Below are 111,737 nucleotides of genomic sequence, written 5' to 3' on the forward strand. Positions count from 1 at the left end.
GGATCCGTGGTATTTTTCCCTGTTGTGCTGATAAAATATTATTTTTCTGTTCCTTGTCATAACACAGTTTAACATCTAAGCTGTTGCCTCTAACAGGATTTTAGCTCTAACAGCCTTCATTTCTTAACACTTTTATATTGCTTCATTTGTTCCTTTTTCTCACCTAGCTGCTTTCTGCCCTGAACAAGTAATACACCTGTGAGACAGTGGCCATGCTGCTTTAGGCACTGAAGATGCTCAGCTTTGGCACTGAACAGCCACCTGAATTTGGGGCACACTTGATATGTTAGTCAGAAATTATCTACTTAAAATCTGGATCAACAGCTAAACCCTTCAAACCTCCCTCAGATGCTGTGGCTCCCTATCTTGGTCGTGTAATACAGCTGCCCTGATGACTTACCTGCTTAAGTTAAAAGGCTTCAAGCCAGAGCAGAAATGATCACTGCTAAATCGCTACAAAAATATGGATTAATCCGTGCTGTGAGCTGGGGAGGTATGATCCCTGTAACACAAAAAAGGGGCTGCTGCCAAAGCTAAGGGACTTGTTTGGCACTACACAAGGTGCAATTTTCAGTGCCACAGTGGGAATTCAGAAGGCTTTAGTTCTTAGCCAGCCACAGATCTATGCTGTCCCTTTCAGAAAAGTGAAATTGCCCGTTTACTTAAAGAATTTGTGTGCAGCTGGACTCTAGTATGAAAGGTAAGAAATTGTACTAAATAACAACTCCTTCACAGTTATATTCAAGATGGCAGAAGCTGAGCAAATTCAAGTCCTTTGATATGGTGTGCTGTGTCAGGGCTAAATATTCTCACCCATCAGCAGTTAGCTGCTCTTAAGCCAGACACTAGAAAAGGCCAGGCTGCTTCTGCCAGTGTGTCACACAGCCCCTTCTGGAAAAACAAAACAGAAAAAAACCCCAACCCAACAAACAAACAAAACCCCCAAGCCAGTATTTTCCAGGATATTGCTCAGCAGCACCCTCTTTTTTTTTTTTCCCTCTTTTATGACAACATTACAAACTTCCACGAAATTATGACTCACCCTTGAAGATTTCTGCCCCTTTCACTCACTCCATCTCCTTTCTGAAACTATTCCGCTCAAGAGATTGGGAACCTGATCCAAAACTTGCCTCTCCACTGCCTTTCAGGAGTCTGAGTTTGCTGTTTGAAGGACAGTAATGGAAGCTGAGGAGCAAACCCTGCATTACTGTGGGCCATCAGACTTTAGGTCTCCTGTGGAGATTTGCACCTGAATTTCTTTGCATAGGCTTCAGCAAATTCAGGAATACCATTTTCAGCTAAAGTATAAGGAACAGACTACAGATACACCCCCTGACTGCAGCACGTTTTCTGCTGATTTATTGACTGTGCATAAATACTACACTATAACTGTCATATTTAACCACAAAGAGAGAAAGCTGTATGCTCAGGAAAATAATCCGAGGCAACTCTGAGGTTTCTCATCTGTCTTCCACGCACTTCAGAAAAAGCAGCCACTTAGCAAAGGGGCATAGTCCAGCCATCCTGGTTTCCCCCCCTCTGCCCCAGATGTGTGTTAACCCCTTGCTGTGCACAGTTCAGAGCACCTTTCCTCTTCCTGCAGGGTTTTTATGCAATCCCAGCTAACACTGCCCACGGTCCAAAGGTGAAAGCCAGATCACCACAGCCTACGTAACAGCAGGCACATTTTCATTTCCATTTTGCTTTAAAGACCTATGAGAAGGGGTTGAGGAAGTGATTGGTTGCCTAAGATGGGGGACTGTTTTGCAATAATAGTAGATAAGCAAAATTCTGACAAAACATCTCTGAGGAGACGTAAAGTGATTCCACGAAGCAGCACTTTGAACAGCAAAGCAAGCTGGAACAGATTTCCAGACAGGCAAGGCTTTCCATATGAGAATAGGTTTCAAAGTCTAAGAGTCTCTCCAGAGAAGAAACAACATTCGGAATAAAACTTTGAAAAACATTCTGGCTACTGAAAAAGAAACTGAAACCCTCTTGGTAAATTTAGCAGACTGAAGAATTGAGTTACTCTAAACCTGAAGACAAGAAAAAGAAATTAAAACTGTACACATACCTATGCAGGGAGAACTGAAAATGTGTGCTTCAGATAAGTGCATCTTTGTGATGAAACAGCAAATAATATCAGATTAACGGGGTGGGTGCCCCAGCCCCAAGCCCCCATATGCCCTTCCAAGTTCTTCCCACATAAAGATTTCTCATCTGTCTTCATAAATGTTGGGAGACAGCAGAGCTTGTTCTGGGGGGTAAGAGAAAGGAAAGGGAGAGGGATTTGTGGCCGAGAGAGGAGCCTTACACCAGGCAGTCACAGCCACTGGAAGCAGGGGCTCTCAGGCCAGGGATGCTCTGACCTGAAGGTGCATTTGAATTGACAGCCAGCCAAGAACTGCGTGAAATTCCCCGTTACTTCCTTTTACTGGTCTTATGCTAAGTGTTGCTAAGCTGTACCTGGGAATCAGGCCAAATCAGCTTGGGATCTTTGGATGAAAAGCATTAAAAAAAAAAAAAAAATCCAGAGTATTACCCACGTGGAAAGCAACAATATGAATTAAATGGATGCGCAAAGTAGCAGGATTTGGATTTTATTATATTCTACAAGGTAAAATATAAAGGCAGACTAAAAATTACCACTTTGGAGGAAAACTACATCCTTCTGCCTGGGTTTCTGTGAGGAAGAGTCATAAAAGCAGTGTATCGTTACCAGAACTGAAACCCGAGAATACACATTTTTAAATAGACTGGAGCCAACGGGGACTGGTTAGGAGAGTCATTTTCCTGGGCTAGGCTACACAGATTTGTGCCACCGAGTGAGAAGTTCACACTGCTTCATCTATTCCTTATCAACATTTATTTTATGACAAAGAATGCTCATGTGGGCTGGGGACCTGCTCTGAACTGACAGGATTCATCATAAAGCGAAAGCCACATTTGGCTGTTTCATTTCTGGACACTGTTATGATTTTTTACTATATATGTGGCCCGCCTGCAACAGAAATTCTCCCTTACAGAGTTCAAAGTATCTCCCACAGAGAAAGTTTATCTAACCTGACTGTGCACTCCACATCCTGCTTGTGCCTGATCCAAAGCGGACCAGGCCCTGCTGGAATCCTGAGGGAGCCTCAGCCCTCCAATTTCAGCTCTGCAGGTCACTTCTCACCTCTCAGCATTATTTCACTGCACTGGGAACACCCACTGGCATAGCACCTTGTGTGTCCCACAAAAAAAAAATTAGAGACAGTCTCCTAAATATTGAGGGACAACACTCCATGGGATGTTAACTCTGTGCTGAGGGCACCTAAAATAACTTACTGGTCCCAAACCAGAAATGCGATGTATTATTTAAGGATGAATATTAACATTTCCAACATGTCCTTAACAGATCATCATCTTATTGAAACTGAACACTTCCATGGCATGAGTATATTTATCATTATTCAGTTCCCAAAAACAACCCTTAGCTACCACAGAAAACTCTATGCAATAAAAGCATTATATTTTACCATAAACAGTTTTCACAAAATATTTTTTTTCCTCCCAAAGGAATCCCATATTTAATCCTAAAGACTATTTGTCATCAAAGGCTGTCAAAAGAACAGACAGAATTATTCACTTGGAACACTAGCTTTGGTGCCATGTGAGCACTTGCTGGCTCTGTTATAAACCTTCACCAGCATCTTCCTGGCCTTCCTACCTTGGTTTCACCGGCTGCACAAGTGCTTATTTTGTTGGTTTCACTATTTTTTCAAAACCATTTAAAACTGTGCCAAGCCCTCTCTGCAGAGATGAGAGGAATCAGTCCTGCCCTGCAGTTCTCACAAGCTAATTTCAGCCATGATCTAATGAGTGGGTGGTAACAAGACAGAAAGGCAGGACAGGAGGAAAAGGCCCAAGCAGCAGTGGTGAGGTTGGCAGGAAACTCAGCAAAAAGCAAGTGTACATGAGAATAAAACAAAGATCTTCTTATTCTTTAATATTTATATTTTTTTTAAGATAAATAATGAGGAAGAGGAAGTGAAGACTCATCTCCTGAGGTATCTGGGAGATGTTTGGAAGAAACAAGTTTCCAGGAAGACCTTAGGCAGGGACACAACCCCATCTTGTAAGAGCAGCTCTCTGTGTGGTGGCATGGAAAGAGGAGATGGCAGGAGCAGACAGCACAGTGCTGCAGCATTGCCAGCAGCACAGAGCAGATGGGAAATCCAAAGAACTGAGACACAACAGCAAGCAAGAAATAGGTGAGCAGAGCCTTGAAGAGTCAGCTCGAATGCGACGAGGTAGGACAAAAAGGCACGGGGTGGAAGAGCTGTGTGACTTTGCCAGACAAAGGGCAGAAAGGTGTTCCCTGCAGATGCTTGTGCCTGGATCTGAAGACATTTGCATTTGCCTCTCTCACGTGGGGTATTTATGCCAGATAGGAACATATAAATATAAAATTAAAATGTGCTCTCTCTTCTACGCCTCTGTCTCTTAAGATTTAGGCGCAATAGAAGGTATTGTGCTTATTCTGGACTAAGTAGAATAAAAGAACCCTGCTCTCTGTGTTCCTGTTAATGCTGCAGACCTTGCTCAGTACAGACTGAATTACTGAACTTCCTGATCTCTCAGGTCCCAATTTTGTCACTTCCTTACACTGACTCAATTTTTGTGTATTAAATTTGAAGGTTTGTTGGCAGCAAAGAAGAACTTCAAACACAGATGCTTCTTCTGTTTACTTGCTGCATGCTCTTACCTAGTTTTGGGTACGAACACAACCTCAGAGCAGAGGGGGTTACAGGAACAAAGTTTCCTCTTCTCTTCAGAAGCTTTTGGCAATTTCCAAGAGCCAAAAGGTAATTATTTTGGCACAAAGAAGCACAAAAAAACTTTTAATTATGGCATTCCTGTATAGAGTTTTCTTGACACTTTCATCTGAGAGGAAAAAGAGAGGAGTAATAAAAAGCCCACTTTTTTTTTTTTTTTTGAGATACAGGACAGCAGTTTCACTACAAGAAGAACTTAAATAGACAAAGGCTCTTCAAGTTGGAAAAAAAAAGGTGACTGCAGAGAGAAATCTTGGCAGTGTTTAAAATGTTGAAAGGAGAAGGCAAATGCAGAATAATTGTTCACTTTCACTTGCAGTACAAAAGCTGAGGGGGCATCCAACAAAGGCATTTAGCAGCAGGTTTAAAACAAACACACCCAAAAGGAAATACTCTTTCCTACCGTCCATAATTGCCTTGTGGCAGTCAGTGCCTCAGGAGGTTGTGGAGGCTGAAAATGGATTTTAAAAGGCATTAAAAAAATTCATGTGGGACAGTGTGATCAACAGCAAATAAACACTATAGCTTTGGTGAAACTTCGGGGTTTTCAAACCCTTACCCAGCAGATCCCAAAGCTGGGAGGAGGCACCAAGTCAAGATGATTCTGTACGTGGCCTTTTTCTCCCTCACTAAGCATCTGCTGCTGGCTGTTCCTGGAAACAGTGTGGCAGTTCCTGTTCAGTGCTGAGCCATGAGCCAGAGTGTTGCACAGCAGTAATGAGCAGCAAACGGTTCTCTGCATTCTCCTGCCCAGCTCTATCTTCCAGCAGACTTCCTGTGAGGGCAGGAGATGCTTCTGGCAGAGCTTTGCAATTCAACCCTCCCCCTCCTTTTCCCCAGAGCAACCACACTTATAATTGTGCAGAGAAAGAATATTGCATTAGCTAGTGAAGTGCAAATTTCAGGTTAAACCAAGGAAGATTTCAGTCCTATCTTTTGGGATTTAATTGTAGCTTTTATCTCATATTTAAAGGCTAGAAAATGCAGCTGCCTCCATTATTGGCCAAAAAGCTTGTCAGTCCCAAATAATTATTTGGTACTTTCTACAAAAAAAGAAAGGCAAGGCAACCAAACAACTGTTCTCCATAGCCAAGTAAAAGTAACAATTCACCTCAGACAGCAAGGAAAAACAAACAAAGAGAAAACCCAGAAACTCCACCCTGAAGTCACTCCATTTAATTTTTTAAAAATAGTAACTACAATAAAAGATTTTATACACAACGTTCATATAAAGGACAAGAATTTCCAATTATGATTATGCCCGCTCTTCTATTAAAAAAAAAACCAAGGCTGTAATAATGCCAATTCTCTTCCAAACATTTTCAAACTTCAACTATTCCCTATTCAGCCAAACTCATTGTGTTTGCAAGGAAAATCCAACTGAACTGGGAGTTTGTGCCAGCTGTTTCCCATGTCACAACATGCTCATTCATCACCCCAACACTTCTCCAGCCTTGCACAACACACTTTCCACGGCACCGCCAAGCCAGGGACAGGCAGCTTGTCTCTTACCCCCTCTTCTCCCCCATTCCATCTCCCCGTGCAATCTCCCCTTTTACCCCAACACACACATCCAGCTCCCGTGTTTTATCATCCAGCAGAAACGCAGAAAAGAAAGAGAGGAGAAAGCAGCAGAGAAGGGGGAAGAGTAAAGGACATGGTGGGTGATTGGTGCTGGGCACAACCTTACATATATACAAGAAATGAAACAGAATTAAAAATTCCAGAGGGAGGACCACAAAAGCCTAGTGACAGGCTAGCTAAAGTGAAAATGTGTGGTAAGGTACTGGTTACTCGAGGTTTCCACAGCACTTGTATTCTCAGCTTTGGAGCACAATAAAACAAAAAATTTGAGGCAAGTGGTACACTTACACTAAGGCAGGGGGGTCCTGAGTTGTTCAGCACCCCTGCTAATGTGGGTCTCCTGGGGAGAGAGTCACTGAGACTGGACTGTGTCCTTCAAGGGTTTCTCAGTGTAATGCCTTGGAGTTTCCTACTAAGAGCTCACAGCCCCTTTGCCCTTCTCCAGTTGCTCAGGTCTTCTCAGCGCTCACACATGTTCAGGAACACAGACAAGAGAGAAATTAAAATGCAGGAGAACGTATGTATAGAGGCAAAATAAAGAAACAAACCTTTGAAACGTTGTGAAAAAAAAACAAGTGTAGATCAAAAGGAAAACAAGCACAGAGAGAAATGCAGTTCTACAAGGTTCCTCTTGTGCTCTAGGAAGATCCACCATGACAGAAAATGCATAACTTCATCCACTGAAACCATAAAATACTCTTTGATACACATAACAAGAGCTTAGCTGAATTGTGTCCCAGGCAAAGAGAGTCACCTGATAAAGCTAAAATGACCATAGAAATAGAAGTTAGCTTTTTTTTTTAATTTGGAAATTAGCACTGAAGAGAGTATTTAGCCATTAGACTACTTTAAAAAACAAAAACAAGCAAACAAACAAACGAAACCAAACAACAACCCAAACATGATAACAATGTATTACATGTCAGTGCATTGAGGCACACTTCAGAATGGTGGAAACAAAGGAAAAATTAGCCTCAGCCTTCCAAGGAGTATTTTAGTGAAACACAGACGTTTCAGTTAATGGGCTTTGACTGTGGATATTTTAGCTCTAGGCAGTCTCGCCTGGTGCACTTTGAGCTTAATTCTCTGAGGTATCAATCACTTGAAACTCCAGATGAACTCAGGAATATCAGCAGCTGATGCCTAGTCAGAGTCAGGCCCAGCTGCCCCAAAATGGTCAATAAAAGAGGCATTAAAAAATGTGAACCCACCAAGGCTGCTTTGATAACTAGGAGTTCATCCCTAATAAGACTAAGAGGGCAACAGGACCCTAAAACCAACGATATAGCCTGCCATCACTGGCAGAGAAAAAACCAGAAAATAGAAGGACTTTTGTCCTGATAGTGATATCCAAACATATTCTTTTCCAAATGCAGCACAAGCTGCAACATGCAGCACTTCTGCCTGAGGAAGGGCAGTCCCTGGGCCTGAGGAACAGGACAGCACCTGTAGCCATGTGGGTTGCGATTCCTACAGGGAATGCAGCTGGGGCCAGTGCATTCCTTGCTAATTAAATACAGTCCCAGGCTGCCAGCCAGTTACCCCTGCAACCCTCTTAGGCCACGTTTGCAAACCTCTGGTCAAATAAGGGATATGTGGAGCACTTAGAAGGTAAGTAAGCTCAAATTTAAAGCATTGCTGCATACCAGATACAACCCTAATATTTTTCTTACATGTTTACTATTTTCAAGCAAAAGCACTAAAGGCTGTCTGTCTGGGCTCGTAATTCCCGTTGCTTGCAGTCTCAGAAAGTTGTCCCATGGACCCTTGGCCTCCAGGCTCCAGGAGCAGCATATCCACAGCACCCCCAGCTCCCAAGGAGCTGGTGATGTGGCAAACGGGGAGGGCCATAAAACAAGGTAGGGCGGTGCTGCAGCAACACCCCAGAAAACTGCTGTACCTGCTGTTAGTGTAACATGGAGACTCCTGCAGTCAGTGCAGCTCTTTGTCAAAGTACAAAATGAGAATCTTATCTTTTTCAAAGCTTTCCTTGAAACACTATACAGAGCTGCCTGTGTGCAGGCATTATCCTCAGCTGCTCCTTTCCCAGCAGATAGGCAAAGAGTGCTATCTGATTTCAGAGGCTGGGGCTACGCTCTGCTTTCTCTCTCTAAGTGGAACTTTGCCTTAACACCATTAAAACAAAGCCAGCCCATTTAAGAAATGGGACTCTGCAGACAGTGGACTGTAGGGGTTTTCTTACTGTTCTTTCTTACTGAGGTTTGCTTTCTCGTCAGAGCCTAATCATTAGTTTTCCAGAGGTACAGAACATACACATAACTCAGCAAGGCAGCAGGCAGTGGCCACATCCTGCCACAATCTACCGATGAGGACCTAAACAGGTGTGGTAAAAATCCTCATTTTGTGATTACTCTCCAACCAAGAAAGCAGCTGGGAATGATTCTGTCACTACCAAGTCTTCCCACACACCCTGCTTTCATCTTAATTTTTATTCATAGGAACATGCAAATTTCCTGTGACATGGGCTGGAAATTGCTTCTACTGCATCTCCAAAAGACATCAGAGGATTTCAGCATCAGTCACCACTGTGTTACAGAGGCCAAAATTTTGACGGGCAATAGTGGAAAAAAAATCCTGAACCAAGAATTAGCCCAACAAACATACAGAGAAACTCAGTCCCCTCTGGAAACCCTATTGTTTACTGCTGCTAAGGTCAATGAAGCTATAAGCAAACTGTTTCAGCAAGCCCTGCAGAGTTACGTGTGCCAATACCCCACATTGTTAGTTCTGAAGATATTTTAAGAATGGTTATAATCAGAAGTAGGCAGGCCTCAAATACAGCAGCTGAGCAAAAACTCTGAGGGCTTGAGTGGCATTGAGGCCAACCTGCTGCTTCTCCAACAGGATCCCTTTCCTTCTGAATCTTGGGAGAGAGGGACAAGCGTGTCAATTTTTGAGAACTCAGTGAAGAAAGTATGAATTTCTGGCCTCAAAGGCTAGGGACTATTTGCTGCTCCTTCAAGGGGACCCAAACTTTATCCAGTGGCTTTAGCCATCCCAGGTGTCCACCCCAAAATCCTGCAGAGAAAGGAAAGAAGGTCCAGTTAAAAGCGAGCATCACCAGACAGGAAGAAGCTTTCCGGATGAGCCCAGATCTGGTTTAGGATCCTAACAAATTGAAACCCTTCTACCAACCATAATTACAGGCATGTCAGACATCTCTAGTAATAATTAAATTATTAGTTTGTGTGAAAATTGAGCCTTTTGTATCTCAGCAAAAACTAAAGAGGGGAGCATAAACAATGAATAAGACTGAGCAAGTGATGCTTTCCTGTTATTTGTCTAGTTGCCAATATTTTGGTTTAGTGACAAATATTAATCCCAACTGTTTAACAGTCATATAAACCAACTCACATCCAACGTGCTTCACATGGTGTGAGTATTTTATTCGCATTCACTGAGGGAGAAATCAACATCTAATCAGTAGGAGCCAAAGGCACTTTTGTCATTGAAAATCACCTTGACTGCTGTGTGCCCCCTTTTCTTCATCATTCGACATAATTTTGACTATTAGTTACAAGTTTGATTTTTTTTTTTTATTTAAGTGAGGTGACTTTTGCAGTCTGATCTTACATTACTTACACAGAGCAATACAGGGAATAAAAGGCAGAAATGAGAGCAGAACCTCCATTTCCTTACTTAAAGCCATGAGCTTTAACCATTCTCCAGTGCTGCCTTCTTTACTGAAATAGTAAAGTATAAATGCAGGCAGTTCTGGTGTTCAGATTATATGATCCCAGCCTTCCTCTTTTGTTGTTGCTCATTCATCCTTTTTATGTAACTGTTGCCTTAGCTGTGAAACCCATAAAGGTCAACTTGACTGTAAACTGTATCATTGGGAAGAGTTATCAAAATTGTGGACAAAGCATACAAAGTTGCCACCAATTTCCTTGATTTTGGAGAGAAAGCATGTTGGTAATGTTATTCTAAACACAACTGCTTCAGTGAAAGTACTTTTGCAATCGAATTTACTGCTAAGATTGGGTCTGCAATAGGGGGAAGCTGTAAATAAACAGCACAGTCTTGCTAATGACTGTATAGAGGACAGAACTAAGGTCAGACAGGAGTGCTGTTGTTTTCAATGAATTCTATGGATCTGATTTTATCTTCCATTGCTATAATTTCAGTGGTATTATCAACTTTTATCATAGTATAATCCAGAGTTTCCCAACTGTACACTGTTTGTCATAGTAAAATATTTCTTGTGAGTGTAATAAGACTTTGGTGAACTTATAAGTATTATTACAAAAAAGTACAAAGAAGCTAAAAATAAGACTACACCAAGTGCAATATGTATGTGGTCTATACCAAACTGTGCTCCTAGTGTAGTGATGGGGAAAGGAGTGACCCAGGGCTGCACCAGACTAGGAGTTTTATGAGGATCTGTGCTTCACTTATGCTGGAAACACCTTTCCCAGCAAAAGCCCACTTTTACTGTAATGAAATGCTTCAAGTAATCAATAATTTTATCAAAATTTCATTTTAGAGGAAAAGGAAAACTTCCGAGAACATCTGGTATCTTATTTCAATATTTTCTCTCCAAAATAATTTTCCTGTGACATGTAGCACAGTGCCTATAAACATGGAGTTGCTGTGCTACAGTGCAAGAGACTCTAAATTAAAGCACACATTTCAGCCTATCCACCCTGCCTTTATTTTTATCTTCTGGAAACTGCAATTTTACCCCAAATAACAATAACTAAACTTTCCAAAAGCAGTGGAAGAGATCTCTTCCTCCAGCGTTCATGGTGGAATTTCCTGCTTTTTCCCATTTCTCCCTGGAGCGAGGTGGGTGCAGTCCTGCAGGGAGAACATGGAAGGAAGGCTGCTTTCAGGGCTCATTTTCCATGTGGATTTGCAGCTTGGACTGGCGTCACCTGGCTTTCCCCACGCTCCCTCCCGAGCTGGCATGCTGGTGTCTGGCTGGGCTGCGCTCCTCGGGCAGAGCTGAGGAGGAGGTGGAAAGCAGCCTGTGGAAATGCAGTGGGAAGCGAAGCGGGCCATGCCGATGGCAGCGGGAGGGATGGTGATGGCACAGCGGGGAGTTCCCACAGCAACCACTGCACAGGCAGCACCCAGCGGGCAGAGCCTGCCGCAAAGCACGGCAGGAAATCGTGAAAGAAAGGTTACAAACTTCAAACAGACTCCCCCCCCGGGTTGCAGTTAGGTGTAATTTAGACCCCCTTACTTAGAAGCCGTGACCCTTGAGCTGAGCCTTCCCTTGGGCTGCACTCAGACCGCGTAGGCACCACAGGTCTGCAATTAAACCCCAGGTTTTGCATCGGTTGTCCTGCCAGTGCCAGAGGAAATCTGGGGGCTTCACTGCTGTCCTTGTCCCCACGGCATTTTGATGAGTTTCAAAGGGGTGGTTATATCTTAGAGTCGGTCATTACACCAAAAAAAAAAAAAGGAAATTCATTTAAAATAAACTTTGTTATGTTTGCATTTTAGAATAAATGTAAATTTGCACCAGAATTGATGTGGAATGAGACTTACAAATGTGTTGGTACAAGCCTGCATATAAGGCAGTCAGAGATGATTGATACGATGACTGATACTGTAATTTAGCTTTTTATGCAGTTTAAATGAGCACTCAATTCTGTACTCTTTAATCACAAAGTGGCATTTCATCTCAGGAGTAGCCAGCTGTAGTTCAATAAAAGAAAAACTGCCCAACAGGAGTGGGCAAAGTAGGCTGAAGCCTCCAAAAAAACCCAGATCAAAAACATTGTTTGAAAAATGAAATATTAATATGGGCAAGGTTTCCAACTAAATGTTTCCTTTGGTATTTGTTCAAGTGAATGTTATACCTCTAGTGGCAGGAGAAGTGAATTATTTAGCATAATGATGATGGAAAATTCAGACTACAGTTAAGTAGTTTCTACATCTTGGCTATAGGTACGTACATAGAAAAATGCATGTCATTTTTGAAAAATGAAATCTTAAATCCCCCTGTCTGCAATTCACTCTGCTCAGATCCTGAAAGCCGAGCAAGAGATATGAGGAGGCCTTTCCAAGTTAAATACAGTAATTTGTCCAAGTAAAATGACAGAACGCAGGCTCCCACACAGTACTGGGATGCACCCATGGCTTCTGCTGAAGTTACCAGATCTGATCATTACCTCCCGTAGAAAGAAAGCTTATTATAAAAATGCTAATGTACAGCCCATCCCTGCAGGCACGAGGGAAGGCAAACTGCAGGTTACAGCTGCTGCTCTGGGAGGGAGACTCACAGCAAGACTGGTTAAGGCTGTGACAGTGCTGGGAGTCAGTCTGTGGACATGTGTCTCCTCCCAAATCCAGCTGTGTTGACAGCACAGTCCTCCCCCAGTCTGCCCAGAGGCTGGTGAGCATTGCCCAGCAATAGGTTACCACCCCTCTGATCTGGATATACTTGTTTGAGCAGTCCCTAACCTATTTCAGTGAAAATCAGCTGGGCCAGCAAACTCTTATTACTTAAAATGTTAGGCCATGGTTGCACAGACATTTTTTCTTCCCTGCAAAGGAAGCTTCAGCTATTTCTAGTCCCCTAATCTTTGGCTACACTTTGCCTCTGCATCCCCCACTTCAGGGGTCTATGCATTATTTTGTCTATTTTTATAAACCTAAGTCATTGTTGGGGTTTTTTTTAAGTTGGATTCCCCCACTCCCCTGACTCACTTAACTGTCTGTGCCAACACAACAGAGGAGATGGTAAGAGACCAGAAAAAATGTCCTAGGGGTCCCTACATGAAATTTATCTTCAGGATAAATGTCTTGAGGAAACCGTGGTCTATACTCCCTAATTCCCTTCAGAATTTGGCCTTTGGTAAACTACATGACTCGAATTATTTTACAGTCACACAAACAATAATCTCAATTTCTTATTAGTGTCACACTCCTCAGATACACCAAATTCAGTAGGATCTCCATAATCAAACAGTTGTTTTGGCCTGGGCCTTCGTGTAAGTAATTCAGGATGTGGCTGTTGCTGAGTTGTACCCTCCCATACACAATTTGGAATATGCCCAAGGCAGGTTGCTTCTAATGCCTGGAGTAAAAGGGGTCACTGTAATACCTGGTGGAGAAATAAACCCTAACCACTGTGTGTGCAAATCAGGCACAGGTCAGATCTGCGCTGATGGTGTCTTCTTTGAGCCAATGCACTTAGATTATCTGCACTCTAAGCTTCTCATTGGTGGCAGCAAAGCTCAAATCCAGAGTTTTTTGAATTTCCAGGTCAGAGATCAAGTCCAGCCCAGTTGCCTCCCAGGTCTCTCTTTTCTGCAGCATGTTTGCAACTTACCAAAGGCTGCACAAACTAAGCACGAGACCATCTGCTTAGCAGCAACAACAGTTCCTTGTTCTCGACTTCTATCCTCTTCAAATCCCTTGTCTTGGTCCTGCTGACCATAATAAGGAACGAGTTCAGCAGGAAGGACGAGTGTTCTCCGGAGTAACTCCCAGCTGAACTCCATGAGGAAGCCGGGAGCCTGCCTTGGCGCCGTGCTCAAGAAACAGAGCGTGCAGTGTGGAGAGCCCTTCAGAGAGCGGCCAGGATCAGAGGGAAAAGGACAAACGGTACCTGCTTTTAACAACAAATCCAAATATCATTTGCTGAGGTGATAGCAAAGCTGCCCTGCCTCTCCCCCAACCAGCTGCACAAAGACTCAGCAAGTCACGCACGTGGAATATTTGTGCAGCCAAGGTGCAAAATGGATCATATTAAGTGAAGCTTTTAATAAGATTTTGATAACAATGGTTTTTATGTTAATCTCCAAAGAGTTTGCTTTTGTAACATATAACTGATAAGCATATAATCTAGTTTTAATTTAATCTCTGCAGGTGTTTCCCAATGGTAAATGTTAAATTTTTATTGCTTCCTTAGGCAGTAATAATAGGGGAAATGTCTGTAGGGCTCCCATCATCCATTTGTATGCAGATAGCATCATATTTTATAATAGCTGTAAATCTGACAGGATAGACTCTTACTGTTGAGATGATATTATAAATATGTGTCAACACTGAATAAACATCTTTGAAAGGAAAATAAAATAGAGATGTTATTAGAGGTCTAATGAAACAACCATAACCGCTTATTTATAAGAGATGTATGCGCACATCCTTGGAAAAAACTAGAGCCCATGCTGGGTTTGCAGCTTTCCAATGAGCAGGACACAGAGATTCTCAGCAGGGTTCTACAGACAACGCAGAAATAGATCCAACACTTCATAAAGATGATGACTGCCTATAAACCTCTAACTGTTTGTTCTCTCTGAGGTTTCAAAGTGATTATAAATACCTCAGTGTCTAAGACTCAATTATGGCTTCTCTTATACAGCTGAGGGATCACAGCACGTCAGGAGCTCCCACACCAAGAACCGTAAGACACCAAGTACAAGCAAGTAAACCCTGATACCTGTCTGAAGTGTAATGCAAACACATTGTGGGCAAAATTCATAGTACCAGACCTGAGAGGGACTCGATCCTTTAAATCATATACTGGCTTTATTTGCTGAGCATGCATGAAACCTGCTCTTGTTTACATTTAGTGTTTTAAAGACAGCTACTCTTTAGGCTATATTCTCCCAAAATCACATTATCTGTTCTGCAGCAAATGTGGCTCTCTGGCATGCTGTGCTCCCAGTGTCCATGGGCACATCCTCAGAGAGCTGAGCTAAAGGACTCCTAAGGTGGCAGTGGCTTGGCTTCGGCCATTGGGGAGCATGGGCAGAGAGATCTTTGAGCTGTCTCCACTCTCCTATACAGGCATGCCCAGAAAGGGATTACACTTTAACAGAGGTCTAGATATTTCCTCAACGGTGCTTAGATATGTGGCTCCCCAGGTCCACGTCATTAGTCATAAAAGCAAACAGTCTAACCTCTGACACGAAAAATATACACTAGTATGTCTAAGTCACCAGTGACAGGGAATGGCAATACAGCACACTGCCAAGGAGGGGGGGAATTGAAAAGCTGCCACATAAGCAAGTAAAAAAAAAAATCTTTTACTGGTAAATTAAAGTTACAAGAACAGCTTGGACAGTTTAGGTTGAGCAATTCTTGCTTCTGTTGTAAGTCAGAACACGTATGCTGCTTTAAGGTGGTAGTTTGAATGCAGTATTTTGTTTCTTCTGATAGTCTTTTCAAGTGAAAAAAGTATCTTTTATGAGGACTTAGTTTTATAAATTGGTATTAATTAGAAAGAAAATTCAAATCATCTTATGCAGAAAGACAAGATTAAAAAAATCACAACATGGGCGTGAATGGAAAAGCAGATACATCATTTGAAAAAAACCAAATACGTCATTTCCTGAGTGTCTTCAAAGCCTAAGAAGATCTGCCATGTTGTGCCATGGAGAAGGGAACTGTCAAGAAAAACAAAATATCACATTAAGAAGATTCATTATTAAGAATTAAATGCATTACGAGCTGTTGGTAAGATACAGATACATAAAATGTTGTGCTCATTCTTCTCCTATCAAACTTGGTAAAAATATTGTAAAAATTATTTTGTGTAATTGCTTCAGACTGAGGATTCATTAGAGGAGGTCCCTAATGAAGTGTTTGCAGTCAGACTCTCCAACTACACAACCACCACACATGTGCCAATGTTCCAGGCCCACTGGGATAGTGGTAAACACAGAACCCTCTGCCATACTCTCTACACCTAAATAATACACCATGTCCTTGTGCCATGGCAAATAAGTAGAATTTTTTGGTAATCAAGTATGAAAAATTACAGGAATCAGGCATAATGCTGTGTTTCTCATAACTTAAGAAAATCTTCTCCATGATAAATGAGTTGTGAATCTCCCATATAAAGTATTTAAACAGATGGATAATCACCACAGCAACCAAAACCACCACAGAGTCATTCAGTAGCATTCCCTATCTGCACACTCCACTCTCAGGTTTCATGCTGTAAGGAGGCAATATTTTATGTAACAGAAGTCTAGCCAATGCTTTTAGGTAACTCACAGTGATTTCCAAGGTATGTAAAAAAATCAGAGGACCAAACATTAGCTACAGGGACAGCAACTTTTTACACCTCAGATCACATTTGAGGTGACCTGACAAACTTGTTGCAGATTTTTTGCTGTATCTTATGCCTCTGCTCCTTTGCATCTGTATTTCTGTCATCTTCTCCATCCACATTTTCTCCTCTCGTCTTTTCTCTGCTCTACCAGCATCATAACAAGGACTGCAACCTCAGTCTGCCTATGATCCCAGAAATAATTAATTACTCGGGCAGAATAAAGCAGCCCAAAAAGGAGAAAGCAAAAGAAACAATAACCTAATGATACAAGAGAGAACTTCCCACAGATCTGAGATAATCCCAGTCACTGCCACACAAGGCAGCAGTCTCCATCTCCCACGGCGCAGCTGAGCAGCCTTCCCACAGCACACGGAATGTGGGCACCCTGCACGAATCCTCAAATCCTCTCCATCATTTTCCATCCCCCTGAGGCAGTTGAGCCTTGCTGCAAGGCAGGAGAAGAGCAGTGGGACGGTGCCAAGCCAGGTTTTTGTGTGTGCCCTAAACCAAACAGCTCTGGGATATTTTAGCATACGTCAGTGCTGGTTCAACAGCGATGGCACACATGTACCTTTAGGAATGTCTGGGACGGGCAGGATCTCTGCCAAGGGGACATTACTTGTCAGGGATGGGGGTTTGTGCTCTCCAGAGTAACAGGCACCAGCAGCAAGGACAGAACACCACTGACTCCTACTCACACACGTACAGGTTTTCACACCGAATTTGAGTTAACACAGGGCTTTTAAAATCACACAATAACCTGGAAACAAGCTGCAGTGATAGATGGGTGGGAGAGGAAGGAGACCACCATGAGTCCTGATTTCAAGAGGTGTATGCAAACATTCTTAAATACGTGGCAGAACAAAGTTGGATCCTGGGAAACTTGCAGAGGAAGATATTAAACCTGCTTTTAGAGAGTCTGAACTTTCTTTTTAAATGAGCTGGATGAACTGGAAAATATCCAATGTGGCTAATTAATGTGCTTCTAAGTCTAGTCCTTTTAAATTATGTTTTTTTCTAATTTCATCATTCTATTTGTTATTAATTTAAATATCTCTGAAGCATGTTTATGTCTGCCACTTGTCCTGAGACAGATTTCCAAAATCAGGAACACCCTGCATTGGATTAATACTCAGTAAAAACATAATAATTTTCTGAATGTATCCTGAGAGGCTGAAGTCTGGTACTCCATTTAAAAACAAGAATTCCAGTTTATTTTTAAACATGTTAAAATCTGAGCTGATTGACACTCATCAAGAAACAAAAAACCTGTATTTTACCAGTTTTCACTGCATACATTTTCAGAAATTCTGACAAGATAATAATTTCTATATGTAATAATTTAACAATATTATGTAATTTGTGAATTCTTAATGAACTACTAGCAACCATTAGATCTGCAGAAAAAGGTAATTGATAATATACACAACTTGGCTAAATTAAAAAATACATTGTTTAGAATTTCTTTATTTAATGTCTTCCACGACTTTAAATAGACAAAATGTGTTGCTTCCTGTCCTGGATTGTTTCATGGTATTATTGTGAAACATTCATGGCTGCTGTGTTTACTTCACCACCGATGTGTGTTCATTTCACTGGTGGGTAAAGCCTGGCAAGGGGTAAAAGATTTTGCAATCCTGCTGACTGGATGGCTCAATATAAATCTTAATTATCCACCTGACTTCCAATGAAAACATTCTGCTCCATTAATAATCTTAAAATTGGGGATGATATTGGGTGGTGATTATGCATGGGTTTACTTTTATTATACAGGGCTTAAAAGCCGAAGTTGGGAAGAAAACTAAAGGAAGATGATATAGTGGATAATGCATAAAATGAGCTGAAGTCCACAACTAGTTTAATTTAATGAAAGAGGAATAGAGAACAAAGGTAACAGGATGAGAAGCTGTTGACAGGGACGGCGTGCCCCATTTAAGCCGTGCTGCCGTATGGTCATGCAGGTCCGACTGAGTTGTCAATACTTTTATTGTGATTCACGCCGGGTGGGACACGGACCCTTCCACCGCGGGACGTGCCGGCGATGGGCAGCAGCGGAGGGAGCCGGAGCTCCGGAGCCGCAACCCCGGGAAGGAAACACGGCGGCCTCGAGGAGCCGGGAGAGGGGAGGAACCCCTCCAGGACGGGTTAAACCTCAAGAACCGTGAGATGAGGTAAATGACTATTTAAAAACACCTTCCCGCAGGTGAGGAGCGGCGGCCCGGCCGCACACCCCGCGCTGCCCGCGGAGCCGGCGGGGCCGCCCGGGAGGGCGGCGGGGGACGCTCCGAGAACACCCGCGGTGCCGGGGCAGCAGCGAGGGGCGGCCCCGGGCAGCGGCCGCGGACACCCCCGATCGCGGGGAGCCCCGACATGGCGGCGGGGGCGGGCGGCGGGCGGGGCGGTGACGCGGCGGTGGCGGCGGCCGGTCGGTCCCGGCAGCCCCAGCGCTGCCCGCAGTGACGGGCGGACAAAGGGGCGCCGCGCCAGCCCCACCGAGCGGCCCCGGGCGGGTGAGTCGGGCTGGGGGGCCACACCGGGCACGGGGCGGGGGCGGCGGAGCCCAGCGAGACCCCCGTCCTGCCTTGTCCTGCGCTGTCCTGTCCCGTCCTGCCCTGTGGCGGGCGGGCGGCCCCGCGGGCCGGGCCTCCCTTCGCTGCCCTCGGCGGCGGCCCCGGGCCCGGCGGAGCCGCGATGGGGAGCGAGGCGGCGGCCGCGCTGCGGGGCCCCCGGGCTGGGGCCGCTGCCCCGCGGGGCCGGGGGTCGCTCCGGGGGGCGGCGGTGCGGGGGAAGGTGCCGGGCAGGGCTGCGGGGCGGGTCCCGCCCCGGGCCGTGCGGGGGAGCCGGGCAGGGCCGGCTGCGGGAGCCGCCGTTACCGCGCAGCTGCCTCAGCCCCGATCGCTGCTGCTGCTCCTCGCTGGAGAACAAAGAGGATCAATTAGGAGTGTGCAATTACCGCCGTGCCCTGCCGGCGGTACGAGCAGATCGGAACGCCTTTCCCCCCGCCGCTCTCCCAGGGAAGAGTGTTTGGCGTTTCGGGGCCACGTCGTGCTAATGGGGCACAAGAGACGTTTGAAAATCGGGCGGTTTAGTGCATTAAACACAACCTGAAAGTGAGAAAATAGAGACTAAAGTAAGAAAATAGAGACTAAGGCAGATGTGCCCTTGAAAGTCTTCCCTAGGATTCTTCTGAGCCGGAATGGATCAGAAGCAGTGCACAGCTGTTATTTCATTTTTCACTGCTTTTGCGTACCTTTTAGTTGCGTTTGAATATTTCTTTTTGTTAGTTACCTCTTCAGCGTTTAAAAAAATGGACAGAATAGTGTGGTCCTAATAAATTGTGCTGTCAGTATCAACATGATCTATGCATCTTTTAGTCATCCATGCTAATAGGTAACGCTCCGAGACTGTTTCATTTTACAGCATCCTGGAGACAGTTACTAATTACATTTCTCATCACCCTGTGAGGGGGTAAACAGTAGCAGCTTTGCAAAGTATCAGAGCGGTTCTGCCAGTTCAAATGGGACCGTCAGCCTACTGAAGTCCTTTGCAGAATATGTGCCTTCATAGATCAGCAAATTGAGGTGAGGTTAACCAACTTGCTCAAGGTCATGGAGTGTCAGTGACAGAGTTAGCAGTAATGGAATCCAGCCATCCTGGCTGCTGGGTCTGTTGCTCTCCTGTTGGGTGACTCTCCCAGATAATTGCAGGTAGTTTAAACATTGTTTTGCGTAAGCGCACGTTGAGGCCTTCAAAACATTTTGGAGAAACAAAATGCTAATGGATGAGCTTCAGTATTTGCATGTATCTCAAAGCGATTGCTCAGCTTGACACAGGAGGGAATTTTGAAGAAGACTTTGGGTTTACTTTGTAAATAGGCGCTCAAAAGGCATCAGTTTTACTGAGTATGTAGTGTAGAAAGGCTCATGTAGATTTAGGGGACAGGTCATGAGATGTAACAAAAATAGATTACGCTGTAATTAGACAGTTTTTAAAAGAAGAATTTGGACACAATGACTGTAAAGAGGTTTTCTTCTGAATAAAGTGTTTACCCGATGACATTCTGTAGAGTTATTTGGAGTTGTTAGGAAGAAAAACAACCAACAAATGTGCTGGGAAGCCATGGTGATGAGGCCACTGGAAGTTAAAATGAGAATAAAAAACTTCTTCAGCTGGTTTATTTATTCAGCAGGTACTTGTTAAGTAAAAGCAAATCACAATCAGGGTTATTTCCGACCCTGGAGAGAAGTTATGTTTCACTTCGAGTTTTTCTCTGTTGAGTTAAATTTATGAAGAAAGGGATTTCAAAGGAAACGCTGGCAGATCTGTGCTATTGTGACACCAGCAGTATATATTTAGTAACATCAGGGAGGAAAGATCCTTATTGTGCTGAGAAAATGCCAGCGACAACTGTTTGTCTGTACTTCAGAGAGCATTGGGAAGCGAGCTGGTGTTGTTCAGGTGTTACACACTGGCCTGTGTCCTGTAACCAGCATTACCTTTGACAGATTCCTGCTCCTGCAGGAATGTCATCGGCAGTGCTGGAAGAAGCCCATCTGTGCAGTGCAGGTCACAGAGCTGAGACCACAGATCCGGGGTTGATACAGGTTTATGTTGGGCGAGTAATTGTGGTGACTACTGACTGCAAAATTTAGTGGTCACGGTGAGGAAGAGAGGCAGCTGAGTTTCTTTTAAATGAACTGGCTGGGCTACGTGACCTTATTCTGACCATGAGAGCTGCTGTGGGGTTAATCTGGGCAGGGAAGTTGTGGCGATACATGTACATTCTGTAAAAGTGTTCGCAGTTTCTTGTTGATGCAAAAGGTGTGGTGTTATCAAGACTAAACTGTCACGTCTCCCCAGCGTGTGTGTGGTTTATAAATCAGTCTTTGGGAAAAGTGCTTTTACTGCTGTCACTTGGTGAGATGTCCCAGCAAGGTGACTTCTAAGTTAAAACTGTTGTCTCAGAAAGGACAAAGGATGCTGGTTGCCTGCTTAGGAATTCAGAAATTTATATCCTGAATGACACTGCTGTGTCAGCAAACATATCTACTGTAGGCCTGAGTTTGCCAGATATTCCTTTTGCCAGTTCAGGCGGTAACTCCTCGTCCAGCCAAGTTAAATAAGAAAAGGAAGCAATAACGGGATATACTTTTTTAAGATTGGTGGCTTTCCGTGTGCAGGTTGTGGAATCCTGGGAGGTTTGTGCACTGTTTTCAATGGATGTGTGAGAAAAATGAACCTGTTGATAGGCTTAGTGATCCATTCCTCCACTGATAGTAATTTGTGGGGTTTTGGACACTAAACACTTGCCACTGGCTGAGCTGAAGAAACTGGAGATGTGGTATGAAGCCAGGAATTGGAATGAAGCATGTACAGGGTTTAAATAAAAAACTGAAGCATCAAAATAATATTGATTATTATAAATAATATTTAAAACTTTTATTAAATATTGTTACTTAAGATATGTAGCAGTAGCTTGCTGTTGGTTGTATGGTAGTTTGAAACATTTATTCAGAAAAAATCCCTTTTGTTAATGCAAAGATTGCCTGTATTTCTGTTACACACAGTGTACACAGTGTCGATATGTATGAGACCTAAAGATTCCAACCTACTCTTACTGCATACTGTATTGAGCTAATTTTGGTTAAAAAATTAATAATTCTTAATCTTCTACCTATGAGAAGCATCAAAAGAAGTTATTTTGTATTTCTACTTGCTGGTATTTTTTCCACATTAGCTTTTCATATAGTCCTGATATGTTTGAATGGAACGGTGAACCTCACTTTGCAGTAGTACATAAAGTTGTTCAAGAAATAATGCTTACACTTGCTGTACAAGAGTTTGGTGATTCTTCTGAAACAAAAGGGATTCACCAAAATTCTAAGAAGCACTCACAAAGCCATTTCTTTTTCTCGTCTTTTCTTAATAAGGTAACAGAACATCAGCTTGGAACCCTATCATTGGGGATTTGTTTTCAGAATATTATTAGTAGCATTTCAGTGAAGTGGAAACAAACTTGTACTCTGAAAAGAAACTGGATCGTGGGGAGAGACATTCCAGTGAGATCCATGAATTTAAATTCTACAGGGATAATTTGCTGTTTTAATAAATAAATAAATAAATTTAAAAGCTTAGCTTGTGAATAAGAATCAGAACCTGTAAATCTGATGGTGTGACAGATACACTCTAGTAAACATGTGAACCTGTGTCATGTTTCAAGTATGAAACCTGTATCTGGTGCTTGGAAATGTGATCATCATGATGTTTAGAATGCCGAAATAAGCGTTTGGTTTTGATTGTTCATAATGTTTGGGCTACTCGCTGCTAGAAAGTTCAGAAACTAAATTTTTTAAGGTGCAACAAAACCAGTTTATCTGACTGGAGAACAGCTGAAATGTACCTTGTTTATAAAGCTTCATTGGAAGTGGAAATGACAGCTAATGAGTCAGTAGGAACTTTTTGTTCTTTTAATATTTTCTGCTGTAAAGTTAAACCTCAAAGGACACCTTCAGTTTGATAATTAACCTACAAGAGCTGCAATAAAATATGATGTTCTTGGGGGGTAGAAGACTTTGTTCTGTCTGTCATGTGTCAAGTCAGTGGTATGTGTGCTGAGGAGTTTGGCCTTAATTTTATTTTATGAATTACATTTGGGATTGTTGCTTGATTGGGTCATGGGTTCTGGTTTTAGTTCTGGAATGTCACTCAAAACAGAACTGTGCAGGTGGCAGAGGGAGAATTGCAGTGGTTGTACTTTGGTTGGAGGCAGTGGTGACAGAAAACCTGTTGTCTTTTTTAATCAAACAGTAAATCCCAGATCTGTTTGGTGTTGCTCATCCCAGTTATTTTTCAATTCATTGCATGTAACTACTGTGCAGTTGTAACAGGAGTTTAGTTTAAACAAACCGTGAAGGTGTTCCCCATTCCTTTGTTCTGAATTTCTGGGATTTGACATACCTGGGTGCCTGGGTGAGCAGATACCTAGGCTGTTATTCCTCATCCGGGGAGGTCATGCCTCTGGAGAGGTTTCTGCCTAAACGGTGACTCCTACTTATGTCATGTTTCCTCATTTCTGCTCTGGTTTTTCTTAAGTGTTGGTGTCCTGAGACATGGGACATAGGATGGAATATCTTTTTGTTATCCCTGTTTGGCTTGTGTTGTAAAGAGCCAGGATAAGCAACCCAAGTCATGGACTGGGACCCCAAATGCTGCCGTGATACACTGAAGAGGTGCTTATCCATTTATTTTATAGCAGTTTGTTAAATAGATGGAAACACAATGCAAATATTTTTTATATATCAGTATTTTTGAAGGAACATAAGTAGAGGTAGATTCATAATCAAACATCACATTTTATATTTTTACACCTTTGTTGACTGCCTCAGTTTATACTAGTATAGACTTATGGAAATAATCTTCTCGCCTTTTCTCTTTTTTTTCCATTTTTTCCTTCAGAATTGCCAAAATGCTTTGGAATTCTTAAACGATTCAAAAACTGAAGTCTCTGAGGATTCAAAATCATAAGAACACAAGAAGCAGCAAGGAGGATTCAGTGCCAATGCAGCAACAAAAAAGACAGCCAGAGTTAGTGGAAGGAAATCTTCCTGTTTTTGTTTTTCCTACAGAACTTATATTTTATGCAGATGACCAGTCGACACACAAGCAGGTGTTGACTCTATATAACCCCTATGAGTTTGCCTTAAAATTCAAAGGTGGGTTTCTTAGGTTAAGTTCTGTTTAAGGGTTAGTTGGTGATCTTGAACAGTCCAATTATAATTCATGTAACAAATCATATCTGTGACAAAACCAAACTCGTGTCTCTACATGTATCTGTTGATGAAGTTGGTGAGGTATTAATTCATGATTTGTTACTACTCCTGTCCTTTTCGTTGCAGTTCTTTGTACAACCCCAAATAAATATGCGGTGGTTGATGCTACTGGTGCAGTGAAGCCTCAGTGCTGTGTTGATATGTAAGTAAAAGTTGTTTGGTTTTTTTTTTCTAATATACAACATTTTATTATCTTCTTTTATTATTTAAGAGGTAGTAAAATGACAGCATGCGTATAAAATATAACTTGGATAAAGTTGTAATGTTTTCCTAACCTCCTGTGTACTTGTGGCTGTCTGGTTTTTGCTGTTCTTTCACTCTAGGGCAGAGGTATTACAATATTCTTTTATTTTGTCTTTGGGCATAAATAAACTGCGAGTAAACACATCCTGTAGTGGAGTCTGTAAACCAGCAGTGAGAGGAATGTGAGCCTCCTCTGAGTACCTTTTTGTAAGAAATAACAAGAAAAGCAAGACCCCCAGGGTTGGGATTTCTTTGTGAGAAATACTTGTTTGCAGATTGGCAAAATGGAAATGTATGCAGTTCTGCTGAGCACATTTTCCTGGGCCATGTTTAATTAAGGTACTTTTGCCTACCTTTCACCCTGACCACCCCTCCTGTTCTCAGATCTCTGTGTCTCCCCTTTACTTGCTTCTCCTGTCAGGTCCCAACCCAATAACTGAGAAAATAAGGAGGCTGGTCAAGTGACCACAGTAATGTACAGGGTCTGCAGGCTGCTGTAATTTGGAGTAGAGTAGGTGTATAAGCTAAAATAGACCAACTTTTTTTATCTTGCATTTGCCACATTATTTCTGTGCTGATGTACAGATACAGCTGAAGGAAGCGTGAGGTACTTAAAACAGTAGACTGAGCTTTTTGAATAGAAATTTTCCAAACTGTAAAACACCACCTGGGATCTCTGGCTAACAAATGGCCATATGCAGAAACCCCCACTATTGAATGAACTATCTTTTGTCAGATAAATAATACCATGCTTGGGGAATGGCTCTTTCCTGTAGACTGTTTTTCTTAGGTGTAATTTGAAAAATTCCAAGGACTCACCAAATAAAAAGGAAGTTTAAAACATGAAACTAAAAAGTTTCAGTGGGCAGGGGCAACAGTGCTAGAAATGGAACAAAATGGGTCAGAATACACCACTGTATCAGTGAACTATTGTGGTCTTTAGCAGACTTTAACCAAATGTAATCAAGCTTGCATAATTCTTAAACAAATGTCTTTTAATAAATAAAGGAAAATAAGACATACACGTGTTTCAAGGGGATTTTTTTTTGTGCGGGAAAACCCCCATCCCATTCCAGTGGTTGCTGTCTCAGGGCAGTGTTTACTGCTAGGATATGAACAGTACTATGCAAGTGTGGCCATTTGCCAGATAAACAGATATTCTACAGAGCTTCCAATTATGCAATGATCTCTAAAAAGAAACAGGAGAATGTATCTGTTTATGAGGGTCTGCAGAAAATATCTCTGCTTGGCAGCAGATACGTGTTCTCCTAGCAGGGTGTTATGTAAAGATTCTGTTTAGGTTGGTAGTTAGTACCATGGTACTAAGAGTGGAAACACGAATTTAAAGGAAGTGTTAAAGGAAGAAATCAGTTGATCTGCTGTGCTGATATGCTGAGAGCTCTATGAATTAGGGTTGTCAGAGGGAAAAAGCTTTTTGTTTTAGTGAAGGCAGTTGCCCAGCCAACACTCGACTTGCTGAAAGGCTGTCATAAGCACACTCATTTGCCTCTAAAGTGACGTAAAACTCGGTATATCACTGCAGCCTTTTCGCTGGGGGGATGACTTGGTCTCTGTTCCTGTGATGAATAGTCTATTCAAACTAGATACCAGTTGCAAGCACTGGCTATGTGCTAATGCTTGTCGATATCTTGATGTGATACAGTTCCTTTAAATGAAGCCTGAAACACAAAAATCCATCCCTTCCTTGAAGCAATTTTGAAACTACTATCCTGTGTTACTAAGGGTGCAGTCATTTTTTTTCCTCATGAGATGGCAGCCCTCTTGAAACCAAATCACTTATTTGTAGGTATTTTTTTTCAGATTAGCTATTGTTACCTTAGAAACTTAGAATAACCTTTCACAAGAAACATTTGGAGAAATAATATAAATCCTTATTAACCCTAAGAGCTGATACCATTTTAAACCTAAATGTTCGAGCTTTTTAATGCTAGATACATATTTTCGTGATGAATCACAAATGCAGAGAGGAGGCAGTTGAGCAGAGCTCTGCTCAGAGGTCTGTTTTGCCTTTGATCAGTGCTATTTTAAAACTGTGCCTTTTATAGGTTCCAAACATGCTCATAATGGTGGGTTTCTGATTTTGAAAATCCCTAGCTCACTCTTGTCCACAGAAGGAATGAGTTTTTCTTCTGAGAATGTAGAATTGTAAAGCTTTGAGCCTGTTTTCCTCAAAAAGCTGAACTTCAGCTTGCCAAACACCTGTCCAAGTATTTGGCAGCCCTACTTTACTTCTTTCCTTTCCTGTCCACTCCAGTCCCCTCATACCTTTTAAAATCATTGGCCAACATCAAACAACTTCAATAAATTGATGTTTCATCAGGTGGCAGCTCAGCCTCAGACTGAGGCAAAGGTGGGTTGAGATAAAGAATTAACTGTTCTTTTTGGCCATCCAATTGGAGCTTATTATATATTTGGGAAATATGGAGGGGAGAGAGAAGGCAAGATCAAATCTTCAAAATCACTGAGTGATGGAGGAGGTAGTGAGGATCTGAATTATTGCAGTTTATCTGTGCACGGGGGAAAGAGGACAAACTTAGTGATATAGGATGTAATTCCATACATGCTTCTCATTAGTTGATCTGTTTGAAAATGTTGGTTTTCTCTGCAGTGTGATTCGTCACAGAGATGTTCGGGCTGCTTACTATGGTGTGATAGATAAATTCCGTCTACAAGTGTCTGAGCAGAGCCAGAGGAAAGCATTAGGGAAAAAGGAGATTATTGCTACTCTGCTTCCATCTGCAAAGGAACAACAACAACAAAAGGAAGAGGAGGAAAAACGAATAAAAGAACACCTGGCTGAAAGTGTCTTTTTTGAGCAGACTTTGTGTCAACCAGGTAGCTGAAATCTTTTACCTCTCCTGTCTTCTGAATCAGTTTTCAATAACTCAAGTTACTAGAAAGACTAAAATATTTTTTTAAATATAGGTTAAAATAAATTTGAAAGGAATTCTTTTTATTTACCTGTAAGACTGCTGTCTTTGTCACTGGGGAATGACAGTACCCAAGAACCCAAACTGTGGCTATTCTGTTTGTACTACCTTGATCAATCAAGACCCTTTTCTGCCCTGTGATTGCATGTCATACCTTGGAGAGAGAATCCTCCCTTCCTCTGGAGCAGGAGTTCTGATACAGCCAATGGGAATTTATCTGCCAAAGGATGGTAGTTATTTTTCCCTTGGGCTCTTTCAGAACATATGCCCCTTCTGAGTTTGTTCCAAACCCAAAATCCCCCGTTTTCTGATGAGCAGGAAATATTGCCAAAACATCTTCTGAAGTGCTCCTTGTTCTGCACCCTCTCCTTTGTCTGTCCCACAAGAACAGAAGAGCACAGTTGGGAGCTGAAAACTCTGCTCGTTTCATATGTGAGGAAGTAAATCAACAGTCTTGGGCAAAACCTGGGCCAAACAGTTAAATTGAAGGGGTAGGATAAAAAGTATCAAGTTCTACCTGAATTGAATATAAACTGATTCTTGACAGCCTATAGTCCTGTTAGTTTTACTGATTTATATTGTTATTTTCTTGTCACTGTTTAATTTTTCATTACAGCAACAGAAATCAATTCCAGAAAATAGATGAACCTTATTGAGGGTGTTCCTCTTGTTAAAGCCAACCTGTTTCACTACTTATACAGAGTTTGTTGGCTGGTGAAATACCTTTTACTAAAGAAAACCTTGATGATAGATATTAATAGGATACACGGTTAAAGCAAACCTACAAAGATCTCTGGACTCACAGAACAAAATGTTACTGTGATAGTTGTTCCAGGACAGAGGGTTTGAACAATCTGATACTGGTCTTAATCCAAGTACTACTTCTCTGCTTAAAAACCTTGTTGACCACATTTTATTGCTTACAGAAAAGCAGTAAACAAAGTGACTGCAGTCTTTGCATGTAACCTGCAACCTGGAAATAACAGATTTATGGAATTGAAATAGAGCACATATTGCTGGTCACTGAGGATAGAAAAAACGATAAAAACATTGGCTAATTTCCAATGGGACTTAAGGATTTGGTTGGAGGAATTCAGTTAACATGTTAACAGCTCTTTTCAAAGATGACACAGTGGGCCTTTGAGCAGGTTCCAGCTGTTGAAGTGCAGCGCAATAAAGGGTATGAAGGACTCTTTATTGTCTGTGGTTTGCATTTCCTTATTCTGGTGATACTGGATGTCAGAGTGGTTCACTCTCACGGTTTTTAAAGGAAGGTTCAAATTTTACTGATTTGTGGCATCTATACTGGTTCTGTTGGGTGCAGCCCGTGAATCCTCTAAAAAAAGAAGGGGAACTCATCTGGCCCAAGAACCTGTGCTCTTGCTGTAGCCAGGTTTTGCTCAGGAGGTGCAAGCAGTTACCTGCCTGTGCAGCTCTTTTGGGTGATCTTTCCTAATTGATTACTAATCACTGAAGGAACATATGAAGGAGTGCAGTGAGGATGCATGGGGAAACGTCAGGCATTGCTGAGACACCCATCTGTCCTGAGTGTGTGTATATATAGCTATAGCTATAGTATAGCTGGGCCTGGCAGGTTCTGCTCCTCCAGAAGGGAGTGGTTTGGGAAGTCATGTGAAAACAAGTCCCAGCATCAGAACAGGGAGCAGCCTCCCTCACTGCAAAATGCAGAAGGTTTAGAAGAGTGGGTTTGAGAGTCATTTTCCACCCCCTCCAAACTGCAAAGGGAAAGGAAGAATCTCAGGGTATTGCAGCTCCAACACACTGCAAACATTTTTGCAGAATATTTAATGTTTATCTTGGTCAGATGTTCCTTACAGTTGGTACTGTCTTGCCTTCTCAGAAAACAGAACTGCCTCGTCGGGACCTAGTTTACTAACAGTCTTCCTGGGAGTAGTGTGTGTCGCAGCACTAATGCTACCTACATCGGGGGAAATGGAATCCCTGGTGCCTCTCTACCTCCACTTAAGTGTGAATCAAAAGTTAGTAGCTGCTTATGTTTTAGGTGAGTACTTTGGGTTTTGTAAACGTTTTCTTGCAAATTCTGTGAGTCTGGAAAACTTCATCTGTGTTCGCCAGTGGCTTCAGGAAGCTGGATGGAGACAAAGCACCACATGACATTTTGTTTTGCATCCCCACGTATATCTTAATTTGCAGCCATGGTGACAGCAGGGTAAATTAGTTATTGTAAGTGTTTTAGACCAGATTTGAGTCAATACTTATTACACACAGGCTTCTACATGTTAATTTTACCTGCATTTGATGATGGGCCAACCACGGTCATCTGCCAACAAAACTGAATGGAACGTCCTGTTTCTTATTCTTGTATTGCAGTAGTTACTCTATTGCAGAACGTAGGGCTCTTGTGTTACTGTGTTTCTCCCTCTAGCCCCGGTGAGCTGGTTTGTAAGGCCCAATTCTCACTGCCTTCTTGATAAGCAGTTGAAGTGTGTAGCAGTAAGTTACTGTAAATCCTTTCTAAGAGACCACTACCATCCACAGTTCTTCCTCATTTGTAACTTAACTCCTACATTAGCAAGCATAGGTAAGTTGCACATTTCATTTATTATGACTATTTCTCTATAACTATTTCAGATTTGAAGAACAGTCACACTAAACTCAATTCTCCTGTCCAGAAATGAGGATTTACAGGAAACGAGCTAGGCAGCTTCAAACTGATAGCTAGAGGTGAGGTAGTGATGGGGAAAGGTGCAAGCTCTTGATGGTTCATGCACAGTCAGCTGACTCACAGGTCAATCTGCTGAAGCAGTTTGAAATCTCACTTGTGGCTCTTTGCCCAAGCTGATGCTGATGGACACTCAGATCAGGACCTTACAGTAATCCTCACTCTGCTTTTGTCTCTGCTTTTGAAAATTACTCCAGGTTCTGCTGGTGCCAGCTGCAGTATTAAACCATGTGACTTTATACATTTGCAACAGCTGAACGTGTTTCTTGATTCCCTATGAAGTTTTGACAGGTTTTGGTTCCTTTGGTGGCAGTATTTTTAGTGTTCATGGACAGATTTTTTTGTGTGCAACTCTTGCTTGTGTAGGAAGTCAATTATTCTTGAGAAGATGAAACCACTTTCTTCCACAAGGAAGTACAACTGGATTGTGGAGCATTTAATTGAAAAGGGTTGTTATACCACACCAGCTGGGCTGTATGACATTTGAGAAGTATTTGATTTACAGAAATTAGTTAAACCCTTTACTGCCTGAAAGTCCCTGTGCAAGTGGTACAGGCTTTCCTGTAAGCACCCTCTGTTGTCACTCTGCAGTGATGGAATTAATCCAAATTAAGGCCTCCAGCAGTTGTGGTAGCACTGGTTGTCTGAGCCAGTATAGACCTCAAGAAATAGCTGAACTGTAATTCCTCTTTAATGGATAAATTGCTGATCTGATGGAAGGCAGCATTACAGCTCTGTTCTGTCATGCTTCACAGTCTTCACAGTCTCATAAAGTAAATAATTTAAATCACTATGTAGTGGCAGGAGAGTAAAATAGTCTCAGAAACGTCTTTATTCATGGTGAGGTCTGTAGGCTTTAGCTGAGTTCTCTGCAGTGAAAGGCTGTTACATTGACATCATCTGAGCCTGCAAGAAAGACTGCCCAAGAACTGATAAATTATTATTGTGATGTTACATAAGGTTGGAATTCAAGGAGCCTTAATGTTCTTCCCTTGCCTTGTGCAATATAACCCATGGCTAAGAACTTGCAGATTTGTACTTTTTCCTGTATCAGCACATAATTAAAGTGAACTTTTCGGTGTGCCGTGAGTAGGTTTATTAGTCCCACATTTCCTGCTTTCTTCTGGTTTTAATTGTTTTTAACCTCTATCAGAGCAGGTTTTTTTTCCTCCCTCTTTAAAGGTCACAACAAAGAGTCTGTTGAAAGCTCTCTCTGCAGACTGACAAGGAAGCTTAACATCTTTGTGTAAAACTAGTCTTTGATCAGTTATTCTGCACAGAGCAGAAAAAAAGCCTTGGAGCCTTCAACTAATCTGCCTTACTGATGATTCAGCATTTGAATGACACTGCCCATAACTGGCCCCCATGAAAACTGGGGTTTGGGTTCTACTGTTACGCTTACCTAAGTCAAAATCTCAGTGTTAAGATTTTCCAGGAGCGAGATCAGTAATTGCTTGGAGTATTTATAGCTTCTTTAACATTCAGTGATTAGATAAACTGCACTTCAGTGTTGGATTTTGACTACATTAAAACTTGGAGCAATACTTCTAATATTTAAGTGTATGTATAAATGCATTCTGCATGTATTTACACACTTTTACATTGTTTTCTGGGCTGTGACAGGGTAAACTGTATTTTAAATGTTTTATTCAGTGAAATTGAAGTGTTTATTTCTTCATTCTTGTCTTTCAGGTCTCATCACCATGGTTATTTTGAGAACATGAGCAGTGAGTTCATAGGATGTCAAACACCTTACTGTATATTCACATCATGAATGTGGACTGCCTTTTACTCCCATTTGGCTCATTAAGATGCTAGCAAAACTGTTCAGTGATTTAAGATACCTTCAGAAGTGTAATATATTTTAACTGTGTATAATAAACGAAAGACTCAAAGCACTTTGCAGTGCTTCTGTAACAGACAGCTATGAAATGTTCAGTGATACCTGTGAAAATAATTTGAAAAACTTTTATATCTACGCCTACTGTAAAAAATCCTTATTAAAGCAACATTTGTTATTTTTAGTCTATGTTCACATCAGTGCGTGATCACTATAAAAGCAAACTGTCTTCTGTAAAACATTCATTTGGTTTGTGGTTGTACCTGCCAAGGCTGGCACATAGCACTTCTGTATACAGACCAGAGGGGTCAGAGTCATGACTGGTCATTGAAGAAAATTAAAAGTTCCATCAGTGAAACTATGAAATAAACCATGAATTTTAGGTGAAGAAGTAATTCTCAAATTTCTTACTTCATCATTACCAATATATCACTGAGTGCTCGTTTTCTTACTTGGGGAAATAATTTCTGCAAGAGCCATTTTGTATCACAATTGTAGACAATAAAAACAAGTTCTGTAATCAGATCCATTCATTTCTTAGGGATGCATGGAAGTGACATTAACAGAAGTTGTACTCACCCTGCACACTAATACAAAATTCACCATTTTTTCTATTTTAGAGACCAAACTAAGTATAGCAGCAAAGGCATTTCTCTACACAGTCCCTACCCCCACAGCTACCACAGGGACTTCTTTTCTATCAGAAACTCCTGCTCAAATACCAGTTTCATATTTGAGGTGAACATTTATCTTGTTTCATATAACAAGTATTTCCCTCGGTTTGACATTTCATTGTTGAGATGTTCATTTTAAAAGGGCAGCTATTCTTGCATTTGAATCATACACACAAATCTTTGTTCATAAGAAGTCTATAGAATATGCTCTGATATGAATAAAAAATTTGGAAATGAAACCCTTCACCCCTGCATGTTATGGGTCCCTTTTCTGCCTACGCATGGAAGTACAGAAAAACCATGGAAAAAGCTGTTTCTTTTAAAAAAAGGAGAAAGAGAAGTTGAATTCAAGTTGTTATTCACTACATTTTTACTTATATCAGTAAGTCTTTAAAGGGCAATAAAATGTTACTTTAGTTTGATTCTCGGAAGAACTGAGGTTGTGTCATCAATCAGTATCAGATGATAAAGTCAATCATTAACATTCACTAAAAAAGACCCCAAAATTGTTCTTAACTGGCTGAGTAGTCAAGTCCCAGAGCCTGCTGCAGGCACAGCTCTTGTCTCCAACAGAGCTCATGGTTGGGTCTATTTTCCTGCCACTGCAGGGCTGTATTCTTGTAGCTTCACTGTTCTTCAGTACCTCCACTGTTAATTCTGATTTTCACAAGGTAGTTTAACCTGCTGTTGCTTGGGGAAGGGTGAGGGAATTGAACAGAAGTTGGGGAGATAAAACTGTCGTGTGGTACCTTATCTTAGCACCCAAAAGCCAGGCTAAACATTTAATTGTGCCCAAGCTGATTAAAAAAGCCCAACACAAACCCGCTTTTTTCCCCCCATATCTGGGCATTCCAGTCATGGGCCAGGATCATGTTCTGCCAGGCACTTGGAGAAGTACAGAAGAGACAATTTCACCTACAGGAGCTCAGAGTCACTGTAACCAAGTCTGACACTTGCAGCTGCCTCAGTCCTGCAGGACAGCAGGTGCCTGGGGAAGGGAGATCACAGGACATGGACCCAGACTGCCAGTGTTTGTTTTCAAGGAATCTAAAGAGAAACGATTGGTTTAGAAAAACACTTTGACCAAAGAAATCAGTAACAAAAAGTAATCATCAACCAAATAGACTAAAACATTGGACGACTACTTTGTCAAGGGCAAACAAGGAGCAATACATAGATAAAAAAAGATTAAATGCACAGTGTAACTCAGCAGATAAAACTGGTGCCTGGGCGAAATAAGGATGACAAGTGTGAATTCTGACTTCTTTCTACTTCAGGGAGGTTGCAGCACACTGCGGAGTCACTGATTTATCAACAGTGTTGGGAAAACGAGATCCGAAGACAGTTTGAGTTCAGCACTGTGAGGGGGAATATATCAAATCATATTACATCATGGTCACAGATGGGCACTAGTAAAAATTTACCAGGTGGATACATAAGATTTCTAAGATATTTCCTGATTTTATATATGTGTATATATATATATATACATATATATATATATATGTGCATGCATACACCTCTAACACTTACTTAACAGGGGCTCAGAAAACACTGAATGCCTTTGGAAATAAGACCCAAGACAGCGAATATGCCTCCTAGAAACAGCAGGAAAAACAGTTAAGTGTTCACGTCATTTCCCATTCCTGACTCCTAACACAAACAAACAGTCATTTCCTTGCAATGGACAAGTATTTTCAGCAGACAGTTGGGAGGGCTTTGAGATCATCCAGCAGAAACAATCCTCGTGTTTACCCAGCACTTGCCGTGGCACCGATATCTCAAACGAGCCATGCTGGCAGCAGGAAATGGGAGCCCTGCCGAGATCGCTTTCGGGAGCGTCACTCCCAGTCGCTGTAGGCTTGGTACATGATCTTCTCGAGGTGTTTGCACTTGTCTGGATCAGAAAATGCTTAAACGACCCTGTTCTCTCTAGAGGAGAAACTTGAAACTGCAGTAAACGTGTGTTGCTGTTTCAGAGCTCCAGGGACAGATGGGGCTCTCAGGGAATCGGTTCATTCCACCAGGGATCGCAGCCGATGGAGCCCCTGAGACGGGAGAGTGGGTCCAGTACCCTCACATGGCAACCACCTGGAAACAGATCAGGCCCTGCAAAGGGAAATGCTGGGCTGCTGCTGCCGCGTCTCAAAACGTGTCCCGGGAAGACAACAGGGTGTGCTGTCAGATGGGAACAGTCACTGGTGCTGTGGAAATAGCTCCACAGGGGCATTTCCAGCAGCTCCAAGAGGAGCCCATGTGTCTTCAACAACAAAGCAGAGAAATCCTTCCTGCAATCAAGTAGTTAAGAATTGTCAAAGCCAGTCGTATGTTATTTCATCGTATGTTCCTATGTAGGAAGTATCTGATAACCAACAAGCCTAAACTGGAAAGAGGCTGCCAAATAGGTTTGGCAATAAATCACCACATTTTAGTACTCATTTGTCAATGTACATTTAAGATACCTCACTTTCCATGTAACAGCTTTCCTTATAAATGCCAAGTTCCACCATCCCTTTCTTTTGTCATGAATCTCCTACTTCAGACTTACATTTATTGGTATTCCACCTCACTGGAAGGGCAAAGCTACAGAAGGGAACTTGCCTGAGCCAGTAAAACAGTTCCAGGAATGTTTTGTTTACAGGAAAGAGAGCTCTCAGGTGCCAAGTGATATATGCTTCAGAGGGCCCATGGTGATCCAGGGCAACATCAAGTTTAAGGACCAGGAGGTTTTTGAAAAACCCTTGTACAGGAGGTCTTAAAAACACCTCAAACCTTGAATCACCTTCTCTGTCAGGTGGGAGTTTGAGTTCTCGGGTCAGCTCAGGTGCTTTGCCCTCTGACCTTGCATGAGACCCTTTGGGCAGAAAAAAGAAGGGAACAGAAAGCCATACAAAGCATGTGGGGCTGAGCAATCCTGGTATTGATCCTCCTGCCAGCTGCGTGCAGAGAGAGGGGCTGAGTGGCTGTAGAAAACAAGTTCCCTCCTGTGTCCTGTGGAACAGGGCACTCACCTGTTCACAGCAGGGTAGGGAAGGCACCATCTGTCTCTAGAGCTGGAGGAGAAACATCCGAAGCTAATGGTGCTGCAGTCTTCCCTGCAGGAATAACGTGCTGCCTGAGGAAATTAAATTAAGACTGAAACCACTGAAGGAGAGTGAAGTACATTGTTGCCAACAGCACATCACTCACTTGTTACTGCTGCACAGAAGCTGGTGAGGATTGGGAAACCACTGCTACACCATCAGCGAGAGCCATTTACAGATAACGACTGTGTAAACGAAAGGAGCCCAGAGGACAAGTGTATCCTCAAAAAGGAGTGCTGGGGGAATGAACACAGGCAGCGACACAGAATAACAACTAAGGCCGAGTAAGGGGATACACTCACTTTTGGGTCTATTTTTGTCTTCTATAGAAGAAGACACTAACGAGCTGTTTACTTTGGATAATGAACTGTAGCTAATGCCCATCAGCTCTTGAAAATTTGCAAAGCTGTATAACCATGCTGACAACATAATGTGGAATTACATGCAGGCAAAGTAACTGCACTGGCCTTTGAAACAGCAGAGACTCTGAAAAGGAGTAATTTAAGCAAGAGCACAACCATGATTACAGGCACAATCAAAGCAATGAGTGACCTCCTCACTGTCAGGAAAAAGACTGGTAAGAAGGTCTACCTGACAAACAGACTCCCTGTAATGGAAGGTAAATCCATGTTTCCAATTTTTTAAAAAAAATAAAATTAGCAATAAAATTTACAATAGCAAAACATTATTTACAATAACAAAATGAGAGTTTTCTTCTCTAGAAAACTGCAGACACTCGGCTTGAGTAGGAACATCAACGCATTAGACAAGGCTGTGCTTTGACAAACAAGAAACCACCATCAAGAGACAAATAAAACTGCAGTAAAGCTCTGGAATCCTGAGTTCCATCAACATCACCAAACCCATTAGTGCCTTTCCCTCAGGAATCTGCCAGGAATCTCCAAAATCGAAACCGACTGCTGAAGTGAATGCACTTTGAAATGAAAGGATGTTGATGTATTTTTAGCAGGAAGCTTCTCGCAGGGATTTCAGTGCCAGCTTTATTTAAACCAGCTTGAAAGACAACACAGTATCTGATTTCTGTGCCACAAACCCCGATGTGTGCTATGCACCTAGTTTTGATTCTTCTCCACACAAGGGCAAAAGTAACCAGAAGAGCTACATTTCCAAAGATTAGTACCTGCAGCAAAACCTGCTCCCTCTTCAGCAGCTTTTCCTCCTTAGGCTGACATGCAGCAAAATTCTAAACACTTACATACAATTGTTTATCATGGAAGGAAATCTTAAATAATAAGCATTTTCCTAGGCTCTCATGAAGCAAGTAAAAGATGAAGAAACTAAACTATCAGAAGAATTTTAAATTTGATAAATGCTGGATTTGTCTGAGGAATCTTCATGGCACTGGGGATGTCTCACCAGTTCCTTGACAGACACAGGGAAGCCAGCACAAAGGCACGTAGAGGCCTTGTTTGGTTTTCGTTTAAATGCACTCAACTCCTCCCCCCTTCTGAAAGTTCTGTTCCTGAGCCAGCTACTGAAAGTCAAACAAGGTTATTCTCCTTCAGTGGTTTATTTTTTCCCCTCCTCTCTCTCTCTCATGCTTCTACCACAAAACCCCAACAGGGGAAGCAATCTCACCCCTCCAGGATGTGCACAGGGACTGGGTCTGTGTCTGCTTGGAGTGCTCTGTGACTCTGGAGCAAGGCCTGGGCTGACTGGCAACTTGTCTCCAGATTATCAAACAAGGATGCTCACACCAGACACAAAGAAATGGGAAGGCTCCACTGTACAGGTAAAAAGATCACCCAAGACATATCCTTAGGAAACAAACCCGAGGTGACAATTGTTTGCATCCAGTTATTGAAAAGGACTCTTGCCAAGGACTCCACTTTGTGTCAGTAAGGTTTTAATTACTGTACTGTAGCTGTAAACATTCAATTGCATTTACAAATATTTTAACTTGTTGCTTCCAGGAGAAGAGGGATCAACTTAAACTCCATCTGCCAGTTGGTGATGAGAAAGGTTGCTTAAAACAGGATAGAAAGAGCTCACAGAGTTTAATTATGACTCCTGAAGTTCTCTATTTTAAGTAAGTGAGTTACGACTCCGACATATGCAAGAATACAACAGCATAAAGTGAACATTTCTGAAATGACGACTGCCAAGGGAGGCACAAGATGTTCTCAAGCTCATGGAGTGCCAGAGGCCCCTCCTGCCTTCAGTCACTTCACTGGCAAATCTTTGCACAATAGCAGGGCTGGACTCACAAACACAGCACTGACATGGAACCACAACACACAGCTATAAATCAGTCTCACCAGACTCTGGGGACCTGTTCTGTTTGTACGGGTTGGTGATTATTTACACTCAAGTTTTCTGAAAAAAGCTGAAAAGAAATGAATCAGGATTAAGTTCACGCTGATCTCAGGACTGCGGGCAGCTGTTCAGCTGAGCATTCAGGTCACCCACCTTGCTGACAGCTCACAGGAGACCCTGTAAGTCAGCCTGGCTGAGGCACAGACTCATTCTCCTGGCATTCGTGCCTCTCTCCCGGCGTGAAGTATCTCCCTCTGCTAAATGCAGTAACCACCGAAGCGCTCATTCCAAAAATACAGCCCCCTGAGCACTGGCACCGTTACCAACCTTCCCTCAGCAACTGTGTCACTGCAGAGAAGGTGGAAGGAAGAAAAACATCCATCAGTTGTCAGGGAAGACACAGCGGCCCAAGACCCAATTTAACTGCCAACAAATCCTACAAGATAGTTTTCAACCAGAGCAATCAAGTGCCAAACACAAGTGTGACTTTGGAAGGGGCCATTAGTGGCAGAATCCCAGAGAGAAGCAGCTGTGTGCCCCAAAAGGGCTGCAGAATAAAGAAATTTATATATAATTATATAATTTTATAATTATATAATTTTATATATATATGATCACAATACTTTCAATATGGCCCGAGTTGAGAAAGTTGCTCATTTCTTCTCAGAAGAAGACAAAAGCACAGACACTTGTCACAAACTCAGCTCAGTTAAGGGACACCACATGCAACAGCCCTATGACAGTGACACAGATTCAAGCAAAGCTTTGGCATTCATTGGTCATGAGGAAATGAGGAGTTACTAAACAGAGGCAATACCAACAGCATGAGTTACTACTTGAGTACTGGGTTGATTATGCACATTGTATGACACCCTGATTCCCTGAATTCAGATACATATCTTGGAGGATAATTTATTTTAAAAATTTAACATTTAATTTCAATGGGATAAAAACCCCTATACATGTCTCCTGACTCCAGGGTACGGAACTGCAGCTTCTTGATGTGGAATCAAAACATTGAGATGTTTTTCCATAAGTTCAAAGCAACTTCTGTTTTGCAAAAGCAGGGAAAGGAATGGATGCAAATAAATAACTATTTCTCTCCAACAACATTAATTGGCCCAGAGAGGTGTGGACTCTCCATCCCTGGAAGTGTTCGAGCCCAGGTTGGATGGGGCTCTGAGCAACCTGGTCCAGTGGAAGGTGTTCCTGCCCATGGCACAGGGTTGGAATGAGATGATCTTTAAGGTCCCTTCCAACTCAAACCATTCTGTGATTCTATAATTAACTAAGGCAAACCACAGACTCCCCACTTTCTCCCAAGAGTTAAGACCCTCGGTATTTTCCAGCAGAGTAGCTTTTGTCTTCCAAAGGACTTCACCAGAACTTCCTCTAGGTATAAACTCAGGACAGGTGTAGCTACTGAAGTATTTTGAAAATGTTTAGGTTTATTCTCCTTTATCCCAAGGGTTGTCACAGACCTGTAAGACAGCATGGCACTAGGAAAACAGGTAAGTCTGCTGCAGATTTTAAGGCAAACTTAAATGTAAACCAGACTGGGTGGAAGTAAATTACAACAGATATTCTGATTTTAAAAGAAAGCATTTAATCCCAGATGAACAAAAAAGAATATGGTTATCTAACAAAGTGCAGAAACAGTAAAACACATTTACTTTTCCATTTATTGGCACTTATTTGAAAAATAGCATAAATATTCAACAGAGAAAAGAGACAAGTTGACCCACACGCAGCTATGAAACCCCTCCGCTGATGAATCTTTTAACAAAGACTCTAAGAGACACCAGGAGGTTCATTCTTAAGAAATAAGCAAGATTTTTAAAAAAAAAGAGTCTTGCTCTCACCACAGAAGAGTGAATGCACAGCAACTCTTTGGCACATACCTGAAATTGCAAAACCAAACTTTGCCTTGTCAGACAAACAGACACCAACCCTCACGTGTCCGTCTGCACGGGGACAAAGGGCAGCTGGACTCAGAGAGGAACTGCAACCAGCAAGGGGATATTACAATAATTTAAGAGGAATGATATCAGAAGTAAACCATGTCGCATCTTCCTAGAACAGCGTCAGACTATTAAATACATTCTATTTTCTCTCTACAATAAGGACACAGGGAGACGGGTCATTGGCCCTCAGGTCGCCGGGTCTTTGCGCTCCAAGTCATCCACTTCTGCTTTGGATGGCTGCTGTCAATCAAAGCTTCACCCATGTGAATCTTTCACAGCAGAGTTCAGGGCAGGTTTTTCTCCTACTTGAGGATGTTTCCATACTTTTCTTGCTTTATGACACACTACAAAGATTTAGTGTTTAAAAATAAAACGTTTTGCTTCATTATAAACCTCTCGGAAGAGAAGGTTTGGAACCACATAGCACAGACATGTACAAATGGGGACTCAGCTGGGGAAGTTTGGATGCACAGCAGGAGCCCAAAACCCAAATGAGGTTGCCACTGGAAGATCTCTATAGACAGCTGTCTATAGGGGGGCCTGCATATTTTTCCTCCTGTTTGGGGAATCTCAGAGTTGAGATCAAGATGCCTCAACACATTGACTTTTCAAACATCTCAGATTACCAGATTCTAGCTTCCAATTAGCATCTGAAGTTTTCAACAGCAGAAAGGACTTGATGTCATTGTTTGACGAAGTGACATCAGGGGATTAAACACAGATTAAACAGGTTTGATCTCCTCAGCCTGTAAAAAGACATTCAAGATTTCTCACTGTATCTGTCCAACACAAGTCATATATGAGGACAAATACTGACTGTTAAAATAACGCATTTCTGAAGTACTAAATACTAAAGCCTCAGGATTTAATGTTTTGTTCCAAATATTACCACTACTTTTCCCTATTAAAAGACCTTTAACAGAGCATCTACCACTGCAATACATCATCTAAATGGGGAAGAAAATAATACAAAACCCCAGAAGAATGTTCCACACCTAATTTAGATTTAGTCAAAACAGCAGTCATATAAAATCCAACATATAAATTTAAGTTGACAATTCACCAACTTCTTCTTTGGACATCCATTGGAACATAGGATTGATTAAGAGCCAATCATAACAATTCCCCCCCACCCCAGTATTCCCCCTTACATATGAAGAACTGAAAAATATAAATATCTAACAGTCTGGGAATAAAAACTATTAGTAAGCTGATTCATTGGTTTCAGACTGAGGACAAATGTGACAGTTATCTGTTCCTACATAAGCACCACATTATATGAGGGAGGACACTGGCTGCTGGCAAGCCAAGTCTTCCACAAGCAGGATGCACATCCAGCCTTTGTAACTCATACCAAGGAGTCAATATCCATGGCAAATCCACATCTTGCTGGCTGATGTGAACATCCAGTGGGTCTGCAACCCAAATGCTTGCTGTTAATTTAGTAAATGTCATACAAATCACTAGAAACATGAATTCCTCCTCAAGGAACTACTCTGGAAGTTTTCTAGAAATAATGACATTCCTGGAAGTTCCTATGAGGAACAGAATCGGTTACACACAACAGAAAGTCTTGGTGATATCCAGCCTGTTTCCTGGTGTCCATCAGCAGACTCCTGCTCCTCAGTTAATGGGTAACTTGGCCGTAAGATCTACTGGTAAAAAGGGGGATCTGGAGTCAGAGAGTGAGACTGGAGAGTCTGTGCTGGTGCCAACTTCTGCTGGGGAATCACAGGAGGAGCCGGCACTGCTCCTGTTGTCATCGAGGGCGTGTGAGGACAGACTGAAAACAGAGCAACATCAGGACGTGAGAAACGAGGCACTGGGGAGTCCCAATACCAGCTCTACTCATTATAAAGCCCTTTCAAACACACACATACACATCTCTGAAGGAGCAGTAAAGCCCCATGATCTGAGATCCATCTGCAACCCCACACCTTGCCGTCACTTCCAGACAGACATGGAACGCTCTGCCCGTTTCTTCCTTTGCTCATCCAGAAATGGGGCACAGATTAGAAGACCTGGGCTAAGCAATCCCCTGCCAGCTTTACCCCATCCCCAGGGCCTTGGACCAGCACACAGCCAGGGGTCTTTTCTGCCAGGAGAGACAACAATAATAAACTGCACATACTCCACTGTACTGCAGATCTCACAGGACACAAATTTGTAACTATAGTGATCTACCATCAGTGCCAGCAGCAAAGTGATTTTTTAAAAATTATCATCTCCTAAACCAAGATGAAGCAATTGAATCCACACTGCTATGCCTACTGTGAACAGGGTGTGCAAAAAGGGTATGTTTTTGAAGTACCTTTAAAACATCTATTTTGCTACTGCTACTGCAGTGTGCTCAAAGCTTGTGCACAGTTTGTACATCAGCTGAGAGGCAAAAAGGACAAAAGTACCGTGAACAACCCTCTCTTGATAGCTGTGTGGGCACACCCTGTGTATTATTAACCTCTTGACTAAAACACTAGATCAAAATCCCTTGCTATTTCGAGTCATTACGATTTCTAACAAAGTACTTTTTATCTCCTCCCAGCAGGGAGGGTCAGACAGACTCATGTTCCTCTGTGACTAAGAGCAAGGGAAAAAAAACAAAACCCCATCCACCCAAAAGCATCAGCATTCATATTTGATTGCATCTTGAAACTGGACTACAAAAACTGCCAGCCATGAGGTGTCTTTTCCTAAACATGGTCAACTCCCACATAGGGGAAGCATGTTATCAGTCAGGCCTAGAAACTGCAAAATTATAGTGAATATTGCTGCCTGTTTATTGTGACAATTTCAGTGCTGTAAAGTTATGAGATGTCTGTACTAAAAACAAACAAACAAAACCAATTTCAAGTATAATCATTGCTAGAAGAAAAAAAGACTGGTATGCTGCTGCTGAAAGGGACAATGAATAACACAGCGTTTACCATCCCCCAAGGTCTGCCTGATGTGCAGCTTCAGGGGTAAGCATGTTGGTGGATCCTTGGAATAATCTTTTGGGATGATCTTCCATCTCTGTCACACCTTTGGGAAGAGATAAGGAATGATAAAAATTACTACTCATTCAAACTAAAATCTGCTTTCAATGTACTTCTACAGAGCAAACAGAATACAGGTTCAAACTTATTACAATAGATTCCTTTATATTTAAACCATAGAATTTAGATGCTGAAACACTGCCTATTTCTTCAAAACATTTTAGTCCCAGCTTCAGTATTTAGTGAGTTATTAGCTGGGGTTTAGATATCAGACATTTATTCTTCAGTAGTGAAGAATAATCTTTTTGTTTCAGTTTATCCAGCTATCAGTTCACTGACCAGCTCCACCAGAGCAGAGAAGCTGAGAAGAATGAAAAAGAACAAGGTCCAGGATTATCAAAACACTTTTACATTGACTTTGATTTCCAAATACTCCAGAACAAGAAAGGAGAGATCTATGCTTAAATAGGCTATGACAGAACTCAGATAAAAGTATTTTAGAAGTTGTCTCAGAGCCAGAAATGTTCTGTAACGAAGGTGAAGCAGGAAGATGTAAAAACAGATGCAATAAAATAGCCAGAAGTTAAACTTGAAGAAAAATGTGGGAAGATAGAGAAGCATTAGACCAGAACAACTATTAGCTTTATGGAATAAAGATGTTTTATCATCTGTAATACCTTCTATTTCTAGTCACTTTTTGAAATATCAGCCAATTGGAACAGAATTGTGAAGAAAGCTATATGAATTATTATATAACTAACAGGTTGGCCTATTATAATAACCAAACCTAAATACTGTACCTTTTCTTTTTATTGATCCAAGAACACTTGGTCGAATGCAGTTAATTGGACTCTGGCTTCTCCTGCTAAAAGAAGGCATTTGCTATACTGAGATCATCATTAAAAAAAGAAGTTTGAAAACATATGAAGAATCAAAAGTTACTCAGAAAACAAACTACTAAGTGAAAAATACTAAGAAAATAGGCATTAAAACAGCTTATCCAGAGCAAGTTCTTTTTTTCCTCCCTGAAAAAAGACCAGGAAGCACAGACCTGAATAGCAAAAGTTTAATCACATTATTTCACAACTGGGGCAGTCTAAAACCTCACATGCAGGCACTGACTACATCTCAGTTGACAGGCAGTGCTCTGCTGAACAGTTAAGGCCTACTAAAATTTAATTATAAGCCCACATCACTCAAAACAACATCCAATGCAACTAAAACCCAGAAGGAGTAACAAACCCTAAATCTGTTTGAGTTTTCTTCCCCCAAGAATTCAATTACTTAAGATGTATTGAGAGCACAATAGAAACTACACTGAGAAGACAGATGCCACAATGCAGCCCACTTGCCCAATGTTGTGACATGAGGATTTTGACAAATGTTTTACAGCACTGTAAAATCCAAAGTTTACGCCAGTATAAAAATTTGTATTTGTGCTCAGAAATCAATGATGAATATAACAAATTCTGGTATTTCAAACACCTACTGTGAACAAGTTATGCTGGTGTCTCATCATTGATGTGATCTCGTACTTACCTTGAAAATCTCCTTGTTGGACTTGGGCTGGGACTTGGAGGCAATCCACTGCTACTGACCAGACTTTGCAAGGATGGTGAGAAACATTGCTGAGAGGAAAACAGGTCGTGTTATTTACTTATAAAGTCTGTGTCACTCCCCTGTGGTACCAAGTGATGCTGATGCAGAGAAATAAACAACCCAGTATCAATTTCAGCAACCAGTCACTGAGGCTGCTGATAGTGAGACACCACCTTCTGCTACTGAGGAAAAAAAATTTAAAAATTGGACAGAGTCCATTTTCATGCATATTTATTTCACCATACTCTGGTTAAACAGACTTATTTATTTTTTGTTAACTACAGATTAATAGCTGAACACTCCACAGAAATTCACATCCACAAGCTGTGCAGCTGCTAGTATGTGCTGGTATTTTCTGGTTTGGGGTTTCAGGGGGGTTTATTTACTCTCTAGTTTCTTGTTTGCAGCTGAGGTAGAAAGGAGCAGGTGGCTTAATCTTTTGCTACTAATTTGGCTGAATTTATTTAGCACTACTCAAGATAACACCATTATTAGCACATTTTGCTCACCTTCCCTATTCCTCTTGTAGGTGAAGGAGCTGGAGAAACTGGAACAAAGTCTACTTGCTTTGGTGATAGCGATTTTTCAAAATCATTGTCACTCTGTAAATATGTAAACAGTAAATAGTACATATAATTAATCTTATGAGCAGCTACCTTAACATAAAAAGGATTGACTGGTGTGAAATTCCAAAGTTATCCTCCATCATATCAATAATTTTTAGGTAGCCATTTATGAGCTTATGCTTAACAATAAAAAAGCCTTAAATATTACATGGTATCAGAACATGGAAGAAAATTTGACCAGGCAGACATCCATGCAATTTCCTTCTGATATACCAGCCCAAGGAACCCACATGTGCCTTGAACAACTGATAATTCTATGCCTTGTTAGTGTGAAAAATTGCTGACCAAAGCAGTGCTATGCTAACACCTTAACTGTAGGTCAAACTATCAAAGAAAATGTTGACATGAGAGAATCTCTAGTGTCCTGATACTGATGATAGAAACACAAATTAAAGCATGAATGCATTACCAGGCTCAAGCTCTCCTCCCATGAGTGGCTCATCTGCATTGCTACTTGCACTTCTCTATAAAGAAGAAAAGAAATGTATTGTCCCGGGCCCACAGACAGCTGAGGTAACTGTTCTAGTTTGCCTTAGTGCTCACCTTTCACGAACTGTTTCTCTGTTCAGCAGATTCATCCCTTCTTCCTAAAATATCAGCAGATGAAAAAATAAGATCAAAAAAGCCCTTTGCTGCAGAAGATCAGAAAAGCTGTGGTTTCGTTTCACTTTGTCACGCGGAAAATTTAATTCAACTCCCTTAAGCAACAATAACTTAACGTTCTCACTACAAGAAAAGGAGTGAAGAGAGGATGAGAAAGATGTAGCAAGAGAGATCATCACATACAAAGTGCTTAGGTGAGCTCGTTGTTTCCCAAGCAGCTTTATTTTCATTACTACCCAAGAGCTAGTTACGAAACTGAATAATAATAATATGAACCAAAAATTCTGCACATGTTAGAGCCTCTTTATGCAGTCTTGCATAATGTCATTTCACAAAGTGGACACTGGTACAGATAATCCTCAAAAGCATGGCTGGATTCTTACCTTATTCTATGGATTAGTGACTAACTAGACACTTGTCAGCATCTCATTTGCAATACACTGCATTGCACACAATGAATTTGGGATTTAGTGAAGGTTTTTTTCTAAAAAAAAAAAAATCTCCATAAAATATTATTAAAATGGCTCAAATATGTAAAATTAAACTAAACATTAACACCAAATTCAAACTTGACTCAATCTCCTCTTAGGTAGAACAGCCTTCCTTAAAATTAACTGAATGCCACCCAGTCTGTTGAGTGAATGAGTAGATTCTCTAATTCAGTCCAGTTTAAGAGTAAAGGTTCAACTAAACATCTTCACAATCTTCATCATAAGAAGGAAGAGTCTGAGGTAATTCACCTGTCTGGTAATTTGCTCAGATTTGAAAGAGATCAGAAGTAAATCACAAGGTTCTCACTAAGTACACAGGACATGGAATTAATTCCAACTTGTGAATTTAACGATCAAACACACATTAAGAAATTACACTGTTTGCTTTAACAAATAGGAATGCCAAAGTATTTTCCAAAAAACTGAATTATCAAACTTTACTTCATGTAATACAGCAGAGCTACAGCAGTTCATTCCTTTGCTCTCAGCATTTCTCATTATATCTCCCTGCTCATTGCAAAGGGGGTTGGACCAGATGACCTTTAAAGGTCCTTTCCAACCCAAACTAATTTATGATTCTATGATATTTACATATTAATCCTAAGCTTTTTTATATTGATAAAAACAGCTCTACAACTGACCCAAGTGCTTCTGAGTCTCTTTAAGCCTGTAAATTATTTACATAATGAAAGCAAGTAGTTATTTTCTTCAGGCTTACTGTGCAAGTACATTAAATATCTGAGGTGGGAAACAGAAGTGCTTTCCACTACCTCAGACAGCATACCCTAAAAATGCTGTCTGAAGCATTAAATCATTTTCTTAACTTTTCACCCTGTAAAAATCAAGCCTATCCATTGAAAACTAGCAAGCTAAGAAAAAAAAAATTAAAAAAAAAATCAAACATCTTCAAGCCATTTTTATAAACATTCTACTGTCAAAAAGTGGAGATATAAAATGAAGGAGCCACAAGAGCTTGAGCTTGTTGATTTTAAAGCTGGAGTCTTCAGACTGCGGTTGCTGGCTGGGAGCAGAGCTATTTGAGCCTGCTCAGATATTCCCCACACCACCCCCTCCCTACGTGTTTGCTCTGGTGCCCTTCCCCCTCCGTTCATGCTGTGACAGCACAAGCACAGGGATCTGGATAAGAAAATTATACAGATGAAAAATAGCCCAGTAAGAAGAGCACAAACTATTTTTTAGCCAGAGTGCTTCCTTATCCTGCTCATTTTCTGGCTGCACAAAAGTCTTGAGCCAACACAAGTTAAGGAACACTTTGTTATTGGCCCTGAATATTTATGCTGGTACTGCTGCCAAAAACTTGGTGAAACTTTACCCTAAGAGCTTACATTAAAGTAAAATGTCCATTTTAAGATTCCTCTCTCTGCTCAAATCCCCGCTGTAAGATGCATTCTGCTTTGTGAAACATGGAGCAGGGTAGGCCATTTGAAAATAAAATCTACAGCCGTTTGAAGAACATTACACATCAACTGCAAAAAACACAACCACCTATAAAAACCTTAAATTTAAAAAAGATCAGGCTCTGTGGTTACCTGTTTGATTTGATGCAGGCGGCTGCTGGGAATACGGACAGGAGACGATGGCACAAACTGCAAAACAAAGTCACAGACAGCTGAAAGTACAGCAGAAGGGAGGGAAAGGTGCAGCAGGAACATCAGGAATCACTCTCTAGGGCTACCCCAAACTACAAGAAAAGTAATTAAAAAAACCACTTATAACATTCTTAGTATATATAAACTATGTTATTTACTTGCAAGAACATGCTAATATGTATCTCCACATTGTGCTGCTTTGTATGCTCACAGATGCTAATTAGTATCAGCCTGGCTTCCATTCCATTTCCAGGCAACTAGAACTGACAGCCTTCTCTGCAGAATGGGGCTGCTTTTCACTAACACCCTGCCACCCTTAGTATATATGTTGGCATAAATATTTTCCTTTATGTGATTCAGAATATTTATTTTCATTTAAGTGAGCCAGAAAGCTCCCCAACAGATCCTTTAAAAATACAAAGCCAAAACAACACATTGTACAAAAAGGTTCCTGGATTGTTGTCCGCCTATAAATGAGTACTTTGACAGGTGAAAAAAATCAGCTATGAGAAGGCTAACAAAGAGTTAAACACTTTCTTTATGGTTTCTCAAGAGCTTCACCAATTTGGGTGAAATCAGAGAAGACGCCACTAAAAATGGTCCTCTGTTAATGTTGACAGTTTTGCATCAAGATCCCACTGGAACACTATGATTTAAAACTGAACACTCAAAACCGAATAATTTAAAGTGATTATTTTCTCAAAATATAATTTTCTTTCATATATTTCCCACCCCTCAAACTGTCAACCTTCAGTTGATTTTTGTCATAGCCATTCAGGGAACAAAAATTCTAAGCCAAAGCTGTGAATAGAGGTTTAACTTCTCTGTAAGATGAAAATCCTTCCAAAAAATAAGGTGTCTTTTCAAAAATGGGCATGTTCAGAAGGAAAGGTTTGCATTATTATGAGTGTTTATACGCTTTATTCAGTAAAAGGCTTCAGCCCTTTCACAAAACATTACTAGAGCTCTTCATCATGCTAAAGCTGGAGAACCAACAAACATTCAGTTAACTGTTACTGCACCATCTTCTAATCAGTGCCACAGAGAATACAAAGATTTTGCTTCTCACACAGTCATGGTAAGTTATCACAAACAGAATCTTCCTTCTAAAAAAACAAGACATCAAGACATCACACCCTTCTTTTCTCAAAAAAATTCAGCCTATCAGACTCACACAGGGGATGTCTAATGTTTGTCCTAGAATTTAGTCATCATAATATATATAGTACTAAAGTCTAACAGCTATAATATCCTGACTGGCTACTTTTTAAGTCCAGTTTAGGTCAGCTTTGCTATTATACTGGTCTCCCAAAAATCCTCTACACCTAATAAAAATTCTTCCAAGCTGCACTAGCCAATGTAGACCTTGAATTGACCTTGATTCTCACACAGAGAGAAGGATTTGGACAATAGTGCATTCCTGCCTATTCACTCTGTCATTCCACAGTAGAAATGCATTTGTTCCACTCATTATATTCTAATTTTATGACTGTGATCCACATAGTTTAAGTTTTGACATTAACAGAATATGTACAAAACCTGTGGCTTGCGGTGTAAAATGAAAATTATAAAATGCAGTTAAGTGTTCCTCTGCAGGGTCTAATGCACTGACTTAACTCTGAGGATCCCACACCTTGTTTCCAACAAGTCATCATCCTCGCTTTGTTAACATTTAAAACTCACTTCTGGTCTGTTTGTATCCTTTGATTTCATTATTGTGAAAAGAAACCACAGTCACTTTTAAAGGATATCTGCTAAACAGATGGAACTGTCAAAATTATGTTACTCAAATCCCCAATGTTTTAAGAGAGCATAAAGTTAATAAAAACATTACAAACTATTAGACTACTACAGGGGAAGAGAAACACCTTCCCCCCCTTCTCCAGTGTGCCAGATGCTGTTTTCCACTGCAGGTAAAGTTTCAGAAGTGCCAGTCTGGAGGCACCACGGGCAAAGTGAGCAGCGACTGCCCTGGCCCCTCTGCCCTGCCCTGCAGTGCCCTCTGCCTCCTGCCAGCACAGCCACTTGTGGGGCCACACTGAACCCCAGCAAGGAACTCACAGAGAGTTTAGAAAAACAACAAAAATTAGAAACAAATTTAAAAAACAGCTTTTGCTGAAACAGCACCTAAACATCTAGCAACGGACTAAACAACCACTTTGCTTAAACAACAAAACAAAACCCCCAACCACACAAAACAAAAAGAACACCAAAACATTTACTCCCCAGTGCCACTGATATCTCCTGGAAGGAAATAAACAACAGATACTGAGCCTAGTTGATGCTTCCTTGTAGTGTCAGAAAACTGCAGATCAAGCCTTAGCCCAAATGGCAGGGATGCCCCTTGCAGACATCATTATAAAACAGCTGGAGCCAGAGACTTGGGGAAGCTACTCAAAAAATAGATTTTAGAACTCGTTGAGCAACTGGGATGGCCATGACAGCCCTGAAGATGCAGTTGATGGAGTATGACCTCCAGTTTTCACAGATTTTAGCAACTCCCACTGCTCCTATGACAGTGAACACAGAGTAGATAAGTACTAATCAACTTTCTTCCACAAAGTTTACAAAACATAAAACTGTATCTGTACTTATAATACTAAATTAACACAGGGTTAATTTAGGGTTATTTAGGTTAATTAAGGGTTTTGAAGTACCTTTATCACTTACTTAATGTAAAATTTAATTTACCAAATTAGATGTGATCTAACTCCTTAGAATATCTCTAACATCATAAAACTACATGTACTTCCTTGCTACAGCAGGAATACCAGGGGAGGTTGCTTAGGGTCCTTAGTGCTGAAAGTTAAATTATTTTCACAAAGTCATTTATCTGTGGATGATCCTGGTTTAAGATCACATAAGGATGAGAATCCCAAGGCTTTCCAATTCCATCCTCCTTGCAATCTTCAACAAAACCACAAACCAGACCATAACTCCATGGAATATCTCAAAGCAGACAAGGCACTGATCAATGAGGCATAAGTAAAATTTCAACTGTATTTTGTCAGCACCTGGTTAGCTGGGAGTGAAGAAGAAAGTTAACTTTCAGGACACTTTTTAATGACAAGGGAAGGGTCAAGAACATCATCCCATGAAGGTGGGAACACTGGTTTGGTCCAGAAGACTGGAACATCTATTGGGGTAGCCAGAAGAGCCAGCCCATAAGTGAACTTGCTGTGATCATGTACAGGTGTTCTAAATCAGTCAAAATTACACCCTTCTACCAAAACTCTGCATGATACTAAAACACAAAATACGCAACATTTTGTCTGGGTTGAAGCACCATGGGTTTAGATTAGTATTTTAAAAATTCAGATCTGAGGAGCTGTAACACCAGAAGTCTGACAAAAGCTGAAATCACAAATGAATGTCTCAGAGACACGGCATCATTCATTCTGGAAGTCTTGAGATTAATGTCCTGTCAGCCAGTTCTAACTTGTTATTGCAGTTGTGAATTAGAACAGTCTATTCTGTCATTTCTATATAAAAGACTATTTAAGATCAGAGCATCACTGCCCTTTTTTCCTTAAGCATCAGAAATCATTAACACAGATTACTGATCAACAGTACAGCTACGTAATCAGTTTTCATTGCAAACTACCTTTCTTACTCTATCCTAGAGCATCTGCTTGCATTTTATAAGCAAAGCTACGATCACAATGACAAGTATGGTCTGGCTACGGCGTGTTAATGTCACAGCCCAGAGCCTTGTTTCTGAAAGCACGTGGTGTTAGTCTCACAGACTACAATCTAATTTTGTTTACTGCTGTTTGCACGCTTCTGCTTTGCACAGAGTGGGGTTGGTCTGACAGTTTTCTTACCGGGCTGTGCCGATTCATGACCGTGGTGCTGTTCCTGCGGGTTCGCAAGACGTTGGCCTGGAACACCTGTGAATTATCGCTGTGAAAAGAAACATTTGTCAAATGCAAAAGCCATTTCCTCCCTATCAAAAAGTACCTCTTAATATAAGCTCAGTTTCCAATGCTGTGACAGCTGTCATGTCAAGACAAAGCACTCCAGAGACAGGTGTAAGAACTCTTATAGCTTGTTGGCAGAGAGTGTAAATCAAATTGTTCATCCTCCAGTTCCCAGCTACTTCAATTAATGATTTTAATTAATCATATTGAGTCTGCAGAACAACTGAAAAATTGTTTAGACTGCTCATTTCTGTGGGAATTTCTGATGTTTGGAATGGCTGCAGTTTGTACACTGCTTTGAATGTCATTCAACAGAACAAATGTATAAATGGCTTGTAACTGAAACCAGCTTCAATCCCATAGGTAAAACAGAATTTAAAAATACAGTATCGTGATACATCTTACCACTATGACATTTAATAAGTTCTAAACTTTTTTCCAGGAAAAGTTAAATTAAACATACAGTGAAATCAGTTTTTAAAGCCCCACAGCATTCACTGAAATAGTGTACAATTATTTATTTTATATAAAATGAGCTCCTTTCTCAAGGAAACTTTAGTTCTATTGATTCCTAAAGCAAATTTCACTGGTCATGTCATCACTAGTGTTATCAACAGCCAATGATCAGCACTTAATGAATGCAACTGTAGAAATTAAGTAACCTTCATGGTTGCTGAATAAATTTTGAGCCACAATCCTACAATCTCCATGCTCAAAAATCAGTGAGGAACTGCACAGGTGAACGGATCCAAATGTAAGACTGTAAATACATCCAAATTACAAGAACTCACTGGGTTGTATCTTTTTGTTTCAGCTGCTAACTTGGGATGAACAAAAGCCCCCCACAAATACAATTTCTTAAAACTAACCTGATCAACAGTGACCTTGTTCTAAGGACTGATAATAATGCACTTTTAAGACACATCATTATCAGAATCCTCCGGTTTAAAACACACCAGTTAGACACATATGTTTTAGACAGATTTTATCTAGCTGTAAATAAAAAACAAACAAAGCTTATACTGTGAAATAAAAGCCAACCACAATTGGCATAAGCACTGTACTTTTTGCCAAGAAAAATGCATTGACTCTCCTTCTCTAAAGCATCGAGTACACAGGACCAGACATCATTTACAATTTTCCCAGAAGTTTCATTCAGCTCACACCCACGAGCCATTATTTGTTACCATTTGACAGGAGGTGGAACTGGAGAAATTGAAGGGATCCGTGACATGATGTTTAGAGATGAGATTTACTGACTGAGGCCAACAGCTACAAATTCTTTTCAGTGTAAGTGTACTGGTTGGCATGCAAACACAACACAAACAGCACGTCCTGAGATCCAGAGCCTGAGTCAAGAAAACAGGTTGGAACGATTCTGCACCACATTTCCATAGGCTGAGTCCAATACTCAGTGCTAACTAGCAGAGAGGAAGAGAAAAAACCCTACAGATATCCTTACCTTTAACCTCCCTTGCAAAAACATCAGAGCTGGTCAGATCTCAGGCTTACCTTTCACAGAAAACTCCTACAGTTCCTATTAAAAATCAATTTTATTTGGCACAAAAACAAGACTTAAAAGTTCTGTGAAAGGTAACTTCCATGATTTAAAATATTCCGTTTAAAACTATTCTCTGGCTCTATGGCAACTCATCCTCCAAGTTCCTTACTAATTCTGTTAATGAAGAAGTTAAACAGGAGGCAGAGGAGAAAAAGAAAGCTGTGCAAGAGCAAGAGCTTTTGTTTCAGTTTACCCAACAAAGCCATTCTGGGAAAAAACTGAAGTTTCTTGCCAAGAGCTGCAATCTTGCAAAAACAGTATTCTGATGGAAAATTCCAAACTAACAGGCAAACCACTGCAACCACCTCAAATTAGTTCAATGGCATTTCAGTTTAATTTGTATGAACACCTAACATACAGTACATGCACAGTTTCAAGGCAAGAGCTCAGGCTTATCTTTCTACCTGACCAAACCCTGAATTAAATAATTTGAGTTTTTTAAAAGTCACGGGTCTTACAGTTTGTAAGAAACAACTTACAAAAGGTTGAGATTATAAAAACATCTATGTCCCAGTTACACAATTAGTTTACCTGCTCAGAAACCTCCCTGAGGAGAACTGCCATACACAGCACTTCCATACTGCTTTGAAATGTAAAATGGGGGTTATTTCATTATGATTATGCAAAAGAACCACAATTACGTTTACTTAACATTAAATCGTAATGGAATAGGCAAAAATTAGTATTTCCTCAGAACTGTCAGGCACAGTTAACCATTCTGGTACAAGAGATGTGAGATTTCTTCGTCACTTGATATCCAGTTCCCTACAGAAAACACGAAGAAAAAAAAAACAAACCACCAGGAAGTGCTTATCATGTAATATACCATGTTTTATGAAGTTTATTGCAGATATTCCCTCCCAAATTGCAGACACAGTATTAGCAGGAGCACATGGACCGCCTTACAGTCTTATGGTAACCATGTAGCAGAGGGGGCATCTCCCAACTTCACAACAGCCCACAGGAGACAAGAAACAGCACTCTGAGTTACAAACTTACCCAAACAGAAACTGTACAGGAGACCCTCCCTAACTGAGAGCTTTTTCCCTGGCCCCTGCCTGGAACTGCCGCTTTCTGTCCTGTCAGATGAAGACCTGGCAAACATCCAACCCTCCCTGCAAACAGCACCTGCCACAGGCCGATGGCAATATCCAAGCACAGTTGCCCACACAACGCCTTGTCTTTCTCCCAGTAATACATACTGAAAAAATTAGTATCGTCCAGAAAAATTCCTGGACACCTGATACACTGTTTTACACTAAATGTAAAACTTAGGTCAGGGTCCCATGAAATGACCTTCCTCGTCGAAACTGCCTGGTTGCTCTGAAAGCATTTACTGTTGTATATCATACACAGGGCATTGATTTAATTTGTTCAGACTCGAGCCATTACAGAAATCACCGCGATTGTTATTCTATCCACAAGAACGGCCACAACCTCCACGCTGCGGACCAGCGTGCTGCTTCTCAGCTACACAACGCACAGCAGACCTGCACGAAAACAAAGCGTTTTAGTAAAGCCACAGCACGTCTCCCTAGACTTCCTCGCACCTCTCCACACTTGGATGCCTTGCCTAAACCCTTCCCCGCTCGGGACAGCGCTCAGGAACCCACTTTTCCCCAGGGCGCCGCGGAGCACCCCCGGAGCATCCCCGGGGCTGTGCCCGGCCGGGACGGGCGCGGAGCCCGTCCGGGCTCCTCCCCGGAGCCCCCCGGGCCCCTCACCTGAGCCCATGGATCAGCGGGGCGCTGTTCGACCTCCTCAGGCCGCCGCCGTCGCCCGGGCCCGCGGCGCTCCCCGGCGGCAGCTCCAGGTCCAGCTCCATCTTCTCCTGAGCCATCGCGGCGCCGGCTCCGGCTCCTCCCGCTCCGCCCATTCACCGCCGCGGCTCCTCAGGACGGAGCTGCCCCGGCCCTGCCGAGCCCGGGGGCGCCGGGGCGGCCGCAGTGGCAAAGCCGCATCCCGGGGGTGCGGGGGCGGCCCCGTTCCCGTCCTGATCCCGATACCGATCCCCGGCCCCCGGGCCGCTCTCCCCGCTCGGCCCCAGCGCGGGCGGGCCCGGCCGCAGGGCGCAGGCGCAGCGCTCCGGCCGCGCTCGGAGTCACAGCTATGAGGGGTTTTTAAGGGTATAAAATGTGTCTCCCAGCGCTCTCTCGTAAGGGCTGCAGCGCTGACCTTTAAATGCATCAAATATCGTCTTTGAGTTCACACCGAGCCTTTGCCGCTCTCGGAAATAACAGAGCGGGTGGCTCTGTGCAGGCCCAGACAACTCTAGGAATGGAGAAGAAAAAAACCCAAACAATTTTCAAAATACTTTTGATAGCTGATGTGTCCCTAGTTTGTACCTAGAGGAGGTTGTGGTGATACAGTTCGGGAGATCAATGGTGCTCGTTGGTGCTGAGGATCTTAACGCTTGGAAAGAAGTGAGGAGTCCTTGTGGTTTGCCTTAATAGGGCAATCAATCATAGCTCATTTCATCCCACTCCCCTGCCATGGGAAGGGACACCTTCCACTAGACCTGGTTGCTCCAAGTCTCATCCAACCTGGCCTTGAACATTTCCAAAGATGGGACATCCACAGCTTCTCTGGGCAGCCTGTGCTGGGTCCTCACCACCCTCACAGGGAAGAACTTCTCCTAATATCTAATATAAACCTACTCTCTTTTAGTTTTAAGGAATTTTCCCCTTGTTCTGTCACTCCATGCTCTTGTAATGGTCTCTCTCTGTCTTTCCTTCAGGTTCCCTGCAGGTACTGGAAGACTGCAATTATGACACCCCAAAGCCTTCTCTTCTCCGGGCTGAACAATCCCAATCATCTCAGCCTTTCCTTGTAGGGAGGGCACTCCATCTCTTCATCTATTATATTCCAGGTGAGAGTTTCAGGCAGTCCTTAAGAACAGAAATAATCAGAGAAGAAAGATAGATTATAGAGAGAAAAAATACTTTTGTTCATGGGTCCTATGCTTACTAATTTATCTGAGGCTGATGGCTTTTTGTAACTGTGACTGTGTTTATTTTGCCAACAGGGATATTTTCCCTGACACTATCAAATATCTCCTACATCATCACCCACACCTTCATGTTCACCAGTCTCTCTGTCACTTTACCCACCTATCTCATTCTCCCAGTCCCCATTTCCCCACTTTGAATCTCCATCCTTCACCTGTATCCTCCCAAGGCTCTGTTTAACGTGTTCTCTCCTTTGTTAATCCCTCTTGCCAAGGTCATTTACGCTGTTTTTCTAACTCAACAACTTGTGATTTCCTCATTTCCATCCTTCTGTTCCATAGCACAACTCTCTTGCAGACACCTCCCCTTTTCTCTGCCTCGTTACTCTCCTCAGCCATTTGAGGGTCACCTTGGCAGTTCCCACTTTTTCTTGTATACATGTTTCCACTGAGATTCTCTTGGCTATAGTAAACCCTGGTCGGACAGGAGGATGATGAGACTGGCACTGGAAAATCTGAGCACATGGAGCAGATGTTATTTAGCTCTCAGACACGTTTTGGATATTACTGACCTTTTCCTTAACGTTGTCTTGGTACATGGCATTTGAAGCTGTTTACTGTCCTTAGTGGCAACGATATAAAATAATAACTCCACAGTAACAATAAATAGCAAAATCCACAGTAGTGGATGTAGTCAGATTCTGCAGGTGGCTTTTCTATTAACAGAACCACCATCGGTGTGAGTAGATTTTCATTCAGGGCTAGATGTTTTGCTAGATACTGTCACCTGAATTGCTGTTTAGGCAATTCCAGCCATGGAAAGTGAAAGTATGGAAGCTCTTCCAAGCTATGAAATGTTTGTGTTGAAGCACTAGACAATGAGAATGGTGCCGGTTCTGTATTAAAAGTGTGGCTGAAAAATCCTGTAAGTATTTAAAGGTAATCTTGTGGGTCCTTTAACTCATATCAGGTATATAGGCACAAAGTTTTTCATTAATAGTATCAGTTCAGTGAAAGAAATGTGGGCATCCATGAAAACAGTTATGAGACACATACAGAGTCTCTGAAGGTAGAAAAAGGGAATACACACAGATCAGTCTTGATTAACAAAAAATGCAAGGAGGTACCATAACAAATAGCTACAGGAACAAGAGTTCTACTGGGTTATCTAGGAGCACCTACCTTCAACTATTTAGAAGTAAGATAATAATTTGTATAGCCATATTCCCACTTAAGGAAGTTGAAGTGATGAAAAATCCTAACTTTTCTGTCTTAACTATTTCTGTACCCAGCACTCTGGAAAAAGAATGATTTCCCAGGAGAAAATGAAGAGACATGTAGGAGACAAATGTGTACGTTGCAATTGTTATTGTAGAAAAATATTATAAAATAAAAATCAGTAAGCACAAACTTTGATGTTCTGGTCATTCAGAATCAAATTGCCAGGGTCAGTCACAAACTTGAATAGAGCCAAGAACTAGAATCACATATCTTATAATGAATTTTATGCCAGATGCTCACACGCTCATTGTGCATCAAAGCCGCAGTATGTGCTTCAGCGGCAAAGGAAGGCTAGGGAGGACATTGGGAAAGACTGTGCGATTTAAGCCCTGAAGAGGGTCGCAAAGTCTTTTCTCTGCTAAGGAGAGAAAAGTCTGCCGGAACAGGCTCGGCTGGAATGTGACCGCGGCGGGACTCGAACCGAGGTCCCCCGTCAGCCCGGGCCCCGCCCCCGGAGGCGGTGCGCGCGTCCTAGCGACCGTTGCGCCGTTTCAAACACACGCACGCACGGCCCGGCGGCCAATCAGCGCGCGCGTCGCCCGCGGGGGCCGCCGGGAGCCCGCCCGCCGCCGGGGCGCGGAGCCACCGCGCGTGCGCCGCGCGAGGCCGGGTGGCCCCTGCCTGCTCAGCTCTTGCCCGCGCACGCGCAGTGCGCGGCGGTGGGTGCGGAGCGCGATCGGTACCGAGGGAGGCAGCGGGAGCGCCCCCAGAGCCGTCCGCGCCGGCACCGCCACCGGCCGCTGCTGCTGCTGCTGCAGGAGCAATCGGCCGCCCCCGGGTCGCCCCCGGGATGCGGCGCTGCTGCGACCGCCCCCCCCGCCGGGCCCGGCGCGCCCCCGGGCTGAGCCCGCGGCGCCGCCCGCGGGGCCTGTAGGGCCGGGGCAGCGGCGGCCTGAGGAGCCGCGGCGGCCGCCCGCGGTGAATGGGCGCCGCGGCGGGGCGGGAGGAGCCGGAGCCGCCGCCGCCGCGATGGCTCAGGAGAAGATGGAGCTGGACCTGGAACTGCCGCCCGGGAGCGCCGCGGGCCCGGGCGACGGCGGCGGCCTGAGGAGGTCGAACAGCGCCCCACTGATCCATGGGCTCAGGTGAGGGGCCCGGGGGGCTCCAGGGAGGAGCCCGGACGGGCTGAGCGAGCCCCAGGCCTCGCTGTGGGCCTTCGGCAGGCCTGGCTCTCCCCGAGCGGCCTCCGGGACGTGCCCCCTGTTCCTCGGACACAGTGTGCCCCCCTGTCCCCCCCGGCTCGGTGAAGATGCTCCCCCGGTAGCAGCGGTGCTCTTCTTCAAAGGAAAGCTTGTTTTCAGGCCGCAGCGCGTGTCACGGCGCAGCGGAGCTCTAAGCAAAGCGCACCTCGAGAGAGTTTTGTTCACCAGACTTTTTTTTTTTCCCCCCTGCAGTGACAACTCGCAGGTGTTCCAGCCTTACGTGTTGCGGACTCGCAGGAACAGCACAACAGTTATGAGCCGTCATGGAATGGTGAGGAATCTTAAGCATGTCAGCTTGCACACAACAAGGAGTAATCGGAGTAGAGAAATGAAGTTGAACTTGATCATTTGCACTGTGTATCCCAACGAGCTTCCAGGCTGCAGAATAAGCATTTTTTCACCTGTAACTGCAACTGCAATGAAATAATACTGGTGTGTTAACTGTGTCCACCCAGGAAGACAACAATAGCTGAAGCTACATGTGATTCCCAGTATTAAGTACAGTCTTTAGGTTAGTTTAGACCTGACTGGGTTAGAAGAGAAAACTGTTTTCACAGTTAAAAGTCTTGAAAGGGTGTTTTAATTTGTTGTGAAAATGGAAGAAAGAGTCACAGTTTTTCGCTGATCTGCTTGTTTGACATGGTGCTTTTTTTTTTTTTTTTTGCAAAGGCTGAACACTAGATCTCAGAAAATCATTTAAAGAAGAGTAATTTATTTATTGCTCTCTGTTGTAAGTCTGGTAGTGTACAGAGCTACAGTTGTTTAACATTTCAAAGATGTTGCTTTTTTTTTCACCTTTTCCTTCTCAACTCAGTGATCTGTATGTGCTTTTCACTGAAATTTTTCTGTCTCATCTAAGGGTAATGAAGGTTAAGTATTGCTTTTCTCAAAACCTGTAGAACTTAAAGTCCCTAAATAAGTTTTTTCTATGCCTTCTGTTCAGAAAAGGCGAGATGGGATTCAAAATCTTCTGCTGTGAGATTTCTTTAAAATAAGAATCCAGAATTTTGGAGCTCAGACTGGTAGATGTGGCAATGGACACATGGATGTCCTGAGTGGGAACTATTGGCCCATTTGTATGTGATGGAGTCAGAGTTCCAGAGAAATTAGATGCATAAAATGGCAGAAAGCAAAGCTTTAGGGAGTGTTGTTCAAGACTGAGCTGAAACACTGAGGTTTCTCTTTTATAACAGAGAGCTGGGTGAGAAAGGTTCTTCAGGGGTTTGTCATCTTACTCTGGGCAGTGAGGAATTGTGTAAAGATCATAGTTTCATTTGTAGTATCTCACTTGTTTGAGTGGCATCTGTAGCTATTTGTGTACTTGGGATGTTGAGCAGTATCTGCCTGCAAGTCAGTTCTGTGCTGCTTGTTGAGTGATACAAGGAATTTGTAAGTGGTAAAACAAGTCTTTTCTCTTGAAGGTCAGTGTTTGCTTTTTGCAACATTGTTTGAGTCATCCACAGGTAGTTGTACAGCTCATTTTTAACTCACTAAGACTGTAGTTAATGGTAAATACTATATATGCAAGCAGTTGAAGTGTGATTTAATCATTGTGGCTGTCACTTTTTCTTTTTCCAGTTCTTGTCATCATCTCCCATTCGTATTCCTAGCAGCCGACTTCATCAGATCAGAAGGGTAAGTTTTTATCTGTGTATTTAGTAACAGAATGAAAAGTACTATATAATATTGAAGTACTTATATAGTGGGAGTTTCTTTCCTATCGAGTTTGTCAAGTACTAAAGAAAACTGTATTTTCAAGACTTCATTTCAACAAGGGAAGTGTCCTTGCAAGGCTTATTGTTACGTTTAAGCTGCCTTGCATTTTTGAAGTGTTTCATTTAAGAGAAGCAGTGAGCTGGACTGCTGGCAGTCTTGTCTTTTTATAGTGGTTCTACTGTTCATATTTCAATTGTGATGGCAAATCACTGAATCACAAGTGTTATTTCAAGTGCCTGTGATGAATCAAATGTTATGGGGAAACTTAGGACATTTATTTCCTGCAGGAGGAAGGAGTGGATTTAATGAACAGAGAAGCAGCACATGAAAGGTGAGTGTTATTGAAAGAACGTGATAAAATAGCCAGAGTTATCCTTTTTGTAGCTACTGATGGGGTTTTTTGTATTCTAGGGAAGTGCAAACAGCAATGCAGATAAGCCAGTCATGGGAGGAAAGCTTGAGCCTGGTAATCTCTTTATAGATGTTTCCTATTTAATTCTACTTTCACACTTAACTGATGAATTTAAGGGAAAGAGAGGAATTAACTGTGAAAATAATTTAAGAAGAATTTAAGCTCACCTGCTTTAGCTATTTTGTGCATTTGACCCAATGACTTTCCATTACAAGGTTGTGCCTTGGATTTCAAGGTGATATCCTGTGCTGGTGTTAAATCTGAAACCTTGTGTTCACAGAGCGACAATGACTTGGACAAGTCTGAGAAATCTTTTTCCCCAAAGAGAATTGACTTCATTCCAGTTTCACCTGCACCTTCACCTACAAGAGGAATAGGGAAGGTAGGACGAGTGAAATAACCAAACTGAAACAATATTTCAGAACTCCAGACCAAGCTGAACTGTGAAGATGTGTAACTTCACAAATTGTTTCATAGTTTAAAAAAACCCAAACAAACAACACAACCAAGTAAGCACCAAAAACCCCAAACCCACATTTTATTGGTTTCTAAGAATCAGATGGTGACCCATCTTGGACCTTGCAGAGTTTAGTCAGGAAAACAGTGGATGTTTTCAGTTACTACTGTTTGTGCAGTGTTTGGATGTGTTGGAGTTCTAGGGGAGCTGGAAGAGGTCATGAAAGTAATCATGGACATGATCTTCAGCTGCAGAAGTGGGGGGATGTTGGGGAAGAAGTACCAAAATTGGAATGTGTCATCATATACAGTAAGAGTAGGTGAAGACTGCAAATCTGTGTGGTGGTAGGGATGAAAATGTGTCCCTCAGTTATGGAAAGGAAGGCACAAACACACTGTGAAGGAGGACTCGGGTGTGCTGAACTTGCACCAAAAACTGATGGCAGATGCTGGAGAAAGAGGTAGCACGGAGAAACTGATATTTATGTTTGAAGGTGACCTTATTTTCACTCCCTTTTGTGGTTCTGCTTTTGTACTGCAGTATTTTCCTGCAGGCCCCTACCAGTGTTGCTGCACGGAGCAACCACATACTCGTGGTGGGTAAATGTGTTCCTGGGATAATGCTGGTGCTGGCAGCTGGTCCTGTGCCTTTGGAATCAGCTGTAAAGCAGTAGTAGATAACTTGACAGAAAGATTTTTGTGATGAGCTGGGAGCAGTCATAGGCTAAGCTCAAATTAGCTGCAGAACCACAGAGCTAAATATCCTGTTCTACTCTGGAATATTGTCAGTTTGCAGACCAGATGTACTTTGAGTAATTTCTATTTGTTTAACAAGCCCCTTGAAAGGGGTAAGTCTTGACTACTGTACTGCTGCTTCTAAGTGTGACAAAGAAGAGAAACAACATCTATTTCAAGTTCAAGTTTCTTGTGGGTTTCAGTTTTAGGTTAATCTGAGCAGAATTGCACAAGCCGTTACGTTTTTGCAAGTTAAGTTTTAAATGTTTCCAAGGTTGTGTTTGATCATCTCTGCCTAGTTCGGTTGCTAGCTTTTCTTTGAGTGGGGCTTGGAGGGTGGGGTGGAACATCTGAGTGTTTTGAAGGAAATTCTCAGGTGTGTTAATGTGCCTTTTTTTCTGCAGCAATGTTTTTCACCATCATTGCAAATGTTTGTGAGCAGTAATGGGTTACCTCCAAGTCCTATTCCCAGTCCAACAAGGCGATTCTGCAAGTAAGTGACATGTGCAAGTAACAGTTGTATGTTGGGCTAGAATTGGAATTTAAACCAAAGATTAATTAAAGCTGATGTTAAGGCATTAGAAGAGACTATAGTTTTACAAGAGCGAAAGCATTACCATGTAAAAATGCTCTGAAAGTTACCAGTGGTAACTTTATGTAGGTGCTCTTATAGAGCTTGTGTCAGCTTTAAACTACACTTGGTAAATTGTGGGGAAGTACTTCAAATTAACTTCAATAACTTTGTCAGCAGATAGGTTTTATATAAATAATGCACATAATTTATAAATGGATAGAAATGAGAACGCAATGCACAAGGGGAAGGAGAAAACCCTGAAAAACTTACTGCAACTTTTTATGGCAGATAATCTGCTCTAAATAGGCAGCATTTATTTGTTATGTATGTATTTAGATGCCCTAAAAATTCCAAGTTGTGCAGGAATAGTTTTGAAGATTGCTTCATATGCTGTGGTTGTGTTGATTTGATGTGACTTGGAACCTTTATCGGCCTGACTTTCAGTGTGCTCTCTAGCAGGAGGAGTCAAAGTCCAATCAACTGTATCAGGCCTAGTGTTCTTGGCCCTATTAAAAGGAAAGGTACGTGTATTTACCTTATCAGATGTTTTAATATGGATGTAGTTTTGCAGCTGGACATTTTTATGTTTATGCAGTAACATTTTTATGTTACTTTGTAAATATAATGCACTTGTATCCACGGTGAACTGGAATTTGCTACTTATAACTTAAAAATACAATGTAAAGTAGCTAGTCTAAAACGCAGGAATGAAAAACTTTAAAAGCAGCTACTGCTTGAAAGAGGCAAAGTTTATTATGCATCAAATGAAACATTATGAATGTTTGTAAGCCCTGACATTCCTACAAGTACCACTGAACAGTGCACACCCTTCAGATCATCTTAGGAATGTTGCTTATCATGCAGGATCTTCTAAACTTAGTACTGAATGTTTGTTTTCACCCTGAAAGTTCAGAAGGTGAATGTTTGGAGAAGTGGAGTAGATCAGTGCCCTTTTCTCCTGAAGGGGTAAAACTGTTCTTTCCTGGAAGTATTCCATGTTAGGGATATTCAAATTACATCCCAGGGCAAGTCTCCGTAGTAAAACTGTAAGAGTGAGATATTTACAGGTGAGCCACTAGCTATGCTTAACCTTTTAACTTGGGCACTTTTAACTGTGCCAAAAGCATGTCCTTTTATTGTACAAGACTTATATTTAGCCTTTGAGAAAAGTTACTGTTTATTGTTTGACTTTTTTTTTTTTTTTTTAAGGGCTGCTTGTCCTGTCAGATTAAAGAATGTTGTCTAATTCGTATTGACTTCACAGGAGAGAGAGACAAGTTTTCTCATAGATGCCAATTCTATCTTGGCTGTTATTTTCTGTGAATTTTAGAGGCATTTAAATGGAATAAAAGTTTATTAAGCTCAATGATCAATAAAGGATAGATATTCATACCTATGCTTTACCCAGCTTGTAAAAGCAATGCAGGTAAAGACAGGCTTTCCTCACCCAATCCATGTGCTCCTGTGGAGCATCTTTTACAAAGTGGAGGTACGAGTTCACCTTTTTTTATTTGAAATATCAAGGAATTTTCAAAATGTTAACTTAATTTTAAAACATCTAACACATTTAAATGGACTTTCTTTCCTAAACACGTTATCCTGTTGTCTGAATTTTAGCAGTGACTTTATGGTTCATATTGTACAGACGTGACGTGGTAACAAAGGGACACCCTGATATGGGGGAGAAAGCAAGCCATGTGTTGAACATTTCACTGCTCTAGGGAGTTAATACTGGTAGACTGTGCAATGTGTTGTAGCAGTGCCTTTGTGAAATTTCAAGGGGCAAAAGTGTTACCTAAGTTGGTGGTTTATTAATTTTTGTGTAAGACCAAGTATTTTATAAATGTTTTTTGCCCATTCTACATGCTGGAAGCTGTTACTCCTTACCTTCAAAAAAGGGAATGTATCCCTGTGGGCTAAAGGAAATAAGAAATCTGGGAGGGTTGTAAGTCTTTTAGCAGTATAATTTTGTTGCAGAATGTCTTCATAGATTCTGGTTTGCTGTAATGCTTAAATCTCTCTCAGGTTTTCAAACTGACGCTACAACTACTGCAGAGTGTAGGTGAAAAGACAGAAAAATCTATTACCGTTTCATGGTTTTGCTGTCAAACTAAAAATGAAAATATACTGCAGCTGAGAGGGTTTTCTTTTTTTTAAGCTTGTTATTTGCAAGTTCATGATATTTTCAAATGTCTGTTGTATAGCAACTGTTAATGAGCCAGGTCATTCTCAGGGCAGATTATACTCAAGAGATTATATGAATTCTCCCCATCATATTTAATCTTTTAATGTCAGTAAATGGTTACAGGTACAAAGACAGTCTGGTCACTGATGAGTAAGTGGAAATGCTTCCACATGACAGATTTATTCTATTCAGCTTCCTGTAGAAGTGTACACATGCATCAGAGTTTGTTCTGCAGCAGAGGATGAAACTGAACCAAGCTGGCACTATTATTTTCATAATTACTAAGAATTTTAATCTCCATATTTTGGCTTATGTCAGTTACCTCATCTCAGCTGTGTACTTAAAATTAAGTCACAGTAATTAATTTGCTTTAGCTTATTTTGTCTGCAGTACAAATAACAAGTTTTATGTCTTTAAGATCGTTGTAGCCCCTCAGATACTGCTGAAGGATCAGTTAAATGAAGGATAGACTGGATGGTTAAACAGCAGCATCTCATTAATGTCTTACTCAAGTGCTTGGTTGGCTGAATTGGAGAATTCATGTTACAAATGCAACCTTGGAATATTGTGGGACAAACCTCTCTTTCACAGCAGACAAATACAAAAACAATGTTCCAGAGTCTCAAATGAGTTTGGTTGTTTGCACTGTTTTCCTTAGGTGAAATGGAAACTGAAAGTCAGCCAAAGAGACTTTTCCAAGGAACAACCAACATGCTTTCTCCAGATGTTACACATCTGACAGATCTCAGTTCATGGTAAAATATTTCATGTGCCCTGAAATGCCAAAACGGGGAATGTTCATTTGTCATAAGCTCTCCTTTTTTTTTTTTTTTTTTCTCCAGGAAAAAAGTGCTTTGCGTGTAGCTCATGCATGCATATTACTGGGAGCTGTTCCTGTGGGAGTGTAGTGTGACAATGGTCCTGCTCTTTGTATTAATTTTTTGAGCAGACTTTAGCCTAGATTTAGTACATCAAAACTTTTATACTGAATATAATTGTTACAAATCCCCGTTGATTCATCAGCAAAATTACTTTGCTTCATCATGTCAGTATGTTGTAGGTACTGGTCATACAATGTCTGTGGTACTTTCCTGAATACTTAGAAAATGTGTGTGAGTACTTAATAGTTTTTGTCCCTACATTCATGATTCTGAGTTACTGTCATCTTTCTTTACTATGATCATAAAAAGCTAAGTTCTTTTTTTTGTGTGGAGTCAGATGCTAAGTACTCAAAAATGTGAACTGTTTTACTGTGATTTCAGTTTACCTACAGACTTGAAACTGCCTAGATTTTTTTTCACGTTGCTTCCCTCTAAATTGCAAAAGCATCAATTTATGTGCCTTCTGGGATCTTGTATCAGGACTTCAAAATCCAAACACAGGAATTCCTTACTTACAAAGGAAAAATAGGTCTCAATCTTGCTTTGAGTAGTGCAATGTTAAAGAGCATACTGGTTAATTAATGACATCTTTACTGCAGTGCTGATTAATTTATTATTATTCCTTTCCTATAAGCTTTTAAGGTTTTAAGCTCATTAATTTTCACCTCTTTTCTATGTCTGATTAAAAACAGCTTTGTAATTTATTTTGCATGTTAAAAAAAAAATTAATTCTGTTCCTCATTCCCATGAGGAGCAGGAATGTATATAACATGCTACAGAAAACAAGGAGTTTTCAGGGCTGCCAGTCTTGCAGTAAAGACTGAGTGGTAGTATAGGTCTCCTACATGTTCTCTCCAAGGGGAAAGCACGTTAACTTTGTGCACTCTCATCATACCCGTGTACTAAATAACCTTTTTCTCTTTCCCCAGCCTGTCTTCAGATATTCTTGACGGGAGTAGCAGCAGTGTTGGCTCTTCCTCTGATTCCCTGACTAAAGGCAGCATAACCACCGAGTCTCCAGTCACATGCTCCAACTCCTGCTCTTCCTTCATACTGATGGATGACTTCTCACCCAAGTGACTTACCAAGTCCTGAGTCAGTGTCTGGCCGTGCTGTCCCCTCACTGCTGTACACTTGTACAGAGAAACGAACTGATCCTTGAACCATTAATATGAGGTTTATTAAAAGGAAAAAAATTGTTGTTACTGTAATCCTTGGCTACTTTCCAGTGATTTTTTTTTTTATTTATCCATTTAATGGACATTGTAGACCATATTAATGTCTGGTTTTGCGAATTTATTTTTTAAACAAGATGTCTGCTGATATTATACTAACTTTTGCTTTCAGGAACTTGCATACACTTTTTGATTCCAGGAATAGGTATCTACCTATTAGTGTTGCAATTTTTAGGAAAGTACTTCTATCATTATCATGGTCACTATGTCTAGGGAAATAACTTGGTTTGGAAGGATTTGAAAATACTAATTTATTCTCTGGCACTTCTACTATTGAGAAAAATTATTCTTGCCTTTTTTTTTTTTTCAGTCACTAGCCTCAAATTCCTTTATGGAAGGGAGAAAAAATATTTTATTTTCTTAGTGCTGCTAGTCATTTTTATTACAGAAGACCACATTGGGTGTGGAAATGTCATTCTATTACATTAAAATAAAAACCCCACAACAAAAGAACTAACGACTGTCACTTTTGCCGTTGGTGAAGAAATAATACTACTCTACAAACATGATTAAATTAGCTGCATAGTTCTCTCCCCTGATCATTTATCCTACAGATTGTATGAAATAAGTTCAATATTCAGTAAGATTTGGCCAAGGAAAATTAATCCACGCCTCGACTGAAGATATACAGTGCAGATAACTAAGTTAATTAAACTACTGTGTAGGAGAACCATGTATGGCACCATCGATGTCTCCTGTGGCATTGAGGTCATAAGTATTTTTGTGCCTTAGGGGACATTGTTACAAAATTATGGAATGTAAACCAAGAGGGGTGGGTGGGGAAAGTCCTTTGTGTACAGCTTGTTTATAGAGTGCTTACCCTTATCCTGCCGTGGATGCTGCTTTCCTTAGTGTTCCTCCCCGAGGCGTGCGAGGTGCTGTGGGCAGGCCAGCTCTGCTGAGGGAGCAGCCCAGGGGACACCCCTTGCAGCTGCTCTGAACAGAGTTTGTCCCTTTGTTGGTCACGAGCAGGGCAAACAGCTCAGCCAACACTCAATCCCTAAGGAAAGACTTTGGATTGGATACGAGCTCTGCAAATTGCTTGGTGAAGGAGCTCTATTTGAGCTATGAGTAGTCTTGATACAGTACCTTGGTCAGTCTGAGGTAGGAATAGATATTTTACTTTTTAAAGACTATAACGGGGCAAAATAAATCCGTTTGTAATCTACTGTGTTATGCTATTTATTATTTATAACTCTGTAAAAAGTCTGTGGTGATGAATTATAGTATTTTTTTATGATTGAATAAGTTTTTTATGTTCAGTAATTGCTGGCTGGTTTGTATTTAATACGCAACATTGTCTGCCAGAATCATAAGCTTCCATTTTTGAATGTTTGTAACATAAATGCTTTTGTTACCTAAAAGTACAACTTGTGATCTTTCTGAAAGAAAATAGCACTGAATTTAAAGTAAGATTATGTGCTTTAGAAGTGAGCACAACCTCTGGCAATACTGTCTGCCTAGAAGGGGAGGGGAGAACCATAGTTTTTTCCGAAGAAGCTGTTGGGTATCCAGAAGACATGTACATACCAGATTATTTTTAAAAGTGTTTCCTTTAAATTGTAAGAAGTACTAGAATGGGCCAACAGTGGCACTATTATTTGTATTACCATTTTCACCTGTGGAGCGTTAGTTCCCCACTTCAAATAAATGTGCATATTGTAAAATATTGTCCATTGGTGCCATTTTTGAATGAGCTCTACAGTATTGAATGTTAATTTTATTTGTATATGCACAGTGCTATTTCTTGAATTTTTGATGTCTTAAATCGCTTAATTATTTTTTTATTCATGCCTGTGTCTTCTCTGCCTTCTTGATGCTGAAAGAAGGCTCCTTTTTCATTGCAAAATATTGATAAACAGTCTGTGATAAAATCCAAGCCGTTACCTGTGCCCCAGTTTCCTTATACCTTGCTTTTACTGCTACCGTGATTTAGAAATCTAAACAAGGGGTGGCAGGAGGGGGAAATCTATTGCATGCTTTCTTGAACCTGAGAAGAGCATAGCTATTGCTTATTTTTGGCTGATTTACCTGTACAATTGATGTATTCCGGATTTGTTTGTTAGTGGAGAGTCTTAATCTGAGTGCTGGCCTCTGTAAACATTCGAATGTACACTGCATAAAGCAAACGCACAAACAGTCACTCTTGTTACAGCAGTTTTTTGTAGTGTTCTGCACTCTTGGAATGTCTTACGAAAGACATTGCTCTTTTATAAAATATATACTTAATGCACACACTCACTGTGTCTGTGGTTCCAGGATGAATGTTGCAGTGTAATACAGGCCCCAGGCAGGCCCAGGTTCTCTTTCACACTTGCAGCTGTAACAACACTTGTTCATTTTGAAACTTAAGTTTCCTAATATGCTGGTTATTGATACTTGCACTCAACTGCACGAGAGTTGCTGCTGCTCAAGGATCGATCAATATCGCAGTGTAAAGGCTGCACAGCATCCTCTGACTAAAACTGACTGAAAGTTGCATTTCTGGATTTTTTGACTGCCTTGTCTGATACCAGTTTGGGAAGAAGGCCAGCTGGTGCTGGTAGTCAGCTTTTATGTATAGCTATTGACACTTAACAACTAGTTTTTATGTCTTCACCAGACTTATTTCTTCTGAATTGCCATGATGAGTGTCTGAGAATTCCCGTCTGTCCTCCACTTCCCTTTTTTATTACGAGGAACCATTGGTGCATATCTATTGCTGAGAATCACCAGTGATGAGTTACCTTTAATGTTGTAATTGTTGAGAACAGAGTTAAAATGCCAGCATAACTAGAGCAGCATTTTAGATGGGCTATTTTTAATATGTTAATTAGCACAGTATTACAACCTTGGTCTGTGTATGGCTCATTGATTAGCACTGCCTTTAGCTCATACCCAGAGCACGCTGAATCCTCATTTTGTGGGCTTAAAATGCTGGAAGGATTTTACCAATGCTTTAGAAAAATGTGTGTGTCAGCTGTGGAACTCTGTATGTTTTGATAATATCAAGTGTTCTGCATCAGGAAATGGATCACAGTGTGCATGTTTCAGTCTCCTTCATTGAATTTCAAATTGGGGATCATGGGCCCAAAGGCCTGCATTTAAGGGGCTGTTTTTCTGACTGTATGTGATTAAATACTTTCTCCTACAATGAAAGTAATTAAACTGTCAGTGGGTGAGGATGTAAATCTGAGTCCTGCAGACTTTATTGGAAAACTCATTCTTGAAAGGCACAAGGAACTCTATACTGTATAAAAACACTGAAGTGGGATTTCTTTTTTTTTAAGTCATGATAAAAATAGAGAACTCATTTTAACAACTCAAAATGCTAAAAATATTTTAAGTGTAAGGCTTCAGCTGGGCACATTTCTCCAGGCAAATTCATGTTGGGGGCTGTCTGCAGAGGTGAACTTGAGCAGGCTTAAGGAGATTTGGACCTCAGGTTCTGATGCACAAACACAATAGACTGACCTTGGGAAATTATTTTTTGCAAATATTCATGTTCTTATCTGTAGACCCTGCTAATACATTGTGTGACAACAAAGACGAGAACTTGTTTTTCCTGGAGGAATTTCATCTGCATATAATTTTCCTGGTAACTTCATAATAAAAAAACCTTTGCATTAACATGGGTTCAAATATTTCATGAAGTCAGAGGCCTGTTGCATTTGTTTTTTTGGAGTAAAGGCCTGGGAATCTTCTTGGAGCTATAAAAACTGCCCCTCGTATTCCAAGGCTGTTACATGAATGCCAACTGTCCATAGTAGATGGAAAGGGACTTTGCCTACCATTCAGTATTTCAGTCTCTCTTTAGATCTGTTAAGTAATCCTTAGCAAATTTGCTGTAAGATGGATTGCTGAGAAGAGTGCAGTAACTGGCTCCTTTGACTATAAAGATTTTAGCCCTGATTTAAGCTTATCCAGCTAATTTTTAAATGAAAAATGTGTTTTTCAGATGACTGAGACTTTTCACGAGGGTCTGCATTGTTCAGACAGAGGAAAAGGCTCCTTGTGGGCAAGTCTTTGCTTAATCCACCTCCAAAAGAATGAGTGAGCTAAGCTTGCCCATCAGAATTAGAGTAGCAGTTGTTTCAGCTGGTTTTGGGGAAGGCAGGGAGTCAGTGGCTGGGTTTCCTTAAGGGATGGTTATCTAATTCACAACAAAGACCTTTGTCCTCAGGCTAAAATAAAAAGTAGATGTCATTTTAGGGCAAGTCTGTTTTCTGAGGGAGCAATTATGCTGCAGAGCTGGTTTAAGTGTGCTAGCTGGGGTTTGCTTCCTGCTGTGCGTGAAGAGCCTTCATGTAAGCAGAATGCAGGGACCCCATAAATGCAAACACACACCACTGCCACTGTAAATGTCCCCAAATGGCACTCTGTGGAAGTACCTTGTTTCAGTCCAAACCATTTTGCATTCAAACTGCTTTTTATTACTTGCTTTTAGATGTTAAAGCCCTTTGGTTTGAGGCTTGCCCCTGAGTAGCATGCCAGGGCCAAAATTTTCTTTTTAAATCTGCAATTTGGTTTGTTGTTGTTGCATAATAAAGTTTGGAAATGGGAAGTAGGTAGGTTCTTGCTGTTAACGAAGAATGCATGTTAGCTTGGGTGATCACAAAAGAGTGAGGGGTTTCAAAGAAATAAGACCTGAAAACACAGAACAAAGATACCTGTTTTAATGAACGAATTTGGCTGGTCTGACTCTTTTTTTTAAATGCAGGCAATAGTCTTTTGAACGTATCAGTAGTTAAGAACTACAAAATCCAATACACTTCCACCTCCAAACACCTCTCCTTCCTGTAAAGTAAGAATTTGTTGCTGAAAGCCCACAAGTTTTGTTCATCTAGTTTTGTTCATCTCTAACAAACTGGGCCAGGCCTCTCTCAGTCTCTGAATAAGTTTGCAGTAACAGTTGCCTGTGATTCAACAGACCCGTTAGTGACACCAGGCTGTCAAGCAGTTCCTGTCTGCCCAAAAAGCATCATCTTACACTGTACAGTATTTCTAATACCTTTAGTCTCCCTTAACTTATTTCCGAGGGCAATGAGATTTTTTACCTTTTTTACAAACACAATTATTATTTGCTGTTAATTACCATAGTTTGACTGCCTTACTAAACAGCTGTGGTAAAATTCCTGATGGAACTTTTGCATGTCTCTCATTTTGGGGTATAACAGAGTTTGAGTTTTTTGATTATTTTTCAGATAATACAGTGTGTGTTTTCTGGAAGAATTCTCCATTGTGTTTCGATTCTGAAAGGCATTTGGATACAGTTTATGCAGAAGTAACTCCTATTTAACAACACTAGTCAAATGAATCTTGGAGACAATTACATGAGGTTGTTTTTTTCAGAAGCTGACTGGCTTAACCCTTGCATTACCTAAAGAAAACTGCATTCTACCACAGCCTCCACCACTTCTGAACTTTCACCAAAGCTGAGTACGTTGGCAGAAGCTCCCGGCTATTTGTGTTGGGACAGTTTATAATGCAGATTATGAAAACCCTATTGTGCTGGAACAAAAATATTTTCCTTGCCTCAAATAATTTGCAATTTAAATTTGTCATGAGAACTGTAATGGTTTATCAGTACAATGTGTGGTCAACAATTTTTTCAGTATGCAAAAGTTATGGTCCCTACTAGGCAGGTAAGAAACAGGTAGTATCAAAAAATATGGGCCCAAGTAAAATAAAGAATGTAATGGAAGTTAACTAGTCCAGAATATAAGTATAAATGTTGAATCTGGCCTCTGACAAAGTTCTACAAGCCCCTAAAATTTTGGAAAATTCAGCTACTGCCATGAACTTAACAGCTCACTCTCAACCCTAGCTGTCAACACTTCCCTACTTATGACCAGAACCTCCAAAAATTTGGAAGAAAAATAAATCTGAAAGGGGGAGCTAGAATAAGAATGCCTCTGTGCCTATGATGTATGAGTACTGGTTTGAAAAATGATACAGAGAGCAAAGTACAGTGAGTTGGGACAAATGTGCTTTAAATAAGAGTTGAGGATGTGCTACAGAAAGTACGTGTCACATCTTGTTCGTGTGCAAGAACAGACTGTGAAAGAAACAGCTTTGTGTGGGAGAAGCGACATCAAAGGGCCTGAAAAAACTAGAGCAGTAATAGGAAACATTTGCCTTTTGAGGACTCATTGCTGCTGGTCACTTCTTCTTTTCCTTATTTTCTTCTCCTGTATTAAAACCCAGCAGTGTGAGGAAGGAGAGGCAGCATGGGCAGGGTGGGCCAGATGGGCAACAAGGAGGGGTACGGAGGGCTCACTGAATTTGTGTGGGCTTTCACAGCCTCCCTCCCACCCCCTTCACATGGAGTTTTCATCAGCCCTGAAGTCTGTAATTGTGTTTGTTGGACAACCAAAGCAAGGCTGGAAGCTCAGCTTCTTGTCTTCATCAGCAAAGTTAGTGCACTGGATCGTCAGCTCTTGTCAAACGTGTCCTGGACATGTGGGCAAAACTCTTCATGGGGGCAGAGCGGGAATGAGAGAGGAATTAAGGGTATAGGAGTGGGGCAAAGATGCCCCAAAAGCTCTGGGCACTGTGAGAGACCACAAGGGACCTGGTGGGACAAGGGGCTGTAGATAAAGCACGATAACTGAGCAGGAGGAGGAACATCACCCAGCAGGAAGGAGATGGTGTGGCAGGAGGCTGGTGGACACACTTGGTGTGGAGAAAGTGATGTTTTTTCTGCAAAGTGCCCTGGTTATTCTTGTTACCAGCAAAAGGCTCACACTGAGGAAGAAAGGTTGTGGTACAGCTGAATGAAGGCGGCAAGCCATGCCACAGCCACATCCTACAACCTGCACCTGTCAGGGTGGTTGTTTTTGAGAAGCAGCTGAAGCTTTTTGGCCTTACTTTGCCTTAGCGACAACAAACATCGTGCACATAGGATTTACATGGAGCATCAGTGCCAGCATGCACAGCACAGCCCTGACTGTGCCGGGAACTTTGGACCAGCTGTGGGAAGTTCATGGGGATCTGGATGGCCACGGGATGGCGTATCGCGGCTTGCAAAGCACAGGACGGGGTTTAGTGAGCAGTGGTAATACTGCCTGAAGTGCATCTGAACTGAACTCACCCTGCAGCTTCTGTTACGAGAAACTTCTAATGTTTTCTTTCTTTTCACTCACAACATAACCTCTTCCTTTCAGAGTCAACACTAACTTCCCAGAGTGAGGGTTTGGATTTCTTTGTACTATTAAACATAAAACTGATTTTGAAAAAGGCAGACGCTCTTTGGTTCTGACAACAAAATCCTCTGCTAGAGGAGACTTGTATCAAATTTACTGACAACCTGAAATGAATGAATAGACCCTGCTCACAGCAAGAGAGCTTTCCTAGGATTGTATTGGCTGTTTTCCCAACCCCATGAAGCATCTCAGGAGCCTGCTGTGGCACATTTCTATTGGGTTTAGTGAATTGCAGTGCACAGACTGGCTTTTTCCCCAAGTGCTGATGCTGCAGTGTTCCCATCAGACCACACATGGGAAGCATCCTTCTGTTATTTCTCTGTGTGGGCACACACAGAACTGCATCTTGGAGAATTTTCAGTGGCAGTCACAGGGAACGTTTGCCTGCATGGAGAGCATCCAGCAGTGGAGATGTGCTCTGGTGCCGTGTCCAGGTGAGTCCTCAGGTAAGGCTGCCTGGAACATGTCTTGGGATCTCTGCTGCTTTTGACACAGATTGGATTATCTACTGAAAACCAAGATGTAAAATAGGCAAGCACCAGGCTCAGGGGGTGTGCAAGGGAGATGCTACAGGGTCACAGCGTGGGCTGGGATGGTCCAACCCAGCCTGGTAAGGAGCTGGGGGAAGGTGGGGGAGCCTCATGGTCTTCCCAAAGAGCTTTAAGATCCCTCCATGGCAAGTGTTGTGCAAGGGCTGAGTACTGTCAGCACTGCTGTTGCTGGGAATTCTGGTTTGGCCCCCGGATCAGCGACTGGCCTTGTTATGCCTGTGCTGCACGTAGTTTTGACTGGAGTTGGGAGCGGTTTCTCTGCTCTTTCATAGTTTGCCTTCTCCTTCGCACGTCTCCAGCAGGAAGTGCAGATTCAGCAGGCATTGTATGCCTCAGCAGCCTGCCAGCTGCCTTGCTGAAGCTAATTCACAATTCAAGTCACTCCTGATAAGTTTGCAAACAATGTGCAGTGATTTCTGAGCTAGATAGCAGCTGAGCTGAACTCCTCCGCTTCCAGCCTGTCAGTTGGATGAAGCTCTGCATTTACTTTGTGAAGCCCACGGGTCAAACATGGTCTTAATATTTCGTGTTTCTGTGATGTTTCATAAAATTCTTACTTGTTTAGGAGCAACTTTGAGTGTCATCATTATTATTAAGACTCTCAAAGGAGTGTGTGGAGGGACAGATAGGGCATATGGTTAGTGTTGGTTAAACATGAGCTAGAAATTGAACCCAGGACTTCTGACTTGCACTTTAGTTCTTTGATCAGTGGATAATTCTGTTGCCCCCTTTATAACACACTGGAATAGCCTGGGAATAACTCCAGTGAAAACAAGAGCAGCATTTTTTTCTTCAGCTAACTTCATGTGGCAGCCACTGGAAGCTGCTCTGAGGAACTGGCCCAGAGGAAGCGACTCTGCACTTGTGGCTCATCAGCCCTGGCAGGAAACAGCAGGTCAGAGTTAGAAGAAACTTACTTAAAAGCTAATGAGTGAGTGGTGCAGCAAACACTGTAAGAGAACATGGCTCACTAGTCAGCAGGGGAGCTTGTCTTGGTCCTTATTCCACTTGCTCTCTGTTTGTTCGTATCTATTTAACCAGAGAGATGCCAAGGTGATGATGTATTAGATAAGGATTTATAGATGAGCCTGTGCCCTCTCCTGATCTGAGCACAGCTCTCTTTGGAACATGGGGTTGGTACAGAAAACACACTATTTAATCTTGCTGTTTTTATGAAATTAATTCCTCATGACTCTGTATCTCAACTTGGCAGATACTGTTTTTTTCAAACGTGTGTAAAGTCAGTAGTGACAAGTGTAGCAACTTAGAACTGCAGGGTTTGACCATTCTATGCAAAAATTGGTACAGTACAGTGGCAGAAGTAGGTATATATATTGCTGCTGTCAGATGACAGGAGGATTTTGTTCCTAGGTAAGCTTGGGGAAGCTCACCGTGGTGCACTTTCCAAAGGGCATGAGGGCACATCACAGGCAGACTTACATTTTGAAATATATTTGTCACTGAGCCATGAGTTGGGTCTTTTTTTTTTTTTTACTTCTCCTTCAGTATTGGATTTGAAAATTCAAGTTGGAGAAATGTGAAAGCAATTGGGCCTAATCCATTCCTGTTGTTACTCCTTTTGTTTTCACTGGAGTTACTCCAAGGCTGAATTCAGCATATGATGAACAACTTGTTCTCCAAAGTTGGAACTTAGGGGAGAAGGTTTTAGGGATGATCACGCAACTCTGAGGCTCCTTCTCAAACAGCTGAAGCTCCCATAAGAGGGACAATATATGGTGAGTTCAGGTTATTGAATTTAGTGCAACATTCTAGTAATAAGCCCTCTAGTCATAATAAGACATTATTATCCATTAGAACAATTGCTTGAATGAAACCCAACTGCTAGTTCACTTAGATTAGATGGAAAAATCCTATCTGATCTCATTTGCCAGTCAGCTGCACAGATACCAACCGTGACCAAACACAAATGGTTCTGATCCTGCTCCCTTTCCTCTCAGCTTCTGGGGAACCAGCTCCTCCAGACTTGCCACTTATGAAATATTGCCTGTTTTTCATGTATTGACCATCTCAGCTGCAGCCCCAGGAAGTCTCCAAAGAGGTTACAAGCCCTGGTTCTGCCTTGGTGAGATGGAAAAAGGAGAGTGCTGAAAGCTGTGGAGAAGCTGATCATTACCAGCTGAAGACTTGGTGCTGTTCATTTGGGTTTGGTTTTTTGGGGGTTTTGTTTTGCAGGAGGGGGATACTGCAGTTAAGAACTAAGATGAAACTCTTTACAAATCTGCTAGAATGAACCAGTCCTCACTGCTGGTTAATTCCTCCTGTGTTCCTGTGAGCCGTTGGAGGGGTCATGACAGAGGCAAGATCCCCATGGTAAAATTAAGCTTTTCTTTCTTGGAGAAATAACCATTACTGTCTCTCTGGCTCACTCAATTTCATTTACTTTCTAAACAACTTAGATCACAAAGGGCTCCAGGAGGGGTGCAGAGCTTGCGAAGAAAAGGCCTGGATGACTTTCTCCATTTAAGAGAGTCTTGTGAAAGTTGTGCTTCCTACCCTTGCCCAGAGAAGAGGATTTATAACAGATGCTCCTGCAGCCATCGCTGTGTGTGATTTGGAGGGTGGAGGATGCACCAAGCTCGCCGCGCTTGGGAGGCCAGAGCAGCTTTCTGCTGAACAACACGAGTCCTGTCTGACTAATGGAAAATCCCTGTTCCAGAGCCCAGCTGACACAGAGACCGGAGATCCCCTTCTTGCCTGAGCTCTGACTCGTTGGGGCACATCTCCTTTGCTCAGGCAGTTCCCTGTGCCACAGCCACGGTATGTCCTTGGTCTTGCTGAGGTTGAGCTCTCCTCTGTTCCCTTTGGATTTCACCTTCCTCCTCCGCTTTGCTCCTGCTCTGGGGGGGATGCTGGCTGCTCTCCCTGCTGCTCCTCCTTCCGGAGCCCATTTGCAGTGATCCAATTTGCAGTCTGTGCCCCCATAGCCCTGATACCAAGGATGGTACAGAACATGCTAAGAATAGAAACAGCACTACAGGAAGGGGCATTTATAGTCTTTATTATGCCTAATTGGGGCTAGAGGAAGTGCTTCTCTAACACCTCAGCTGAAGCACAAAGTAGAATACTTTCTTCAGCAGTTACATACTTAGTAAGCAGCAAGGAAGAACACTTCACTTTTAAAACAAAAATAAAGCAACTTTCAGTCTTACTTGACTTACTTCTCTCCAGAGCAGAAAATGCATCACTAACAAGCTGATCAGGGTAATGATCAATGAGACACTGTTTCACTTAGATCTGAGATTTAGGGATAAGGCAGAAAATTTTATGTATTCTACACAGTTACTGGCCCCAAGCCTCAGCAGAGCAAACACCAGGTAGCCAAGAAAAACAGAAAGAATAGTTAAAATCTTACAAAGCACAGCATGGAGGGATTATCATGCCAAAGTTTGGCTAAAAATCACAATGCAAAGAGGATCTCTGTCTTCTAGAAACTTCAGCTCCTACTGTTTGTCCTCCATGCTGCTCCAAGACATAATCACTTCCCCAACTTTACTTGGTCGTCAAGAGTGCTGTAATTTGCACCAAAACTTCTGGAAGACTTCAACATTAAACCAAACATGTTATTGCTCAGCTTAAGCATAGGGTAGGAGGGGATGGATTTTCCCTTCTGTGGCTGGAGTTCTGCAAAGTGCCCAAACATGTTATGAGTGTATAGATATTTGTACAACAGAGTTCAAAGGTGGGATGTGCTCAGCTCCCCTGCAAGGTGTTCAAGACTTGCTTTTTCTGAGAGCCCAGCACTAGACAAAACTGTAGACTTGTACCTCCAGCCCTACTGCACTCTTATTTTGTCTCCTATTTGGATCTTTGCTTCACTTCCCTGCAAGGACTTGGCTCTAGGATTTGGGGTATCTAGTCTTTCACTTTGAAACTTTCTGTTCCTACGAGCTATTGAGTCACCTGGGAATTGCAGATCCTAAGAGTTTAGAAACTAGAAAATATAAAAAAAATAAAGCCGTCAAAAACTGTATTGTCTTAATTCCCAGAGGAGGTGGGTTGTAACTCATGTCCTTGAATACTGGGGTTAGGTGTTCAGCCCATTTCTGCTGTAAAATAAAATTTTATTTATTTTGCCCTATCAAGTATTTGCCCAAGGACTTTCTTCTATTCCCAGGTTAGTAGTAATGCCTGTGGAGAAAGGCTAACTGCTTCTTGAAAAACTGTATCAAATCTGAGTGGAGGACACAAATAAGGAGTCTGGTGTGGGGAGCTAGTAGAGGTGTTTTGGATGACTTATTCCTCCTCAAGTGACATGATCTCACACTGTACTCATTCGAGTCAGGCATGAACTTCCCTGAAGCAGAGAATTTTGGGTTCTGGGTTCAGCTGTGCGAGCTGAATATCACTTTCCAGATGGGCATCCATGCCTCTCCTTCAAAAATACCCACAGTTCAGTCTCGGCTATCAAGGCACCAGAGTTCTTCCTTGATGCTCTCCCGGAGCCCCACAAATGCTCCCTGTCCCAGAGAGGTGGACCAGCTGTTTGGGGGCTGTTTGTCAGACATGTCTGCAGAGGCCACTGGACCAGAAAGCATGAAGGGGCACCTCAGGGCCAGGCCCTGGCGAGTGCTGTGGGTTTTATCTTTTTTTTTCCCTTGAATTTTGCTGTAGTGGATGGCCACACTTCAGGACTTTCAAGGGCTGCTTCTCTAATCTCCTCGGAAGGATTACTGCTGCTGGAAATCATGAGGGCTTGGACTAGCTATCAACTTTATCAGGAAAACTTCTTTCCGGCCAAGCTAGTGAGGGCTTTGCTAAGTGGGGATCTTGGGTTGAAGCTGCTCTTCTCATATTTCACAGATGGCCTCAATGAATGATTTACTAGGAGAGTAAAAGATTAGCCAGATTCCTCCAACTTCTTCTCAAGTCATATAAAGCACTGGGGTTTATTGGAGTCTGGGCAGTTCCTAATTCTTTAGCCTTGTTACACTGTTTTACAGTGACTAATTGCCCTGTGCTCCCTTTCCCGGGAATCAGGTGTCTCCTGGTGAGGAATCCACACTCCTTGCACGAGCCTCCCCTGTGCCCTGGAACAGCCCTGCCAGTGAAGGCTGCTCCATGTGGGCAGGTACCCAACGGTCATGAGACGTGATGTCTCCAGATGTATTTTACTGGAGAGGTTACTGTGATTCTGGGAGAGAGATGGTAAAGGGAATACTTAAAATACACAATGAGGTGTTCCCCGTAAAATTACCAAAAGCTTTGCAGAATCTTCCTGTAGAGAAAGCCATCACTGGAGAGTTCAAGCAAACAGTGGTTTGGGAAGGGCAAAAAACCCTCTTGCTTTATTGTTTTAACTGGTCTCCAAGGCTTGGATGAGCTCTTCTGGGGGAAGGGAGATTACCCTATGTTTGCCTGTTACAGAGTTTCTCACATTTTTCTCCTTTACACTTGGCAACCAGAACTCTGTGTCTGTCTCTCTATGGCAATTTTACAGAGTTTGGCTGTTTTAAAAGACTGCAGTACTGATTTAAACATCCAAATTGGAAAAGCAGGGTTTCAAGTGGACCTACTTTTTCCTTTAGAGTGAGACTTGTTAAAGATCTTTGTTAAATTATTTACAAGTGGTCTCACAAGATGAACAGATCTTTGCATTTAATCATTTGCATGACTTCCATTGTGTTTTTCTCCCCTGTCCACTAAATAAAAACAGAATCATAACATCACTAAAGGGCTTGCAGGGAGGGGTGGCCCGTCACTATCAATATATGAAGTTTATATGCCATGAAGTCTAAAGCAATATCGGCATGTGCTGATCTCATATGAACAGTCTTTCATTTAGAGCTGTCAGAGATGAGAGCTCTGAGGCTCACTGGGGGAATCAACCTCTAGCAGAAATGTCTAAAATATTTGGGGTTTAGCCAAGAGGCTAAAAAATGGTGGGTTTGTATGTTCCTTTTTCTCTGCTGTGATCTCCTGACATACAACACCAAAAGCTGTGTGAGACACGGGGATGAGAAGAAACAGCCCTGACAGTCCCCAAGACATCAAAAGAGGCCGAAGATCCTCAGTCTGCCCCAGAAGTACAGGTATAATAAAATTTGCTACTTTTCTGATTTTTTCATCACCATTTACACATATAAATTGGGGCTGAACCTACTCCCTGGCAGCCCCTTTTGGTTGAACCTGTGGCGCAAAGGAGACAGAAGCAGCCCCTGGAGTCCCCTTGATGAAAGCTCCCCCACCACAGTTCTTCAAGGCCAAAGTTTTGCCACAAGCTATAGCAGGGTGAGGGAAGAGCTACAAAAAGTACAAGAACACAAACTCCTGCCTTCTTCTCATTGAAGGTAGAAATAAAACCTGCGTGCATGTTTCCAGGACAGAACATAACCAGTTGTGTCTGGTATAAATGAGCTGTGCATTGGCATCTGTTGTATGTTCAATTTTTCAAGCGCATCAGTCAGCAGAACAGACCCTGCATCCTTTGGTTTGTGATGACTATGTCCTCCCCAAATCCAACTGGCCTGTAGGAACAGAATATTAACACTAAACATCACTTTAAAAGCAAATGGCATCCTTTGATGTTTAAATATAAAAAAGGACAGCCTGTGTTTATGAGGGCAACACCAGATCTGGGAGGATTACTCACCATGGCAATTTTTTGAGGATATTCAGTCACTCACACAGATTTTATCCACAGACTGCCAGACCAGAAGGATCCCTGGGGCTGCCTGAATGTGATCTCCCATCAGCGACCATCGAAGGTCTTAGAGCCCTGCAAGTTCTCATCAAAGACTAAGCTTCCACTTCTTACTGCCAAGCAGATGGGGCCACTGATGATGGTTTGAAAAGACACAGCCAAAAGATGGAGCAATTAACAGGAAGAATTCAGAGTCATGAGAAAAGACAAATAGTGAATTTCCTTGATTTTTGAATATCACCCTCACTATTTTTGGATGTATGATCATTGTGCCAGATGCACTGAATGGACACCTGGGACCCTGACATCGTACTCTGAAAGGCATCACGATGTGATTCCAGCCTTTCCCGTGCATCCCACCACGTTTGCGTGTTTGGAAGCCTGTGTCAGCAATAGTGGGAGAGCTTTGCAACATGCTTCTGTAAAACATTCCTCTTGCAATGTCGCCTTGCTTTTTATTCTACTCCTCCTCTTGGTCTATTCTTCCTGTTACTGCCAGTGCAACAGTGAATCTGCTCCCACAGAAAGGGCTGCTCTCCACGTGCCTGCCCTCGTCTGTGCACACACTGGAGATACCCTTGTCTAAAGCCAAGCAGGAATTGGAAAAAGTGATAAGCTAAAGGAAATTAAATTGCTAATGAGTTTATGAGATTACTTAAAATGTTTATTTCTCACCATTTTGCCATGATAACCCACCTGAGCGTGGCTGGGAGTGCAGCAGCCCTGTCATGAGGACGATTGCTCAGCAGGAGAGACAGGCAGGGGTAAGAAAGGAAACAGCTGTGATCCCTTTTTGGAACATTTGCTCTTTTTCATCCCCTTAGATGTATCCCAGTGTAAAGGAGCTTTCAGATCACTTTCCAAAGTGATTGCTTAATGTGACGGAGGAGAAGCTATTCTGTAATGAAATCATTTCTGTCTTTTCTCTTTATTTTCCTGCTTGGTCATAGAAAGGAAATCTGACTGGTTGTTAATTTCAAAGCATTTGTAGAGGTGATGGCATAATAGATATGAAAGTTCACAGGACTCTGGCAACTACAAATGTATTAAGACTTTCAGATGAAAAATTGAAAGCTGCCTGTGAAGGATTCCCATTTGTCATGGAAACCCCAAAATACCCAGGACAGCTGCTTGCCTGGGATCTCTACCTCATATGTAAGGAACCAGAAGTGACATGTGCTCTGTTGTACAAAGAGTACAACTCCACAGAGACAGGTAAATCATTCTTTATAAGGGAAAATAATCATATAGAATTGACATTTTATGTAAAAGATGATTTTCAGGGTCTGCTCAGCATTCAATATAATCAAAAACATGGTTTAAAATACATAAATCATGGTATTTTATATTCTAACACCCTAGTAACCTCCTGTGGAGATGGATTTGGTACTGCTGCAAGCGTGACTGGATAGCTGGAGGGATCTGGTTTGGCAAGGAGCCCTCCTGTTGTTGTACAAGAGCGGAAAGGTGAAGCAGATGGCAAAAGTTTCCTGGGAGATGTTGGGTCTGGAGTCTTAACTCCCCTCAAGCCACTCTTTGCTTTACCTCAATCCCCATATCAGATAGTTTGGTGAGGTTTCATTTGAAAATCAGGATGAAAAAAGCCAGTCTGGGGCTGAAGGTTCACCAAGCAGCTGGAAATTAGGAGAAGCCAAACTACGATGCAAAGTTAACACAAATTTCATGCAAATGGTGAGCTTCTGGAAAATCTCCCCCTGGTTGTCTTGGGATGCTTTTATTTTTCACATGGTGTCTTTGCCATGACTTCAAACACAGCATTTGGTTTCAGTGGGACCAGGTTGCTTGGGAGACTGCCACTAAAGGTCTTCCAACACAACAGAGGTACTGGCATGAAGTTCAGGGAGGAGAAATAATCCCCCCGAGCTCCCCATGAGCCTACTTGTTGGTGTATTTTCAGTAATGGCTCTTTTTAGTTCACTCTGTGTCAGGAAATTCTGCACTGAGCTTCCTGCTGTGCCATGCTGTGCCAGCACATCACAATGGCAAAGCATGTCTGCATTGAAGAGTTTATCTAATATTCATTTCCTTAACTTTGGTGGGTCCAAAGATTTCCTCCCATCCTTCCTTCTTCTATCCACCTTTTGGTTATTGCTTCAAATAACTAAACCAAAAAAGACGGCAAACCCTGTAGAAAAGAGATGACAAAATTATGAAAATAAAATAGCAAGATTAACCCAAATGGGCTCAGTGTGTGCAGATATAGGAAAGTGAAAGAATACTGAAGGAAGCTTTCAAAACTTTGCTTCTTTGCCAGGACTCAATCTCCAGACATTAATTTAGCTGTACTAGTAATGCATTTAAGTGTGTTCCTCTGTTAAGCAATATATTCCCTACAGAGCAGCTCTGGAGCAGCTGTTAGCCACAGGCTTTCCACAGGCTGAGGTCTCTGGGTCAGAAACACTCATATTCCACCAGCACATCCCCCTGAAGTGCTCTGCACATCCATGATCTGTCTTCAGGCAAGGTGAGTCCCAGGTTTCAAAGTGCTGTAGCTCAGCTGGCGGCACAGAGGCTGAGGGCAACTCCAGTGTTTGCTGCTCTGCTGGAAGGAGCCATCGTGTCTGGAGACCCAGAACTGTCCCTTGTCACATCTCAGCTGAAAGTAACGCTGGCTTTGCTGTGAGGAGCTCTGCTTGTGCTGCACGCTCCCTGCAAGCAGCACAAGCTGCTGCTCCCACACATTCAAACACTGACACCTTATTATCTTTAAGTTGGTCTTCCTTTTCCAAAGCCTTCAGGCTCACAGAGCACCCACGGCAGGCTGAGACACCGGGGCTGAAGGAGAACAACCTTGACTCTGTTGCTGCTAAAGACAGAGATTATTTCTAATGTAAAAGTTATTGTCTTGGGCAGCCTTCATCTCACCAGTGCACAATTCCAGAATGCTTTAAATTAAGTCTGGAGGCTAAAAGTGTGTTAGTCATTGCCCATACATCTTGGGGGAAGCAGGGCTTTCAAAAGTTATTGTTAGCATTAGGCATCTGGTTTATGTTTGTAATGATTTATTCAACAGTGGGAGACAGGTAAGGAACCATCATGGAAGACAAACTAGAAAAGATCATGTTTTTCAAAGCTCTGAAGCCACTGTTAAATCAAAGTTGTCTGACTTCAAAAGGAGTATATAACTTGATTAGATTCTCTAAACAATGTACAATGTTCACAGAGTTGGCAGCTATTATTAGAGGCAGAGTTGGTAGCACAGCCTGCTCTGGAGGTTCGTGTCCCTTCTAAGTACAAGATCCCGTTCCTATGTCATGACTCTGGCTTTTTCTTTTTTTTTTTTTTTTTTAATTTCAGCCAAGTGCTTCAACTGCCTGTGAGAGCCAGGGCAGAGAAAAATGCATTATTTTTTCAGCATTAGAATAATTCAGGAAATCCTTTCTTTGGAAAGATCTAATGCTTCCATATTTTGAAGCAGGGACTGAAATCCAGTGAGGGAAGATAGGCTTTGTGCTAAAGAGGGTGTGTTGCTATTGCCATAAGGGTCTGACCACAGTTGTTTCATTTTTATGAGACTCTGAAGAAGTCTAGTTTGTCTCTGTGCATTGGGGCTTTGCAAGGGCTTAGCTAAGATTAGGGAAGAGTCTCTGCTTGTGTCTCCTCATGCTGGTCTCTCACCAGCTTGTGCCAGTGGTGAAATCGGTCTTTCCTGGCAAGGAGTAGCAGGACTTGGGGACAGAGAAGAGGAAGCCCATCCACAGCAGCTCCTGGCATGTTGGAACAGAGATGGGGACTGGAAGCAGGAGCTGGTGAGACAGGGCAAGTTGGGAAGGATAGGCTGAGGGCTGACAGTTCCATGGCTGTTTGATCCCCTTTCCCAGCCTGACGGGTATTCCCTTCCTCTCCTGACAGAAAAGACACCCACAAGCAATAATCCTCATTCCCTCCAGGCCCAGATTAGGCAACTAACACACCACTGTTCCCACCCCAAAGGGCAGGAAGCAGGATGTAGGCAAAAACTGCATCTGGAGATCCTCAACTCCAGCTGAACACACATTCGTTCACTTCACCCACCTTTTGGACAGAAGACACTGTCCTGTGTTGCAGATGATGCACTCAGCAAGCTCAACCTCCACAGTGTCAATCTCAAACTGTTGGACAGGGGCTTCTCAATTTTCCTTCCGTAGCACGGGGCAGATAAATCCTCGTCATTGCTCTGCTTTCTGCCTTGTTCCAGAGCAACCTGCCTTCCTGCTGCAGAGCCATGCTGAAGGGACACACGGGGCTGGGCAGCCAGCTGCCAGAGCAGGCTGGAGATTTCCACTAACTTTTCCTGTGGGATGAAAAACAGGTCTGTGCAACTATGACAGGATTCAGGCATGTACTTACTTCTCTTTTTTTTCCTTTCTCCAAAACACACCTTGACCCAAGGGATGACCAGCTGGGGTTTACCAGTCTGCTGAGGAAAGCATTCAATGATATGTTGTGGATTTGGGGGCAAAACACTGTTCATGGAGAACTTCCCAGGGCTCTGCTATAAACTCAGCATGCCTGTGCCACCAGGTTCAGCCAGTCCTGGGTAGTGTCACCTGTCAGACCTGCAGCCCATCCCAAAATGGAAATAAGCAACCCACATTTTGCACTGTTGCCCTTCACCTGAGGAAAATCTACATGTACCGGCTGTCCTGTCACTCCTTGCCCTGGCCAAAGCACCATCTCACAAATGTCCCTGGGTTGGGGAAGAGCACAGGACTGGGCACAGCACATCCTGGATGGCTCTAAATTACATCCATGCTGTGTCACAAACTGGTGCTCGGCATGGGAAGTTCATGGAGCAGCTGGAAGAAAGCCAGCATCCCGCTTCTGCTTGAGTTAGGAAAATGTCCCAGCACTGGATCCACCCAGCTCAGTTAGAGCAGGGCTGCTTGGCCAGACGACAGGCCTGGCTTTCTCTCCAAAGTGGATGAGTGCCAAAGGGGATTTTTAATTTCCAGATGCTTTTAAAATAAAAATAAAGCCTCTGCTGTAAACTGGCTTTGAATGGACGCCTCCTCTTCAGCCAAATAGCTGACTGATACAGGCTAGCTGACTGGGCAATAAAACCTTTCACTGCAATCTGGTACATCCTGAGTCCTGTGCCGAGGCAGGCGGCCGGCCGGGGCCCCCTGTGGAGCCGGGGATCCCATGGAGCCAGCCCTCCCCACGGAGACAGCCCTCCCCATGGAGCCAGCCCTCCCCGCCGCCAGGCGGGCGGCCACACTCCCAGGGCCCTCTGGCACCAGATAAAAATCTTTATGCACTTTTGATTTCTGTTTTGTTCTTTTGGAGGGAGGGGGAAACACTTTTTGAGAAGACAGTTGGCAATGGCAGAATGGAAATGAAAAGATCTGGGGAGCAGTGTTGTCCTGAACATTCAAAAGGCATGTGGATGTGGCACTAAGGGACATGGTTTAGCAGCGAACACAGCAGTGCTGGGTTAATGGTTGGACTGGATGATCTTAGAGGGCTTTTCCAGCCTAAACCATTCTGTGATTCTCTGTGTCGGGCAGGGCTGGTGACAGGGTGACTTTGCAGGACCCCTTGCTGCACATCTTGCTTTGGATCTGGACACAGACTTGTTCCCAAGCCCTGGGTGAAACCCATTGTAAACAACTTAAACCTGGCACCTGCCAGTCTGCATAACAAGAATGGGCTGCCCAGGGAAGTAATGGATTCTCCATCCCTGGAGATTTTTAAAAAGAGACTGGATGTGGCACTTAGTGCCATGGTCTAGTAACCACAGCGGTAGTGGATCAAGGGTTGGACTTGATGATCTCGAAGGTCCCTTCCAACCCAGCTGATTCTATGATTCTATGATTCTATGATTCTGTGATCGGTGAATTAATTTCCAGCGGGGCTGAGCTCTCAGGGTGTCCTGTGCTCCAGGGTCCTGGGAGCTGGGGCAATTCCTCCACAGCTCCCATAACCTACATTGTACCTGCACACCAGGGATTTGGGCATCCCAAGCCTGCAGAGAGATAGTTGTTTCACATGATCCCAGACCTCTGGTGCACCTGGGGAATCCTGTGTGAGCCCAGTCTGAGACACACGCTATGGGCATTGAAATGTGTCGCTGGCAGCCAGGAAGGGCCATGGCAGGGAGGGGACACCCGAGGCTCTGCAATCCATTGCCCACCCGCTCGCCTCCTGCTGCCTGTCATCGCCTCCCCAAACCGAGGGTCACCCCCTCCCCAGCGGCACTGCCAGTTGCTTTATCAGCCCAGATCTTGATTAATTCCTTACTGCTGCAGGCAGGATTGCCTTTTCTGGCTGGCTCGGTTCCTCTGCACTGTGTTTTATCCCACCCCTGGCACCAAGCCACCACATGCAGCAGCCAAGTGAGATGGGGACAGTGGAGCCAGAGATGCCAGCAAGGAGGGAGTGACACGGGGTGACATGGGGACAACCCAGGGATGGAGCCTGCATACAAGCCCAGGAACTGCTCCCCAGCAGGTGCTCTTGGGAAAAAAAGCTGGTTAGGGCAGTTTCCACACCTGGTGTCTGGCTGCAGCATTCAGGGAGTGAGGATGGGCTTGTCACAGGTAACACTAGGGCTGTTTTGACTGCCTGGGCTCACTGGTGGCCCTAGGAAAACAGAGCAAACGTGAATCTGCTCTGTTGTACTGGAGCTCACTGTGACGGGCACAAATGCCTGTGATGGACAGCTTCACTTGCCCATCTCACTGACCCAGCAGAGACAACACAGCTATTGCTGATGGCTTTTGGGGGATAGAACCAACCTGGTGACCCAGCAGGGCCACCAAGGACCAGTTCCTTCTGTCTCTTGTAGCTATTTTATTTTTTACTAAACTGTTTGCACAGAGGCAGCTTTTGCAACCCGTTCTCTGTCTAACTCCTTTTATTCTGCATTTCCTATGGTAATTTTGATCCAGAGTGAAGGCAAGATGCTCTGCTTGAAGCCTGGGAGAAGGTCTGTCTGCACTTGGATGGGGTCACAGCAGAGAAACATATCACCTTGCTTATCACCATCACCATCTACGAGACAGCTTGGGGTGAGCAGGGACCAGCCATATATTTTCCCCTGAAGAGCGAGAGACATAAGGAATCACTATAGATATTTTCTTTGGCAGCAGCACCAGCATTTTTGGTATCTCTGTGGCATCTCTATTTGACATCACCTTTCTGTGGTGCTCGTGTGGTCTTGGTGTGACCCAGAACACATGTTCTAGCAAGGCAGCCCCGTGTGGAGCAGAGACCCAGCCAGGAGCCATCGCTAGCAAAAGGGGCTTTCGTCCCTCTCCAGTGGGCTGGGGCTGCTGACTAAGCAAATCCATGCAGCTTTGCTGGGAAGCCACGTGTTTCAAAGCCATCTTTTCACTTGTGGGGGGAGGCAGGGGTTGAAGGCAGCACACGTGGGGTGCAAGGTCCCTGTGCTCCCCTCCTGCGGTGAAGGTGATGCCGGGTGTGCGTCGTCTCTGCCTCCCCGCGGCTCCTCTGCCGGGCATGTGCAGCTGACACCGGGAGTTTCTAATCCTCGTTCCTGCTTCAAATGTCACTCGATTCCTCGTGGCATCTCACAAAAGACTGGATGGGCAGCAAGCATAAAGGCAAAATAATCCTTATGCTGGGAATGCCTTTGAAGAGTGCTGACCTGCCTCCACAGGCGTTGGCTGTCGCCGGGGATGCCACGCAGCTCTTGGGTGTCTGAAGTTTTGAGGGTCAGAGGCAGGATCCTGCCTAAAATATTTGCATCTGGATTAGACTTTCGAATGCCAGAACGTGCATCTGTGTTGGTCCATGTTACTCGTTTCTTCCTGACTTGATGTGCCTGGTCACAGAGTAAAAACCACAACAAATTTGCTTTTTTCCCCCCTCTTGCTTGGTTTATTAATTGTATTTCCCGTGACACTGTTCTCTGGCCTCAACAGATTCATTTGTGGTTCTCCTGTGACATGCATACTGTAGCAGAAGATAGTAGCACATAATCATTTAACATATGAATGCTGTCAGAGAGTTTAATCACATCCAAAATTGCCGCCTTTGTGCCCCGCACTAACTCGTTGTGACTGCACAAAGTGAGCCCGGCTCCGTGACACAAAGAGCAATTGCAGCCGGCTCTTTGTCTACTCACTTTGCATAATTTCCTGAACCCTGCCCTGTTCCACCTGCTCACTAATGTTAAGCTTATTTCTGGATAATTTATATGTACCCCATTCCACAAGTGCATCCTGGTACGGATGTTTTTGGGGCAGCTATGGGAACAAGACTCTCCTCAAGCGTGTTTCCCTCCAGTCTGTAAGTCCTGAAGTCCATCAGCGCTTCCCGAGCCTTCCCTGAAACACCAGAGTGCAAAAGCTCAAGTGTTCAGGTCCTCGCACTGGGAATTCAAACACTGTTTTGAGGGGATGGGGGATAAGTCGCAAACCCTTTTTTTTCTGCTGTGTTTTCACCAAAGCCAGCAGCAGGGTGGCTGGGCGGGATGCTCCCCGCTCCAGCTGCTCCACGGCCAGCACAGGGTGTTTCTGCGACGCTCGCAGCCCTGACCCCGAGGCTCTCGGAGGAAACGCGCGGTTCCTGGAAAGCATTGTTCCCGCGTTTGTTTGTTCCGCGGCCTCCCAGCAGCCGCTGGGAAGAAGCAGAATAAAGGGCAGTGTAAGGGAGCAGCTCCCGCAGAGGGGACGCTGGTGGGCAAACAGGACTGTGTTCCCTGGCTGAGCCCCGGGGCCCTTCCTGGGCACAGCCAGCACATCCCGCTGCTGGTTCGTGCCTGAGCAGACACTTGGGTGCGTGGTGATGTTTGCCGGCCCCGAAGGGGCAGAACTTTGCTGCCTGAGGGTCTCAGGTACGAGCCCAGTGCAGCTGCAAAGCCGAAGGGATGGCACCGCATTCGGAGGAGGGCTGTTTTCTCTCCCTAACTGCCTCTCCAGGTCCATCACGCTTTGAAACATGAATCCAACTCAGGGACACCCTGGTTGATGCTGCTTGTGTTGCAGGAAAGCCTCTGCCCCTAAGGTCTCCTTTCACTAATTCTTCAAGGCACACACTGCCCTCCTGGGACACTGTGGAGGAGGGTACCAGCAGTTGCTGATTTAGCCCGTGCCTGGGGACTGCCCCCCATTCAACAGGAGCAGAGAGAGCCCTTGCTGCCATCTCACAGGGAGCAGTTATTTCATGCCAGCAGTAACCAAAGCAGGACGGCTGAGCCAGCGGTGAAGGGGTGTCTGCTGGCTCCCCTGCCCCACTGGGAATGGTGGGAAATAATTTGTGCAGAATCTGTCAGGGGCTGAGGCACCTGTGCCACGGTTGCCTGTGAGCCCCAGGTCACCCAGCCACACTCCAGCCCCTGGGCAGCAGGACCATCCCCTGGCCAGAAGGAGCTGGCCACTCCCAGAGGAGTGGTGCCAGCGTGGGTCAGGCCCGAGGTGGCTGTAGCAGCCAGAAGTGCTTGTTAGTAACTGTCTTTCCAATTAGCCCATTGGTTCCATCAGCATCTCTGGGAATAAGGCTTGTCCTGGAATGGTTGCAGTGGAGGCGGGGAGGTGACCTGGAGGGGGGTGCTCACTCAGCAGCCACCATGGGACATTGCCTGCCAACGTGACACTGGGGCACTGCAAAGCTCTTCTCTGCACCAAAACCTTCAAACCTGAGTCAAGCAAACAACTCAACCAGGTGTGGACAGTGCTGCCAGGTGGAGCATTTCAGATATCCTGGGTTTTCCTGCACAGCAGATCCCAACAGAGGCCCCTCCATCCACTGAGCACTATTTCTCACTCTTTTCCACCAGTTCCCTAGGTTTACAGTTGAAGAACCATTTGGTGTTTTTCAATTATCTGTTCAGTCATCCCCAGAGCCAAAAGCTGGCTTGGTAACATGTGCCATACCTTGAATGCCAATTACTTTTGCTCACAAGGTTTTACAGCCCACTGAGGAGCCCTGAAATCAGTGGAACTGGCCCTGCCAGGATCTGGGCACCCCCAGCCCTCCAGGCTGCCCTCTTTGCCAGGGGCTGCAGGGTGAGAGAGTGGGCAGGTGAGATGCAACCCTGGAGTGGCTGTGCCAGTGACTACTCAAGCCAGGGAACAAAACATTGTACCAAAAATAAGGCTCCCCCATTGTACTGTTGCGCAAACATGTTCTGTGAGTAAATCAAACTCCCTGGGATTTTCCGAGCCAATTGCCTGGATTTTCTTGGGGTCATTTCACCCCAGCTGCTGGGAGGGCTGCTGGGCACACTGAGACCTCAAAGCACAAAGTAGCCCTGGGAAAGGATAGCCTGGAGGGGGGCTTCCACCTTGCCCTCCTGCCCCAGCAGACAGAAGTGATGCTGCGGGTCCCATCGAGCTGCTGCTGAGGAAATTCAAGCTTCTGTTTCTGCCACCAGCAAGAGCAGGGCTGTCAGCACATGCATCTCGTCCTGCTCCCCCAGGCATCCCTGTGATCACCCCAGGGACTTCAACATAGTCCTGCACTGGCTCTGCCAGTGCTGTACCTCATGGGATGTTCTTTCCAAGCAAACAGGGCCAAAAGAAAAAAATCCAGCCTGTCTGCTGAGCAAAAAGTCCAGGGGGAGGAAAAATAAACACAGGAAAAGCCACAAGAACTGGATATATTGCTGGATACTTAGATGAGTACAAGGTCCTTAAGAGCTGTGTTTGCAGAAATGCTTCAGAAATGGTATAAATTTTACATGTAATAAAATAATAGCAGGCATGATAGTGTCACAGATAGCATCTGTGTCTGGCACTCCTAACAGCACTGCTGATGCAGTGAACTCCAGCCACAAAGCTGCCAGGCTCTCAAATAGCACAGTGATACCCACTGAGAGATGGGGAAACCAAGACACAAGTGTGTGCCTCAGCTTTTCCCAGCAACCTGGCAGCAGGAGGGAACTGCCCCTGGATACTGGGCTGGCAACCCACTGTGCCTACTCCTACGCCATCCTCATCCCCACTCCAACCCACTCCATCCCATCCCAACCTATCCTGGCCCAATTCAACTCATCCCATTCCATCCCATCACACAGCATCCCACACTATCCCACTCAATTGCATGTTGTGTCATCTCATCTCATCTCATCTCACCCTATCCCAACCCATCCTATGACCGTCCATCTCTTGGCCACATAGCACAACAACCCACCATATTGGGGACCCTCAGGAGCATCCTGCTCCCCCTCCAGATGCTGCACCAGTGCCAAGGGAAGGACCCACAGCAGCTCTTGTGTGCTGGGGAGCTCTGCAGGGAAAGCCTGGATTTGACCCAGTGCTGCCCAGCTCTTATTAAGTGTGCACCAAAAACTTCTGTTTTCCAGCGCAAAAACTTCTTTATGGCCTTTTTTGTGCAGGGCATGAATTGGAGTATGGGACAATGGGAAGGGCTCTCATTCCCAGTAGTTGCTGGCCCGACATGGACAAATGACTCCTTAAATATTGCAAAGACTATTAAAACTATTACTGATAAAAGGCAAGAAGCTGGGAAAACAGACTAGGCTGGGCTATTTTTAGAGGCAGTGGCATCTGGACAGCATGAGAAATGCTTTGTACAAATTTAGTACAGCTGATGTTTCAACAAAAAGTTTGCTGGCGAAGCTGAAATCGCCTGGTGCGGGCACCTACAGGAACAGAGACCAGCACAAAACAGCAGCTCCGACACTGGTAAGGAACACCCACGGCCAGGTGTCACTCACAGCCACCTAAACAGGGGCACAAGGCTCCTACAGGGCTGCCAGCACTTGGTGAAGCTCTGGCCAAGGACTTGCCGTGATGCTGCTCATGGTGGCGGGTGGGGACACCCCCGAGTCCCCAGGCAGATGTGTCACACCAGGTGCCACTGCAGCAGCGCCTGTGCCAGCAGCCAGCTGCGCTTCTTCAGGTGGATTTGGAGGGGCAGGCTGTGCAAAGCTTGTGGCTGAACAAACAAACACTGTCAGCATTTAAAATAGCCAAACTATTTAAAAACCCAGTGCTGGTGACTCCTGACCCGGGACAATTTTATCTGCCTGAAATTCCGCAGCAGCTGGGCTTGGAAGAGGAAGAAGTCCTGCAAGTGCAGTGCAGTGCTCCCCTGTAAGGGGACATTTTCTCTCACATCCAGAGAGCCATTTAAATTGCTGATGGAAACCAGACATTGCCTGGCATGTATTTTCTTTCCACCCATGCATGGAATGAATCTCTCATGTTGTTACTGATACACCCCTCTCATTTTTATCTAGCAATTATTTGGATTAGACATCAGCTTTGACTGACTCCAGGTGTGACTGAGGGACCTTGGCCTGGGGTAGCGATGATGCTTGAAGAACAAGTGACACACCTCCTCCCATGCAGACTTCTTCCTGGGCAAAGACCAAGACATGGGGTGAGGAATGTGCAGACTCAGCCAGGCGTGGCTGAGGGGGGGGTAGCTCCAGGGGCTGCAACTCCCCAGTCTGCAGGACAGCAAGATGCCCAGTGCAGTTTTCCCCTGCAGAGTGTGGGACTGGGCACAGTGGGTGCTGTATGAGGCTCAGCTGCCTGCCCTAAACACACACACCAGCCAGGATGCCTGTTTCCCAAGGAGTGGGATGGTTCCTTTGCAATCTGACAGCGAAGTTCTTCAATGAATCCATGTAGTCAGTGCTGATGCCAAGGGTCTGGAGAATGGCAGATTTGCTACTGTCATTGTTTCACAGGTGCTGGGCCCTGGACTGATGTGTCCTCATCCCTTCCAACCTAATCACCTCCCTGCATCCCTCCCAACCTAATCACCTCCCTGCATCCCTCCCTGCTTGGCCCACCTCCTTCCCCATCTCTGTGGGATGTGGCTCTCAGACAGGGCTCTTACCGTGCAGATCAGACCCCCTGTCCTCCCTTCCTCTCTCAGCCCCTTCACCATTACTCCCAGTATGGCTCTGCATACAGAGACTGGTCCCAGTCCTGGCAGGGAACGTTTGGGCACTGCCCACAGACCCCAGACAGGTCACAGGGTGCCACCAAGCCAGGAGTGAGAGGGAACTCAACCATCTGGTTGCAGCAAAGCAGCAGAGATGCTGTGTCGTGACAGAGGTAATGAAAAAGAGCCCGAGTTAAACCCCGGCCATCTGCCTCCGTTTTGCTAAACCCACTTTTCTGGCCGGAGCTGGCAGCTCAAGACTTGGCTGGCTATAGACACTTTCCAAAGGTTGTTGAAGGTAACATGAACCATCTTACCACGTCCAAGGGCTTCCAGAGCAATTTCTTCATGGAAAAAGCTCTGGTCAAGTCTTAGGCATGGAACTTTGACACAGACCGGGCAGTTGTGTGCAGCCAGGAGCCCTTCGGAGCCAGAGCACCCCTGTTTGCAGCCCACCAGCAGCAGAAGGGCAGGTACGGGGAGAGGGAACCAGGAATCAGGGAGTGGGTCTGGGCACAAAATGTCTTTTATGTGGGCTGGACACGCAGTGGCCACAGCATCCCCAAGAGACCTGACGAGTCCCTGTCCCCTTGCTCGGTGACAGAGCACAGCCATCGCTGCCCCTCCCCACTCCTGTGGTTGTTCGTTGTTTGTACTTGGACACCCACCAGGTCCTGGTGAAAGCACTCAGAGCCCAGACTCACAGAGTCTCATGTATTTCAACACCAGTGATTACTCATCTAAAAAGCTCAGATTGGACTGTGGTATTCATTATTGGCTACTCTTCAGTCTCCTGTTTAAAACATTCCCAGTCCAGGCACAGGAACAGCTGCCCTGTGCCCAGCCAGACACACATGCACACACAGCAGAACTCACTGGCACAAAGCACTTCTCAAACATCTTGGTGAGCACTCAGCATGAGAAAACAACACAGCTCAGCTCAGAAATCCTTATCTTCCCCCAAAGGAGACTCCATTTGCTATGGTGATTCCCTCTGTCTCCACTGACATTCATTAAAACACAGTATTTATATCTTCTTCTGTTTCTCCTGGAAGACACAATTGTGTCACAGGGTCAGCAGTCCAATAATTCCTGTCCCTGCACAGAGACCCAAGAGCAGGAGTGACATTGTCCCAGGGAGATGGCTCCAGCCAATGGGGAAAGGCCCTGAGGAGGGCAGGGGAGCCTGGGCTGGCTGGGAGGTGAACACATTGCTGCTTTGGAATCAGGGCTGCTCCGCTGAGCATGAGGTCAAAGCATTTTCCTGCACTTCCCTGCCTGCAGATGGGGGAAGAGTTTGAAAAGAGTTGATGCAGATCGATGGTGCATTGTTTTTTAGACCTTGTTTTTTCCTATATACCCTTTGAAACGGCTCAGCTGCCACAAGGCAGGTGTGACACAAACAGGGAGAGATGCATCTGAGAGCAGCCAACCCCCATGTCATTCATAGGCCTCTGGCATCCCTGCACATCCCTGCCTGCTCCCCATACCTGGCCAGACCTGCAGGTCCAGTACAAGGGACTTGCAGCTCCAGAGCTGCACACAGCACTGGGAGCTTAACAGAGCCCGAGCAGAGAAAGAAGGGCAGCAGATGCCTGTCCTGTGCCTTGAGTTACCAGCCCAAACCCCAGCAGAGGATGTCCTGAAGAGCCCTTTGTAGGTAAGGATGTTGGATCTGTCACCTGCCCTGATTTCACACCCTAACGGCTGCCTGGCGTGCAGAGAAAAGCCACCCTCCCACCTCAGGCCACTCACAGTGGTGAGTGCCTGAGAGAACATTTGGGCTCTGAGTGGAGGGAACAGCAACCCAGCTGAAATGTTGCACTAAAAATAGCATGTTGTGGTTAGCTGGGGTTTCGCATCCCTGAGAAAGCCTGCGCCGAGCATGGACCCTTCACTCCCGTTATTGTCCACTTTCCCCCTCTCCCTCCAGAGACACCCTCAGGATTAACCAGCAAATAAATAACTTTCCACAGGACAACAATGGCTTCTGTGATCAATCTTCATGAAATGTGGTTTGTTAGCTTTGCCAGAATCAACCCAGCTGCCAGTATGGTCCAGAATAAACGAGAGGCTGTGACAAGGCTCTGGGGATGGAGAGGCAAAATGCTGGGGCCAAGGAACGCAGCCTGGGCCACCTCGGGGACACTGCAGAGATGAGATTGCCCAGGAGGGAACTGGGGAGGGGTGGCCCCAGGGAGTTGCAGTGCTGCCCAGCTCTGCAGTTGCTGCAGGGGCAACAAAATAAAGAAAAGACAAGTTTAAGAAAGAGCTAATGAGAGGGGCTCATCTCAGGGCATTTAATTTTATCGGAGTCAGTCTACCAAGGATGTAGGTACTTGTTCAGGAGCATCTACAACTTATCCTCATTTCACTTGGCTCCTTTTCATGAAGCACTTTCCAGAGGCACAAAAACCAAACTCCAGATTAACCAGAGCTTGCTGCTGCAGTTACTTACATAAAGTTACAGCACTCAGGCTTGCAACTGAAGTCTGCACCAGACCTCATTCATATGGCTTTTCCATACAGAATTCCCTGGCTTTTCACTGCCCAAAAGGAAAATAAAGATCAAGGTGGATACAGAGTAACACAGACTGTTTGCCTAATTTCCCTTCTGCCTTGCCAGTGCCTGGTGTTGGACCAGCCCTGTCAGTCTGTCCCGCCTGACACCCCAACCAGCATCCCTGAAGCTGCCGGCAAAGCCCTCATTACCAAGGCTCATGAAACAAAACATGAAGGAGGTAGATATAGATTTCACAGGCAGCAATTCAGGTGTATTTTTTCTTTCCAGCATCTGCCTTGGAAATCTCACCCAGTGCAAAGGAGGGGTTTCTGCACACCGCTGCATGTTTGGCCCTCACCCAGTGGTGTCCCTGCAATTTCAGCATTTGTTGGGTCAGAGACTACTGTTTCCTAGGGATGGTGCCTCGCTGTCACAAAATATTATTGCTGGTGGAAAAAGAAGTTTGTTTCTCACTCAAGAAAAATAAATCCTTGACCCTTTACGAGACCTGTGCAGTAGTGGCGCCGTTGACTCCTTGTGAAAGTGTGTGGGTGGGAAAATAGTCTGTGCTGACTTTTCTGCTGGCTCTGTGAGCTGTGTCAGACATACACCCTCTCAATAGATGCCTGATAATGCTCAGCTACTCCTCTGCTCACAGCCTGCAAGCCCCTACAGAAACACTGACTGCAAGCCTGGAATTAGAGTCTCCCACTCATTATTTGAGAAGGACGTGCCTTTCACAGCCAAGTGGCCTCTATTTGCTTGGGGGGAAACATGTGCTTATCTCTTATTTATGTGATTTATTTCTTGAGATTAATGCATCAAATTGGCTTGCTCCCAAGCTGTCAATAAAGTCTTGGTTTTTCTGGGACTGTCCTGAACCACACAAAATTTCACTGCCTGTTTTCTGAATCTGAGAGGAGGATTTTTATCTCAGTCATAAAGCAGAAATTGGGGGGGGTTCAGTCATAAGGCAGTCAGCATTGTTTTGATCTGCAAGCAAATGATAGCCTTCTCTGAGTTCAAGGAGGGCTATTAAATCAGCCCTGTGGAGATAGAGCAAACAAAAACAGCCTGAGTAAAGGAGTGAAGGAGGAATGTTCCTATTCACATAAGAAGGCACGAAAGCAGGGGAGGCAAGTTAATGATTAACTCATCTGGGGTGTTTACTTTTACATGCCACTGGGGTAAACAGAGCCATGTTATCCCTACAGCCTGCTCTTGTTTATAAATATACAATAACATTTACAGCTGAGCTTGCTGGACTCCCCTGGGTCCTGGCTGGAGAAGCCAAAGGGGTCTTGTCTCCCAGCCCTGCATGGGACAGGCCCTACTTCTGGGGTTCTGCTGCTGCCAATCCACCTTCCAGCTCAGTGTTTGCACCTGTCTGTACTGGGAAGGCATGAGCTCACCTTCCAGCAGAGCCCCTTGGAGATGTCCCCTTAGAGATGCCCCACTGGAGATGCTCCAGAAACATCTTTCCCACCCAATTCCTGTGGATACTTGGAACCATCCCTTTGCACTGCTGGGATCAGAGCAACAGCAGGTCCCAGAGCCCTGCTGATGCTTTACAATAGCCTGAGCACACACAGTGACCAACATGCTCATCTTTGTGTCAGCCAACCCACCATGATGACAGTCAGAGTGAGGATTTGAAGTCATTGGTGTTATTGGCTGCAATTCAGTTATCCTTCAAGATAATCACATTTCACCTAAAACATAAAATTCTTATAAATGCTGTGAAGTCCCTAGGAATGTTATTATTCAGTAAGCCTCAGTGGAGGAACCAAACAGCAAATACCAGGTGATTAATTCCCTGCAGCTGATGACTTAGTGCAACTTTTTTGTCCTGAATTCACTGATCACCACAGACAAATCTAATGATCTCCTATTTTTTCAAGCTTCTGCCCTAGCTCTTGGTGCTGACCTGTCAGCAATCAAGGTACAGCGTGCTGGGAGTTTGGAATGTGATCCTCCATGAGGACGTGTCACGCAGGGTTTGCCTGCACGCAGATTTGCATCGGCTTAGAGACACTGAGGCAACTTCCTGCACAAACATGATTGTGGTGGTTTAAAGCAAACGTTTCTTGTGGCTTACTTAAAACCCCCTCCCAAAAAATTTAAATTGGACGTATTCTAGCTTAGAGTAAGACATACCGGTGCTCACATAGGCTTTTCCTTAACTTAAATGTTGCCTCTGTAGTTTAATCAATGCAATTCCATGTCTGTCCTTAGATCCATATCACATGCAAAAATACACATTGAATCTAAATTGCATTTCCATGAATAATCACTGATATTTATTATTATTTTGTTAAATAATTCTGTTGACATAATCCTGCCAGAAATTGCACGGAAGACAAGAACTTCTGCTTCTGTAAATTGTCAGTGTAGATATCAGCGACTATTCATCCTCATTTTCATTACTAAACCATTATACCATAACGATGGAAAAGAACACAGAAAAAAATGGGGAATAAATTGGGAATAAATTTGTTTACGTGGGAATACATGTTTACAGAAAATTTTTGTTCACAGCATGCACAGGCCTGTCAAACACGTCTCCCCATTTGCATCTGTCCCCCCAAGGGGGACTTGCAGAGCCCTTAATCAAATTAAAAATAGCCAAATGAGCATCAGTCAGTTGTATGTTTCTGAGGGGGAAGCAATTGATGGTTGCTTGATGTTCCTCACCTACAGAAAGCAAATCAAGCTGGCATGGATACTGGCATGGATGCTGGCATGGATGCTGGCTCTTGTCATTGCACTGCTGGCATTTCAGGCTCATATCAAGATCAGCACAGAATAAATACTGGAAAAATGTAATCACTAATTATTATGCAATGAAAACAAAAATGCCAAACTTTGCGGAGAACCTCATTCACAGCAAATTATACAACCAGCTGTAATCAAGGTCATTTCAATCTGAAAGCATTTTCTATTTAAATCCACAACAATATTCGGGCCCCGTTCATTGCCCAACAGTGAGAAAGCCACAATTGCTCTTGTGTGTCTGGATGCCCTGGGGTGGTGGGGCCAGGTCCCACAAGGATGCACCCACCGGAGCTCTGGAGCCCTCTGAGGAAGCCAGCACAGCCTGCACATCTCAGCCTTTCTATCATGAGTGTCAGACCCAAGCATGACTCACACATTTCCAAAGCTGCCATTCCCTCCTGCTGGCATTAGCCTGGTCCCTTTCCTCTGTGGTGTAGGCAGATGTGTGCTTTGCTCTGCAGCTTGAGCCAAGGAGGCCCTTGGCTCCTCAGGTCACTCCTACTTCATGGGCACCTCATGCATGATGTCACCTGCACCCACAGCCCAGGGACCAGCCCCTGGACCAGTCTGGAGTGGGGCATCAGTGCCCCAGCAAGCAGAAACTGGCTTTATGCTGCTGGAGCCTGGTTGGTCTCTGGGAAAGTTGGCTGGGGTTCAAGCTTTTGTGACTGAGGTTTATCCACACTGCTGCCTAAGCTGGAGACAGTGGCAGGGTTTCCAGAGGGACACCCTGCAGCACTTGCACAGGGAAGCTGCTGACAAAGGGTCATGAGCAGAAAGGGGGGATGCTCTGAAATGCTTTGCTTGGCACGTGGAGGACTGTGAGAGATGGTTTTGTAGTTAAACTCGGGCCAAGGCCCCCAGAGACTCCAGCTCAGAGCCTCCAAGCAGAGCTCTGCATCCTCGTGCTCGCATTTCCCATCCGCACAATGGGACAATGACCCTCCCTCGGCGCCTGGACGCCAGCAGGACAGTCCCCACGGCAGCTGCGACATGGACCCACTGCCCCGCTGTGAAAGGCAGCCGAAAATGAAAAAAAAATGCTGGCTATGCTTTCCTAAATAACTGCTGAAGCTTTGCTAGACAAGACCTCGGGGTTGTCCCCACGGCAGCACCAGAAGTAACGGTGCAAACTGCCTGGCGCGATTTAATTCCTTTTCTGGAGTGACTAACACCTCTATTATTCCCATCTGACCTCTGCAGACATCCTGTCATGCAATTGTGTGAAACTCTGTGTCGAGAAAGATAACTGGGCCTAAAATTAAACCATCCAGCACGTTTTTAATATTAGCACAGGCGAGGAGTGAATTCCTCCTGGGTGGAATTCACCTCTTCTTGAACAAGCAAGCAAAACCAGCCCTCAGTACCACACCACCAGCAGTGACATGATGGGAATTATTTGTCTTTTTACTTGGTGAGCCCCTGGCCTGGGTAGAGCCTGCTCAGTGCAGGGATCTACCTGGCTACCACTGCCCTTCACAGGGTGCTGAGGGAGGTCCCAGACCAGGCACCACAGTGCACATGCAGCTGGAGATTTATTCCATGAGGATAGGCAGGCTGTGGATACTAAATATATGAGCAGATATCCCCCATGTGAATACCCTGGTGTTAACTGGAGCCTCATGGTATCTTCGCCTCTGGTAGAAAAAGCATTGCAGCAAGAAAGTCAGCGCTGAGCCTCAGCAGGGATATCACAGGGTCCTTTGGCTGCAACAGGATGGCTGCTGTGTTTTCTTTTCAATATGGTTTTCTGACAAAAGTAACCCCATGGGGTTTCTCATCTCACGATGCCTTTTTCACAGTGAACTTCACAAGCAAGTTGGGCTCAGAGGTGCTAAAAGGTTTTTTGAAGGGCCTGACAGGCAGCTTGGCACTTTGGGGTGCAGCATGCACCCACTGCCTTGCCTCCCTGCCCTGGTGAAGGGTTTGCTCACTCCAGCAACGTGAAGAGGACTCAGGTTCAGGGAGTGGAGATACCTGAACTGAATGAAACGCGACCTCAGCAGCCCACAGCGTCACTGCAGAGCTCCAGCCGTGCCATACCGCGCAGAGGGATGCAGAGTGCCCAGGCAGGTTGTGTCCTGAGCAAGGAACCCGTTATCCCACCGGATAACGTGGCTCAGGAGCTGCTGATGGAGAGACGGAGCGATGGAGGCTACCTGTGACACTCGGACCTTTCCATTGGTCCTTCCGGGGAGCCCCGAGGCTCTGGGATGGGAGAGACGAGATCTCTCCCAGTGCACACCAGCGCAGCCGGAGCCCTCTCATCCCCCCAGCTTCCCGGTGGGACTTTTGCACTCTTGTGCTCCCTCTGGTGGTCCTCAGCCCAGCTCCGCTCCCGCACCGCTCCCGCACCGCTGGGAACCCCAAATCCTTAGATCCCACCCCTCCCACTCCCCAGGGCCAGCAGCACCCTAAAGCGTGTCTCCGAGCCAGCCTCCAGTGAAGGAGAGGTCCCAGTGCCAGCCTGACAGAGGGTGCTGCTGGGACTGCTCCAACCGGGATCCAGACAGGATTCACACATCCTGGGAAACAGCAAAAAACACGTCGTCCAAAATAAAAACTTTAAAACATACTCTCGGGAGTGATACTACAAGACATGGATATGATGAAGATGACTCAGACTAGACTGGGACTGCAGGGATTGCATTATGAAATTAAATCACACATGGGCACAGACAGGACACTGTGGATTTGTCAGCCCAATTATGTACAAACACACTGGGCAGCTTTTTGCACCAGCACTTCCACAGCTTGCACTGTTGGTATCAGCTGTGAAACACATTCTCATGGTCAGAGGTGACCTGCCTTGCTCCTACACTGCACAAGTACAGCTGGCCACAAATGTGCCACCAGCAGAGGTGGAGAACACCAACATGGAGCAAAGGCTGCAGCTCAGCCCAGTGGCTGCCAGTCCCTGGCCTGCTGAAGGGGACAAGGACACACCAAATCAGGCCAGGACATCGTGGTGCAAGGTCTGTTTTGCAGGCTGTGCTCCAGCACTGCATGCGGTTCTCCTGCACTTTCTGTCTCAGCAATACTTGCCAGCTTTATTAGAAAGCTGGTTGTTGTTTCAAGGCTGCTTTCTAGCAGTTATTGCCAACTAGGGATGGAGGTGGGGGAGCTGCTCTCTGCACGGCACAAATGGCAGCTGCCAAGACACCTTCTCCAAGGCCCCATAAAAGCCCGGTTATGGCTCAGGCTGCCTCCTCTCAGCCAGACATCTCGGAGGGTGACCCAGCACGGGAGGCTGCTGCACAGCCAGCCCTCCCAGCTCAGAGCCCTGTGTCCTCATCCTTGTCCATGCAGTGATGTCCAGCTGCTCCACTCTCTGCCATGGTTGGGTTGTGCCCCTCATGTTCTTGGGTCTGTGTCCAGAGCTGCTGCTTAGCAAAGGTGGTGAAAGAGATAAAACTCTTGCTTGCCCCAGGAGTAGTCCAAGACAATGGGGAGCTCCAAGGCAGAGGAAAAGGAAGGGGATGTAAATCAAACAACAAAAAAAGAATGCTGTTATCCTGCTCACACAGCCTTCTCCTCCTCTCCAGCACTGCCACTGCACCCCGGAAAGCCACAGTGACCCACTGTGCATCACTGACCATGGAGGATGTGCTATACACATGCTGCACTCCAGCCTCTGCCCCAGCACCCCAAAATCTGGGTAGCTCCACACAGGGTCCAAGTCCAGCCTTTCCTGAGAGCAATGAGCAGCCCAGCAGCTCCCAACTGTGCTTTTTGGGGGGGTGCAGATTTGATGTTTCAGAGCTGCTTTCCAGAGCAAACAATAAATCTTTAAAGTAAGTGTGGGGTTCTCTGAAAGTCACTGAGTTTAATGGCTGAGCCCTGCAACAAAGGCTCTTCCTGAGCGCAGTGGCTCCCTGCCCATCGCCCTCCCGGGGGGACGGCAGAGGCGGCAGAGAGGAGGTGAGTGCTGGCTCCAGTTTGTAAACTGTGACTGCCGGAGAAAACAAAACCTGTCCAGAAGTTTCGGGAGGCATCAATGCCTTGCACTGATGCAGCTGGTCACTGGGGGAGAACAGCACCAGGAGCTGCTGCTTTTCCCCAGCCCCGAGGTACCTGTCTTGCCACAGGGCACTCTGCTGAAGCCCTTTTAGGGGGAGCTGCTGCCACTTCTGCCAACACCAGCTGCAAGTGCAAGGTGATGCCCCATAGACATTTCTTCTTGTGCAGAGCTCACAGTTGGTATCTGCACATCACAGGGCTATTCCCATCTAACCACCATCCATCTTGGGTGTCCTGCTCTGGCAGGGAACAGCCACCCATCAGTGCAGGCACCCACCAGTGCCTGCGAGCAGTGCTGTTAGAAGGAACCAGCTGCTTCTGCATTTTGCAGGTTGGTCCTTGCCTGTGAGGAGGTGAAACTCCACATCTGACTGACCACTGCAGAGCCAAAGCAGGCTGGACAGGCACAGCTGGTGACTCACACCACAGGGCTTTCTCCAGGTGAAGAATCATCATTAACCCTTTCACTTTGCACAGCTCTTTAGCCAAAATCCTTTATCATTCAAAACTGATCCCTCTGCTTTCTAGGACCATTTTTGTGGTTCCAAATAAACAATTAAACACATGTAGCTGTCTCCCATGTTAACTTTTCCGTGGGATCATTGACAGCTGGTATCATTTCAGTGCATGAAACCGCAAAGGCAAAGTAAGTGAAAGCATAGAAGAACCAGGGCTCAAATGGTGAAACCTTCCCAACCAGAGGCTGCTAAAATGAAACAGCAGAAGTTTTTCTATGGTTAAGAATAGCCCTGTTATCTCTCAGGGAGACAGCAAACTTTCCTCTCCAAGGAATAGGTGAGTCAGCAACACCAAGCAAGGCAGCCCTACACAAATGTGCTCAAGGAGAAACTCTACTGTATATTGCCATATACTGAGAGACACAAATAAACTCTATTACTGTTATTAATTCTGCAACAAAATTATTTTTCCAAATCTTCCCCAAAACAGATGTGGAAACGTTTAGCTACCTCTGCACTCCTCCAGCCCCGAGCCTGAACCAAGTGTTTCAAAAGGGAGAGGGAGGTGGAAACCATGACTGGTTTCAGTGAAACTCGTGGATTTCCCAATTCATGGTATCATTTACTGACATCATGAAACTAATTGTACTTTTTCTTCTGTCTCTTTACAGTTAGGTATCTTCCCCAAGAGGCTGAAATTTCTCTTTCTTGCAAACAAAATTGAATTTCTTTCCTGTAAAGAGTACAGAAATGTAGATTTTGTTCCCAGAAGCAAGATTCAGAAATCATTATTCTTTTTATTAGTATACTTTCTTAGATGTAGTCAGTATAAAAGACAGTGCTAAAAGGCAGCAGCTCCAATAGCCCATCTCATCACCGGCTCTCCCAAATCACATATCAGACTGGAAAACAAAAGGGACATCACCTTGCTTCCCTCCTCGGCTTTCCCCCATGGGTTACACAGCCCTGCTTCTCTGTGGCTTCCTGTGTCCTGCTTCCTTGCTGTGCTTCCATGAAGCTGGGACACTCAGAATGTAATACATGTGTCTGTCCAGGTGATGGACTTGCTGGGAAGGGCTGAGCCAGGCTGAGCTAACCCTGGAAGCCAATGTCTGCCATGCAGCCATGGGTCTCCCACCGCTCTCCTGAGCTGCAGCCAAGGTGCACAACAGGAACCAATCCATGAGAACACTCTCTGTGCCACCTCCATTCAAAGACACTAATTATTTCTTGCTGTTTTCATCATCCACTGAAATAAATAATGTTGGGTAAATGTAACTGTACACACTTCCTAAGCTGTGCAGCTCACAGGGTGGATGGGTCTTCTGCTGTGCGCAGCACTTGGGTGTACATGTGCGCTTCTGCAGGCGGCTCTGCCCTGTCCCACCACACCTGGTCGGGTTCTCTGCCCCAGCACCACCCAAAAACAGACCCATTCCCGCCAGGACACACTTTGGGGCTGGCCTGGGGCCCAATCCTGCATCCCATCCTGAGGGCAGTCTGGAGGCAGTGCCTCTTCGCTGCCAGCACACCCTTTTCCTGTTCCCCACAAGAGCTACGTGTTATCACACCCGCTAGACTTGACATTTCATGAAGGTGAAAAATGAATAAAAGATAAGCAGAGAGAAGCACTAATTTAGGAAAAGTACTAATTAAACATATTCTGGGTGGTCTCATTTTGGCATTCTGCCTTTTGGGCTAGACTGGTTTTGCTGCCGCTTCCCTTTCTCACACGTTTTCTCCTCTCACCTCTCCCAGCACCCACAGCCATCCCTGCAGGGGATTTCTGTGGTGTCTGGTCCTGGTGTCTGGGGGTTGCAAGGCATCACTGGCTTGGGTGCAGGGCAGAACTTTAACTTCATTCCCTCGGGCTGTGCTGCATCCTTCCTACTAAAGTTTGCATTTTCTGTGAAAAGCATAAGGTTGTTATTAGATTTCACTGGAATTGGGCCAGATGTGGCAGGTAAGTGTCTGGTCTTCTGTTCCAAATGACACTATTATAAGTGAATTTGCTAAGCAGTGTGTGGTGCAGTCACTGTCCATGCAGGTTTTGGCCTCCCACTCATGCAACATCTCTTTGCACCCAAGGCAACATGAGAAATACAGTTTGAAGCCTGTTTTGCCGTTGCTTCTGCACTATGCATTGCTGAACTAACTCCTGGAGCAAGCCTGCAGTTTCACACAGAGAGTCAGATCCTGTGTAGCTTTAAATTTCAGAGTCACCCCTGGAGCCTCCCTGCTAGCTGGAGGCACCATGAAACAGAAAGCTCTTAGTAGAAGGGAAGACGTGAACGAAGTGCCTCCCTGTGAGTTCTACCAGTGTTGACAGCAGGGTATGAGCAACACTTCTTCATCCCACTGCTCAGAGTGGAAAACACTCTGCTGTACAGCAGGTGCAACTCATGGTAATTGAGTAATTAAAAAAAACCTGAGTAATTTAGGGTTAAAAGCTTGTGTAAAGGTATATTGTGTCCTGGCCATGTTGAAACCTAATTAATGTCTGTCCACAGGAGCATTGCTCGTCTTCCTGTTAAAATTCTGCTAAAAGGATAACTGGCCCATGGCCAACCTGTGCACCCAGTGCCACGATTTCTTCTTTACCCAGGAACACAGCACGAGCAACTGGGATCAGGTGCCTTGGCACAGAGCTCAAAGCCGCCTCATTAGATAACACTTCTCAGGAAAATGGATGCCTTGAAAGCCCCTTAAGATAAACTTTCCCCAGGTGGGGGTTAAGGAGCCACCAAAGCAAGTGGTCATGGGCTGGAGAGTCACAGTGCTGCATGACACTTTCCAAAGCCTTTCCGCTCCTTCACAGGGTGGGAAACCAGAGACACACCAACAGGGTGCTTGGGGCTGGCCTGCCAGGCTCTCTCCTGTATTTGGACCATTGATCCTCTCCTCCACAAGCCCAGTCTTAATTCTGAAAGCAGCGGCTGGAAGGGCAGCGATCACAGTCCAATGCCCAGCATGGGAACAAGCTGCCTACAAACAGTGGAGGGCAAGGTGCTCCTCACTAAAATCACACAGAGAGGCTTAAAACTCAACTGTGAAAGAAGGGTACCAGCACGAGGGCAGGCTCAAGAGCCTCCCTGACTCCCTCCTGGTGCACCTGGGCTGGACATGGGCCTGTTTGCTTTGGAAATGGAGTTGGATCTCCTGGGAGCACCTGCCCAGGAACAGTCCATGGGGTAACCAGCAGCTCAAAGAAACCTGCTTTCCTTGCTAGTTTATTGGGTGCAAGCTCTCAGAGATGCACAGCTTCACTGCTTGGGTTTTCTTTTGGCCATTCTAGGAGCTACCCTTTAGGAATTAATACATCCTCTAGGTAAAAAGCCAGGAGCCAGACTGTCTTTCCTAGGAGGAGGGCCAAGGGCATCTGAAGACAACAACTAACCTACCATTTCACAGACTCCTCACATGTCTAAGGGATTTCTCCTGGGGCTATTACCTTGAATTGTACCAAATGACTCTTGGACGGGATAATTTAAGGTATGTGTCATATGTCAGAGGTCCATAGGATGGTCACAGAGCACAATATATAAAATATTCAGCTCCAAATATCAGTTTTCCTGCTGTATCAGCATAACAAGGACTTTTGCAACCATCTGATGTTGGGACTTGTTTGTATTGCAAATGTCATTGTCTAATCTATGGCTCTGTATTAAATAACGTATTGTCCTATCATGACATTCTGCTTTGCCAGAAGAGCACAATATTTATATGTACATGCCACAGTACTGCACTTCTGACAGAACGCTGTCTCAATGACAAATTGAAAGTTTGGTAACACAACTCAGAAAAAAGTTTTAAACCTGCTGGCTTTGGGGAAGTTAGGTACAGAAAAATCACAGAAGCAAATAAAGTCATCATGTGCTGTTTCAATAAACATTGATCTTCAAAATCATTAACACTTTTGCACGAAGAAGCTGAAGAGCTGCTGTAACAGATAATTTCTCAATGCTATTTCAAATCCATGAGAGCAGCGTTGCTTTCAGGATGCGGGCAGCTCCTCACTCATGGGTCAGCACATCTTCTGCCAATGGCATTTGCTCAAGGACGAGGCCAGCAGACATCTCCACAGCCAATGTGCTGGTGGTTATCCTATGGACAGCCATGCTTCTGCTTCTCACAGTGAGAAAGAGCAAAGCGGAAAGTGCTCCAGCCCTTTTTGGAGTAACCTTGATATTCAATTCCCCTTCCACCCTTTAAAGCTCTACTTTTTGTATCCTGCCTCTGTCCCCTCTCACACTGCACCAGAAAACCTCTGCAGTGATTTTGGGATGTGGTTCTGCAGCAGCATCTTCTCACCTGCTGTCCTTTCTGTGCTTGGTCTAGCTGATTCATCCATGGGGAGAGCTCAGAAAGGGCTGCAAATTTACAGGGAAATATGCAGGGAAATGTCGAGCTGGCCCCAGGCTCTGCACAGGCCAGGTCACAGCAGCAATGCCAAAGGCTTGCCAGGGACAGGCTGGAGTATCTCACTCTTCCCCACCCTGAATTTAGTTAGAATGTTTTACAGGCAGTTTTCTATTGAGATGTCGGCTGTGCTATCAACCCGCCCCCTCCCCTGCACATAATCAAAATATTTTGATAACCGAAAAATGTCAGGCAATACAGCAAATTTTGCAGTAAATAAATACAGCAAATAACTGCAAAGACAAGGAGGGGAGGAGTGGGGAGCTGGTGCCTTTGCAGAAGGTTTCCATCCTGAAACAAGAAAGAAAAAAATAGTTTAAAATTAGCGTTTCAACAAAAATAGTTACTTTCTACACAAATAACCCTCCTCTAGTGAAAAAAAAAGGAGACCGATGGTAGGGGATGTCATGCTGCTGGTTCACACCTCTCTGCCTCGGAAGGCCATGGCACAGCCCCACGGCATGGCCGTGTGTTGGCCCAGCACAGCCCGGCTGCTCCTCGCATCAGACAAGGATTGCTTGGATGAACCGCCTGGCAAACGGGCCCTCGGCGAGATACTGAACACACCCCAAGCACGTGTGACAAATTGCAATGACAAGGTTGTGCTGGCAGGCTGGATGGTGGGTAATGAAATCCCTGTCCAGACAGTGCTACGCTCCGGGCACACTTTGAGCCAAGGGAAGGCAAAAGATGATGCCAAAACTGCATCGGCACGGCCACCACACCCTTTTTCCACGCTGTGGGAAGTGACTGAGGATGCAAGCACTGAGGGTGTCCAGAAAGCCAAGGCTGGGACTGTCACACCACGTGCAGAGCCAGGGGAAATGTGAAATACCAGGGCTGATGCACAGTGGCAGATGAAGGAGACCCAGAAAGAAACTAAGCACCAACCCACCATTCAGTCTGGTCACAGGGACCGAAACACTCGAGGAAGGGTTAGTGCAGAAGCCAGAGCTCGAGATGGGCAGTGCCCTGTGCTGGGGGGGGGGAGGGTAATGCAATAAATAAAAGGCACCACTCCCCTTCTGCACATCAGGAACCCCTGTTCTGCACATTGGGAAACACAAGGTGCTGTGGCCATGCACACCTGCACTTGCTCCTTGCCACCATCCCAGGCACCCCAGACTGCCCACCCACACTCCCTGTGCCCCACACAGCCCCTGCAGACACAAGGACCCCCTTTCCCATGTCAAACCCCAGTGTCAGGATATGGTTAGGGACTGGCCAGACACTCATCCAAGCAGCAGTGCAGTTTATTAGCTCAGTAGCAGTGGAAAGTTTCCAGGCTGGGCAGGATGCTCTGACAGCGAGCCGGGCGGGAAGCAGGGGCTGCATAAGGCTCTCATTGCAACAGGAAAGCAAGGGCAGCTTGAGTAGCACAGCTCCCAGACCCCAAGGGCTGCTTTTGAAGAGGTGTTTCTCTTGAGCCATTTGTCCCCTCCAATGTACCTGGTCCCACTAACATCCCTCCTGAAAGGGCATGTAACCTGCAAGTTTTTGGTTTATTTTCCTTCCACTTGTGGACAGCAGAGGCAAACCTGGCATTTGGTTGGGCAATGGGCAAACAGAATTGATCTCCTCTAAGAGTTTCCTGCCTTTACCATCAGCCTGCAGCACAGAAGGAGCGGCCACAGCTCATCCCTGTGACAGAGAGCAGAAGGATTTCAGTAGGCCACTTTTCATATGCGTGGTGTAGGATGTTTATTTTTTTTAACCAGCTGCCACCTCTGCAAGGGTATCACATTCTGAGTGTCTGACAAGCCCCAGCCCGGCTGGGTGCCTATGCCAAGGCAAGGGAAAGCCAGCGAGCCTCACTGCATCTCTGGAGTGCAACTGCAACGCCCCGAGAGTCGTGGACAGATGAGGAACAGGATCTGGGCAGGACCCTGCAGGTGTGCCTGCAGGAGGGCAAGCAGCAAACAGCTTCGCTTGGGTACTTTGGGCTTTCTGCTTTCTGCCCCAGTGGTCCATGGGGCGCATCTCTGCTCAGAGGCAGGGACCATACAGCATCCATCTGCAAAAATACCCAGCAAACACAATCCCTCGCCCTTCCCCCGGTCTCTGTGAGCAGCATTCATTCCTCGCTCTTGCTGTAGATCCGGCATGCCGAGTCCTTTCTCCCCAAGAGTATTCTCCCTTTACAAAGCAAGATCATAAAGCAGTGACATAATCCAAGCTTGGCAAACACTTCTGCTGATGTTAAGCCAGTGCCTTTCGTGGTTCTCACTGCAGCTTTTGAGGCCATGATATACATGGCGCAACCAGCTGATTAAATGTGCAGGAGCCTCCCAAGATACCATTTCATCCGAAACGCTGACATGTATATTTGACTTCCAATAAGTGTGGGGCTTTTTTTTTTTTCATTTTTAATTAGTTCTCACAAGGGTGGGAGTCAGACACAGCTACACAATGAAGTTCTCCATAGAATAGGTATGATTCAACCAGATGACTCCTGGCCAGACTTCCTAACCCATCTACCTTGCAGCAGAGCCTCAAAGCCAAATTAATTAGAGGCCACCCACAAGTAGATGTGATTCTGTGTGGGTGAATCTCTTTGCCCATTCATTCCTCACCACATCTGCTGAGATCTCAACATACAACATACACGCTAAGGGTGAGTGGGAGGGTTCTGGTGCTAAATAAATTACTCGATTCGTTTCGTTTTGGCACTGAAACGCAGCCAGCCAGTGAGGCTGAGTAGTAAACAATAGTAATGTGGGGGGAAAAAAGTAAAAAAAGAAAAAAAAAGCAGCATATAAGATGCCTCAATGAAGAGGTGTGATTGTTGGCAAAATGTGTCCTGTTTGAGTTTATGGGATGTACAGAGTCTTTTTATTAGGGATACTTTTTGCTATTAGCGTAATAAAAAAAGGACCAATTGTTTCTGCCATCTGAGAAAACTCTTGGTGGAACAGGCAGAAATCCAGGAATAATTAAGAAAATAATAGCGCACACCCAAGAAGAAAAACATTGTTTAAAGATGAAGTCCCTCCAGAATACTTGGTAGTGATTGCGTTTCTTTCAAAAGGGGGGGAAAAAACCCTTCTAAATGAAAAGCAGCAGCCATCAGCTAGTTTCTAAGATCTCAAATGGAAAAAGTGCAGGGCTGTAAACCCCCTCAGTGGTGAGGCTTTTCCGTTTTCACCGCTCTTATCAGCCTTTGAAAGTTGCAAAATAATAGTGTTTTGCCCCTACATGTTTCCATCAGAGGATCAGAAGCACTTCACAAAGCAGAATTAATTGAGCTTCACTGCTCACCTGTGAGAACAGAGCAATTATTTAGCAACAGGGTTTGGGGTTTTTTTGCTGTTTGGGGTGGAG

The 111,737-nt window shown here is 44.0% G+C and overlaps 3 protein-coding genes, 2 long non-coding RNA genes and 1 other non-coding gene across 8 annotated transcripts; 4 read left to right on the forward strand and 2 right to left on the reverse strand.

Annotated features, from left to right (window-relative positions):
* The first annotated feature begins 18,853 nt into the window (after positions 1–18,853).
* Positions 18,854–32,535, forward strand: MOSPD1 (motile sperm domain containing 1). Of its 2 annotated transcripts, XM_027740233.2 has the most exons (7): positions 18,854–18,953; positions 23,899–24,155; positions 24,339–24,414; positions 27,145–27,371; positions 29,328–29,489; positions 30,080–30,172; positions 31,863–32,535. In XM_027740233.2, the coding sequence occupies exons 2-6, from the start codon at positions 24,002–24,004 to the stop codon at positions 30,124–30,126; spliced, it is 666 nt and encodes a 221-aa protein (XP_027596034.1). In that variant the 5' UTR covers positions 18,854–18,953; positions 23,899–24,001; the 3' UTR covers positions 30,127–30,172; positions 31,863–32,535. The 2 variants fall into 2 exon arrangements, with proteins under 2 accessions (XP_027596034.1, XP_027596191.1); XM_027740390.2 differs by lacking the exon at positions 30,080–30,172 and having other exon boundaries at positions 18,855–18,953.
* A 495-nt stretch (positions 32,536–33,030) lies between these two features.
* Positions 33,031–39,256, reverse strand: LOC113998099. The gene is made up of 3 exons (XR_003544341.2): positions 38,198–39,256; positions 35,696–38,114; positions 33,031–34,972 (listed from the first exon to the last, which is right to left on the reverse strand). It is a non-coding gene; the product is annotated as an uncharacterized LOC113998099 (long non-coding RNA).
* Positions 39,257–39,472: 216 nt separating this feature from the next.
* On the reverse strand, positions 39,473–55,411 carry LOC113997839 (protein FAM122A). Of its 2 annotated transcripts, none has more exons than XM_027740107.2 (10): positions 55,118–55,411; positions 51,737–51,815; positions 47,853–47,909; positions 45,752–45,795; positions 45,618–45,672; positions 45,092–45,184; positions 44,523–44,611; positions 43,784–43,845; positions 42,933–43,029; positions 39,473–41,791 (listed from the first exon to the last, which is right to left on the reverse strand). In XM_027740107.2, the coding sequence occupies exons 1-10, from the start codon at positions 55,267–55,269 to the stop codon at positions 41,632–41,634; spliced, it is 888 nt and encodes a 295-aa protein (XP_027595908.1). In that variant the 5' UTR covers positions 55,270–55,411; the 3' UTR covers positions 39,473–41,631. The 2 variants fall into 2 exon arrangements, with proteins under 2 accessions (XP_027595908.1, XP_027595845.1); XM_027740044.2 differs by having other exon boundaries at positions 43,784–43,848.
* A 5-nt stretch (positions 55,412–55,416) lies between these two features.
* On the forward strand, positions 55,417–57,741 carry LOC120324632. The gene is made up of 3 exons (XR_005566094.1): positions 55,417–55,816; positions 56,131–56,262; positions 57,633–57,741. It is a non-coding gene; the product is annotated as an uncharacterized LOC120324632 (long non-coding RNA).
* Positions 57,742–58,245: 504 nt separating this feature from the next.
* On the forward strand, positions 58,246–69,254 carry LOC113998140 (protein FAM122A-like). The gene is made up of 10 exons (XM_027740599.2): positions 58,246–58,706; positions 59,016–59,094; positions 60,402–60,458; positions 60,827–60,870; positions 60,951–61,005; positions 61,232–61,333; positions 62,547–62,635; positions 63,173–63,237; positions 65,560–65,656; positions 66,712–69,254. The coding sequence occupies exons 1-10, from the start codon at positions 58,591–58,593 to the stop codon at positions 66,860–66,862; spliced, it is 855 nt and encodes a 284-aa protein (XP_027596400.1). The 5' UTR covers positions 58,246–58,590; the 3' UTR covers positions 66,863–69,254.
* On the forward strand, positions 66,489–66,631 carry LOC113998883. Its single transcript, XR_003544645.1, has one exon. It is a non-coding gene; the product is annotated as a small nucleolar RNA U109 (small nucleolar RNA).
* Positions 69,255–111,737: the final 42,483 nt, after the last annotated feature.

This window comes from Pipra filicauda, unplaced genomic scaffold (genome assembly GCF_003945595.2).
Source record: "Pipra filicauda isolate LSUMZ 115617 unplaced genomic scaffold, ASM394559v2 scaffold616_size215100_pilon, whole genome shotgun sequence".
Lineage (NCBI taxonomy): Eukaryota > Metazoa > Chordata > Aves > Passeriformes > Pipridae > Pipra > Pipra filicauda.

Excerpts from the sequence above, each read along its gene's own strand:
- LOC113997839 (XM_027740044.2), bottom strand. The coding sequence starts at position 55,269 with ATGGGCGGAGCGGGAGGAGCCGGAGCCGGCGCCGCGATGGCTCAGGAG. Across the intron at positions 45,796-47,852 it reads GCCTGCATCAAATCAAACAG|GAAGAAGGGATGAATCTGCT; the intron begins GTAACCACAGAG and ends CTGATATTTTAG. Across the intron at positions 43,849-44,522 it reads CCAACAAGGAGATTTTCAAG|CAGGAGAAGCCAGAGTCCAA; the intron begins GTAAGTACGAGA and ends GCCTTCTTTTAG.
- LOC113998140 (XM_027740599.2), top strand. The coding sequence starts at position 58,591 with ATGGCTCAGGAGAAGATGGAGCTGGACCTGGAACTGCCGCCCGGGAGC. Across the intron at positions 61,334-62,546 it reads CTACAAGAGGAATAGGGAAG|CAATGTTTTTCACCATCATT; the intron begins GTAGGACGAGTG and ends TTTTTTCTGCAG. Across the intron at positions 62,636-63,172 it reads CCAACAAGGCGATTCTGCAA|CAGGAGGAGTCAAAGTCCAA; the intron begins GTAAGTGACATG and ends TGTGCTCTCTAG.
- MOSPD1 (XM_027740233.2), top strand. The coding sequence starts at position 24,002 with ATGCAGCAACAAAAAAGACAGCCAGAGTTAGTGGAAGGAAATCTTCCT. Across the intron at positions 24,415-27,144 it reads CCTCAGTGCTGTGTTGATAT|TGTGATTCGTCACAGAGATG; the intron begins GTAAGTAAAAGT and ends TTTTCTCTGCAG. Across the intron at positions 27,372-29,327 it reads GCAGACTTTGTGTCAACCAG|AAAACAGAACTGCCTCGTCG; the intron begins GTAGCTGAAATC and ends TTGCCTTCTCAG.